Here is a 110,922-nt window from a genome sequence, read left to right as displayed (position 1 = left end):
GGTGGGGTCGAATCGCTTCTCGGCCTTTGGCTAAGATCAACTGTGAGAAGTGGGTTTGAGCTGAAATATCTAGGTGTGAAGCAACTGACTGGGGCTTTTCACTTATCAGACAAGTTTTGCATTGCTTTTCTCTGGTCACTTTTTGAGACCTGTCCTTTCTCTGCTTTCAAGTGACACATTTCTTGGGACTTGCTCATATCCTGCCTTGATTTGTGTATTTGCCTAATCATGCCATGTGAACTGCTTTTTATCAGGAGCGGCATCATTCATGTGTGCCTCCCTGCCTGTTTCTCCATCCCTGCTCCACCTGCGCAGAACTTTGCTTCATGACACACTGTTGTTCAAAGCTAGCCATGAGTCTACATAGCCACAAATGAAGGTTCAGTTTTCAACCATCTTAGGCTCTCATATTTTCATTCTTTGGTGACTCAGTAGAAGCTGTCTTCCTGGTACTCAGCCTCACTTTCCTTACTAGCTTTGCAATGCTAAACAGACGAAAGTGATCTGGTTCTGGGAGGGTCTCTCCCCAAAGGGAATAGTAGCAAACAATCTTCGAAGAAGAAAACATAATCTTTTTAGGGGTGATGAATGGGGTCTAAGCACAGCACGAAGGCACCCTTCGCTGGGATAAATTGACAAAGAGCAAAGGACATACAAATGTGTTCATGTATTTGGAAAAATAAACAAAAACAGCTGGGTTTGGGGGGAGATGTGTTTTTGAGCAAGAGGAGGAAATCACAGCTGAATGACCCGTGTCTGGCACCCCAGCATTCAGAAACTCTCCACTACTGTTCCCTAAAACAGAAAGCCAGTGAGGAGCGGATGATTCCACACACACAGGCAAGCTTGCCAAGTGTCTCTGTGCAGTTTGAATGAGCCCAAGGGACCCAAGCCATCTGCTAGGAGAGTCCATCCAGGCATGTTTGCATTGCTCAGGCTCCCCACCCCCCAGGTAATCAGACTGCAGGATGGAGATAAAAGGGATTTGTGTTTTTCCTCTTTGCAGTCTTAATCTACATGTAGACTAAGGCATGAGCAATACAAGCTTCTCCTTCAGGTCAAATGATTAACCTGCAAAAAAAAAAAAAAATCCCATATTTGGGGGTATCCTTTGTGCTGCAACAACAGACAGAATTGGATAGACAAAAGTTCATCTGAGCTCTGGTCTCTAGATGTGAAATTTGGTTTTCAGTCTCTTCTGTAATCTGAGTTTCATTTCCCTTGGCTTCTGAGGTAACTTTGTTTCCATTTGCAGGTCAAGTCTTAAAGTAGAAAAAGGAATGTTGGGAAGAGGCGGCTGGAATGATGGTACAGCAAGTTAACCTACTGCTTGCCATGCTGGCATTCCCTAGACTGGAAAGCACTGTGAGTACTGGCTGCTCTGCCTCTGACCCGGCTCCCCCCACTAGTGGGCCTGGGAAAGCAGCACAAGACAGGCCCCATTGTTAGGGTTCATGCCACCCCTGTGGGAGACCAGGATGGAGTCCCACACTGTTAGCTTTGGCCTGGTCCAGACCTGACTGTTGCTGCCATTTTGGGAGTGAAGCAGCAAAAGCTGATACCAATCTCTGTCTTTCCCTCTCTGTCACTCTACTTTTTAAACACATCTTAAAAAAAAAAAAAAAAAAAAAAAAAAAACGAAGAAGAAGAAGAAGGAAAGAAAAGAAGAAGAAAAAAAAATGATCAAAAAGTTCTTCCAGCATTTGCTGATTCCCAAACAAGCTGAGGGCCATCCCTGGACTCATTTACATGCCACAGTCTGCAAACCTTCCTCAAAATCTTCCCCCACGAGGCTTCTTTTTCCTGGGTTTGTGACCACATCACAGTGCTTCTCCCACACACAACTTGCTTCCTGTTCTCCCATTCAAATGCTTCAGTTCACTGGTCAGGTACTCAACACAGGGACCCAACTGTCCTAATTTTGCATTTCAAAACTAGGGAAAAAAGCCAATGGACGGGCCTGGCAGCTGGTCTAGCAGCTAAAGTCCTCACCTTGAATGCCCCAGGATCCCATATGGACGCTGGTTCTAATCCCAGCAGCTCCACTTCCCATCCAGCTCCCTGCTTGTGGCCTGGGAAAGCAGTCTAGGATGGCCCAAAACTTTGGGACCCTGCACCTGCGTGGGAGACCTGGAGGAGGTTCCTGGTTCCCGGCTTCGGATCGGCGCGCACCGGCCTGTTGCGGCTCACTTGGGGAGTGAATCATCAAAAGGAAGATTTTCCTCTCTGTCTCTCCTCCTCTCTGTATATCCAGCTTTCCAATAAAAATAAATAAATCTTAAAAAAAAAAAAAGCCAATAGATGAGCTCAAGGACTCATGGGGCCCACACTTGCATGGATATAGCTCCTGATATCCTAGACAGGGAGCTGGATGGGAAGTAAAGCATCCAGGATACAAACAGGTACCCACACAAGATCCCATGGATGCAAGGCAAGCATTTAGGCACTAGGCTTTGGCACTGGGCCCACAAATTTGCTTATTACAGCGAAGGTAAAGGTATATCTTTGGACATTCCCACGGTAAGCAATCAGATAGTAATCCACTTTATGATCCCAATCTCTCCAGCTTTGGATGCTTTTCTCTATCCTTTTAACTTCATTGTATGTATAACACCTTCGGCTCCATGGTTTGGCTAAACCACCAAATTCCTTTTTAATCCCTTGAGCTAAAACACTGAATGTAGAACTTCTGCTTACTGGGCTTGTCTGAAGAAATTCTGCATGATCCAACTTTTTATTCTTTTCAACATTCTCTGACACCATGAACTATTCATTTCCACACATATTCCCCAATTTCTGTCTGCATGAATCGGAAAAGTTATACCATTCTCTGCACATGAAATAGACCTCCTCATTGGTCATGCTTCATATCTCACTGCTTGGGACCCACTAGGACTTGAACATAGCTCTGTGTCTTTAAGCAAAGAGAAGAAGTGGGGGCAAGTACTGAGGAGAATCAGGGCTGAAGTGCCAGGCCAGCACCTCAAGGGAGAGTGCTAGTCCTACAGGAAAAGGAGAGCTAGGAGCTAACCTCTTCCGATGTAGGTGCTAGAAGACTCAGGGGAACCAAGGGGCTCGATGTTTGGCTTTACCTAAGACTCCTGTCCACTCCACTCTTCAGGATCCCTTCCCTTCCATGTTATCTAGACATGCACGGAAATCCTGGCAGAGGCTTCCACGCCCCTAGGCTCTGTTGGTGTCTGCACGTGTGGCTGCTGTCCTAGGCTGCACGCTGACATCAGCGGCTTTCCCAGGTGGGAATTCCCTCCACCTTTCTGGATTCTCCTTTGGCTCTACTCCCACAGCTCTATGCCATAAGTAAAGATTGTTTTTTGTAAGATTTATTTCATCTTATTGGAAAAGTAGAGTTACAGAGAGCAGGAGAGCCAGAGAGAAACATCTTTCCTCCATTAGTTTACTCACCAAATGGCTGCAATGGCCAGAGCTGAGCTATCCAAAGCCACGAGCCAAGAGCTTCCTCCAGGTCTCTAATGCGGGTGCTGGCAAGCACTTCAGCCATTCTATGCTGCTTTCCCTGACCATAAGCAGGGAGCTGGATGGGAACTGGAACAGCTGGGACATGAACCAGCTCCCATATGGAATGCCAGTTCTTTGAAAGGGAGGATTAGCCCATTGAGACATCACATCAGCCCCACATCCAGACTCTAACCCTGCAGCAAACTTTTACCTGACTTTCCAGGATTTCTTTTGAAATCTTAGTGGATGTTCCCATAAGTCTCACATTCCAAGTGCCTGAAAAATGAGCATGATGCAGACCTGAGCCAAGATTTGCTGCAAGCTGCACCTGGCACTATTTGAACCACAGCCCTGGAATGCTTTACGATCTGAACACATGTGAACAAATCCTAGTCCAGAATTAGGATGGTAACTGTGTTCCATAAAACTGTTTGTTCTGGGCCTCTGGGTCTGTGATGGGAGGAGCAGCCTCAAAGATGTTTGGAGGGCCCGGTGCAATAGCCCAGCACTGAAGTCCTCACCTTGAATGCTCCACGATCCCATATGGTCTCTGGTTCTAATCCCGGTGGCTCCACTTCCCATCCAGCTCCCTGCTTGTGGCCTGGGAAAGCAGAAGAGGACAGCCCAAGGCCTTGGGACCCTAAACCCACACAGGAGACCCGGAAGAGGCTCCGGGCTGGTTTTGCAATTAAAAAAAAAAGATGTATGGAACTCCTTCGAAATCTTTTCCACATTAATAAGCACACAGCTCCCTTTTACCGGCATTCATCCCTTTAGCAAGTGTTCTGGTCACTGTGCTCTCCTGTCCTGAAGCGCTTCTTCTTCCTTCCTCTGGCCAAGCCAAGAATGCCCTACACCTTTCTGTGCTTCTCCTTTTTGCCTCTGATTCTCAACTAAAAACAGGGCATTCGCCTGAAAGCTTTCTTGTTTTGAAATCTCCTCTGCCAAATCAATTATTCCAGCACCTTGAATTTGGCCTCCAACAGACTATCAGGGCATGGTCCGAGTACAACCAGGTTCTTTGCTCTGGAGTAACATATAAGGCCTTGAGTCTCATTCCCAACAGAACCCCTGTTTCCATCTGAAACTCCATCAGCAAGGCCTTTGGCATCCATATTTCAATCAACACTCAGGCCTTCGGAGCCCTTACTAAATGACTCTAAAACTGCTCACAGCATCTTACTCTTTCTTCAGCCTGCTCTTCCCAAGCTTCCCAGTAACCCAATAGCACCTGCACATCTTCAGATATAGTTAGAATTTAAATCTCAGGTCTTATATTATTAGCTATTGATTACTGCAATAACATGCCTTAGGCAGCTAATTTTTTAAAGAGAAAAGCACTGATTAACAGTTTTAGAGTTCAAGGCATTTCTAATGCTGTTTCTAATGTTTTTGATGACAGAATCCTAATAGCACAGGGCATTATGTGGCAAGAGACAAGGAGCCTGTGTTTGTACTTAAAAGGCCTCATAAAGCCACCAGAATGTATTCAAGACGTCTCCATCCTCACAGCCCCAATCCAACCACATCCCAAAGACCCCTCCTCCACTCTCTTAATATCATTAGCATAAAACTTGGGGGACCAAAATCCTGAGTTTGTTAAGATGCACAATCAAAACATAGCAGTATCAAATGGCCATAATTTATGTATATCTCTTACAATACCTTGGTAGGGTAATCACTGCCCTCTTTACCTCTGTAAAATTCAGTGCTTTTGAAGCTAATAAGATTAGAAATTCATCTCCAAAAATTTATCTAAGATTCCGCCCCTCCACTGCCCCTTCCACTACCAAAATTTCTAGCAGCCAAGATAAAGTCTGAGAAACAGAACAGAAATGATATTTATGAAGAGCTTTTTTTTAAAATTAATCACTTATATAATTTGGGGAGCAGGCTAAACAACAGGAGGGGCAGGCTGAAAGTCTTAGACATTTCAACCACACCCAGGCAAAATTTCTTCTTCAGACTAGGCACAGCTCAGTTTTGTTTTGTTTTGTTTTTTAAGATTTATTTTATTTTTTATTGCAAAGTCAGATATACAGAGAGGAGGAAAGACAGAGAGAAAGATCTTCCATCCAATGACTCACTCCCCAAGTGAGCCGCAATGGCCGGTGCTGTGCCGATCCAAAGGCAGGAGCCAGGAACTTCTTTCCAAGTCTCCCACATGCGGGTGCAGGGTCCCCAGGCTTTGGGTCATCCTCAACTGCTTTCCCAGGCCACCAGCAGGGAGCTGGATGGGAAGTGGAGCTGCCAGGATTAGAACCAGCGTCCATATGGGATCCTGGGGCACGTTCAAGGCGAGGACCCCAGCCGCTAGGCCACACCACCAGACCCTTGTTTTATTTTTTAATTGAATTGAGCCAACAAGTATTGATCTCACAACTACCACATTCTTTTTTTTATATAACATTTTTTTTTATTGGAAAGGCAGATTTATAGAGAGGAGGAGAGACAGAGAGAAAGATCTTCCATCTGCTGGTTCATTCCCCAGTAGCACTAATGGCTGGAGCTGAGCCAATACAAAGCTAGGAGCCAGGAACTTCTTCTGGATCTCCTACATGGGTGCAGGGTCCCAAGGTTTTGAGCTATCCTCTGCTGCTTTCCCAGGCCACAAGCAGGGAGCTGGATGGGAAGTGGAGCTGCCAGGATACGAACCAGCACCCATGTGGGATCCCAGCACATGCAAGGCGAGGACTTAAGCCAGTAGGCTATCACACAAGGCCCAACAGCCTCTATATTCTTTATGGTAATATTTATTTACTTATTTTCATCTACTTGAAGTATGGGGAGGACATAGAGAAAGATGGAGTTGGGGAGAAAGAAAGAGGAAATCTTCCATCTGCTGACTGACTCCCCAAATATCTACCATAACTGAGCCAGATCAAAACTAGAAACCCAGAGCTCCAGATAGGTCCCACATGGGTGGCAGTGACCCAACTGCTTGGAATGAATCCTCTGTATATAACAAGGAATAAACATGTGCCCAATGGAAAAAAAATAATAGTGCCTGGTGGAAAATTATTTACATTGGAGTTGGCTAATACCTTATATCTCCTGTCTTATTTAGTATATGTGACTTGCATTATATAATTTTAAGCATGGAAAAAGCAAATGTTGGAAATAGTGTCCATTCCACTGAGACCCTCTCTACTGGGGAATATAAACTGGTTCTTCCTTCCAGAGGTCTCAGATCCCTGGAGTGTCTCAAAGTGTGAATATCCCCTCTCCTGAGAGTGATTATAATGTTTAAATATGCCTTGACAGTTAGATATTAGATTTTCTACCTTTGCCTATACTACAATGCCATGATACACTTAAATAGCAGAACGTTAAACTCGTAACTGTTACTGGAGGACTATACTGCCATGATAATGTGGGGGGAGATGGTGGGAGGGGAAAATGGGGAGGAAGAAAGGGGTGAGGAAAGGAGAAATCCCTATACCTACAAAACCATGTCATGGAAAACTATAATAAATTAAAAACAGCTAATCATGAAAAAACAAAAAGTATAGTGCTTTTGAGTCTTCAGACAACCACTTTATCCACTCTTGGACTGAAAGTGTGACATGATCCAATGCTAGAAGGAAACTGACATGATGAGAAGACACCTCAGGGTCTCCATGAGAGAGTTATGAGAAAACTTCCTGAGAATGATTTTGACACATCCAACATTTTCTTTATGAATACGTTTACACTATAACCTCTAAATCTACAATATAGGCCCACAGATTCTAATCTATAAGCTTACTGGCACCATTGACGTAAACTTGGTATCTAAACTTAACGTATGAAGTATTAATCTATGCATGGTGAGAATTTTCATCCCAGGGCAAACTGTAAGGCACACAATGATGTCCACTTGCTCAACTGGAATGTCTCAAAGGGAAAAGCATGCAGTTTGAAGGAATGTGTAGCCAGGGGAAAGGAGATTCCTGCTGGGAAAGCCTGGCTCTCCTCTTCCCAACAGCTGTCATAAACCCGACAGCTGCAAACTAGTTGGGCTTTACAAAGGTCCGTTCAATGTGTTTTACACAATTTGAATTGATTCACCACATATTAAAATATTCACAAACCATGAGACACAGTGAAGGGCCAGATGATTTTAGGCACAGATGAGATGTCCCACAGTTTCTGGGGAATAACGGGAAAACAGACAGTAAGAAGATGAAATACAGAGTGAAGAGAGGTTGTCTTCTATAGATAAAGTTTCCTCCTCTGCCTGAAACTGGTACCTTTACTGCATAGATTCCCATTATAAAGGTACATTTCTTTCATAACATGACAGGTTTTCAAAGCTATTGCTTTACAGTTTCTCACTAACTCAAATATACTAAAGAATTGAAATTGAAGGCATCATGGTCTGATATTACTGCAGTGGTATTTGGGGTCCAACATAGGCAACCCTGATTTCACATTCCTATGGCATAAACTTCTCCAGTGTGCCCCTTCCCCCTATCTCCCAGCTTTTGTCATCATAGTGGAATTTCTGTGTCTTTTATAATATTTATAGAAACTTAAAAGGGAAATGACAGATATTTTGTATGCATGTCCTCCTCAGGCTCATCAGCTGGTCAGTCTCTTTCAGTGGGTATCTGAATGCTGATCAACTTCAAACAGACCCAGCTAAACAGAACTCAGACCACTGGGACTTCCGTTATCTCATCCTGCCAAAGTTTTAGCTTACCAGTACTCCAAAGAGCTGAGCTCCATGAAGAACAGGAAGAAGTAAGCGTGTCTCTTATTTTCCCTCTCTCTTCCTCTTTGTCCTTCCCCCTTTTCCCTCTTTGTCTCCTTATTTGTTCTTTTCTTCTTCTTTCTTATAAACAAATTGGAAGAGTTTGGTGGATGACTACCTTATGTTCATGATAATACTAAGACCAAAATCCCCACCCCAGAGCTTGATGTGTCCAGGAAGGTGAAGAAAATGACAACAAAACAGAGTGAAATTGAAAAACGGCAAACTGCTGACAAAGTTTCTATTAGGAGTTAGGTATTTATGGAACTGTATCATGAAAAAAAAATTAAAAGGGGGGGGCATTGTGGCACAGTTGTTTAAGCACAATTGTTATATGCTGGGCTAAAGTTCATTGTTGTACTTTGAGCAGAGAGCAACTAGCTGATGGCAACAATTAAAAAGAAAACAACTTGCTGACTGATTAATTAGTAGCTTCAATGTACTCTGGCCTCTGTTAAAATATCTTCAGCTACCATGATGACGGTTACAACACACTCCTGTTTTTTTTTAGAATGCATCAGCCATTACCCATATTGGTTCTCCCCTTGTACCTCCTACTTGGAGTCCTGAAAGAAAAAAAAACATTCTTCTCATCATCAAATCAGAGTTTGAAACAGGTGATGGTGTGAAGGACACCGATCCTCAGAATGATGCCTATGCTTCAGCTACTTTCATTATTCTTATTCTTAAGTCAGCAGAAACATGTTTAACTTATGTTTATATCCATCAGATGTTGGCCTTGCCAGAAGACTAACAACATTCTGGGCAGGACCCTACCATACATGAAAACAGGTAACACATCCTCGATCGGGAGCAAACAAGCAGGGGAAGATAGTCACCTCTCCTCATGCTTCTCAAAATGGAACCCTGAAACCCACGGGGGCTCGGACAGGCTCCCGAAGGACCTTCACGTTGAGGTTCGATTAATCCAAGCGAGACTCCAAGGCAAGTGAAATGATTTAATTTCTAACCAAGGGGCAACCTCTTGCCATAGGCAAGAAGCACCTCGAATTAAATAATCATGGGGTTCTTACAGTAAGAGAATCCAAAGTTATGACAGTGAGCAAGTGCATGATTACGGGCTAACAATGACCCAAAACAGAAAGCATGCAACAGGAATTTACAACAAATAGGCTTGGGGGTCCTGATCATATCACTTCAATGTAGACAGTAATAAAACAGCATGCCTCGAAGGGAGCTATCTTTTCCATAAATCTGAAAATTCCAAGATTCTCCCTATCTCCTGTCTGCCTCCTCATGTTTCAGAAAGCAGGAGCTTTTTCTCGTAACAGGATGCAGGTGTCTCTGGAGATTCCAGACTTCCAGGAGCACAGTCACCTTACAATTAACCCTTTGACCTTCAGCCTAATCTGGATTAGTTTTCCTTAATGGAGTGGCATACAATGAACCTATGCTTCATGGACAACTATGCTAGCTGTGTTAGTGCATATAACATGGTGTCAGTAACTTAGGTCACTTACTGTTCCAACTCAAAAAACTTTTCTTCCTTTCTTTCTTCTTCTTTTTTCTTTTTTTGGCTTTGAAATGATCCTGAGTTCTTAGGAGAAAGGGCTTAGCACAAATGCCCATAATTGTTTCCTTCCTTGACATCATCATTTTTGACAATTAGAAAATCTAAAAATGGCATTCACCATGTGTCATAAAAAGAAAATTACATTTTCAAAGTAAGTCAACTTTAGTAATTTGATATCTACATGGGAAAATTCAGATTATCAAGTGAACAAGTATACCTTAAACTGAAAATACATGTCTAGATATTATAAAATCCAGATCAAAGCTGCAAGGCAGCAAAGGATAGACAGAGTCATTTTTGTCATTCAATTCTATTCAACATAATCGTAAATATCTTGGATAAAGAATTTAGGAAACAGAAATAGACAAAGGACAATCAAATTGGAAAGAAGGAAATCAAAGTCTTACACATAAAACCTCCCAAAGATTCCATCAAAATACTGATAGAACTAGTCAATTCAGCAAAATTGTAGGCTACCACGTCAACCTAGTAGCATTTTTATACACCAAAAGTGAATCACCTGGAAAAGAAATCAAGCGAGTACCCCATGATCAGTAGCTATACTAAAGAAAAATATGTGAGAATAAATTTAATCAAAAATATAAAAGATCTCTACAATGAATATTGTGAGTCATTGATGACAGAAACCGAAGAGGATTTTTTACATTTGGGATTAGCCTGTAACACTGGCACTGTTGCTGGCTTCAGTGCAAAATTTCAGCACAAATATACAGAATAAATTGATCATAACAGATGATTACCCTCTCCAGAGATTTTAGTTCCTTCTAACCTTTGGTTCCCTTCTAGGAACTGTAGTTTAATCACAGTAATTCCCTTCATTCAGTGCAGGGTGATAAGTGACAACTGCCATGTCCCTTCCAATTTCACTTTCTTTTTTCTAATATAATTTTTTTTAAGATTGCTTTTTTTGAATTGGAAAGTCAGATTTACAGAGAAAAGGAGAGACAGAGAAAAAGATCTTCCATCTGCTGATTCATTTCCCAAGTGGCTTCAACAGCAAGAGCTGAGCCAATCCAAAGGCAGGGGCCAGGAGCATATTCTGGGTTTCTCATGTGGGTAGAGGGTCCCAAGGCCTTGGGCCATCCTCTACTGCTTTCCCAGGCCACAAGCAGGGAGCTGGATGGGAAGTGGAGCAGCCGGGATACAAACTGGTGCCCATATCGGATTTTGGTACATGCAAGGTGTGGACTTTAGCCACTAGGCTATTGCACCAGGCCTCCAACTTCTCCTTCAAGCATCAACCTCAAAGCCACAGTAGGAAGATGTAAAAAATCTAGATGATGAGACCTGTAGGATTCCACTTTCCTGGAAAGGATAAGTGACCTCTTTTTTCTTAAAAAAAAAAAAAAAGAAAGAAAGAAAAATATTTGAAATGCAAAGTTATGATGAGGGACAGAAGGGAGTAATGGGGAGAGACAGAGAGAGAACTAGACATTTTTTTTAAGATTTATTTATTTTATTGGGAAGGCAGATGTACAGAGAGGAGAGATAAGAGAGGAAGATCTTCCATCCATTGATGGTGCTGCGCCGATCCAAAACCAGGAGCCAGGAACTTCTTTCTGGTCTCCCACACGGGTGCAGGATCCCAAGGCTTTGGGCTGTCCTCGACTGCTTTCCCAGGCCACAAGCAGGGAGCTGGATGGGAAGTGGAGCAGCCGGGATTAGAACCAGCACCCATATGGGATCCCGGGGTGTGTTCAAGGCGAGGACCTTAACCATTACGCTATCATGTCGGGCCCGCACTAGAGATTTTTCATCAGCTGGTTCATATTCCAGATGACCACAACAGCCAGGGTTGGGCCAGGCAGAAGCCAGGAGCCTGTGTGTTATCTGTGTCTCCCGTGTGTTTCAGAGGTCAAAGTACTTGGGACACCTGCTACCTTCTCAGGCACAGTAGCAGGAGCTAAGAAGAGCAGTCAGGACTCCACCCTGGCCCCAGGCTCAAGAACTTTCTAAATGGGCTTTAAGAGGTGAAGTCTTTCTTCTCATCATGTGAGGCCATCCCAAAAAGACACTATCTTTCCTTAAAAAGATCTCCTTGGAATTGTGACTCCTTGTGAGGGACTATAATGTTGTGGCAACAAGTCTGTGGGGAGGGAGGAGTTTGGGAGGGAATCCTAGTCTATGAAATTGTACCACAAAATTCAAAAATTCAAAATAAAAATAGAACAAAACAAAACAAAAGAGATCTTGCTATCTCAAGGACCATCATGGATATTGCTTTCTCCCCTGACTCAGACTCCAGGACCTGGACTGTATCAGCCTCATCATGTGTTGATCCTCCAGGGTTACTGGTGAGAAATCTGATGGCAAATTTAGGGTGGCCTATGTCACTTAGCGTTTGTGATTGTCGGTGGTATGTGCTGGTTTTGTTGTTGTTGTTGTTTGTTTGTTTTTTGTTGCTTGCTCCAGTTGTCCTTGTCTATTTTCCTACTTTTTGTCTACCTATTTATTTTGCTGCCCCACCGTTCTCTCTTCCTTCCTTCCTTTCTTTTCCTTTCTTCTTTTCTTTCTTTCTCTTTTTTCTTCCTTCCTTCCTTTTTCTTTCTTTCTTTCTCTCTCCCTCTTTCTTCTCTTTCTTCCTTTCTTTCTCCTTCCTTCCTTTGCATTTTTTCATTTCTTATTTCCCACATTTTTAGGTAGTGTGGGTAGATTGATCAATTTATCAGTGTTAGAGTAGTTATATGGTGTTTGTGTGTGTTTGTTTTTTCCAGTTATTTTCAGTTTTGGTTAGATAGCCGTTAATCTTGCCATCCCACATCATTGGTGTAGTTAGACAGGATTATGGGTTGTGTCTGTTATCTTAGCATCATAGCAGTTAGTCTTTTTGGAAGAAGGGTTAGCACAATCAGGGTTTGTAGATTGGTTAGAGTTTGTCAATCCCTTAGAGCAGTGGAGAGAGAGAGAATAGGTAGGCAATTACTGAAGGAAGGCTGGGAGGACTTTCTGGCTAAAGCCAGTGACCAGGTTGAGCTGGACTTCCCATCCTTTTCTCCAACAGACCAGCCTCAGCATGGAACTGCTGGCCTGCCACAGGCCATCCGGGAGGCATGTGGCTGTGGAGGTCTTTCTAGATAATCAAGGCAACCCTAGCAGGCTGTAAGGAGCTGATGCAAGAAGCAGATATCCTCAGCAGCCTGCGGCATGACCACATCATCCTACTGCTGCAGGTGGAGCACAATATCCAGCACCTGGGCCTGGTGATGGAGCTGGCGGTGGTGGTGACCTGTGGAACGATGAGATGAGATGAGGTGACCTGGAGGAGGACACATCTGTTGGGTCAGATGCTGGCAGCCATGGAGTACTGCCACAGCAGAGAGTGACACACAGGGATCTCAAGCTGTGAAACCTCTTGCTGGATGCTAGCCTGCACATCAAGCTGGTGGACTTCGGGCTGAGCTACCAGCTGCCCAAGGATGAGGTACTTAGTGGCTTCTGTGGGACCCCTGATTACAGCACCCCCAAGGTGTTCCTGCAGTGACCTACAACCCCCTCCAGGCTGAGGTCTGAAATGTCAGAATCATTCTCTTCACAATGGTGGCAAGTGGGGTTGCCCCCCCATGGCCGGCCCTGGAGGAGCATTGCATGGTGTTCAGGAACTACATGCTACTATGTGAGGTAAGCTCGGACCTAGAGGACTTGCTACGGTGGTTGCTCTCCTGGCACACCAGCCAGAGGCCCATAGTGACACTGACCAGGGAGCATACTTGTTTTGAGTCCTGCCCAGAGAAGGACAAGGACTACAAGGAAGACGAGGAAGGAGAAGACGCTGAGATCTCGTCATGCGGTACCTTGGGTCTAGGATCTCTCTTTGTTCCAGAGCTCTCTGACCCCCATCCTTCTACGTGTGGGCGTCTGTACATGCTCTGAGCCTCTCCCTCCATCCAACAGAACTGTTCCCTTCCTCGTTCTTTCCTTCCTTCCCTCATTCTACCCTTCCCATGTTTCTCCCTCAAGATGAATTACAGCTCTTTGGCTGTCCTGCATCATCTGGATCAGAATTGGGGCAGTGTGTGCTCCAGCTTGATCTGGCAGCCATGCCATCCATTCTTGACATACCTTGGGGAAGTCAAATAGAAAATGACTTCAGAGTGTTATCAAGGTTACACCCAAGAATGACAAATGATTCATGGTGATGCTGAAAGGACAAGCCTCCAAACTGTGTGCGGGACAGACACTATGCATGCTCTCCTAACACAGAAGTTCCCCAGCTGCCATGGCACAGGGTGCAATGGGAACAAAGGACTGGCTGGCATTGTGCGTGCATTTGTCCCAAGTCTATGGAACAGACACCCAATGACAGACACCCAACAACCAGATCCTGTTGGGAGTCATGGAGGTGGCCTAGATGAGGAATCCTAGGAGCCTCGGACCATTTTAGTATGACTGGATCATTTTAAATATCTTCAGCCTTTCCCTGCTTATGTTTTCTAACTTGTGGGAGATTTGGCCAGGTCTGGGCTTTTAACTTGTCTAAATTCTGGGGTAAGAAGGGAGATGGATAATAAGAGACAGCAGCCTGAGGGATCTGGCTGTCTGGCAGGCAGGAAGGCCTTTGCTAAGGAAGGTTCCAGAGCTACAAGTAACCAAAGCTTCCTTGGAAGGCAGTGAGGCTGTAGCTTGGGAAGTGTCTTAGGGCATTCCACAAGGGGAAGCCTTTCCTGTGCAGAATCAAAAGTGGTCATGGCCAGGGATGGTTCTGGGGCCTCCTCAGTCAGGTAAGATCATCTTGCCTCCCAAAGCAGACTAGGGAAGAGAGAAGCAGGCTGAGGACAGGGTGATGGACTTGCTATAGCCCATCTGGCCCCCAGCAGCCTCATGTGTGAATTCTTAGTGTATGTGTGCTTCAAACTCATGCCTGGCCCCATTCCCTTGAGGGCAGCCACTTGGGGAGTGAACCTTCGCTTTACTATATGTTCTAGGTGTAATTAAAAGCAAGACACGTTTTTAAATCACAAATGCAAATGAGTCTCAGAGTGCAGTCAGGACTCAATTATGCACGACTATTTAGAGTCCAAATAAAGTGCTGATTAAGTCTATGTAAAAGGCATCCACATTCTTTTTTTAAATTTTATTTATTTTTATTGGAAAGTCAGAAATACAGAGAGGAGGAGAGACAGAGAGCAAGATCTTCCATCCATTGATTCACTCCCCAAGTGGCTGCAGTAGCCAGAGTTGAGCCAATCCAAAGCCAGGAGCCTGGAGCCTCTTCTGGTTCTCCCACATGGGTGCAGAGTCCCAAGGCTTTGGGCTGTTCTTCACTGCTTTCCCAGGCCACCAGCAGGGAGCTGGATGGGAAGTGGGGCTCCTGGATTAGAACTGGCGCCCATATGGGATCCCAGGCCGTGCAAGGTGAGGACTTTAGCCTCTAGTCCTACATCCACATTCTTGTTTCTCTCGCTTTTCTCCTGAGTGAGTAAGTTTTTAATTTGTTGACTTGATTTCTCAGAGCAAAGAAAGAGGTCATGGTTGGCTCAAAATGAAGTTTCAAAAATGCATTTTGTTTTTCTCAGTTCAGGTGACATTTTCCCCAAGTTCTAGTGCTCACTGCGAAGTCCATTTACAGTGAGGGCTGATGAGGTGGGGGCTGCAGACAGTCCTGAAGGTGGCCTGTGGTCCTCGGCTGGCTGACCATCTCAGGTGAACACCGCACCCCCTCCCAGAGTGCGCTCAGGGAAGGCAAGGATCTTAGAGTGAAGTGACTGTGAGTTGCATTCACTGGAAAGCATGGAATCTCAGTTTCTTTCCAAACAATATCTGATAGGATTTTTAGTAAGATGAAACTGTGTGATATGTGGAATGTAAGGTGCCTGTGTCCAAGTAATCATGGCCTTTGGCAATTTTTTTTTAACTTTCTAAGCTTTATTTTTTTTTCCTCTATGATTGACTAATATGTAATAGAAAGTGGCTTGTTAAGAAATAAGAGTACACAAATGACACAGTACTTTCTCTCACTGCCACCCTTGCCCTGCTTCCTCCCCAGCCAATCACAGCTTGTTTGCTTGCTTGTTTTTTTTTTCTTAGAACTTATTAATTTTTATTGAAAAGGCAAATCTACAGAGAGGACAGAAAGAAAGATCTTCCGTCCACTGGTTTATTTCCTAAGTGGCCGCAACAGCTGGAGCTGAACCAATCTGAAGCCAGGAACCCGGAGTTTCTTCCAAGTCTCCCACGTGGGTGCAGGGTCCAATGCTTTGGGCCATCCTCTACTGCTTTCCCAGGCCACAAGCAGGGAGCTGGATGGGAAGCAGGGCTACTGGGATTAGAACCAGCACCCATATGGGATCCCGGTGCATGCAAGGCAAGGATCAAGCCACTAGGCCATCGAGTAGGGCCCCAGTCACAACTTTCATTTTACCGTAACTTCAGTTTTAACTTTCTGAGCTCAGTGTTCTGGCACGTTGGGTCAAGCCACCACCTGTGAAGCTGGAATCCTATTAGGAGGCACAGTTGGAGTGCTAGCTGTGCTGTTCCCAATTTAGCTTTCTTCTAATGTAGCAGAAGATGGCCCAGGTACTCAGGCCCCTCCCTATGTGGGAGACCTGGATGGAGTTTCAGTTTTCTGGTTTCAGCTTGGCTCAGCCCCAGCGGTTACACCCATTGGGAAGTGAAAGATTTTTTTTTTTTTGTCTCTGCTTCTCAGCCTGTGTGTGTCACTCAGCCTTTCAAATAAAAAAATAAGTATCTAAAACAAATTTTTAATGTCCTAACATGTATAAGTGAAGTGTTACAACAAGCAAAAGGTAGTTTAAATGATAAATAACATGAAGTCAGGGAGAATGTAAATATAATTGTGGGGAAAACTATACTTATTCAAGAAACATGAAAAGCCTAGCTGAATCACATAATCTTACAGTATATTTTCAGCTTTCAAAGCACACATAGTAGTATGTCACTGATTTATTTCTCTGATGAGTGAGAAATGTGCTGAGAAAGAAATAGAATTTTAGAAATTGAGCCACTTATAATTAATTCTTTCTAAGAAATTGTAGCTATCTTTGGTTTTTAATTTTATTTTTAATACTGTTTACGTAGTTGAGAGGGCCCAGCCTGGCCCACAACCACCAGACCTGGTTCTTATCTCCTGTGTGCTGGCAGGTGCTGTAGCCTGGCGCTGCCCAGCCTGCTCCCAGCCCTGGCTCTTCTGAGTGTCGGTGAGTTTCATGGTCTTGCCTGGTTTGCCTGCTACCAACCCCAGCTGTTGTGCAGACCAGCGTTGCTGTATCCCACAGGGGAGAGCTCACACATCTCTACAGAATCCACCCCCACCCCCAAGGCCTGGTTGCATGTCTGTGGCTGTTGTGGTCCAGCCTGACATGTCCCACCCTTTGTCCTGACACTCACCAGCAGATACTGTGTCCTAGCCCTATCAGGCCTGTCCCCTCATCCCAGAATTTGCATGCAGCAATGCTACCTAGCCCAGTCCAGTTCTCCCATGTGGTTTGACTCAGATATGTCCTCTGGATTTCCCCCTCTGGCCAATTCCACCGCAGTTCCATCAAACACCTCTGAATGCAGTGGTTAGATTCCTGGAAGCCCCCAGAAGTCATTCCACATCTGTCAAATATGCCCTCAGTGGCCCCCATTTCAACATAACACGCAGAGGCCTTCCCTGGGTAATTTACAGCACCCCATGCTGCCTGGTGGTACTATGCATCCTGGTTTTGGGGCAGGAGCAGCACAGCATGGCCTTGAACCCTCCCTGTGATTATCTTTCAGCTATTTTTAAAAGTCAGTCTCAGTGCAGCAAATTAACCCACCTCCTATAATGCCAGAATCCCATAGGCATGCAGATAATAGTCTGGGCTGATTCACTTCTGATCCAGCTCCCTGTTAATATACATGGGAAAGCAATAGAAAATGGCTGGAGTTCTTGCCCCCTGCACCCACTTGGGAGACGTGGATGAAATTTCAGTCCAAGTTATTACAGTCATTTGGAGAATGGAAGATCTCTCTCTTTCCCTCTCTGCATTTCAAATAAATAAATATTTACCCAAAAAAGTCACAATTTCCAGCCTTGGTTGTTAGGTACATTGCCCATTTGGATCATATTTAATGGCTTCACATTTTTGAGTGACATCTCAAAACACAGTTTCCCAGGTACATGAATTACTGGTCTGCTAACACCTGATATTCCAACTCCTTTTACTTGTGATACTCTCTAATACCATTCTCCCTTAGCCACTCATATGATATTGTCACTTACTGGCCTTATCATTTTCAAAAAGACATTTATGCATTTATGTACATATATATGTAAAAAAAAATGAAGCGAAGAGAAAGCAAGAGATTTTCAATCCACTGGCTCACTCTCCTAATGACCAAAACAGCCAGGTTTGGCTAGGCCAAAGCCATGAGCCAGAACACTCCACCCAGGTCTGCCATGTGAGCGGCAGGAATCCAGACACCTGAGCCATCATCTGCTGTTCCCAGGCACATTAACAGGGAGCTGGATTAAAAATGGAGCAGCAGAGACTAAACTCAAAATGTGGTATGGAAAGCTGTCATAAGCTGTAGCTTAACCCATTGTGCTACAATGATGGCCCTTATATTACATCTAATTACAAAACCCATTATTAACTAATTTATTTAAAATGGGAGTCAAATGCCATTACCTTGTCTAAAGGATCTAATCTTTTCAGAAATATGTTGACCAGGCTCTTATACTTTGCGTATAGAAGAGTTGTGGTGGGCCAGAGCACACCTTAAGGAAGGTGTTTGGCACAATGTTTAAGGTGCCACTTGGGATGCCTGCGTCCCATATCAGAGGGCTGGATTCCTGCTCACACACTATAAGAGACAACAGAAATGGCACAGGTACCTGGGTTCCTGCCAACCACCTGGAGGACCTAGACTAAGTGTTAAGTATATACATTTATATAGGTCCGGCCCTAGCTATTGTGGGCATCTAGAAGTGAACAAGCAGACTGAGATCTCCATCTCAGATAAACAAAAACAGTCAGTTATATACATATATATTTAAATGACCACATCCTATGTGTGACATTTTCTCCTGGAACTCTACATGTTCTCACTGCCAGTCATCCAGTGATGAGACGGATTGTGGGGTAAGAAATAAAGGCGAGGGACTGCTATTATAGTACAAAGCCCTGCCTGAGATGTGGCATCCGTGTAGAATACTGATTCCAGTCCCAGATACTGTGCTTCCAATCCAGCTTCCTACTAATACACCTGAAAGCAGCAGAAAATGGCCCAGTGCTTGAGTCCCTGCCACCTATATGGGGATATTTCAGTGGAGTTCCTGGATCCTGGCTTCTACCTGGTCCAGCCCTGGATATTGCAGCCATTTAAGGAATGACCCAGCTAACCGTCACTCACACACACACACACACACACACACACACACACACACACACACACACTCCTCAGTTCCCCCACTCCCTTTCTTTCTTTGTCACTCTGTTTTTTCAGATAAATAAATCTTCTTGTGAAAAACAATGAATAGGGTCCCAGCACAGTAACCTAGTGGCTAAAGTCCTCGTCTTGCATGTGCTGGGATCCCATATGGGTGCTGGTTTGTATACTGGCTGTTCCACTTTCCATCCAGCTCCCTGTTTGTGGCCTGAGAAAGCCCAAACAAGGACAGCCCAAAGCCTTGGGACCCTGCACCCATGTGAGAAACCCAGAATAAGCTCCTGGCTCTTGCTTTTGCATTGGCTCAGCTCCGGCTGCTGCAGCCACTTGAGAAGTGAACTCGTGGATCGAAGATCTTTGTCTCTCCTGCTCTTTGTAAATCAGATTTTCCAATAGAAATAAATAAGCCTTAAAAAACACACACACGATGAAGGAAGGGTGGTGGATGTTTTGCTCTCTGTCTTGTCTTTGTCTTCCTTCATGAAGCTTAGTTTCTGAGTGGGCAGTTTGACCAATGCAGTGGTGGGGTGGAACTTACGCTGCCAGGACATTGGCCAGGAGCTAATCAGAGAAAGTGCCAACGAAGGTCTAAGTAAAGACCTTGCCTTCGCAGTTTGATGTTACCCACCATCTCCCATAGCTGTACAGCTGCTGTGTTCGTGCTGAGGCCACAAGCCTCTCTCCACCCTCCCTCTTTGTCTTTTGGGGGGACGTGAGCTCCAGAAGAGGCCAGCCATGTCATGATCCTGCGGGTTAAGAGCAACAGATGGGTATATATTTTCAGCTACTCTCCTAAGTTATCTGTGGAATCATAATCATTCTAAATTGTGTTCTGTATTTAACTAAAAAATACAGAAAACATAAAAGATTGTCTAATATTTAAAACCATGTAGGGAATTATTATTGTGAATACAAGTCCATTAAATAGCTATTATTTAGCTGCCTTTGTTAACCTGCGATGAGAAAGTATAGTTCTATGAGAACAGTTGAAACAGAAATGAATTTAGTGTCTCCCAATTTTTGCCATGATAGCATTCACACCCTTTTTCCATTTGGTTCTCTGAGTGCTTCAGAAAAATCTGTCAGTATAACTCAGAAGACAGTGAGTTACACTGACATCATTTATGTAACAGCTCTTTTACAATCTTCTGTTGTGCATAGAAATACAAAGTCTGTCTTAAAAAAAACACAAAGGTTTAATATTTATTTATTTGTCTGTTTGTCTATTCTTGATATGGGTGGCATTTGTGCTACCTGCGATGCCAACATTACGTATCAGAGCTTGCTCCAGAACTGGCTTCTCTGTTTCCCATTCATTCCCTTCTAATCTTCCTGGAAAAGTGGTAGACTAAGGTCCAAGTGCAAAGGCTCCTCCCTGCTCGCAGGGGTTTAGGCCTGCCAGCAGGCCCCGAGGTCACCAAGGGTGAGGCCTTTGACCATAAGAACCGCTGGCGACAAGCTGGTGAGGAATGTCCGCTTTGCACAGGCTACAGTTTTTAAAGGGTAAGAAAGGGGAGGGGGCAGGAGGGCAGGAGGGCATTTTCCGGCAGACACCCCCGGCCCTGCCCACCAAAGACACTGTAATTGGCTGTATGATACATCTATTTCCCTAGATCTTTCGGTCATGTCAGAGGTCATGTTCCACGTGTACTCCCCTTGACCTTCTAGCCATGTCAAAGGTCACACTCCACGTGTAGGCCTGGAGTTGCACCTCAGGTCATAGGGAAGTAAGCTTAGGCCACGGTCACATCCTGCCCCCTAATGGGAGACCCAGAGGAAGGTCTTGGCTCCTGGCTTTGGCCTGGCCCAGTTCCAATCATCACAACCATTTGGGGAGTGTGACCTAGTGGTTGGAACATCTCCATCTCTCCTCCTGCCCTTCTCTGTCTCTCTGTCTTTCAAGTGGAATAAGTCTTATTTTTTTTCACTTTAATTTTGTATAATAGCAGAGTAAGCCACATCTGTGATATGATTAAGTTTTAGGCTGCAGTTCAAAGATAAAAAAAAAAATAAGCACATTATAAGAGATATAATCTAGCACAATCTCTTATTATGTGACTCATGCCAAGACCTGAACTAGCAGTATTATTTGTTAGTTATTATAAAAGAAAATTAATATTTCTTACAAGATTATTTTTATTTCTTGGCATTTACTCTTAACATATATACATATATTTAGAGAAAAATATAATCATAGAAAAAAATGTAAATGTGTTGAATCAATGTAATTAAAATTTTTAAAAATATTTGTTTGAAAGCAGGGTGATAGAAGACAAAAAGGAACACACACACACGAATCTTCCATCACCTGAAACTGGGCCATTGTCTGTTCCTTCCTCAGGCACATTAGCAGGGAGCTAGATATGAAATGAATTTGCCAGGATTCAAACTGAGACTCCAATATGTGATGCTGCCCTTGCTCATAGCAGCTTAACCTATTGCAAGACAATGTCAGTCTCTCAAAATTTTAAATATAGGAATACATGGAATATAAAAAAGGAAACATTCCTTTTTTTAAAAAAGATTTATTTGTTTTTATTGGAAAGTCAGATATACAGAGAAGAGGAGAGACAGAGAGGAAGCTCTTCCGTCCGATGATTCACTCCCCAAGTGAGCCGCAACGGCCTGTGCTGCGCCGATCTGAAGCCGGGAACCAGGAACCTCTTCCAGGTCTCCCACACGGGTGCAGTGTCCCAAAGCTTTGGGCCGTCCTCGACTGCTTTCCCAGGCCACAAGCAGGGAGCTGGATGGGAAGTGGAGCTGCCCATATGGGATCCCGGGGCGCATTCAAGGTGAGGACTTAAGCCGATAGGCCATGCTGCCGGGCCCGAAACATTCCTTTTTGAAAAAAGTGAAACTCTATTATAATTTTAAGACTAAGGCAGAGAGATAAAGACAAACAAGATCTCCATCTGCTGGCTTACCCCCCAAATGCCAGAGGTGAACTGTGCTGAAGCCGGCAGCCAGGAACTTCATCCAGGTCTCCCATGCAGTTGGCAAGGACCCAGTGAGCCATCTCCTGCTGCCTATCTGAGGACACTTTAGCAGGTAGCTGGATCCAAAGTGGGTTAGTCAGGATCTGAACCAGGCATTCCAGTACAAGATGCTGACATTTCAAGCCATGACTTAACTGCTGCAATCATGCCCATCCCAGGCCCCACCCTGCAAAGGCCCTGCCAGCTGTCAACATTGCTACACTGAAGACACTCCCAGCATGTGATCCTTTGCAGAACACACAGTGTATCCAAGCCATGCTAATCACCAATAACTCATTCAGTCAGAAGCCAAAGGTCATCTGCAACCGAAGAATTAAAATAATTATTGGAACTAATGCAATAAAGCAAAGGTTGTCACAAAGGCTGAGTATTCAGATCTGCTTCTGGAGTTGCTTTTGAGGTTTCAACTTCCCTTGCAGGTTCTGTTCTGAGCAGTGCTTCTAACATGTCAGAACATTTCCCAAGCTTTAATGACTGTAGCGGCTGTTTCTTTTCTCCCAATCACTTCTTTATTCTGTGTGGTTTAACTGAAAGAGCTTGAATTCAGGAATTCAAAATTCCAATTCTGCTCTGCTTCAAATGAGTATAAATATGGATGGCTTAATTAATTCTTTTTTTTTTAATTTTTAAAATTATATTGTTGGGCTCGGCAGTGTGGCCTAGTGGCTAAGGTCCTCGCCTTGATCTCATATGGCCGCTGGTTCTAATCCCGGCAGCTCCACTTCCTCTCTATCTCTCCTCCTCTCAGTACATCTGACTTTGTAATAAAGATAAAATAAATCTTTAAAAAAAAAAAAGAAAAAAAATTATATTGTTGACAATCTTTACATAGTTAATTACGGTAAAAAGGTTCAGGGGCTATAGGGAAGTGGGTAAGACTATTATGTCCATATTGTTTCCTTCTTGTATCTGAGGTAAAGGGGAATATTGAGGGAGAAGCCCCACCCAGTTTCCTACCCTCCCCAAGTCCCATATGTAGGGCATGCTCTGAGATCCTTGCACAAGTGGTTTTAATAGTTCACCACTTAGGGGCCCGGCGCAGTGGCCTATCGGCTAAAGTCCTCACCTTGAATGCACCGGGATCCCAGATGGGCGCCGGTTCTAATCTCGGCAGCTGCACTTCCCATCCAGCTCCCTGCTTGTGGCCTGGGAAAGCAGTCAAGGATGGCCCAAGGCTTTGGGACCCTGTACCCATGTGGTTCCTGGTTCCTGGCTTTGGATCGGCATAGCACCGGCCCGTTACGGCTCACTTGGGGAATGAAACATGGGATGGAAGATCTTCCTCTCTGTCTCTCCTCCTCTGCGTATATCCAGCTTTCCAATAATAATAAATCTTTAAAAAAAATAGTTCACCACTTATGAATCGCTGCCATTTTCGCCACTCCCAGCTCAGTGAGGTCGTTGAAGAATCCACTGATTGATAGAGTCTTCATTTGCCCCATATTTCGCTGCCAACATATAGCTGAGGTGGTTGATTGACTTGTTCTTTCTTCTGTCTTTTCTTGGCTAGGGTTCTGAGTCCAGCATTTCGATTGGGGAGATCCCCACAGAAACTTTGAGGTATTCCCAGACCAGATTCTTGTATGTTCTGGCAAGCACAGGGCCCGGCACAGTCCATCTCCACGATCAGCTGGTGGTTGCAATTGCTGGGTTGGTTCTGTTTTCAGTCCCGACTTGCACTGGAACCAATGGGTGTTGCAGTCCAGCCTGGTTCTGCCCAGCACGTACTTTGCACTCACATCAACCAGTGGGAGCTGCAGCTTAGTCGGAGCGACCCACAATAACCCCCACCAGGCCCGCCCCCTACCCTGGTTTGCCAGACTAGTCCAGTCTGTCCCACATCCCATTTGGCTCTCATACTTGTCAATGTGGATTAAAGCTTAGTTCCATCTAACCAGTTCAACTATCTAGCCCTCACGAATGTTGTTGAGTGCCTCTCTGTCTAGCCACCCCAGCCCCCATCCTAGTTTTCATGCCCTCCCGTGGGAGTAGTAACCCAAGAGGGAGGAACCCACTATTTCCCTCCTGGGTCTCTCTCAATCTTGGTTTATGCACTCTTCGGGTGATTCTGTGGTTTGACTTGACAGAATTAGCCCCCAGTGCCAGCTTCTGCCATCTGATGCTGTGGCTAAGCCCAAACAACCCTCACCCACTCTAATTTATGCTTGCACCAGTAGGAATAATCAGCCCAGCCTGGCTTTTCCCTGATCTAGTCCACATGTGGTGCACAGGTGTTGTAGCCCTGCTTAGTCTGGTCTGTCCCCATCCCAGCCCATGCTCTCCAGTGGGAGTACCTGCCCGGCGAGGGGACTAGCCCCTTAATCCCCCTGCCGGCTCTGCCCCCTCCCTTCCTGGTTCTCACGTGTGCTGGTTGGGTGCTGCGGTCACATCCAGTACAGGCAACCTCACCCTGGCTTTCCATATCGTGCACTGGGTTTTGTCGCGACCAAACCTGGCTCGACCCACACTCTGTTCTGGTGTTGGGATTTGCCAGTGGATGACATATACTGATTCAGCCTGGTCTGCCCCTGACCCATGCCAAATGTATGCCAGTGGGAAACTTTCCATGGCCTATTCTGGGCTGTTTCCAATCATGCTTCTTGCGCTTACCTGCAGGGACTGTGTCCTGCCAGAGGAGTTGCCCAGGCTCCTCCATCAGAACCCCTCCCAATGGCAGATTTTGCGCATACCAGGGGGTCCATGAGCCAGCCCTACTCAGTCACCTCCTGTCCTAGCAGGAATAGTGGCTTTTCTTGGCTGGCTTTCAACCCATTCTGGTTCTTATTGTTGGATGTTTCAGCCCAGCCATGGCTTGTCCATACCCACATACAGCTCACACATGGCTCAGTAGGGGGTTGACACCTAGCCTAGTCAGTCCCACATCCATCCTGGCTCTCCAGAACACCAGACGGTGTTGGAGTCTGGGCTGGCCTGGTGCATCCAATCCCAGTCCACACTAGTGCCACGGGAGACTGCAACTGTTTCCTAGTTAGAATGCAGCCCCCATTCCAGCACATGCGCCCCTTGGTGGGAACCTTAACCCAGTTAGGGTGTCCCCTTAGCTCTCCAACCAGGCCTGTTCCCAGCCATAGATCCCGCGCATGCCAGTGGCTGCTCTGACTCAGCTTGGCTCAGTTCCTCACTTGTCCTGGCCTCTGCCTTAGACACTGTGGCTTAGCGTCCTTGATTCACGTAGACCATTAGGTGCAAGAGTCTAGCTCAGCATGACCTGTGCTCCATCCTGGCTTCTAGTTTTGCTTGTAGGCTAAGGTTTGTTCAGTCCTGCCCAGTACATCCTGTTCCATTACCAATTTACACATTAGCCAACTGTTTGAGCTACTTTGCCCAGCTTGTCCGACCCCCCGGTCTGGACCACATGTTCACCAGCAGGAGCTGTGACTGCCCAGGAGAGTTTCCCAAGTTCCTCCACTTGATCCATTCCCAGACTCAGTTCTGATACATGCCAATGGGTTTTAGGCCAGTGCCTGGCGCAGTCTGGCCTTCCATTTGGCCTTATATGAGCTGGTGAATGTTGCAGCCCGGCCCACCCCACACCCTATTCAGGATGCACTTTCGGGTGCTGCTGCCTTGACAAGTCCAGACTGCTGCGGGTTCCTTTACCTGTGATTGATGGCAGGCTCCTTGGTCACACCTAGCTTAATCCAAGACCACCCAAACTCTTGGGCTTACCAGTGGGGCTAGACTTTCCACAGGGTGTGGCCCACACATCCCACACAGAATCTACCACTGGATATGGTTCTCGAGTGCTACTTAATGTAATGGCCCTGCCTAATGTGAACAGTCTCCTGATCCATCATCATGTCAGGTAAAAGGATATCCTGCTGGACAAGCCCCGAGCCTCAGCTTTTGCATGAACTGGTGTTCACCGCTCAGCATTGTTATGTGATTACAAGTTCTTCAAAGGAAGAGTTACTGCCATTGGGAATGTTTAGGATTGACTCAGATCCCAGAAGCACAGTGGGATCAACCTGGAGCTACCTAAGCAGCGATTCAGACTAACAATACCCCAGAGCTACACGGCCAGGCGGCCAGCAAACGGAGCCTGGCGCCAAATGGCGCACTGGCCCCCCGGGGACAACTCACCATGTGCACATGGTGGCTGGAATCGGGATCCGAGCAGGTCACCCTTTCCTGGGGCCCACCAACAGCCTCCCGGCTGCTGGAAGTTTAAATCCCCAGGCCCAAGGTCGCGCCCCTCCCCAATCCCATTCACCGCCCCATGAGGGTAGTGGGAGGGCCCCAGACCTACCCAGTCACGGAGACTTCCCCCCTTGGTGTACTCACCCTGAAACGAAGCAGCCCCCAATTCCAGGCAGGCCCGGGGACAGCTCACCACGTGCACATGGTGGCTGGAGTCGGGATCCGAGCAGGACACCCCATCCTGGAGCCCACCCGGCTTAATTAATTCTTTAGGGTTTCAGTTGTTAACATCAGGAAAATGAAAAGAATGATCTCCAAGATTCCCTTCTGTTCTTGTGCTATTTGATGCCTGCAAATAGGGGCAATGTCTAGCAAATCTACTGATAGCAAGAAATAAATAGGTGGTATGGAGAGTTTATTATATGAGAAATGAAGATTGATTTCGTTTGTTAAAATCCTCAAGAGGCAGGCAAGCAGCATGGTAGTTAAAGACACCACTTGGGACTCATGCATTCCAGGTCAGAATGCATGAACTCTAATCTTGCTTCATTTCATATTCTGGCTTCCAGCTAATGCATACCCTAGGGGACTGGAGGTGATCATTGCTTGGGCCTTTGCCTCCCATGTGGGACAGCCATGTGAAATTCCAGGTTCCTGACGCTGACCGGCCAGGCCCTGGCTGTTGCAGGCATTTGGGGACTGAGCTGGTGGATGGAAGCTCTCTCTCTGTTGGTGTTAGTCTCTACCACTGCCTCTCAAACAAGTAATAAATGAGTAATTCAGTTTTTAAATTCTACAAAGAGGGCTTGGTGCAGTAGTCTAGGGACTAAAGTCCTTGCCTTGCATGTGCCAGGATCCCATATGGGCACTGGTTTGTGTCCCAGGTGCTCCACTTCCCATCCAGCTCCCTGCTTGTGGCCTGGGAAAACAGACAAGGACAGCCCAAAACCTTGGAACCCTATACCCATGTGGGAGACCTGGAAGAGGCTTCTGGCTCCAGGCTTCGGATTGGCTCAGCTCTGCCTGTTGCAGCCACTTGGGAAGAGAACCATTGGATGAAAGATCTTTCTCTCTCTGTCCTTCCTGTAAATCTGCCTTTCCAATAAAAATAAATAAATCTTTAAAAAAAAATTCTACAAAGAAAAACATCTTAAAGAAAAAAGACAAAATAAAAAACAAATAAAAAAAAAAGAAAAACATATCTTATAATTTTCTCCCTTGATGCTCAGTGTAAATACGTAAGAGGTCTTCAGAAAGTTGTGATTTTGTTTTAGAAGTATTTCATTTATTTGAAAAGCAGAGAGTGAGAAGGAGAGAGAGGAATCTTCCAAATGCTGGTTCACTCCCCCAATGCCCACAACAACTGTGGCTGGGTTAGGCTGGAGCCAGAAGCTTGGAACTCAATCTAAGTATCTCATAGGGGTGCCAGGGACCCACGTACTTGAGCCATCACCTGTTGCCTCAACCCGCTGCCAGAATCAAAAGTGGAATGAGAACTTGAACCTGCTCACTGTGATATGGGATGTAAGCTTGCAAAGTGGTTTGCGCACTAAAAGTTCACCTCATCTTTTTGAAAAAAAAAAAAAAAAAAACAAGAAAATTTATAATATAAAAACTGCATAGATGTCAAACATTTTTATGCCAAATAACCTTATCTTTATTTATTGATTTTAATATTTGAAAGGCAGCAGGAAGAGAGAGAATTTTTCATTTGGTTCACTCTCCAAGTGCTTTTAACAGCCAGGATTGAGCCTATTCTATACGTTTTAACTTTCTTTTATTTTACTGCAACGCTTAAGTTTATAATTAAAATATTCACTCTTTGACAAAGGAACTCTACTTCAAGGGAATTATCCTACACTATACCAGCAGGAATGTGTAAACTGTTCATTCAACATGAATACAGTATCTTTACAAAAAGCAAAGGCATTATAAATTATGATGGAGATTATTTGCATAGGCGTGAGAATTAAATCTAACTTGGATTTTGGCACAAAAGAAGTTTTCGTCCCTGGTCAAATGACATCATTCTAGGATACAATTAGGTATTACAAACAAATCTCCAAAGATATGAACTCTGCTTTAGGAGCTGCTGAGTTCAAATTTGACTTGGAAGAGGTTTCAGGCAAGTAGTCCATGTCAGGTGTCAAGACACATCAATTATGGTTGTCACGAAAGTCACTTACTTCTTTTGACAAAGATATCCTATGTATGAAAGCATGTATATGTATATTAATAACACTGTCTTGCTGCCTGTTGACCTAAGGAACCCCCTATGTGTATATTTAAAAACACATTTATGGGCCTGTGTTGGGCTGCAGGGGTTTAAGCTGCAGCCTGCTATACTGGCATCCCATATAAGCACCGGTTCAAGTCCTGACTTCTCTGCTTCCAGTGCAGTTCCCTGCTAACACGTGTGTGAAAGCAGTGGAAGATGGACCAAGTGCTTGGACTCCCTGCCACCCATGTGAGAGCCAGAGTGTTCAAGGCTCCCGGATTCAGTCTGGGCCAGCCTCTGATTTTGTGGCTATTTGGGGTACTAACCAATGGATGGAAATTTCTCTCTACCCCTCTCTCTAGCTCTGCCTTTCAGATAAATAAAATAATTTTTGTAAAACAAAAGAAGTTAATTTTCTGTTACACACAGTCTTACAGCTAGAGTTATTCCTACATGCTCACATCAAAGTAATGTGTTTTGGAATTCTTCATCAGAGTGCCCCCTGGGGTTAGCTAAACTAATGCTAAGGAAACTTCCCTTGTGCTTGGAACTGATCTCAAATGGAATTCAGATTCACTTGCTAACTTAGCCTGCAACTACTCCTTTTTTAAAGAAAATGGTAGCTTTTATTTGTTTATTGTATTTGACAGGTTGAGACATAGAGGAGGCAGGCAGAGCCCCCATTTTCTGGGTCACTTTTTAAAGTCCTACAATGGCTAGGACGGGGTTGGGGGGAGGTCCTGAGTTTCCTGACAGGGTGACATTTTTGAGCCATCACTGTTGCCTCCCAAGGGTTGCGCTGGTGAGAAGGTGAGTCATGTGAACCAGATTTTGGGAATTGAATCCAAGTATTCCGAGGGATTAAACACCTGTTTGCCTGCTGGTGTTCTTAAACCGCTAGTTAGCATTAGTCTTTCTGCACTTAACTTTATCTCCTTTACCAGATTTTTACATTGTTTATGTTTGTGGATCTGCAAAGCTGTAATTTTAAAACCAGTGATTCATATACAAGATAAGCTACACCGTTTATAGTCACTGTGATTCAGTCACATTGGATTTTACAAAGCAGGCTATCTTGTGACACTTATAAAGATTAAACCCTCTTAACTATTTTTAGATCGTCTCTGTTAAGAATCCACCGTGGTGGGAGGGTTTGGGGAGGGGTGGGGAGAATCCCGGTACCTATGAAACTGTGACACATAATACAATGTAATTAATGAATAATAATAATAAAAAAAAGCCTTTCTTTCACAGCTGCTATTACACTGCCCCCTGCAGCTCACTCGGCAGATGTGCACCCTCAGCCTTTATGGCCATAGCACCAGCCCCTGAAGCCTATTTCTTTCTTTCTTTTTTTTTTATTTATTATTTTTAATTCGTTAATTACATTGTATTATGTGTCACAGTTACATAGGTACTTGGATTCTCCCCACCCCTCCCCAAACCCTCCCAACATGGTGGATTCCTCCACCTTGTTGCATAACCACAGTTCAAGTTCAGTTGAGATTCTCCCATTGCAAGCATATACCAAACACAGAGTCCAGCATCTTATTGTCCAGTCAATTTCAATGGCTTCTTAGGTATACCCTCTCTGGTCTGAAGACAAAGCCAGCAGAGTATCATCCCTATCAATTAAAAGCTCCAACATACCATCAGCAAAAATTTACATCATTATGGAATTAATTGACATAGTATTGAGTAACCAATATGTTAAAAGTAAATGCGAGTTCTTAACCACCTTCTGTGACCACCTCATTGACATTTCAATTTTAGTTTATACACAACATATAACATACATAACATCATATCATCTTCAATTAAGGCAAACGTGGTATTTAACCTTTTGGGATTGGCTCATTTCCCTTAGCATTATAGTTTCCAGTTTGGCCCATTTGGCCACAAAGAACTGCATTTTGTTTTTTTTAATAGCTGAGTAGTATTCCATGGAGTAGATGAACCATAGCTTTCTTATCCAATCCTCTGCTGATGGGCATTTTGGTTGTTTCCATGTTTTTGCAATTACTGATTGTGCTGCTATGAACATAGGAGTGCATGTTGGTTTCTTATAAAACAAGTGTTCTGGATATATTCCTAGGAGTGCTATTGCTGGATCATACGGTATGTTGATTTTGAGTTGTTTGAATGTTCTCCATACTGATTTCCATAGAGGCTGTACCAGCCTGCAGCCCCACCAGCAGTGGAGTAGGGTTCCTTTTTCCCCACAACCTCGCCAGCAAGTGTTGTTGGTGCTTTTATTCATGTGGACCAGTCTTACTGAAGCCTATTTCTTACTGAAGTTTGGAAATGGTCTGTCCCCCAAGGACCCGTGTGTTGGCTGTTTGGTCCTCAGGGTTGATCTGTGGGAAGAGTGAGTAGGATCTAGCAAGAGTTCCTTGGGTCACTGGAGCCAATGTCCTTGGGAGAGAATAGGGGTCTCCTGGATTGAGTTCTTACAGAAGCAAGTTGTCCTAAGTGCCAGAATCTCTTTCGGGCTTCCTATTCTTGAGATATGAGCTCTTCTCCTACACGTGCACCTGCTGTCCCTCCAAAGAGCTTGTACACGCTGCTTAGACTGTTTCCCAAACCGAGCTAAATAAGGCCTTTTTCTTTATAGTTTAGCCAGCTTCAGCTACCTTACTATAGGGATAGAAAGCTGACTGCCACCATTCTTATCTCATTTGTGTGTATGTTTTACCCATGAGACGTATTCTTAAGTCTTCCTAGGATGGCAGTAACTATCACCGTTTTCCTTCCCATTTACCAAGGCAGGAGGAAGAGGTGTACATGATAAGACACAGAGTCACTGGGATATACCCGTACTTCCCCAAATAGCTGAGAGATATTGTAGGGAGCAGGGGTTAAGTCATCACTCGTGATGTCTGCACCTATATTGGAGCACTGAGATCTGGCTCTACTTCTTACCTACCTTCCTGAAAATAGGCACCCAGGGAAGCAGCATAGGATGCCTTGAATATTTGGGTTCCTGTCAACCATATAGGATAGCCAGACTGAGTGTTGGGCTCCTGGTCAACCTGGCCCAACCCCCAGTTCTTGCAGACATTTGGGAAGTGAATGAATAGATGGAAACACATACGCACACGCTCTCTCTTTCTCAACTATTTCCTTTGCTTTCTTTTAAGGCAAATTATATATTTTTAAAGATTTACTTATTTTACTTGAAAGTCAGTTGCAGAAAGAAGTGGGAGAGAAACAGAAAGATCTTCCATCCACTGGTTCACTCCCCACATGGCCACAACAGTCGAAGCTGAGCTGATCCAAAGCCAGGAGCTGGGAGCGTCTTCTAGGTTTCCCATCTGGGTGTAAGGGCTCAAGCACCCAGGCCATCCTCTGCTGTTTTCTCAGGCCATAAGCAGGGACCTGCATTGAAGTGGAAATGAACTGGAGCCCATTTGGGATGCTGACCTCCCAGGTAGAGGATTAACTTATACGCCATCATGCTGGACCCCAAAATTCCAGTTTTTAAAAGATTCATTTTGCTTATTTGAAAGGCAGAGTGACAGAGAAGGACACACACACACATCACACACAGATATCTTCCATCTGAATATTCACTCTGCCAAATGGCCACAATGGCTGGGGCTGGGCCGGGCCAAAGCCAGGAGCTTCTTCCTGGGTCTCCCACACGAGAACAGGGTCCCAAGTACTGGGAGCAGCTGGGACTCAAACCGGTATTCATACGGGGTGTCAGCACTATAGTCGATGGCTTAACTTGTTATGCCACAAGGCTGGTCCCATCCTCTGCCTTTTAAACACATAATTTTCCAAGAAGTTTTAAAAAGAGACATTCCAGGCATCAGATTCGAGCAGGAAATGCTTATTTACCCTAGAGATTGTGTGTCATTTGGCAGACAAGATGATGGTTGGTCATGACCAAACTAGCCAGAGGTATGTCCGATTGGGGCCTGAAAATGATACCTCAGTACAGTTTGTGTTTGCATTTTCCTAATTGCAAATGATGTTGACCATATTGTATATCTTCTTTGGAAAATGCCTATTCAAGTTCTCAGTCTAGTTTTTAATTGGGCAGTTCATTTTTTTTTTACTGTTTAGTCAGGAAAGTTCTTTGCATATTATCTGTATATTAACCCCTTATTAAATATGTGATTTGCAAATATTTTCTGTCATCTGTGTCATTCTGCTGATGGTGTACAAAAGTTTTAACAAAGCCTTATTTGTTTCTTTTGGGGTTTTTTTGTGTGTGTGTACGTGTGTGTGTGTGCCTTTGGGATCATATCCAAGAAACGTGATTGGAAGTGGAGCAGCCGGGAACGAAGTGATATCCGTATGAGACCCCAGCACTGCCGCTATGTCACAATGGTGGCCTCTCTGTTTGTTTCCAAAAACTTAAAGAGTTTTTATTGTTAAGTGTAGGTTTTTGATCTATTTTGATCTAATATTTATGATGTAAGGTAAAGGCTCAAGTTCATGCTGTTTTCATTTGTTGTTGAAAAGACAAAAGATTAAATGGTCTTGGTTCTCCTGCCAGAACTCATTTGAGGGTTTATTTCACATCTTTACAATATAGTAACATTCTATTTTTTAACTCATAACAACTCATAACAAACAACCTATGTGAAAATGTTTTTATGTTACTAATGGCTTTAATGAAATGAAGACAAAATTTAGCTTTTGGGGGTCAGTGCAATGGCTCAATTGGCTAATCTTTCACCTCCAGGCATTAGAATTTCACATGGGCACAGGATCCTGTCCTGGCTGCTCCACTTTCTATCCAGCTCTCTGCTTGTGGCCTGGGAAAGCAGACAGGGATGGCCTAAAGCCTTAGGACCCTGTACCCATGTGGGAGACTTGAAAGAGGCTCCTGGCTCCTGGTTTCAGATCTGCTCAGCTCCAGCCATTGTGACCCTTTGGGGAGTGAACCAACACACAGAAGATCTTTATCTCTGTCTCTCCTTCTCTCTGTAAATTTGCCTTTCTAATAAATGCAAATAAATCTTAAAAGCTTTAGGAAAGGAATGCATAATCATTAATTACATACATATTCATACATGCCCAAGCATGGCTATTGCCCAGCCAAACCAGAAATGTGCAATACTGAAGTAATTAATGGTTTCATACATTACAGACTTCCAGTCTGTGTGCATGTTTATGGGAAATACAGTTGGCAAGTCCTGGTTTCCCACCCACTTTATCATTTCTATGACGTGATCCAGCACAGGGGTAGAGCATTTGGGCCCCTGCACCCACGTGGGAGATCTGGAGGGTGCTCCTAGCTTCTGGCTTGGCATGGTCCAGGCAGATGCTGCAGGCTTTTGGGGAGCAAACCTGCAGGTAGAAAACACCTCTGTTTGTAACTCTGCCTTCCAAATAAATGAAGTAAAGCTTAAGATAAGAATTTAGAAGCTCGTGTATGCTTTCAATCCCACCGAGTCCTTCATGTCAGGTACAGGTACAGGCACACACCCAGGCATGGATAGGAGTACTTCTGTTAGAGACAATCCCCCCAGAGAGTATCCTAGACATTTTTTTTTAATAAGATTTTATTATTATTGGAAAGCCGGATATAAAGAGAGGAGGAGAGACAGAGAGGAAGATCTTCCATCCGATGTTTCACTCCCCAAGTGAGCCGCAACGGGCCGGTGCGCGCCGATCCGATGCCAGGACCAGGAACCTCTTCTGGGTCTCCCACGCGGGTGCAGGGTCCCAAAGCCTTGGGCCGTCCTCAACTGCTTTCCCAGGCCACAGGCAGGGAGCTGGATGGGAAGCAGGGCTGCCGAGATTAGAACCGGCGCCCATATGGGATCCTGGGGCTTTCAAGGCGAGGACTTCAGCCGCTAGGCCACTGCGCCGGGCCCTATCCTAGACATTTCTAAGGATGAAAAGCAGAACAACACAGGCTGAATACCATAAAAATGGCACTGTTGTGCAAGTGTGGCCAAGCAACCTTCTATTCTTGTCACTATAGTTTTTAAACGACCATGTCAGGTGGCTCAAACAGCCACAGACACTGGCTTCAGGCTCGCGGGCCTCTGTAGCGGTGCGCACGGTGCCCACACCAGCCTATCCCCTAAGGAGAAGCTGCCCATAGAAGCCGGGCAGGGTCCCCGAGCGTCCTCCGCCGTCTGGCCGTCGCCTGCCGACAGGGGACGCCCGCGCCCACCGCCCCGCGGCGCGCGCCGACGCGGCCCCGCCCACCCACAGCCGGCCCCGCCCACCCGCCGCGTCGCGTCCGGAGTCGCGTCCCTCGCGCGCCGGTCGCCGCTGCTCCTCAGCCTGGGCTGTGGCGGTCGCGGCGGTATGGAGGGCGAGAGCACGGTGGCGGTGCTGTCGGGCTTCGTGCTCGGAGCGCTTACGTTTCAGCACCTCAACACCGATTCGGACACGGTGAGCCGAGGGGCCGGGAGGCTGCGGCGTCGCCTTGGGAGAACCCCGGGCGCGGCCGGCCGCCCCGACGCCGCCGCCTTCCCGCCATCGCGGTCCTCCAGGTGCCTCCGGCGCCCCGAATCTCCTCTGGTTGAGCCTTCCCGCTTCTCACCCGTGGGACCCGCGTGCTCGACACGCCTCGCCCCTAGGCATTATTTTTTACTTTTTTTTCCCTGGTCCAGCTTGGGCGGGAAAGGAGGGCGAGCCCCGCGGCCGCTGGCTGTGGCCACTGCGTCCTGCCCAGCTGCTGCCTTCAGCCCGGGCACGCCTGTTGGGAGTGTTAGGGGAGTGAGCGCTCGGTGCCTTCGGTGGCCGCCTCGGCTTAACCTGCGTGGGTGGAAGGGCTCACATGTGGTGTGCATCGCTTACCTGCTTTTTCTTTGGATTGCTGTCAAAGTTGTTAAAACTCGAAGGCCTCGGCTGGCTCTTCTTCAGATACTTTGTTATGATTTAAATATTGAAATTTGGGTTTCTAAAATACAGCGCCCGTTTTCTAAAATCTTCTGAAATAACTTTAAAGACCCACACACGGCAAAAACTTTGAACCTCACACGTGTTTTTGGTAGCAAGTTAGTAAAATTGAATCCAGACAGCACCCTACTGAACAAGGCCTAATAGTGTCTGCAAGACGTTGTACCCTTCATTTTAAAATAATGAGCTGTGCCTTACGCCAGAAATCCTTTCAATTCAAGCCTAAAGGAGGTTGGAATTTGTATGTTTTATGTATGCAGTTTCAGGTGAACATCTGGCAAAAAGGCAGATGTATAAACTTTCAGTGTGGTTATAGAAATTATTTCAGTGTGTAGTGTAAATGTAACGGACTGGACCTTACTCCCTCCGTTGCTTAAAGGATTAGGGTTCAATTTCAGCTCTTTCTGTCAAAGTCCTTGAATGGCTGTCCTCGGGATGACTGCACTTGAACTGTTGGCACTTCCTTCCCCAGTGTCTGCCCTTGGGAAGCATTAAGGGCAGACACTAGACTATGGAGTTCCGGATCCACTCCTACTGCTCCTTGGTTCCAGCAAAGCATTATTCGATAATTGTAAAGAAGATAAAATCTTCATTGTGGAGCACTTCATTCTTTGAACATCTCTACGGAAGTCACCGGATTCTTTAGACTGCAAAGAAATAATTGCTGCAGTGGCCTGTTTTTACGGGAACTGGAGCAGGCGCAGCTTTTTAAGAAAGCACATTCTGACACTGAATTCCAACTCTATTCTTCCTCTTGGCACACTTTCTGTTATTCTACACAAGTTTAACTTTGAAAGTACTAATAATCGTGGCATTGCGTAGTGGAGAAACCTGCAGACCAACCCCCCCCCCCCCCCCCCCCCCCAGAGCAGGTGCACTGAAGCGCAGACTCCGCACGCTCTGTTCCTGGCTCTGCCCTGTCCAGCTTGGCAAAGTGGGGGCCTGCTGCTGCACTGCCAGCCATTGCGCTGCCAGCCGCTGCACCGCCAGTCGCTGCACTGCCTGCCGCTGCACTGCCAGCCGCTCTGCATGTTCTTCACACCGCGTGTGCTTATTGCTGACTTTTTTATGCTTCCAAGTATGCCAAGTACTCCAGGTGCTGCCTAACAAATACTGCCAGTAATTCAACTCAGATCCATTCTGGCCACCTCTACAGGGCCTTCTATAATTATCTGAAATCATTTCATTCTCTTTTTCCCTGACTAGAAATGCGGTGCTATTCAGTCTCTTCTTTGATTGTCAGTGTTAAATAGACCATTAGGTGAATGAAAGTATCTCAGGTCTCTGTGCACACACACTACAGTGGTACCTTTAAAAGTTCATGGAAAGGATTAAGATGTTCGTCTTACTGCAAAACATAAATATGTATTTTAAAAATTACTTATGTATTTGAAAGAGTTATAGAGACAGGAGTGAAAGATCTTCCATCTTTAGTTTCACTCCCCAGATGGTGAGCCTCAACCTCCAGGACTGGGCTAGGCTGAAGCCAGGAGCCTGGAACTGCCTTCTGGTTTCCTGTGCAGGTGACAGAGGCCCAAGCACTGAATCCATTCTCTGCTCCTTTCTCAGGAGCATTAGCAGGGAGTTGGATCAGAAGTGGAGTATACGAGACAGGAACCATCACCCATATGGGATTCTGATACCACAGGTGTACTACAATGATAGTACCACAAAAAAAATTTTTTTAAAGAAAAATCTATGCATAGATTTTAAGTAGATTTTTCATGCATCTTTGAAGTGCTCATTGTAAAATATTCAGAAAATGCCTCTCAGTGAGTGAACAGTAATTCTGTTGATTTATTCCTTTTTGTTCTTACTGCTTTTCATTATTATCTTCACAGGAAGGTTTTCTCATTGGGGAAGTGAAAGGTGAAGCCAGAAATAGCATCACTGATTCCCAAATGGATGATGTAGAGGTTGTTTATACAATTGGTGAGTCATTTACTTTTGTATCCCCTATTTTTTGATACTTTATGTCAAAATAATTCAAATTACTATTGTAAAGTAAGACTGTATATACCCATGTTTTAAGGAGAATTGAAACATACTGCTCTCCTTTCCCAATTAAACTGACCATCAGTTGGCCTAACATGGAGCAGTTTGAGATACAGGAAGCAAATGAGGCTGTTTTAGGGAAACGAGGGTGCAACTGCCTGCTTGTTTAGGGAGCAGGAAGAAGGGTCAGCGAAAGGAAGACCAAGGAAAGATGAAGCAATCCACACAGAAATGATAAATTGCCACAGACATTGGGACAGGAGAACCTAGAAAAGCCTGCTGAGGTGGTTAGATTACTGAAAACCATCTGTAATTGTGGAATGTAACGGGGCAGGAGACAAAGTGCCACATTTTTGTGAACTTAGATATGAAGCACGTTAAGTGGGGCAGATAATTTTTAGTTTCACAGTTAAGACACTCCTATTGGGTAGCTAGCGGCTAATGTCCTCCCCTTGCACGCACCAGGATCCCATATTGGCATAGGTTCATGTCGCGGTCCATCCAGCTCCCTGCTTGTGGCCTAGGAAAGCAGTAGAGGACGGCCCAAAGCCTTGGGACCCTGTACTTGCATGGGAGACCGGAAAAGGCTCCTGGCTCCTGGCTTTGGATTGGCTCAGCTCTGGCTGTTGTGGCTGCTTGGGGAGCGAGTCACCGGACGGAGGATCTTCCTGTTTGTCTCTCTTCCTGCCTGTATATCCCAGTAGGGATAAATAAATCTTTACATAAAACAAAAAAACCCAGACTACAGAAAGTTTAGTGACCTGATATATTATGTTCTGTTCATACTCCCAAGCTAAATTATCCCCTGGAATATCACATTTTCCATAACCTCAGTATATTCTACTCTTATGGCTGTTCTGATTTAAAGTCTTTTAAATTATAATCAGCTGTTTCCAGTGTTGTGTGTGTGTCTGTATACTGTAAGTTATACTAAAATAAATATCCTATGCACAGATTTTTGGCTTTATTTACTGTAGATTCATAGATATGATTTTACTATATCACAGTCTGAACATTTTTAAGACTTTTGATTTGCATTAACAGATTGCTGACCAGAAAGATATCAAAATTTATAGTCATGCATTTTAAGCAAGTTTATTTATTTATTTATTTAAAAGGCACTAATTCATTTCCCAAATATAACAGCCAGGCGGGTGGCAGGAATCAGGGCACATGCGTCATCTGCTGCTGCTTGATCCCGTGTATTAGCAGGAAGTGTCCTCAGAAGCCAGGAAGCTGTGCCAGGAGCTGCTGGGGTGGCAGTCTGTGGCTTAGCCCCACTGTAACTTTTTAAACCAGCTGCTAACGACTCTTCTGGGGATAGCACTGTTACAGGTGAACATTCAGAACATGGACCTCTGTGTGTTTGAGTAAATATCTGATGGCTGTCCTTAGGTAGCCCAGCTAATTGCCTTTTGGAAGAGTTAAGGCATTTGGGCTTCTTCACAGTATTTGCATACTGTGTACATATATTACCTTTTGTCATTTCAGTTTCTTGAGCTTTAAAAGCAAGCTTTTAGTGCATTTTTAAAAAATCAAAATTGAATTATGCTACCCAAAATAACTTTTTAAAGATTTGCTTATTTCTTTGAAAGAATTACAGTCAGAGAGATATTATATCTCCTGGTTCACTTGCCAAATGGCCACAGTGGCCAAAGCTGGGCCAGTGCTAAAAATCCAGGAGCTTCTGGGTCTCGCATGCGAGTGCAGGGGCTCAAGAGCTTGGGCTGGCCTGCACTGCTTTTCCAGGTGCGTTAATAAGGAGTTGGGATGAAGTACTGGGACTGGAACCAGTGCCCATATGGGATTCTGGCGCCACAGGTGGTGGCTTTACTCACTACACCACAGTGCTGGCCCCTGACATGTTTTGAGGGATGTAGTTAGTAACTACGTTATGCTAGTTCAGGTTAGCATATGTTGTAAAATCTTTTTAAAACGTTGTATTACTTCAACATAGATAGCTAACAGATAAAATTCAAGATTGACAAATTACTGCACTGCTTTAGTTAATGAGATTTTCATCATTTTCATATTTCCTGTAACTATATACCATGTTCCACTGCTTAGAAATTATGAAATGTTTCTGTTTACTGAAGTTGTTTTTTTTTTTTTTTTCACAAAGGGATGTATTTGTTACAAAAATATATACAAAGAAAAGTCACGTTTTTTACCTGGCTGAAATACTGCTACGGGCAGAATAAACGCCACTTCTAAAAAGACATTGGGGTTTGATTTGTTTTGGGTTTGATTTCTTTCTTTCTGTGTCTTTTTCTTCCTTCCTGCCTTTCTCACTCTTTCTTCCTTGCTTTTGTTATTTAACTGAAAGAGTCAGAGAGAGAGATCCATTCACTGGCCCACTCCCAGATGATCACACAGCTGCACTACTGAAACCATGAGCTTCATCTGGATGTCCCACATGCCCACCTTCCACTTCCCATCTCATTTCTCAGGCCATTAGCAGGGAATTCACTTGGAAGTAGATTAGCTGGGACACCAGTCAGTGCCTACAGTGAGACTCAGGTAGCGCTTTACCCTGCCAAGCCACAACACCAGCCCAAGTTTTTCTTCTCTGTGCTATAGTTAAGATAGATCAAACCTTTAAGAAACAAATACTTGAAAAGGGGTGCCTAGCATGCCATATAGATACTTGTTAGGTCCTGGCTGCTCCACTTCCAATTCAGCTCTCTGCTAATAGGCCTGGGAAAGCAGTGGATTGACCAACTGCTTGACTCACTGCACCCATAGAAGACCCAAAAGAAATTCCTGGCTTTGGCCTGTCCTTGTCCTGGATGTTGTGGCATTTGGGGAGTGAACCGGCAGATGAAACACTATAGCTGCCTTTCAGATATGGTTAAACAAACACACACAGAAAAACAAGAACCCTTTTTTGTTTGTTTTTAAGATTTATTTATTTTTATTACAAAGTCAGATATATAGAGAGGATGAGAGAGAGAAAGGAAGATCATCCGTGCAATGATTCACTCCCCAAGTGACCGCAACAGCTGGTGCTGTGTTGATCCAGAGCTAGGAGCCAGGAGCCAGGAACTTCCTCCAGATCTCCCACACGAGTGCAGGGTCCCAAAGCTTTGGGCTGTCGTTGACTGCTTTCCCAGGCCACAAGCAGGGAGCTGGATGGGAAGTGGAGCTGCTGGAATTAGAACCGGCATTTATATGGGATCCCAGCACGTTCAAGGCGAGGACTTTAGCCACTAGGCCACGCTGCCGGGCCCAAAACAAGAACCTTTAACATGTGTCTGTCAGTTGATTATCTTTTGAGCATTTCCTTTCAATGAGAACAATTCCATCTGTATTGTAGGTTTGTTGTGAATAGATTAAAATATCAGCAGTAAAGTACATCCTGTCATGAAGTATATGCTTTGTGCTTTTTTTCAAAAGAATATTGAATCAGTGGTAATCATACCTAAAAATCCTTCTGTTTCCCAGATATTCAGAAATACATTCCATGCTATCAGCTTTTCAGGTGAGTATTAGAAAAAGAAATAAATGATTCACTGTGAAAGCTAATTTGTGCAAGTGAAATGATTTCTAAAACTAAGTGTCCTAGTTGCTAGTTTTACATGTTGTTACTGATAAAAATGCACGGAGTATTTTTAAATCCCTGAAAAGTCACTTGTATGTCATTACCGAATGTGTCTGCAGGTCTTTGTATGTGTTTTGCTTATTTACTGCTTCTCTCAGATACTAGTTTACCTTGAGGACTGTGAATTTTCCTTCTCATACTACATACCATCACCTCTTGCTAGCAGTCACTTTTTTTTTTTTTAAGATTTATTCATTTTATTACAGCCAGATATACACAGAGGAGGAGAGACAGAGAGGAAGATCTTCCGTCCGATGATTCACTCCCCAAGTGAGCCGCAACGGCCAGTGCTGCGCCAATCCGATGCCGGGAACCTGGAACCTCTTCCGGGTCTCCCACACGGGTGCAGGGTCCCAAAGCATTGGGCCGTCCTCGACTGCTTTCCCAGGCCACAAGCAGGGAGCTGGATGGGAAGTGGAGCTGCCGGGATTAGAACCGGCGCCCATATGGGATCCCGGGGCTTTCAAGGCGAGGACGTTAGCCGCTAGCAGCCACTGCGCCGGGCCCGCTAGCAGTCACTTTTTAAAAATTATTCCATGAGCTATCACATACAGAGATTTGCACAAATAACATGGATTCTTACATTTGTTTCTATGTAAAACTGCCAGCCTCTATTCCTCAGAAACTGGACTTGAAACCAGTGCTCCTACAAGTCTTCACTGTTACCATATAGCTTACTGTATACCCTGACGTACTGCTTTATGCCCCAGTTTGTGGAGCTCAGAAATGGACCATGCTAGAGAAATACAGGAATAAAACCTTATTTAGGGAGTTTTTGCATATAAGTAAAATACAAGGATTTATTCCATCAGTTTAGTATCCCCATTTACTAGGTAGAACACTGTTTTATCTGCTTTGTCAGTAAAACTTTCAGTGTGAGTTTTTTTTTTTGAAAGATTTACAGAGAGAAGGAGACCGAAAGATCTTTCATATGCTGGTTCACTCCCCAAGTGGCCTCAACGGCTAGAACTGAGCCGATCAAAAGCCAGAAGCAGGAACTTCTTTAGGGTCTCCCACAGAGATGTAGGGTCCCAAGGCTTTGGGCCGTCGTTGACTGCTTTCCCAGGCCACAGGCAGGGAGCTGGAAGGGAAGTGGCGCAGCAGGGACACAAACAGGCACCCATATGGGATCCTGGCGCATGCAAGGCTGCAAGGCGAGGACTTTAGTGTAAGTTCTTACAAGCTAAAGAAACAAACTGCCTATTAGGATATGTTTTAATTTTGTGTCAGATATTTTCATTGTTCAACATAGAGCTATCAGTAAAAGTTTTACCGTTATGACTATTATTTGTAAAGTGTTTGTGTAACATTTCTCCATCATAGAAAAGAATGTTGATGTTAATGCTAAAAGGAAGACAATTTTTGTAGCCTCTGTTATGTAAAAGGAAAGAAAGCTGGGGGCAGTAACTTGAAAATCTTTTAAAATTATCTTCACATTCTTTCTGCATCTTGAACATTCCACCTACACATCACAGATCACTGAACTAAACCAACATGTATTCCCTTCTCTAATCCCTCCCCCCAAACAGCTACCTCGTAAAACATAACTGTTAGAATAGGAAATGAATAAATCAAGCTTTTACTTCTGTGCGTCATTACTCATGATTATGCATTCTTTTGTACATTTCAACAATAAGTAAACTTATTGTGAACTGACTATATGATCTTTCCAATGCCCATTTTAATGAATAGTTTTTCATGTAGAAAAAGTGATGCACAAACTTACGTCTTGAAGCTCTCCTTTTTAACTGTTTGTAGACTTACATGTTTCTATCACTTTAAGTCTGTTAATTAGAAAAATTCCTGGGCCTGGCGCAGTGGCCTAGCGGCTAAAGTCCTCGCCTTGAGCTCGCCGGGATCCCATATGGGTGCCAGTTCTAATCCCGGCAGCTCCACTTCCCATCCAGCTCCCTGCTTGTGGCCTGGGAAAGCAGTCGAGGACGGCCCAAAGCGTTGGGACACTGTACCCGCGTGGGAGACCTGGAAGAGGTTCCTGGATCCTGGCTTCAGATCGGCATAGCATTGGCCGTTGCACACACTTACGGAGTGAATCATCGAACGGAAGATTTTTCTCTCTCTCCTCCTCTCTGTATATCTGACTTTGCAATAAAAATAAATAAAATCTTTAAAAACAAAAACAAAAACAAAAAAAAGAAAATTTCTTGTACTATTCATTGTAGGATTTCATCTTACAGGCCAGTAGATATGAACTGTGGTTGGGTAGTCTGGATTAGAAACATCAAAGTTTAAGATGCTAACAAAATCGTATTTCCAGTTTATTTGAAATCTCCTTAATTTTGGCTTTTACAGTTTTTATAATTCTTCAGGTGAAATAGATGAGCAAGCACTAAAGAAAATATTACCAAACATCAAAAAGGTATTCTCTGGTTTATCTTTCTTTGTTGTTATATCCTTTACTTTTGGATTCTAAAAACTTACAGTTTTAAATCAAACTGCTTCATGGGTGTTTTTTATTTAAATTTTGACTAACGGTGAAGATTAGAAGAAGACAAATGTCATAAACATAAGTCAGTTTGCATATTTTGCAAAAGTAATGTGTATGACAGTGTGTTATTTAGAGTCCCAAAATGTATCTGAACATTAAGAAAGCCATCTTGTATCAGTTCTGCTTAATTATGAGATAGATAATAATAACCATTTACATTTTACTTCTGTATTTCAGGATGTAGTAGGTTGGTATAAGTTCCGTCGTCATTCAGATCAGATCATGACATTTAGAGAAAGAGTGCTTCACAGAAACTTACAAGAGCATCTCTTAAATCAGGAGCTTGTTTTTCTGTTAATGACACCAAGTATTATAACAGAGAGTTGCTCTACTCATCGCCTGGAACATGCCCTATATAAACCTCAAAAAGGGTAAATATTTATATAGTAATTTTTTCAGTTTACCAAGTATCTTCAAACACTGTTGTATGAGATTGTCACCATAAGCCTCCAGATCTTACCATCTTACCATCTTATAAATGATCCTATGACCTAGTACACAGTGTAGTGGTGTAACAGGTTAAGGTGTCATTTGTGATACTGGCATATGTATTGGAGTGCTTGAGTCCTGGCTGCTCTGCTTCTGATCCAGCGTCCTGCTGATGTGCCTGGGAAGGCTGTGCAGGATGGTCCAAGGGCTCCTGTCTCCACCTCTTAAGTGGAAGACCAGGATGGAGGGCGTGGCTCCTGGCTTCAGCCTGGCCCATGTCTGGCTGTGCAGCCATTTGGGGAGTAACTGGTGAAGTAAAGATCTCTGTTGCTCTGCCTTTCAGATAAGTGAATAGCTCTTTAGATAAAATTATAAAGGGAAAATACAGGTCAGATAAGGAAATTATTAGTTTAGTGTGGATAATGACTTCTGGCACTGACGATTTGCTGTTATTTCTACTTAAGGTGGAAAAGATGTTTTAGATACTGACAAAACTTAAACCTAAGTTCTTTTCTCTCTTTTTTTTTTTAAAGATTTATTTATTTATTTATTTATTTGGAAAGGCAGATTTACAGAGAGGAAAGAAAAAGATCTTCCATCTGCTGGTTCACTCCCCAAGTGGCTACAACAGCCAGAGCTGAGCAATCCAAAGTCAGGAGCCAGAAGCTTCCTCTGGGACTCCCACACTGGTGCAGTGTCCCAAGGGTTTGGGCCGTCCTCAACTCTGCTTTCCCAGAGCACAAGCAAGGAGCTGGATGGAAAGTGGAGCTGCTGGGACACAAACTGGTGCCCATACGGGATCCTAGCGCATACAAGGCAAGGACCTTAGCCACTGGATTAGTGTGCCAGGCCCAGCCTAGGTTCTTAAGTGGCTTTTCTATAACTTGTGCATATAAGCAAGATTGGGCCTGGCGCAGTGGCCTAGCAGCTAAAGTCCTCGACTTGGACGCACCAGGATCCCATATGGGCTCCGGTTCTAATCCCGGCAACTCCACTTCCCATCCAGCTCCCTGCTTGTGGCCTGGGAGGACGGCCCAAAGCTTTGGGACCCTGCACCCACATGGGAGACCTGGAAGGAGGTAGGTTCCTGGTTCCCAGCATCGGATTGGCGCAGCACTGGCCGTTGTGGCTCACTTGGGGAGTGAATCATTGGAAGATCTTCCTCTCTGTCTCTCCTCCTCTCTGTATATCTTTGTAATAAAAGTAAATAAATCTTCAAAAAAATTTCATAAAGCAAATAAGCAAGATCTTATTTTCCAAAATAGGACTCTCCTTAGATTATGTAAACTGCATTTTGCCTTGAATGAAATTTAAATGTGTATCAGTATTTCATTCTTCATGGATAACAGGATAAATTCTTAGCATTAGTACAGGTTGAGAATTCCTTATCCAAAGTGCTTTGGACTGGAAGTGTTTTGAGTTTCAGATTGGGAATTGGAAACATTTGAATATATACATAATAAGCATCTTGATGATAGGACTCAAGTCTAAACATACAATTCTTGGTTTCACATATGCCTTGTATGTCTTCTATTCAGAGCCTGTGGCAACTTTAGACAGCATTCTTTCAGTACATCTGCGTTTTGAATATAACCCATCTCGTGAGGTCATATGTGAAATTTTCCATTTCTGCAGTCATGTTGGCACTCAGGGAGTTTCAGATTTTGATTACGGATGCTCAGTGTATATTGCCTTATTTTGACAAGTACCAGATAAGTGAAAACATTTTTTCACACAATTATGTTGTGTACATTTCAGAGTTTTATGAAGCCTAGTTGCTTCAAATCAGTAAATTCTGTCTTAGGTTAAGTAGTAAAGGATGGTTTTGGTTTTGGTTAATCTTATAGGAGATAAGCAATCATTGTAATTTATTAATTTTTCTTCCTTTTTAAAGTTTATATTTTAAAAATTTATTTTTGTCAGACTTTTTCATAGGATACCTTTAGTGGTTGCCAATCTAGGCATGTCTGAACAAATGGGTTATAAAACTGTATCAGGTTCCTGTATGTCGGCTGGTTTTAGCAGAGCAGTGAAAACACACAGGTAGGATTCCTCAGCTGCTTTTCACTTTCCCTGCTTCTAGTGCTTCTCTGACCATAAGACAACAATATATGTACATTTTAGCTTGTTCATTCCAACTTAGAATAAGTAGTGAGCCAAAATTGTAATTTCTAATGTAGCAGTTCAGAGTAAAGGCAAAGAAAAACAAAGGTAGTAGGCAAGGTTCTGTCCTGGGCTGCTTAGGTTTAACTTCTGTGGCTGTTAATTAATGCCAGAAACAAGTATTCCTACTAAAACATGAACTTGATGTGGATAGGGAGTTCGGTGTTTGTCCCCACAGAGCTCAGCAGTGTAGGAATTGAATACCATATTTCATTGATTTTTGAGATTCAGTTTTCATGTTGTTAGGGTGTTTTATGAACTATATACTTTTTTTCTTTCATGTCTCATAAATGTTGTTGCCTCCTTCAATGAAGGATGGGTTAAATTTAGTAAAATATTATTTGTATTGACTCCTATACCCATTGCCAAAACAGAACAATTTTTTCATTTTTTCCCTTTTTTGAGTTTATCTATTTTTACTAAATGTGATTTTTGTTTTGTTTTGATGATCTGGCAGTAGTATTTAGAAGTTAAAGCATTTGCTATTCTAAAGATGTATGAACTAGATCTTCTGGTTGGTTTTGCTGAACACAAGCAGGATGACAAAAGTATGGTCTCTTCAAGTTCAGTGAAAACTTTCCATCACTCTTTGACTACAAATACGTTTTCTACCTTATCATTAAAATGAGTTCTGTATATATACTGAAGGAAACTAATGTTTTACAGATCTGAGTTTTTTAAAGATGATGGATCTTTAAAGGAGGTACATAGGATAAATGAAATGTATGCTTCATTGCAAGACGAGCTAAAGGTAAGTTAACACAAACATGCTTCCACAGTTCCTAAATTGTATGGACCTCTGCCACTCCTGGCTCCTAGCTTTGGCCTGGCTCAGCCCCGGCCATTGTGGCCATTTAAGGAGTAAACCATTGCAAGAGCTCTCTGTCTTCCTCGCTCTATAATTCTGCCTTTCAAATAAATAAATAAATCTTTGGGGGAAAAAAAAGAAAAAAATACATATCGCATGTGTGAGATATCTTTCTCTGCATGGCCTCTTTTGCCTAACATATCCTCCACATTCATGGATTGAATCGCGAATGTGGGATTTTAGTCTTTCAGACTGAATAATATTGCACTCTATATATGCATACATATATTCATTTATAAAGTATATCACATTTTCATTATCAAAAAGTGCTCCTCAGGTTGGTTCCCTGCCTTGCTTATTTCAGAAGTGTTATACAGATATCCTAAAAAACATCCCCTAAAACCAGCTGTGACAACTTATCCAATGTCTAAATTTTGAAATTACTCAAGTTCAATTTAATATTATATTCAAACTATGGAACATCTTATTTTTTTGTTGTTACTCACCAAATGGAATTACTCACATTTCTAAAATTGATGACACATAAGGCTAGTTTGCTTTTCAAAAGTAGTTCTATTAGTAGGAATTAAGATGATAGATACTTCTGTAACAGTAAAATATGATTCATATTTTATCAATTTGTTAATGCTGAATAACTACAATAACCATACATCTGAGGGATGTTCCAGTTGTTTGAAAATAATGGGGCATATATTTGCTATGGTTCAGATGCCAGTCAGTGCTGCATGGGAGACCTACATCACTGATTGGATGCCTGGTTCATGTCTCAGATCTGTGTGTTTTTTAAGTTTATTGACAGGAAAGAGAAAGGTATCTTTTACATCTGCTGGTCTGCTTTTCAAATGCATGTAATGGCCACCTCTGGGCTGTGCAGAAGGCAAGAGCCAGGAATTTCATCGTGAGCCGACATGGGCCTGCTGTACCACTAGGCAGGCCCAGTTCTGTTTCTCTTGTGAATGATACCCTGGGAGGAAGCTGTGATGACTTGAGTATCTAGGTCCCTATTACACATATGGCAGATTCATATTGAGTTCCAAGCTGTTGGTTTTGGCCTGGACCAGCCCCAGCTGTTGTAGGCATTTGGGGAGTTAAGCAGTAGATGGAAACTCTTTGCGTCTTTTACATAACATGAATAAATGTTTAAGTAGGTGACATGAACTATCTTAGCTACATTTGTGTCATTACATTTGTATCAAGTTAATAACTGGTTAGAAGAGCTACATTTGAGAAGCATTCCAAAAGATAGCAAAATAAAATTTATGCAAAAGGCAAATACTAGTTGATAGTATATGCTACTCAGATTTTTATATTATTTAACTAAGTATAAGCATTATTTATACAGAACTTGTGACTATGCCTTGAAATCACTGTTTTGCAGACTGTATGCAAAAAAGTAGAAGATAGTGAGCGAGCAGTGGAGAAACTACTAGAGGATATAAACAGATTAAAAAGAGAAATTAAAACAAGGAAACAGGCACAGATTCAAGCATCAGGTAAGAAAAAGTTAACCTAGCCTTGCTCGCTATGCTTTCCTCACCGATTTGAATCATGAACAGTCCACACAGGCGGGCTGTGATGAATGCATCCACCTTGAATTAGAGGTAGTCATTTTATCCAGTCTCCTATCCCACTGAACAATGAACATGCTATTATATTAGCTGTACTGTTGATAGTAAATGGCATAATTTTCCATGGCATATAAATTAAATTTGGAATGTCATGTGATATTCTCACTTTAGATAATTTGATTAACTGTTCAAATCTTTTTAAGTTTAAGTTGATCTTTTGTGTTTTTTAGAAGAGAAGAGCACCTCCCAAGATCCCCAGGAGAACGTTTTTCTTTGTCAAGCTTTACGGACCTTTTTTCCAGAGAATGAATTTCTCCATTCCTGTGTTATCTCTTTGAAAAACAGACATGTTTCTAACACTGGTTGTACCATCAAGCACCACCTGAGTGAGGTAAACAGCTTGACCTTGATGGTAGACTGCACGGACATCCTGGACACGAGTCCAGGCGGCACCCCAGAGCAGGGTAAGCGTAAAGCCTTCGACACTGAGGATGAGTGGCAACTCAAGAGATCACGGCTACTAGAGAGAGAAAAGAAACGATTCGAAGCAGACAGTGATAGCAGTAACCCAGACAGAGTCTCTCCAGTGAGCAGCCTGGAAACAGATGACGACATTGAGAAAATGAGGGATTCTGGTGAATACCCACAGTCACCCACGTTCTGATCCACTTCATCCAAAAGGAGATTTTTGAATTGGCTGAAAGATTCAGCTGTTTTATTTATGCTATATTTTGCTGTCTTCAGTAATACATGTATGAGTTCATTTGTTTTTACTGTATTCAGACATGAGCAGAAGTGTAAAGATGGTTTGTTTTACTATGTTCACTGGTTTGCAGTAATACCTAGAGAAATTTTAGTGTATTTTACTAAGCGTTTTAAAAATATCAGATGCTTCTATTTTAAAACCAAAATTTTTATTCACTATTTACTTAAATTGCGGATGCATTCTTTTAAATGTGACAATATTTCAAATTAGAAAAGAGACTAGCCTATTTCCATAGCATGGAGAAAGTCAAGTATATATGAAAAGTTTATTTTTAGCTTAGTAATTAAAATTCTCATTCCTTAAGTACTCATAAAAAGCACATTATGTCCAGAAAATATGTTGGGCATCATGCAATATTTGGAACATTATTATATTGGAATTTATCCTTGCCCCCAAACAGTGAGCGAATCCAAGTGAAGTATGGCACAAGCCTAATAATCCAGTGAGTCTGGGGTTAACCATTGCTCAGGTAAGGCTCGTCATGGGTGGGATTCAGGAATAAAGCCTGTGTGTGCATACATATAGACATGCAAATATTAAAGCTTTCAGTCTGACACAGAAGCAGAAATGCACATTACTTTGCTAATCAGTCACGACCAGGAAGTTCTCTGTATGCAATGCAGTGACCACGCTCATTACTGAACTCCTCTAACTCTCAGGGAAGAACTGTAGATCGTGGCAAAGTTCCTTAAACACAAAATGAAATTGGGCGGGAGCACCCTCACGCCCTTACTTACTTGTAATTAGTTTTTCCTTTTAATTCGAAGTTCATTACCTTCATCAAACTTTTCCAAAAAAAGTAGCCAAGCAGCAAGCCTTGGTAATACAGAGCAAAAGTAGAGGTCCTCACCTTCATGATTTTTAGGGCGAGTTGGTTAAGTGCAGGTTAGCTGAGAGCTTTTCCTCTATGTGTATGTGTTTCTGTCTACATATACCATGTGCAGCCTTCTCTACGCTTCATTCACTGGATGAAATGCTGAACACATTTTGACCACTGCTTATCTGTTACTGTCTAGAGCAACTAGTTGGTAAGAACATTTGAACTAGTAACAAATATTTTGATCTTCTATCTGCATGCATTAAATACTGTGCTGGGGTGTTTATGAAGGTACACATTACCAGTAATGGTTTATGCAGATCATAAATTGGTACTCTTGGGGTTGTGTTTAAGTAGGAGGAGGGAAAGCAGAGTTGTCTGAATCCAATTGTATTATGAGTGAGTTGATAACAGTTATTTACAAACCATCTTAGTGCATCAAGGACACTACCAGTTTGAAGATTTCACTCAGGAATGTTCTGTCCTTGATCCTAATTTATTTCTCTGAGGGAAGATCTATTTTGTGACCAGACATGTGTAGTTAAAAAAAAATCAAATTAGCCTGGGCAAAGTCAGTGCTATACCGAGTCACACAGGATTTAAACATTATACAAAAAATCATCCCCATTTCTAAGTCAGAATCTGGGTCTAATGTAGAATTCTTGTATTAGGATTCCCAGGTGCTTACTCCTGAAATATCTGGAATGTTATATGATCTATTGGGGACCAGATATAAATGACAGTCATACACTACCATTTTTATTCAAGGTATATACAGCATTATGAACGTCAACATTTTAAATAAGCTATCTGTTAAAATGAACACTGACAGTGGAAGATTCACTTCACTCCCAATCTCCTGAAACTCTTCTACCCACGGATTAGTTTTAGTCAATACTGGCCTCATACAACCACTTATTATAAAAGAAGTTTATTGGTGGGAATCTTACACAGCTTATTCCCGATACTTTATGTTACATACTTTAGGGTCTTTAAGATAGACAGGATCCTTATATGTGACTGGCATAAACCCTGCAAAGAGATAATTAAAGATCTTCACAAAAAGAACAAGCAACATTTTGACTAGTTCAATTTGGTTCATCCGATGCTCTTACCCATTATTTGAGCTCTCTTAATTGCTTTTGTGATTTCTTTTTGTTTCTTCCCACAAAGGCCTAAAAAACAAGTTTTTCAAGTTTCTTATTATAAGCCGAAGTTTTATATATGTTGTCAATCTGTCCTTAATTCTAAGCACAACTAAAATAGATCTGTCTAGGAGGCCTTTTGAGTTGCCACATCTAGCCTGTGTAGTTTCTATTTTAATAGTGATTTACTTGGGGAGGGGTGGAGAGAACCCAAGTATCTATGTAACTGTGTCACATAATACAATGTAATTACTGAAGTTAAATAATAAATAATTAAAAAAAAAAAAAAGTATTGACCGGGGGGGGGGGGGGGGGGGAAGTATTGACCGGGAAAAAAAAAAAAAAATAGTGATTTACAGCATAATTTAACATTTTTCTTAAATAGTACAAGTGGTTTGACAAAATGCTTACAGTTAAGTTGCTGTGATAAAAACTAACATACCTGTTATGTGCCTTCCATAAATGCATCCAGTAAATGGAGAAACAAACTGGGACAAAAGCTGTTTTTGAAACAAAAACAAGACCATATTAGTCACTTATTCCTCAACCCTGAAGGTAATTAAAAATATTTATGTTCATTTTTATTGGAAAGTCAGATTTACAGAGAGGAAGAGAGACTGAGAGTAAGATCTTCCGTCCGCTAGTTTACTCCCCAGATGGCCACAACAGCTGGAGCTGAGCTGACTCAAAGCCAGGAACCAGGAATGACTTCTAGGTCTCCCATACAGGTGCAGGGTCCCGAGACTTTAGGCCATTTGCTCCTGCTTTCCCAGGCCACAAGCAGGGAGCTGGATGGGAAGCAGAGCAGCTGGGACACAAACTTGTGCCCATATGAGATCTTCATGCTTGCAAGACAAGGATTAGCCAATTGAGCCACAGTAAAACCAGGCCTATTTGCACCAGTCTTAACTGGACATGTAAATTAAGCAACAAAAAGTATTTCTGCTATTGTTCTCCAAGTAATTAAGCCTGAATAATAGGCAAGGCATGAAGTCTCATAATTTATCTTGGATTAATTAAACCTACAGAAAATTGAAAAAAAATCCTTTATGACTTCTAAGCTATGTAGATTCAGTACAATCTACATGAATTTCATAAAATGTAACAAACTATCCTAACTAGCCATCTTCAAATAGTTAAAGCAATAACTGGTAAACATCCAGTGTGCCAAAAACCATACAGTCACTGAATTGTTTTATTGACCTCCACATACAGTTTTCTATAATAACTGCTGCTTAAAACAATTTGTACAGCATCGTGACAGGCAAACACAGAAGCCTAAAATTAACACTACACTGAGGTCTTTAAGAGGCTCACCAAACTGTTTGCTATAATTTCAGTCTTAAAAACTACGTCAGCACCTTCTAACATGCTAGACGCTGTCCTTGGCACTCTGCACAATCTGTACTGTGTTTTTATAATTCCTCTCAGAAGGAAAAACCGTTCAACCCTCTCAAGTTTGTCACCTGCAATTTGCTGCGAGTTTGACAACGGGTAACATGTTCAAGGCAGTGAAGTTCACATGGCCGATTCACCTGAGGAGCCTCTTCCACAAGTAAACAATTGAAAATCACTTCCATGCTGAGCTACTGTTAACATATTTGGAGCAGTGGAAAAAGGAGAAATGCCTTGCTTCAACAACAGTGAGGGCCAGCCAGCAGCTCTTTTTGAATAAAACAGACACCTTACACATATAGAATGATAACCAGATTAGAAATTAAGAAATTGCTAAAGCACAGAGCTCCCATCTGCCAGTCCATTCAGCAAACGGCTGCAGTGGCTGTGGCTGAGCTGAAGCTGGAATTCCAGCAGCCTGGCAGGAACCCAAGTGCATCATCACCGCTGCTCCCCAGCAGAGCTGGAAGCTGCAGCACTCAGAATCTTCACTGCTCAACACCCCTGACGGGATTCCTTTACCGCAGGACTAACAAGGGGGCAAAATCTGAAACAAGCATTAACCAAAGTAAAAGATCTCACCTGAACATTCTTATAATCTACACGTTTCTCACACAAGATACATTTCTTAAGAGGCTCCTTAAAAGGATTTTCCATTGGAACAGGCTAGGATAAGAGAAAAGTGTGACAATACAATCTGTTCAACTTGAATTTGAAAAATTTAAATCTTAGGGCCATTATATTTAAGTTCAATCACAGACACACAGTACATTTCTTACTATGTATTTTATATAAGCACTTTTCCATTTAGCTAAGGAAGAGTTAACTCATGGAGAAGTCTCCATTAAAGTAACATCTTCAAGTTGGAAAAAAACATTTGTGGGAGAAAAAGTCTGAAAAATGTTTTCTTCCCCAGAATTGTAGATGATTAAAAATTGTAACCTATTAACTTAAGAAAACTTGCAGAACAATGATACTTTTAAGTTAGTGTAATCTTTATCCATCCCCATATTTCTTTATCAGATATTTTATCACTGCTTGTCTTTACTAATCTTCATTTGCTGGTTCACTTTCCAGATGTCTGCAACAGCCAGGCCTGGGTCAGGCTGCAGCCAGGAACCTGGAACTCAATTCAGGTCTCCTAGCTGGTAGCTGGGTCCCACACACTCAGGCCATCACTTGCTGCCATCCACGGTGCGCATTAGTTGGCAGCTGGGATCAGAAGTGAATAAGGACATGATCCAGGCATTCTCATGGGAAGTAGGCTGCCAATGGTGTGACAACCATTTCGCCAAACACCTCCTCTAGCATAGAAGTTCTAAGTTTAAAAATGGCTTTGGGAGCCAGGATTGTAGCATAGCATGTTAAGCTGTTACTTACAATCCCGGCATCCCATATAAGCTCTGATTTAAGCTCCCAGCTGCTGCATTTCTGATCCCACTCCTTGCTACTGTGCCTGGGAAAGCAGTGGAAGATGGCCCAAGTACTTGGACTGCATGGAAGACCTGGAATAGGTTCCTGACTCTCAGCTCCACCCTGACCCAGCTCAAGATGTCCTGGCCCTTTGAGGAGTGAACTAGCAATGGAAGATCTCTATCTCCACGCCCGCTTCTCACTATAACTCTTCTAAATCAATATTTGAAGTCACTGCTGCTTCCCAGGAGAGCAGGAAGCTGCAGCATACAGAACCTTCACTGCTAAACACTCACCCTGACGGGATTTCTTCACCCAGGACTAACAAGGGAGCATCCAAATAAGCAAATCTTTTGTAACTTTGTTCTCTCATTTATTCAGGCAGCTTCCCCATCCATGGCTGACCCCAAACATAATGAGATAAAGGTAGGAAAAATGTGAATTCAACAGGACACTCACCCAACAGCTAACCTTTGATAGTTTCTTTAGTCTAATACTAAAATACATATCCTTAAATTTTAAGGTCTTGCATGAGAAATAATTTTACACAACCTGTGATTATTGCCAGGAACTTATGAAGAGTCCTTCAAAAAACTACATGACTATAATCAATGCATTCCAATTTCCAAACTTTGGTATTATCTTACTGTCCTGAAGAACTTCACCCAAATAACCAAAACACGAGAATTAGGTTATTATTTGTAAATGCCTTACTAATAAATCTTACCAGGTCCTCATTGCTGGTTAATTGTGAACAACCTCTTCTCCACAGTACTGCAAGTAAACAGAAACAACAAACCAGTTCTTACTGTTAAAGAGCCCATATTCTCCCACGCGTAAAACCTCTCACCAGCTGGCTGCCTAACACTTTTGTTTCACGCCATGGCTAGAGATGAAGGCGCAGTCACACACAAGCAGGAAAATCGATAACACAGTATGCAGTGTACTTGTTGACAGACATGCAGAGAAGATGAAATTGTCGAAATGAGAGTTCGAGAGCCCAAGACACAGCAGCTTGGCTCGGATCTAGTTCAGACATCTGCACCTCTGCACCTTGGCAGGAGGACGGGAAACGTCTCCCTCGCCACGCTCATCGGGCTAGCTTCTGCAGATCCCTGCCTCTCCCTCCGTGTACAGGTGCTAACGGCGAGGGGCTCTCGCATCCCTTCCGGCTCTCATCAAACACTAGCCGAGAGCTGTCACAGATTCCCACCCATCCCAAAGAAACGTAGTCCCCTGCAAACCAGCTTCGCTCAGCTAACTGGCGACTCCGCCCACCACCCAAGGCCCAGACAGCGATTGTAAAGCTACCACGGAGCACAGGAGCTGGGGACTTTACCGGCGTGAGCTCCGGGATCTGGGAGGCCGACAGCTGCCGTTCCCAGCGTCAACTTCTTCCTTCCCAGGACCCTACAGACAGCAACTATAGCTGCCATGGTTCGTCGTCCCTTCCCTTCCCTTCCTTCCTCCCAGCAGGTCCCTTCCGGTGCCCTTCCCCCGCTGCCCGGAGAATTCTGCTCATAGGTTCCGCCGGCGAATGCGGAGCACAGGGCTAAGAGCGGCTGGAAGTCTTCAGCGCGCACGCGCAGCACTGTCAGCGTTCTGGCCCCTCCCCGCGCCGCCAGAAAAACGTGACGCTTCTGATTGGACGAGGAGAGGGCGGGCTCTTACGCTCGTCCCTCTGCTTCCGGCCCCAGGGCTCTGGGCCCTAATTTTGGGGTGTTTTCTCCTCGGCTGATGGAGCCTCGGGCGCAGTGTGGCCTTATAGGCATCTGCATCCCTCCTTGCACATTCCGCTGGAGTTTGGCGGCCGGGTCATTAGGAACTAGGAAGTGTCAGGGCTCTTGGCCCCTGTTACGATGGATGAAGATGATTCCCGCATCTGCCGGAGGGTAGCTGTTCGCAAAAGGGTCCGTCCAAGCATTCGTGTCACCCTTACGGATGCTGAGCTCCAGCGGAGCAATGAGGAAGAGGAGGAAGAGAAGGAGGAGGAGGAGGTGGCCGAGTGCCGGAGGCGGAAAACCGTGGGTGTGCAACCGGTCGAGGTACAGGTGTCCACTCAAAATCTCCTCTGTGCATGAAGTGATGACGGGTGATAAGCTTCCGGAGTCCCTGCCGTTTTGCATGCGCGTCACGGCACCAGGTGCCTAAGAACTTGGCGCCTGAGTCTGTGAGCTTCCCAGCTCGCAGTCTTCCCAGCTGCAAGCAGTTGACCGTGAGGGAATGGCCTTCTTTGGCTTCATTCCTCTGGGTCACCGCTGTTAATTGGCTCGTAAGAGATGCCACCAGGTTATCCCAGAGCTACAATTTTTTAAATTTTGTTTTTAATGTTGATTGCTTACTTGAGAGGGCAACAGACCTGTGTGGGCCACCGCCTAGGGTGGGGAGGGTCGAGGTTTGGCGGCAGGTAGGTGGGACAAATGTGTTTTTTTTTTCTCCACTGTCTGCAGCTGGGTAAGGGAAGGGGGCCTGGTGGCTTTTGCTGTCAAACTGCATCAGCACCCAGGGATGGGGGAGAGTCAGTCATTTGATGTCATCTTCGAGACCCCGAAGTAGGGTGGAATGTTCTCAGAGTGTTGCTTGAATGGTTTTGATCATTCTAAGGTGTTGGCAACTTCCTTGCACAAGGGTTGAGAAAAATTTTTTTTCTTCTAAGATTTATTTTATTGGAAAGTCAGATTTATATAGAGAAGAAAAATCGTCTGTCCGCTCATTCACTCCCCAAATAGCTGCAGCTGGAGCCGAGCTGAACCCAAGCAAAGAGCCAGAGCTTCTGGGTCTCTTACGCAGGTGCAGGGTCCCAGTGCTCTGGGCTGTCCTTGACTGCTTTCCCAGGCCACAAGCAGGGAGCTGGAAGAGAAGTGGAGCAGCTGGGATACAAACTGGCATCCATATGGGATCCTGGCACATGCAAGGTGAGGACTTTAGGACTTTAGTTGCTAGGCTATTGCGCCAGGCCCGCAAAAAAAAAAAAAAAAAAATCTTTCTACAGTCTATTGGCAGACCAGGGCTACTTCAATGTATACACAGATGCAGAACTCAGACATATACTTTATACAACCAATAAGTGACATGACAGAGATGTGAGATTTGACTGGGAAATGAACTGCTGCTTGTATTGCACTGATGTATTCCATAGCTAGCTTTTACAACAGTAATCAGCCCTGGGAAGACACAGTTCTGCCAGAACGTTCTGTGTTCTTAATCGTCACTGTGCTGCTGCCTTCAGATTACATCTCAGGTTCTGTATGGTGTGCAGACCCAGGCTCAGTTAAAACTTCCCAGGAACAGAATCTCCTTGGAGTTTCTCTAAGCAGGGATGGAGAACCTTTTTCTACCAGGGGCCACTCGGAGATTAATAATATCCATCATTCGTGGGCCATACACAAATTTGTCAGCTTGTAAAGCAGCCTGCTAGGTAGCAAGCTTAGATGCAGAAATTGGAAGGTGTAGCTCCCTTGCCCTGTGTAATGCAGGCTGCCTACTTGTCAATCAAATGACTCTTTCCCCAGGTGGTCCTCCCCCTCACCTGGGGCTGGGAGGTGGTATCTTACAGCCACTCTCAGACTCTCCAGAAGCTGGGCAACAGGGAGAGACAATGGGGAGGGGTGCCCTTTCTCTCCTTGGATACAAGGGGAAAATAGAAACATCTTTTCTCCCAACTATCTCCTCTCTGACTACTGAATGTGTTTGTGTGATTCCCTCACCTTTTAAATAACCTTGATAAAAAAAAAATTAGCCTGTTGTGGATTTATTGAATTTTGAGTCCCTTCCCTTGGAAGGGCCAAACACAATTATTTTGAATATCTCTTTACATCCCACAGGCTGGAGATTCCCTGCCTGTGTTTTTTTGTTTGTTTTGTTGTTACTGTAGGCCAGATTTTTAGAGACTATAGTCTAGGAGAGGAGCTGTCAGAATCTTGTCGTAAGCTGACATCCCAGTAGGTGTCTTCTTGTCTTGCTGTGGTTTAAGGGTTCAGCACTGGCTTAAGAATTAGAGTCCCCGGGCCTGGTTCAGTAGCCTAGCAGCTAAAAGTCCTCACTTTACATGTGCCAGGATCCCACATGGGTGCCAGTTATAATGCCAGCTGTCCCGCTTCTCATCCAGCTCCCTGCTTGTGGTCTGGGAAAGCAGTCGAGGATGGCCCAGAGCTTTGGGACCCTGCACTCATGTGGGAGACCCAGAGGAGGGTTTGGGCTCCTGGCTTAGGATCGGTGCACCTCTGCCGTTGTGGTCGCTTGGGGAGTGACTCATTTAATGGAAGATCTTCCTCTCTGTCTCTCCTCCTCCCCGTATATCTGACTTTGTGATAAAAATAAATAAATCTTTTTAAAAAATGAATTAGAGTCCTCTAATCACCAAGTAACGGACCTCCATTGTTCATCTGTAGAATGATGACACTTGTGTCTATTCCAGGGTCCAGTTTTTGTCATCACGTGTAATGTTGGCATTCCATATCCAAGTGCTGCTTCTAGTCCTAGCTACTCCACTTCCCATCGAGCTCTCTGCTATTGCATCTTGGAAAGCAGCAGAAGATGGCCTAGTACTTGGCTTGCCACCCCTCACGGGAGACCCAGATGGACTTCTAGGCTCCTGGTTTCTTACTGGTGCAGCCCCTGGCCATTGGGACTATTTGGAGAGTGGACAGGCAGAGGGAAGATCTTTCTGTCACTCTGTCTTTCAGATAAGCAAATCCTAGGATAGCTTACTTCCATATGTGTCTATATATCCCCTACAGTCCTAGGTTGAAGCTTTCGCTGTGAATATAACCAGATCTGCCTATAAGTATTTTTGTTTTCTTCCCAGTATGACAGCGAAGAGGACATGTTTGGTGACTATGATAGCTTTGCTGAAAACTCCCTTTTAGCTCAAGTTGATGACCTGGAACAGAAATACATGCAACTTCCCGAACATACAAAACAGACTACTGACTTTGCCACTGAAGATCTTTCTTCAGAAATAAATGAAAATGAACTCAGCATTCCCACTGTGGGCAGCTTTACTGAATTAAACACAGAAGAGCACACGAAGGAACAGAGTGCACCTGAAGAGGTCCGTGTTGAACATGGGACTGATATTTCATATGATGTGCCTTCCTCACAGGTTTTGTACTTTGAAAATTTACAGAACTCTTCAAATGGGTCAGGGGGTCAGTCTAATAAAGAAAGGGATCTGAACTCATCTTCTTACGGGACTAGGACCGAGCAGTTGGCCCTTGATCACATAGAGCACCCCCAGCGAAATGATGCGTTCTCGCCTAAAGTCAGAACAAGTTCAGATACGAACAGGAGGAGAAGTGTTAGAGATCATCTAAAAAGTGCCATGACTGGAAATGCCAAGGCTCAAACGCCGGTGTTTTCTAGGAGTAAACAGCTGAAAGAGACTCTCCTATCTGAAGAAATGAACGTTGCTAAGAAAGCCATTGAGGCCTCATTGGATGACGTTGGTCCTTTCTATTCATTGCCCAGCAAAGTCAGAGACCTCTATGCTCAGTTCAAAGGAATTGAAAAATTATATGGTAATGCTTTCTGCTGCAATGAAAACTAAGTTTTCCTTTGTTAACCTTCAATTAGTACAAATCAATGGAAACAGGTTTCCGTGGTCATATTTCTCAGCTTGAAAATAAGTCAAAAGACCGGTTGTCTCTGTCTTCCACCTCTAACCTGCGAGTACTGAACTTTTCTGGCCAGCCTGACAGCCACACTTCCCTCTCTGTCCTGCTAGTACTGTCCCACACTCCAACAGTCATGCTCCTCGAACCAGTTATGCTTGCTGTCTGTTTAGTCACCGCAAAAAATGCTCCAACCTATCCCAGTTCTGGGTTCTGTGCTCTTAGGATATAAGACCTAAGCATCTAATGAGAGTTCATATGTTCCTTGCCAGATTGCTCAGTTGAGACTCCTTCCTAAACTTTTTTTTTTTTTTAAAGATTTTATTATTATTGGAAAGCCGGATATACAGAGAGGAGGAGAGACAGAGAGGAAGATCTTCCATCCGATGTTTCACTCCCCAAGTGAGCCGTAACGGGCCGGTACGTGCCAATCCGATGCCGGGACCAGGAACCTCTTCCGGGTCCCCCACGCGGGTGCAGTGTCCCAAAGCTTTGGGCCATCCTTGACTGCTTTCCCAGGCCACAAGCAGGGAGCCGGATGGGAAGTGGAGCTGCCGGGACTAGAACCGGCGCCCATATGGGATCCCGGGGCTTTCAAGGCGAGGACTTTAGCCGCTAGGCCACGCCGCCGGGCCCCCCTAAACTTTTTTTTAAAGATTTATTTTATTTTTATTAGAAAGTCAGATATACAGAGAGGAGGAGAGACAGAGAGGAAAATCTTCCTTTTGATGGTTCACTCTCCAAGCGGCTGCAACAGCCGGAGCTGAACTGATCCAAAACCTGGAGTGGGTGCAGGGCCCCAAGACTTTGGGCCATCCTTGACTGCCTTCCCAGGCTACAAGCAGGGAGCTTGATGAGAAATGGGACTGCTGCGAATAGAACTGGCACCCGTATGGGATCCTGGTGCGTCTAAGGTGAGGACTTTAGCCCCTAGGCTACCATGCTGGGCCCTTTCCTGAACTTCTTGACCCTCCATTCCATTATTCTTCTGGTTGTTTAGCTGTTCCACACTTTCCTTAACTGGTGTTTCTATGGTTGGCTTTGTCTTTCTACCAAAATGTTGTTGAAGTCTTTAGAACACACATACCTTGAGTGAAGTCAGAGATAGTATTACTTGGTACAACATCTTTGGTTAAGTGTTTGACACAATGCTTAAGATGCTCTTGAGGTACCAACATCCCTTATGTTAGCACCTGGGTTCAAGTCCCGGCTGCACTTCCAATTCACTTCTCTGCATCCCGGGAAAGTAACAAGTAGTGGCTTGGTTACCTGCCGCTCACATGGGACATCTGGATGGAGTTCCTGGTTTCTGGCTTCAGCCTAGCCCAGGCGTGGCTACTGTAGGCACTCAAGGTGTGAGCCACTGGATGGAAGATGTCTTTGCCTTTCAAGTTTAAAGTAAATTAAACATCCCTAAAGAAGCTGTAGTTAAGGTGGAAGTGCAGTGCTCATTTTGGCAGCACATACACTAAAGTTGGAAAAATTAAGTGCAAGGGGATAGTAGTAATATCAATGTTACAATGTTTTTGGGAAATCTTGGAATCTTGTTTAAAGGAGAGTACTTCAAAAAGTTGGTAGAAAATACATCTTATGGGGAAAAAAACATGGATTTCAAAAATTTTTTTAGTACCAGACTGAATTTGTCTTGATTCCATTTTTCGTGAATGTTCTGAATTATTCGCATATTTCAAATATATCTAATTAAGAGATAGAGAGGTCTCCTATCTGCTGGTTCACTCCCGAGAGGCCCACAGCCACCTGATAGTAGCTGTAGTCTGAAGCCAGGAACTCTATGCAAATCTACATAGATGATGGACTCAATTACTTGGGCCTCCCTACGGCTTCCCAGAATCTGCATTAGCTGTCAGGAGCCTGTGACAGGTGTCACAGAGGACCCAGGCTTCTCAGGTTAAAGAAGCTGAACTACAGGAATCAATAATACCAGAGACAATCCAATAAATTCTGAATTGTAAGATTCGTGGTTTCATCTCTAATGGTATTTATTGCCCTTGAAGTAGATGTGAGCTTTCTTCTGTCTACCTTTCTTTTGTGCCTTTTTTTCTGGCGTTTAATCTGCATCTCCTGCCAGAATGGACACCTGAGAACAGGGCTGTCATTCCTCTTTTTCTGCTGTAGCTAACACTGCCTGGTATGCCCTCAACTGCTGGAGGCTGTTAGCCTCCTTGTGAAATCTGGCTCTGTCATTTAGCTTTGCCACTCTCAACTCAGATTTCTCATCTGTGAAAAATAGAAAGTAATTGTCTTGCAAATTGCTTTCTTTGTGTAGGACATGCCGAATTAGATATGGGTAGTTAACTGCTGATAATTACATCCAGCAGTTTCAAAATAAGGACTAGTAAATAACTGCTTTTCAGTTCCCTTTTTACTTGCCAATCGGTTTACTAACAGGAACCACTTAGAACAGGAGTATTTGTGGTGCTTTTGCTTGTGCTAAAACCATGGTTCTCCAAGTGTGACTACTGGACTGCAACACTGGCACCCCATGGCAACAGTGCAGCCCTGGGGTGTCAGGACCTGGCAGGTGGGACCTGGCTCCTGTTTTAACCTCCAGGAGATTTCTCGTGGACCCACTCGTTTTTGAATCACTGAGCTAAAAAGCCTCAATCTTACACTGTGACCAGTATCTTTTTATCATAGAATTGCATGTGTAATGTGTTTCCTGTAAGTGTTGAGGACTAAGTTAACATAGTTTTTCCTTTAAGATAAGTGAGATTCCTACATATTGTTTTGATCATCTTATATTTAAAACATCTGAGTTGGAGAAAATGTAGAGATGATTAATTTGGTATAAACATGCAATTGATAACTAAAGGGTGGTGCCAGCCTGGTGTATTTTTAAAATAAGTAGCTATTAAGGATTTTAATTTAGTTTTAAAAGGAAAATTGGTCATTTGTACATATTTGAGAATCACCAAAAGCACATTAATCTTGTAACTGTCATTCAGACATAATTATTTTTAGTATCTTCAGAATACATCTTGCTAGTTATTTTTTAGATTTTGATGACAATATATTCAAACCTAATTTTTCTGCCTATAATGTTTCTAGTATTTGTACACATTTGGGTTTATGCTATGTAACCCACATTTATTATGTTTTTACTTAATTATATATTGGATTTAATCCATCTTTCTCATTTGTAAGTTGTAAAAAATTACATTGTCTGATTGTATAGTAATTCACCTACCTTCCCATTGGTCGTGTTGCTTTGCTGCCTGTAGATAATGCTGAGATGCATAGCTGCACAGAATCCTTTTATGGCTTTACCTAGAGTCCTCTAGGGGTAGAGTTCTAGCAGTAATACTCTAGCTAGGTCAAAGGTAAGGGGCAGTTTCATTATTTGTTACTGCTGGATTTCTTTCTAGGAAGACTGCAGCCATTTATGATCTGGGGAAAATACTAATTTCTTCCCTTTCTAGTCGATTCTGGATGTTACATGTGTGAGGGACTTTTTCGTTGGTTGTGTTTTGGTATTTATTTGTCTTACCATTTACATATTTATTGTCACTTGGATTTCTCCATGCTTTAAATGTTGTATTTTTGCTGCTTTTCTAGAGGTAAAACAATGGTGCATGTTCCGGAGACTTTTACCAATTTGCATTGTCAGAATTTCCCACAGAGTAGCTGTACTAGCTTTCACGTCTTATCCCCGGATTGATCTGTTTTCATGAATCCCAACTTGCTAAATTGTAGGAGCTCCAGGTGTGCTACCAAATAATCCTGGTCTTTTTAAACAGTCATACTAAGTTGCAGTGGCATTGAGCCATGCAAGATTCAGATCCCCATGAGAACTCACCGAAGGTTTTAGTTTGTATAAAACCTCGTAGATATTTCTTTCACTCTGTTAGATTTGCTTATTTTTAATTCAGTGTGACAAGGAGAGACAGGATAGTAGTCTTCCACTTACTTGTGTGTGCCCCACGTGGTCACAGCAGCTGTGTGTGGGCCATGCCGAATCCAGGAGCCAGGAATCCCATCTGGGTCTCACACGTGAGTGTTGGGGTAAGTCGATGGGTCATCTATGTTTTTTTCCAGGCATATTGACAGGAAGCTGGATTGGAAGCAGAGAAGCTAGGACTCAACTCTGCATTCCCATGGGTTGGATATGGGGTGCTAGTGTTGACAGCAGGGGCTTAACCTGCTGTACCACAATGCTGCCTCCACCCCTTTCCTGTACATTCAGAGGAATGAGGAAGGGAAACAAGCATAATCCCTGCACAGTATCAGAGAGAAGGCGGAATTGACAGAGGTTCTCGTGCTGTCCTTTCGCCCCTGGTCCCCAGGCTGTTCCTGCTGTGCTGAAGCCTCAGACATAAATGTGCACAGGTGAGTGGGTGCCCTGCTTGCCCTGCCGGCTGGACATCTGCTGGACTCACTGGCTGTGTACATCTGGGACCTTTTGCCATTCGGCATAGATAATTATGTTCATCTATATGAAAGATTGCTTCACGAGAAAGGATATGATTGGAAAGCTTGAGATTGAGCCTGTGGAAGAAGATAATTCTTCCTCTTTTTTTTTTAAATTCCGTAGAATGGCAACATACTTGCTTAACACTGAATTCTGTGCAAGAGAGAAAAAATTTAATATACTCGTTGCCAACAAGTGGTGGAAAAACCCTGGTGGCCGAGATTCTAATGCTGCAAGAACTGCTCTGCAGGCGGAACGATGTTTTAATGATCCTCCCCTATGTGGCAATTGTCCAAGAAAAGGTGAGAGTGGTTTTTCAAAACAAATGTTACTTGTTAAAATTATTTTAGCATTAAGAGCTAAAAGCTAGTATCTACATAACTTGTTGAATGAGAAGTGCCTCTTGGTAGAGATTTCATCTTTTTAGGATATATAAAATCAATGTATAGTATTTACATTGAAATACTTTTGAAATGGTAATTATACTTTGTCAGAAAGTTTTCTAATCTGATGGATTAAACTCCATTTTAAATGTATTATTACTACTTAACCTGCTTCTTCAAGCAGAACTAACCAATTATCAAAGTTAGTCAGTTGTACCTTTTTGATATCAGAGGAGATAGCTATAATTCATTTCCACATTTATTATGCAGCTTAGAAGTTGCATTTGATTGACCAGCAATTAGCTGTACAGCTTTTCTCAGTATGTCTCATCTGTGACCTTGTTTCCATCAAGTGGTATTAAATACTACTTGAGTGTTTGGGGTTTTTTTTTTAGCATGTAAATCCCTGTGAGCCTTAGTAGTTAAGTTCTTATTCATGTGTGATTTTTGTTAATTTTAATTCACATTCTAGATAACAGGCCTTTCAAGTTTTGGTATAGAACTTGGTTTCTTTGTTGAAGAATATGCTGGAAGCAAAGGAAGGTTTCCTCCAATTAAAAGAAGGGAGAAGAAATCGCTCTATGTTGCCACTATCGAAAAGGCACACAGCCTGGTGAACTCCCTGATTGAAACCGGGAGAATTAGCAGTCTGGGGCTGGTGGTTGTTGATGAGGTTGGTCACTGTTTGGCAATTGTCAATGTTTTCATTATGCTAACACTGTGTATCATTCTGATCATGATGTAGAACTGCTTAGGACCTCATGAGAAAAAAAAAAGCACTTCACTTAACATACAAATGACATAGGGAAGCCACTTTGTGCTGAATAATCCTAAATTTGATCTTAGTATCGAATGTTTTTTGAAATGTGAATGCATGTGTGTTTAAACAAATTATAATAGTACTACTTAATGTATCCCTGATATGTCAAGGCATTGCCTCCCTAAAAATTCATTAAACTGAAACTACTACTGGGATAATGTATGTATATTACAGTTATATTAAAGATGTTGAAGCATTACAAATCAGGGATTACCTATACAACTCATGCAAATGACCTGCATGTTTCAGGTGGTCACTAGTTGAAGATTTACTTCTCTGCCCTCCCCTCCTTTTTTTTTTTTCATCTCAAAGCTGCACATGATTGGTGAAGGAAGCCGTGGGGCTACATTGGAAATGACCCTAGCAAAAATCCTCTACACTAGCAGTAAGTATTTTTTTTTAATGAGGTCATTGATTGATTTTCAATCAAGATACTTCTAAAATAATTTTGTCTCTATAGATAGTTGCTGAAACTTTCTGCCTTAGTTCTATAATTTCCAAGATAAGCTTACATGTGTATTTGTTAGGATGAGTAGATGAGTAGCATTAAGAAAAGAAATGAAACTAGCCTGAGGAAGTCGCCGCTGTGCTCTATTAGTAGCTGTTGGCACCCAGTCACCTCACTCACCCTGTTTCCATAAACCTGAGCCAGCAGTGGTTCCGACCTGATGCGAAGGTTGTGAGGCCCCTGAGTCAAGAGGTGCAGTTAGCAGTGCCTCCCACACCACACTCCCGGAGGCCTGCTGCCGCCTCATTACTGCTACCGCCTCATTACTGCTACCATCCTTAAAATTACCCACCTGCCAATAAGCAGTGGGTTTAAGTAGTCACTTTGGGGAGTCGTTTTGCAACATCAAATAATCTTTTGATATACATGAAATATTCTAAATGTCATCTCTGTCATTGATGTAGTCTCATAATTTATTAAGTATTTATGTAAATGTTAAGTATTATGTAATATTAAGTATTTATTTATGTAAATAGATACTTAACATCAATCTTGATAAGTATGTTTTAAATTTTGGCAGCAGTGGCATCCAGGCAGGTTATGGCATTCTGTAATCATTCATTCAGAAAATATTTATTGAGCCTACCATGGGCCTGGTACTATTTTTAAGTGCTGAACACATAGAAGTAAATAAAAGTCTTGGTCTTTATTTAGCAAGCTTTTAGTGATAATGAACAAAGAATCAGATAAACAAGATAAGTGGTAATAATTTAATGGAACATTTCAAAAATTAAAATGAAAGGTTTTTAAAGATATGCTTATTTATTTGAAAGATGGGCAGAGAAAGAGAGGGAGAGAGGGCTTCCACCCCCTGAGTCCCTCTCCCAAGTGCCCACACACCCAGGACTGGGCCAGGCTGAAATTAGAAGGCAGGAATTCCATCCTGGAAAGTTTCCCAATAGCTGTTATGGGACCAGATGCTTGGGCCATCAGTTTGTTGCCTTGCTTGTTGTGTTAGCAGAGAGCTGAACTCTCTTCTCTTTCTGGCTTCCCCCTTTTCCTCCCCCCCTGCTCTCCCACCACCCCATCCTGTTCCTGCCCAGCAAAAATAAATAAATAAATAAATAAAAATGAATCTAGCAGAGAGCTGAATCAGAAAAGGAGCTGTTGCAAACTCAGTCTGATGTTTCCATATGGGATGCAAGTGTTACCTTTTTTATTTTTTTATTTTTATTTTTTTCTCTATAAGGTTTTTTTTTTTTTTTTTAAGTTTTATGGTACAATTCCATAGGGTCTGGAATTTCCACTCTGCCCCATATTCCCACCCCCTGCGTTATCTTTTTAAAATTTTGTTTTTAATATTGTTTACTTAATTGAGAGGGACACACACCCATGTGGGCCTCCAGTTTGGGTGGGGAGAGTCAGGTGTGGAGAAAGGTAAGTGGGACAAATGTTCCACTTCTTTTTTCTCCTGTGTCCCTATGGGAGGAGAGGGAGGAGGGCTCTGCTTGCTGTCAACTATGTCAGCACCCAGGATGGAGGATGGTCCTTTGATGGCATCTTAGAGAGACCCGGATGTGGGAAAGAGTGTTCCAAGAATGTTGTTACTTGATTGAGTCTGATAGTTCTGAGACATCATTGGCCTCTTTGCTCCAGGGTTGAGAAAGTATTCCCAAGGTCTATTGGCTGACCAAGGGCACCTTAGTGCATCTAAACTCAGGAACATGCTGCAAAGCTGGGCCAGGAGAATTGTCCAATCTGTTCTGTTTTTTATTCTTTCATGAAGCAGTTGATGTCTCCTGCTGGCTTAGATGAAGTAGCCGTAATGTCCCCTGTGTGCAGCTGGGCATGCTGCCCTCTGTATGGGCATCAGCAACTGAGGAGGTCCAGCCCCTATACATGCACTCCAAGGTCGGACCAAACGTCCTGTGCTTTTCCCTTTGGTAAGTCTGAGTCTAGCAGTCTAGTTAGGGAGTCCCCAGGGGACTTTGCCTGAGGTAACTTCTGACTTAACTCTTGTGTCCACCAGGCAGTGCAGGGTTAGGCTCAGTCTGCCACCTGCACCAGCCAACATACATACTGGTGGATGCAGCTGCCTGGTCAGTTCCATCCCGGACCAATATCTCACACAAGCTGGCAGGTGCTATGACCCAGCCAGCCTGCCACAGATCTTATCCTCAGGCATACCAGCAGGCACCATGACCTAATCGAGGTGGCCCCCAGTAATCCCCACCCCAGCCTGCCCCCAGTCCCGGTGTTTGTGTGTGCCAGCCTCTGCAGTCACTATCTTAACCTGAGTGGCTTAAAGGAGAAGTAGAGCTGAAAGCATAGGAAGAGAGTAGAATCTTCATCTCTCTCTCTCTCTCTCTTTTTTTTTTTTTGATATTTGATTATTTATCATTCTTGTGTCCTTGCAGCACTGGCCTTGATTCTCTGGGTTTCCCTGCTGTGTATTGGGAAGTGTACCTTAGCATAGATAGTGTAGCATAATGAGTGAGGAAGAGTCCTGTAGCTGTGGTCTTCACCCACCTCTACTGTATACATGACCTTCAGCAAATTGTGCCTCTTTCCTTATTCATAATACATCATACGTAGGTGACAGAAATAGAACCTTCCCCACTGAATTGCTGCAAAGGTGGCAGGAGTTGGTATTTATAAAGCATTTGCATAGTGCCTGCATAATAGACATATGTCTGTCACCCACACCTCACATTTAACAGATATTTGAATAAAATCCACCTTGTTAGTTTCTGTTCCTAATTATTTTGCAGCAGCCTTTCCTTCTCAGTTTAGTCTTCAAGTATGTTTGTGTTCACAGAGATTCACTTGAAGCGCTTCCCTTTTGCTGAAGTTCCTAATTCTCACCCACACTCATGACAAGTGATCCTGTGTGCTGATGGCTCCCGGTTTGTACTCCTGCACCTATGCTTGTTGTTCATAGCTTTCTCCTGAGTGATATCAGCTGTCACCTGGACACTGATACCTGAATATCCTGTAATGAGCCACACCTAACTGGAGATTGATCCAAGCTAGTTGATTGGTGTTTGGTTTGATAGTTGTGTCTGCAACAAGTAGCTGTGGTTACTGCCCAGGAAGTCATAAGCTTCGTTCCACCTTTATTTTTTTTCTTTATTTCCTTCTTCTTATTATTTTATAAACATTTATTTTTATTGGAAAAGCAGATCAGATTTACAGAGAGGAGACAGTGAGAAAGAGAAAGATCTTCATCTCCTGGTACATTCCCCAATTCGCCACAATGGCCAGAGCTGAGCCAATCTGAGGCCGGGAGCCAGGAGCTTCTTCCAGGTCTCCCACATGGGTGTACGGTCCCAAGGCTCTGTGCCATCCTCTACTGCTTTCCCAGGTCACAAGCAGGGAGCTGGATGGGAAAGTGGAACAGCTAGGGCATGAACAGGCACCAATATGGGATCCCGGTGCTTGCAAGGTGAGGATTTAGCCACTGAGCCATCACATCAGGCCTACTCCATCTTTATTTTTTACAAAATCGTTTTTTTGTTTGTTTGTTTTTTAAGTTACAACCTGATGATAGCAAGATTTTGGAATGGGAAAATTCTTCTTCACATATTTCTGTTTAGAAGTAAAATATCCTACTTATTACATGCTTAACATTCTGTAAAATTCTGATTGGGTACTTTTCGGATCCCTGAAAAATTATTTGATTGGCAGATCAGTACTCTGGTGGTATGTTGTATGTTTATTTTCTTCTTTCTCCCACTCCGCTTTCCAAAATCACTAAGAAAGAATTCAGACCACCAGAGTTTTCTGAAATCATCCTATGATTTCCTAAGCAACACACTTGCTTTAATACATTAAGGTTACTTTTGTTTTTTTCAGAAACAACTCAAATCATTGGTATGAGTGCAACACTAAACAATGTTGAAGACCTACAAGAGTTTCTTCAAGCGGAATATTACACCAATCAGTTTAGACCAGTATGTACCTAAGGTTTGCAGTACATTATTTTGTTGAGTATTCATCTTACTTAGAAGTAAAACAAATGGGGGTTGGTATTGTGGTACAGTAGATTAAGCCTCAGCTTAGGCTGCCCACATTTCATATGGCAGTGCCTTGAATCAAGTCCGGGTAAGTTGGTTTCGGATCCAGCTTCCTACTAATGTATGTGGGAGGCAGCAGGTGATGGCTCAGATGCTTGGGTCCCTGCCACCTGCTGTGGAGCCTTAGAAGGATATCCTGGCCCCTAGCTCTGCCGGGATATTGTGGCGAGTGAACCGTGTGTGTCTCCTTCTGTCATTCTACCTTTCAAATACATAAAACAAAATAAAAATCCATAGATAATAACAAGCACAGTATTTTGAAAACTACAGTGTAGTGAAAGGGTGTGAGTGTTGTGTGCATAGCGAATATGAACACTGTGGAGCTGTCGTAATGTGACAGAGTGTCACTGCTGTGTCAGAGTGCTTGGAGCAGTGAGTCCTAGCTGTGAGCCCTCGGCAAACACGTAATGGGTGGATTTTCAGAATCCATTCCGTTTTTTTATTTCCTATTATTCAAGGTGAATTTTTAAAATCTGGCTAAAATTAAGCCATATTTTGAGTTATTGGTACATTAAAATTTCTCTTGAAATTTAAAATATTTTTAGATATGTTTTCAGTTGTAATATTTTTTTAAAGATTTATTTTTTTTGATAATTTTTACATAGTTCATTAGGGTGATAAGGGTCAAGGGCTATAGAAAGGTGGAGGAGATCACCATTTCCACAATTCTCTTTATTTCCTTCTTGTATCTGGGGAAAGTGGGGAGATAAGGAGAGAAGCAACACGCAACCTCCCAAATGCCTCTGTATCCTGGAATGGAGGAGTCACATGACACCATCCCAGGGTTCCTGATGTGGGGCATGCTCCGTGGGTCCTGCTCAAGAGGCTTTGAGAGTTCAACAGTTCTGAATTATTGCCGATCTTGCCGCTCCAAGCATGATGAAATCTCCCAAGAATCCACTGGTTGATACAGTCTACCTTAGAGTCACTATTTGCCCAGATATTCACTGCCAACACTTGGCTATCTATGGTAGTTGATCAATTTGTTCTGTCCTCCATCCGATGTTATGGTACCAGGTATCCTGTGCAGACTCCAATGTATTGTCATATACTCCATTTGCACCTGGATATGCTATACACTTCTCCATCTAAGCCACTAAGGAGACCTAGCTCTGATACATGCACTCCATGGTCAGACCATGGAACCTAAAGTTCTCTCCATGGTTGGGGTTCTGAGTCCAGCAGTTTAGTTGGGGGTATCCCCAAAGAAACTTTGTCTAAGGTGATCACAGACCTGATTCTTGTATGGGTTTGCCAATATAGAGTCCAGCACAGTGCACTGCTCCAGTTAGCTTAGGAACGTGCTGGTGATTGCAATTGCTGGGCCAGTTCTGACTCCAGCCCTGGCTTCTACACAAACCAATGGATGTTGGAGCCCATCCCGATCCTGCCCAGCACACACTCGGCCCTCATGCAAACCAGTGGGAGCTGCAGCCTAGTCAGATTGACCTATAATAACCCAATCAGGTTACCCCCTGCCCTTGTTCCCATGCTTGCCAGTGTGTACAGCAGATTGATCCAGTCTGTCCCACATGCCATTCAGCTCTCATATATGCCAATGGGCATTGAAGCCTACTTCAACCCAACCAGCCCCACTGTCCAGCCCACACACGTGCTGGTGGGTGCCACTCTCTGTCTAGCCATGCCTGCCCCAGTCCTGGTTCTCATGCTCACCAGTGGGAGTGGCAAACTAAGAGGGAGGTGCATACTGTTTCCCTCCTGGACTCACTCCCACTCCTAGATCTTGCACTCTCCAGGTGGTTCGGCATTTTAACTTGACAGAATTTGCCCCTTATGCCAGCATCTGCCAGCTGTTGCTGTGGCAAAGCACAGCCAACCTACACCCACTCTGATTTACGCATGCATCAATAGGAACAGTCAACCAGCCTGGCTTTTTCATGATCCAGCTCATATGAGGCCAACAGGGCTGTAGCGCTCCCTGACCTGGTCCGCCCCCAATACCAACTTTCATGCTCAGTTGTAATGTATATTTTTTAAAGATTTACTTATTTTGGAGTCTGGCTTGGTGGCCTAGTGGCTAAAGTCCTCACCTTGAATGTGCCAGGATCCCATATGAGCACTGGTTCTAATCCCACCACCCCCACTTCCCATCCAGCTCTCTTCTTGTAGCCTGGGAAAGCAGCTGAGGATGGCCCAAAGCCTTGGGACCCTGCACCTGCATGGGAGACCTGGAAGTAGTTTCTGGCTCCTCCCTTTCAATTGGTGCAGCTCTGGACGTTGCGGTCATTTTGGGAGTAAATCAATGAATGGAAGATCTTCCTCTCTGTCTCTCCTCCTCTCTGTATATCTGACTTTCTAATAAAAATAAATAAAACTTCAATTTATGAATAAATAATTTTTAAAATTAAATTTATTAATTAAAAGTATATTTTAATTAGCAAATAAAAAGATTTTTATTTACTTTTATTGGAAAGTCAGATATATACAAAGAGGTGGAGAGACAGAGAGGAAGATCTTCCGTCCAATGGTTCACTCCCCAAGTGAGTGCAACAGCTGGAGCTGAGCCAATCTGAAGCCAGGAGCCAGGAGCTCTTCCAGGTCTCCCATGCGGGTGCAGCGTCTCAAGGCTTTGGGCCGTTGTTGACTGCTTTCCCAGGCCACAAGCAGGGAACTGGATGGGAAGCAGGGCCGCCGGGATTAGAACCGGCGACCATATGGGATCCTGACGCGTGCAAAGCGAGAACTCCAACCACTACGCAATCAGGCGGTGCCCCTGTCTTTCAAATAAAAGAGTTATAAGTATTTCTTCAAGGATATTAGTCTGTATTTTGACTTTTTTGTTTCAAGATTTATTGAAAAGCAGATTTTACAGAGAGGAGATACAGAGAGATACAGATCTTCTGTCCGCTGGGTCATTCCCCAAATAGCCGCAATGGTTGGAGCTGAGCTGATCTGAAGCCAGGAGCTTTTTTCAAAAATATTTTCCCCCTTTTGAAAGGCAGATTGGGAGAGAGACAGACAGATAGACAGAGACCTATCTGCTGGTTCACTTCCCAAATGGCCACAACAGCTGGAGCTAGGGCTGCTCAACAGCAAGGAGCTGATAATGTGTAAGCAGCCAGGACTTGAACCAGCACCTGTACGGGATCGCGGCATCTTTACCCACTGTACCACTAAGTTGGCCCCCTTCAGGGATATTAATCACTATTTTGATTTGACAATGAAAAAAAAGAAAATAGTAAATGAAGGAACTTTAAATCGAAGCATGTTTTACATCCCTTAAATGAAATCAAGTCCTTGTGTCTGTTATTTTTGATAATATATTTTATTATCCTTAAAACTCTAGAAAAAGGAGTTCATAAGTGGTATTAATTGCAAATGTCCTTTTATTTCAAGGTTGAATTAAAAGAATATCTGAAACTGAATGACAGCATATATGAGGTTGACAGCAAGGCTGAGAAAGGCATGACTTTTTCCCGTCTCCTTAATTACAAGGTAATGTTGATCATCTTCAATCCCAAGTTGTTGGACTTTGTGCCAAGGTTTCCTGGGGCACCATGGAAGATTGACAATTTTACCATTGGGTGCTTCAAATGTTTGAGAGAAGCAGCTATTTCTTCCATCTGTTTGGACAGCATTGAAATGACTGGTTCAAGATTAGATGTTACCAAATTTGTATTAGATCATACCTATATTCCTTTCTCTAACATCTTATCTTTGTGAAGTTAAGGATTTATAGTCGCTACAATCAAATATCTTATAAAAAAAAAACATTCTGGGATAGGAAAAGGTGGCTGGATTTGATATTTTTCTGAAGTTTAAAAAGACGTAGTTGTGTGTACATGCCTTAGTGAGCTGTTATGTTATTTGAGATAATTTTTTTTTCATTCAGTAGATATGTACTGTTATTCAGATAACTAATAAGCTGGGAAGAAGTACATATTTGTTTACTTCTTTTGGCTTAACTACCTAATTAACCACCTAATTAAAAACTACCAAATTTTAAAAACTGCTAGCTAGATATTTCTTTTGGCCTTGATGCTCTGTGAATCAAGAAAATTTGGGAAATACTCCTATAGATGGTTGTTTATTGGACAATAATATTTGTAAATCATGCTGTCCATTGTGTAGAAAAATGTCCATGCCTAGGGTAAATATTAACATTTTATGATTTAAGTAAAGAATATTAAAAAGAGGAGGTGCGGCATTTGGCCTACTGTTTAAATGCCCATACCTTTGGGCCAGTGTTATGGCATTGCATCTCAAGCCATTGCTTGCAATGCTGGCAACCCATATGGGTGCCATACAGCTCCTTGCTATTGTACCTGGGAAAGCAGAAGAAGGCCCAATTGTTTGGGTTCCTGCACGCACATGGATGAGCACATGGAGACCTGGATGAAGCTTCTGGCTTCAACTTGGCCTAGTCCTGACCATTGTAGCCATTTGGGAAGTGAACAAGCAGATGCAAGGTCACTCTTTTTCAGTAACTCTGAGACCTTTTGAATAAATGCACTATACATTATATATATATATATATATATAATATATATTTACACATACATTATTATTTATTTATATTATATTACTTATATAATATACATTATATATTTATTTCATGTATTTATATATTGTTCATATATGTTATTATATTATTATATGATATGATATAATATATTATCATATTATATGTATTACTATTTATTTATATTATATATTTATATATTAATATATATTTTAAATACACATTATATATATATACATATGTATATATATATAATTTTTTTTAAATGCCTACATCTCATACAGAATTACCTGGGTTTGATACCCAGCTGTAGCTCCAGTTTCCTACTAACGTAGACCTTGGAAGGCAGGTATGATAGCTGGAGTAGCTGGATTCCTGCCACCCCTATCAGAGTACTGAATGGGTTTCATCAGTTCCTAGCTTTGGCCTGAGTGAGTTCCTACTGCTAGGAGCTCTTTTTTCCCTATTCCTCCCTCTCTGCTTCTCACACACACACAGACACGCACACACTTTTTTTTGGAAAGGGGACCAGACATTCATTATATTAGTTAAGATGTTGCTTAGAATACCCGCATTCCATATTGGAGTGCCACACTTCAATGCTTGCTTCACTCCTGATTCTAGCTCCGTGTTAATGTATCCGGTGGCAGCCAGCAGGTCATGATGGTTCACACAGCAGAGTCGTTGCCACTGTCCACAGGGGAGACCTTCGTTGAGTTCCCCATTCCCGGCTTCAGCCTGACCCAGTCCCAGCCATTCTGGGCTTGTGAGGGAGGGACCTAACAAATTGGAAATTCTCTTTTTGTCTGTCAGTTTCTGTCTTTGCATATAATGATAAATAAAAACGTAATAATAAGAGGGAGAAATAGATTTTGCAGTAGTTCTAGAATTCTATGAAGACAGGATATTCTAAATCTGTCTTAACTAGTTTTCAATAAAGTTGAAGGAATTAGGGATGTTACATTTTCTTTTTTATGTTGAGTCCCTTATGCTTACTTTGTGTTGCAAAAATTTAACTCACAGCTAAATATTTCTGAGAAATGTGTCCTTTGCTTTGATCCTATGTTTTTAAAAGCTATTAGCAGTATTAAAAGGTGTATTTTATTTATCAGTCTTTTGGCCATTAGGGGGTCTAGTTTGTTTTTCTGTGTGCCTTTTTGTTCTGCTCTATTGGAGATGAGCATGTAGTGAGGTTATTAGTAATGTTGTTTTCACTTCTTTAATTTTCTTTCATTTTTTAAACACAAAATATGCCTAACAACACCTTACTAACCTAAGAGAAAAGTGAGATTTAACATTTTGATGTTTAATGTAAGTTTTGTCTTTTTTTAAAAAAGATCTAATTAAATAAGAGTTGATGATTTTAGGTGATTTTCCTAATCACATTGATGAAGTCTTGGCAGGTTTTTGTGGTGACTAACCTGTCTTATTCCTACTTGTTGTTTTGTAGTACTCTGACACCCTGAAAAAGATGGATCCCGATCACTTAGTGGCATTGGTGACAGAAGTGATTCCTAAATATTCCTGCTTAGTCTTCTGCCCCACAAAGAAGAACTGTGAAAACGTAGCAGAAATGATATGCAAATTTTTAAGCAAGTATGTTAATCTTCGGAGAATATTGTCCTCTCTTATTTTTGCCATGAATTATAGGCTGTGAATTCTTTTCATTGAATGAGCACTATTTACTTATTAGAGATATTATGTTAAATGATTATGCTAAAAACTAAAGAGCTTGACCTTGAAAAAGACTATTTAATTGCAAAATTCACATTAAGTGGCCTAAGCCAGGCACTGAAAGACAGACATTGCTACATGATCTCATTCCTATGTGGAATCTTTAATAAAAATATGGACACGGAGAGGAGAATGGTGTTGACCAGAGTTGGGGAGAGGAGAAGAGAGGGAGGATTGGGGAGAGGTGAACTGGGGGGTACCAAGTTCTAGTTAGATAGGAGAAAGAGATTTGGATAATCTGTTGCCCTGTGGTGTTACTGTGGATGGTGGAGATGTTTTCTTTCTCTCTCTTCCTCTGTTCAAAATGCTACATATTTGAGGAGATAGATATGTTACTCGGATTTGATGGAAATATCACAAAATGCTATGTAAGCATGTGCAATTTTTATGTATCAGTTAGCAAATATTTTTAAATTTGTATGTGGAAAGGAGAGGGAAAACTTCTAAGGTTCCATGTAAAAAAATGCTAACATGGCTTAGAGCAAAGATTTGAAATCTTGGCTGCACAGTGAAACATTTCAGGGCTTTTAAAATCACATTATGCATGCTCAGACTGCATCGTAATCAAATCAGAACTTCTGGGAGTAGGACTCAAGCATCATTTTGCAAATCTCTCTACACAAGTCCAAGTTATGGCCAAGAAGCACTGACTCCAATAACCAAAAGACTAATAAATGCAACTACTTGTTAATTACATACTGTTTTGTTTTGTTTTTTTTTGTTTTGTTTTGTTTTGTTTTAAGCCCAGGGTGACACACAGAGAGGCAGAGAAAGAGATCTGCCATCTATTGGTTTTCTTCCCACATGGCACAATTGCTGGGCTCTTGGCTGGCCAAAGCCAAGAGTTTAGATTTCTTTTTTTTAAAGATTTATTCATTTTTATTGCAAAGTCAGATATACAGAGAGGAGGAGAGACAGAGAGGAAGATCTTCCATCCGATGATTCACTCCCCAAGTGCCCTCAATGGCCGGTGCTGCACCAATCCGAAGCCAGGAGCCAGGAACTTCTTCCAGGTCTCCCATGCAGGTGCAGGGTCCCAAGGCTATGGGCCATCCTCAACTGCTTTCCCAGGCCACAAGAAGAGAGCTGGATGGGAAGTGGAGCTGCTGAGATTAGAACCAGCACCCATATAGGATCCCGGCACATTCAGGACAAGGACTTCAGCTGCTAGCCACCGTGCCGGGCCTGAGAGTTTAGAATTCTATCTGGGTCTCCCACATGGGTGGCAGGGACCCATGTACTTGTGCCATCATCTGTTGGCTTGCCCAGGCACAATAAAAGAAAACTAGACTGGAGGTGGAACAGCTGGGACTCGAACCAGCCTTCGCATGTAGGATGCTGGCATCTCAGGCAGTAGCTTAGCTTGCTGTACCACAAAACTGGTGCTTGCTGTTTTTTTTAGTAGCATTCACACTAAGTTGTGTGGGCATTTGAATTTCATTTCCTAAGTGATTAAGAATGTGTCTGTTTGGAATTTTATGTATCTGATATTGGCCCTGTCATACTTAGAGATAAGTATGAAGTGACTTTAAGCTTGAGCAATTTTTTTTTTTCACCTATTTGTGCCGGGTGTGGTTTTAACACTTTCCCAGGCTGCCTTTTGGTCTCTTAGCTAGGATTATATCACTGACTGTTAGCTGGGGTCCTAGTCATCCACCTGCTTCCATCCCAGTCTTGTCATGCTAAAGCACAGACATTTGGCCTACCTGTTAAGATGCCTGCATCCCACAACAGCATGGGTACTTGCATCTGAGGAAACCTAGCCCACTTGCTGATTCTGGCAGACTCTGGGAGGCAGTGGTGATGGCTCGAGTACTTGGGTTCCTGCCACCCCTGTGGGAGGCCTTGATTGAATTCCTGATTCTGGGCTCCATCTTGACTCAGCCCAGACGACATTTGGAAAGTGAACTAGTAGATGAGAGCTCTCTTGCGTATGTGCTTTTTCTCTGTCTGCCTGTGTAATAAGTAAATAAAATGGAAAAAATAGGGGAGGCATTTGGTACAGTGGTGGGATGCCCACATCCTATATGGAAATGCCTGGGTTCAAGTCCAGCTCCTCTTCTGCTTCCAGCTTCCTGGAAGAAAACAGGTGAAGTCTCAGTAGGTCCGTGCCACCCACATGGGAGACCTGAATTCGGTTCCTGGCTTCTGCCTTTGCCTTGCCCCAGCCCAGTAACATTGTGGAGTCAGCCAGCAGATGGAAGAGCTCTGTTTATCTGTCTCTCTCTCTCTCTCTGCCTTTCAAATAAAGAATTGAGTTTTTTTTTTAAATGGAGTTAAAATTATTGAGCAGTGCAAAGATACAGGGGTTTGCGATAAGATCGAGGAATTGCTCATCTGCCTTTAGTGTGATAATTTTTATTATGAGATCTTAATCAAATTATTGAAGTTTTCTCAGTAAGTAGTTCATTTTTCTAAGAATAATTGAAGGCAGTAAGACATGAAGTGGCTAAGTGATAGAACATGGTGGAATATGATTGTGGTTTCCAAAGCACTGATGTTTAGACTTACAATATGTGTTTTACCTTACAACAAAGGCGTTAATAACACACATGCGTTTCCATTTTCAGAGAGGAAAATTTATGCCTTAAAGCCATTTTGTGTACGAATTTATGTGGTAGAGAAAAAACAGTCATCTAACAACTGGAACAAGTGTCTAAACGTAGGGCCATGGAGTCCTAGGATACAGGAAAGGACTTCACAAAGACTACAATCCCTCTGAAATAAAAGGCACAGGTGGTGTTGATGTGAACACTTACACTTTTCCTTAGCTTTGATCAGGCTTTCTCAGGGTTCTTTGATCTGCAAAAAGAATGAGAGACAACCTAAAAGCTTATGAAGCTGGAATCAATTCTAAGAACATTTTAAACACCTGTATCAATTAAAATAGTACTTTAAAAAAAATGTGTCCATGGATCTACCACTAATGAGATGAGAATGATCAAGACTTTGTCAGATGAAGGGCTCACCTCTCCAGTGGATCTTTTTCTTAGGGAATATCTGAAGCACAAGGAGAAAGAAAAAGAAGATGTGATTGAGAACTTGAAGAATATGAGCAGTGGCAAACTGTGTCCGGTTTTGAAGCGCACGGTCCCTTTTGGCGTGGCCTACCACCACAGTGGCTTGACCAGCGAGGAGAGGAGGCTGCTGGAGGAGGCCTATTCCTCAGGCGTCCTCTGTCTGTTTACCTGCACGTCCACCCTGGCGGCCGGGGTCAACCTGCCGGCCCGAAGGTAAGAGACGGCTCACTCTTGGACAGGCTTTCAACTTTTATTCCTGGCTAGCAAGGAATGCTGTTGTGGTTTTACTCTTGTCTAAGCAATAGGTGAGATTTTATCAGATTTTTTTTTTCCAGTATCTTCTGAGAATTTTATTTAGTTTTTTTTCTTTAAATTTTTTAAAATTATTTTTATTGGAAAGGCAGATATACAGAGAGGAGAAAAGAGAGAGGAAGATCTTCCTTTTGATGGTTCACTCCCCAAGTGGCTGCAATGGCTGGAACTGAGCCAATCCGAAGCCAGGAGCCTGGAGCCTCTCCTGGGTCTCTCATGTGGGTGCAAGGTCCCAAAGCTGTCCTCAACTGCTTTACCAGGCCATAGGCAGGGAGCTGGATGAGAAGCGGGGCTGTTGGGATTAGAACCGGTGCCCATACAGGATCCCGGGGCGTGTTCAAAGGGAGGACTTTAACCACTATGCTATTGTGCCGGGCTCTGTTTTCTTTAATGTTTAATGAAAAATAGTGTTAGTGAATTTCTTGGTGTTAGATTTCTTTCCTTTTTTTTTTTTTTTTGTTAGAGTTTCTTTGAATTTTATTTGGAAGACAGAGAAAGACCTTTTCCATCCTCTGGAAGAAGCCTGCAGCAGCTGGGGTGCTGGGCAAGGCTGAAGCCAGAAGCTGGGAACTCCAGTCACTTCCCCCACTGGGTGGCAGGACTTGACCAGCTGAGCCATCAGCACTGACTCCCAGGGGCCACGTTTTCAGGAAGCCTGGGAGTTGATCCGAGGCCCTCAGGGAATGCAAGTGTCTCCAACAACTTCTAACTACTATACCAAAAGCCCGCTGCCAATCTGTTTTTAATGTTTGGATTTATTATCATGGTTGTGTAGGAATTATTGGTATACTTTTCACCATCCTAAAGAGTGTGTTTAGGGGCCTGTGTGGTTCATTGAGTTAAACCACTGACTCACACTGCCAGCCTCTCCTATTGCCACTGGTTTCAGTCCTGATTCTCTGCTTGGGATCTAGACTGATTGCTAATGAGCCTGGGAAGGCAGCGGACGCACACGTATGGGAGCTGCAGCTTTGGCCCAGCCCAGGACCATCCAGTGTGACCATTTGGGGAGTGAACTAGCAAATGCAAGGCTCTCTCTCTGTCTCTGTCTGTAATTATGAGTTTCAAATAAGTAAATTTTTTTTAAGCCAATCTTTTTAAAAAAGGAGTCTAACATAAGAATTGTCTTGAAACTTTGGAGAATAGATTGGTAAGGTCATTTTAGTCTGTTACCGTTTTTTAGTGCAAACCTTTGATTGCCTTTTCAGATGTTACCAAAGTTGTATAACTTCGTATACAAAGTTAGTATAACTGATCTCTGCTGTTTGCAATTTGTGCCTGTGGCTATTAAATGGTCCATTTTTATAAATCTTCCATGATGGTGAAAATAGAACAGTATTTCAAAAAGTTCATGGGAGAATGGAATTATTTATCCTCTCTGGGAACGTTTAAACTTTTCTCGTTAATGTTAAAATTCCATCACGATGTGTAAACAAACTGATTTCAGTTGTTGTATTTTTCCTATTCTTCATATAAAAATAGCTGTGAATACATAGATTTATTCACTTTTCAGAATTCCTTTGTAAGGAAGTCCTGTTATTACTTACACTTTATGCAAGGGAAAACCGAGGCATGGTACAGTTAAGTAACTTAGTCGACTTCACATCCAACAGATGAGTTCCAAAGGCAAGGTTTGAACCCAGGAAGTCTAATTCTACAATTCCAACTAATAGTTTTGTGGGCTTTTTTAATTCATAGTGGAGTCTTTCTTTTAATGCTTTATGCCTTTCTTTAATCTTAGCTTTTTTGGTTATTTCAACAATTATTTCTTTCCTCTAGTTCTCTGTTTTCTGCAATTGTGGTCTCAGTTATTTGAAGACTTCAAAATTGAGTCTTCTCACATATCTTTTCTTTCACACTTTAAAATCTGTTTGAACTATATGATTTCTTAACTTTGTATTCCATGTGACAAAATCTGTTTTTAACTATAGCTATTTACTATGTTCATATATTATTAATTTCTTCTGTTGCATTTTGAATGAAGTGTTTTTTTTTATTTTCCAGAATTTTATTGATTTGTTTTGTATATATAGTCTGCCTTCATATTATGAAGTCAACCCTATGGAATTGTCTTTTAAGATTTATTTTATTTGAAAGTCAGAATTATAGAGAAAGAAAGGGAAGGACAGAGAAAAAGGACTTCAGTTTTTTGGTTCATTTCCCAAATGGCCACGACAGCTGTGGTAGGGCCAGGCCTCCCACAAGGATGCAGGGGCCTAAGAACTTTAGTTGCCTTCCATCGCTTTCCCAAGCATATCAGTGGGGAGCTAGACTGGCAGTGGAGCAACCGGGACTCCAATCAGTGCCCTTGTGGAATGCCAGTGTCACAGGTAGCAGCTTAATCCAGCAAATTACTGGCCCCTGTAATTTTCTATAGATGCTAATTAGAATTTTTGGAAGTTTTGTTTGGTTTCCTGAATTGTCTGTCTTCTTCATTCATTTAGTCTATATATTCTTGTGTCTCTTTTATTGTGTTTTTTTTTCAAGTGTTTGCTTGTGCTACTGAGATTTATAAATGAAAGAGTCTATTGATTACAATAGAACAGTGATAGGATTTGTCTTGCCTTTGGACAGGAAAGTTGACTGCAAAGTTGTATATACATAATGAAGATGGAAATCATCCTTTTTGTAGGTCAAAAACAGCTCAAATTTACAGTGTTACATAGTTTAAAATGTGAATCCATTAATAATAATAAAATTCTGTATAATATAAATTCATAAATATGCGTGTCTTGATACATGGTCATATTTTTCATTTTATATCCTTGTTGTAGATTAATAGGCTTTGTAAGCATTCATACTTGAGTTCAAATGTTAGCAAATACTAACTTTGTATTTGGGGTGAACTACTTTTTTTGAAAACTTCAGTTACCTCCCTTGTAAAAATGAGTAAATAAATCAAAAAGGATATTTGTGTTTTTTTCCAAGAGTCTTGTAAGAGATGCAGTTGCTGCAGCTAAAGAACTCCTGTATCATGGATTCTTGGAAACTAGTAGTTACCTGCTATTTTGAGTTGAAATGCCATTAAATGTAATAGCACAAAGATGTAATGAAAGTAAACATTTTAAAATAGGTGCTGTTACTATAAATGATGTATCACTGAATTAACTTTGTCAAACCCATAGAGTTATTTTAAGAGCTCCCTATGTTGCTAAGGAATTTCTAAAGAGAAATCAATATAAGCAGATGATTGGAAGAGCTGGCCGTGCTGGGATAGATACTGTTGGAGAGAGTATCCTTATCTTTCAAGAAAAAGATAAGCAACAGGTAATAATCTGGCTGGTTGCTGGATTTTGCTTTTTTTTCCTTCATCTTTTGTTCTAATCCTTTTATGAAATCATATTTAAAATTATTAAGGTTCCTTTAAATCACACTTTATTCTTCTATATAATTCAGAATGACAGAAATTTGCATATTTTAATATCTGAGACACTGATCAAGGGTTTTCAGTATTTTTCTGTCTTCCTTTTTTTGTGAGGATACATGTTAAATTGTTATTCTTTTGTCTTTTTATTTTGTATCTCTCCCTGACTCCATAGGATTGATATAAGCCATAAAATCTACATGAAGCACTGGTCTGTTTGGTATTTTTATAATAATATAAAGTATACTGTTGTGTTAACTTTTGTAGGTGTTGGAGTTAATAAACAGACCCCTGGAAAACTGTTACAGCCATCTTGTTCAGGAATTCACAAAAGGAATACAAACTTTGTTTCTGTCTTTGATTGGCTTGAAGGTATTTTGTAATTATTTTTTAGTTTTACTATACTTACCTGAAATTGAAATAAGAAATTGAAAGCTAGTAAGGTGTAAAAAAAGAAATGTTAGCTTGTAGTGTGGAAAAGAACAACTTGCAGCAATACCAATCTGAATCTGACTTATATGTGCATTGTCAGTCCTTTGAAGAGAAGTCAGCAAATTGTTAACTGGCATCCATCACAAAGAAGAGAACTTGGTTGATATTTGGGGGTACTAAGAACTAAAGTGTTGGTCCTGATGTGGTGCAGTCTGCCACTGTCCCTGTATGGGGAGTGAGGTGCATTTGTAGTCCTGTGATAATTCTAGGTTATTATAAACATTTGGGAGTTTGGTTCAGACATTATCTGGAACGGGGCAAAAAGTAGAAACTAGTATATATAAATTAGTGAACTAGGACTACTAAAATGCTTAGAGGGAAATTTTAACTTTAAATGCTTATTAGAATACCAGAAAGATCCTACATCAATGCTCTGAGTTTTACCTTAAGAAGCTTAAAATAAGTAGTAAATTAAATTCAAAGTAAGTAGAAGGAAGGCAATACAGAATGTATGATGCTCTCTGAAGTGCTTGAGGTTTGAAGCATTTCACATAAAAAAATGCATTTCCGTAGACTTTACCAGTTGGGCATCCTTAATCCACTGCTCAAAATTTGATTTCTGGGCATTTCAGGTTTTAGGTTTTAGGATTAGAGAAGACAGACAAAAGATTAGTGCATCTACAGGATGACTGATTGTTGACTAGATTGATGAAGAGAAGATGAAGGAACACAAACTACCAGTTTAAGGAATAAAAGAAGAATTATCTCTAACATCCTGGAGACGTTAGAGATTATTATTCTTTAAAATTATTTTTATTATTTTCTATGATGCAGTTTTGTAGGGGTAGGGATTCTCCCCTTTCCCTCCTCTTCATCCCTCCCCTTCATCCCCTCTCACCATTTTCCCTCAAATTATTACAGTAGTTTAGTCCTTTCGTAACCATTACGAGATTAACTAGACCTTTGCATACTATATGGTGTTGGTGAACAAAGATGTAAAAATACATCATGGAGTGGAGCTTTGTCCCAGCATTTATGGATACCACTTAAGATGCCAGCATACCCTGTTCTCAAGTTCCTGCTCCTCTACTTCCAGCCCAGCTTCCCAGTGGCACACCTTGGGAGGCAGCGAATGATAGCTCAAATACTGGAATCTTTGCTACCCACTTGAAAAACTCACATTGAGCTATAGTATCCGGGTTTCAGCTTGGCCCATACTGGCTGTTGGAGGCATTTTTGAGGAACCAATGCATTGAAGCTCTCTGCCTCTTACTCTGTCTTTTTGTCTTACACATAAAATGAAAAGAAGTAAGTTTTTTTTTTTTTTTAACAGAAAATCATTATCAAAGTTTTAACAATCCAGGCGTAGACATTTGGTGTGGCAGTTAGAAATGGCCACATCTTTATGTCTTGGGTTGTTGCTCTGTGCTGGTGCTTGACTTCAGTTTCCTGCTGATGCAGACTCTGGGAGGCACTGCCTAGAGTGATTAGGTCTTTACATATGAAGGTCTGGACCGGGTTCCTGGCTTCTGGCTTTAACTGTAGCCCAACCCCAGCTACTTGGGACGCTTGGAAAGTGAGATGATGAATGGGAAAGCTCTCTCTCCTACCCCACATCCCATCTGTGAAACAAGTTAAAAAATTTAATTAAAATTTAGTAATACAATAGTACATTTTAGGAGCAATGTAGCATGATCAGTCAAGGTTTACTCTTGTAATGAAAAATTAGTTAAACATTCAAAATATAGTGAGCACAATTCTCCGTATTGACAATTAAGCAACATCACAAAAATTCAGCAATGTAAGAGTTAGATTCTTTTACCTGATAAAGGGTATTTATTAAAAACCTAAAAGAAATTCACAACTAATGAAAGACTAAATATTCTCCCAACTTCAGAAAAAGTCAGAATGTCCATTCTCACCAGCCAGTTCAACGTGTGTCAGAGGTTGTAACTAACATAACACACTAGGAAGAAAAATGAAGGCAGGAAAGGAAACAGTAAAGCTGTCTTATGAACTGCTGATGCAGAGCTCACAAAAAATGCAAAGAACTATCCAGAAACTATTAAAGCGTACTTAGCAGTACACAGGATACAGAACCAACACACAAAGCCCAATCGTATATTTTTATATGCTCACTACAAATAACTGGAAGAATAACTCCAGTGATAGTGCTTTCAAAAAATAGGAAATACTTTGGGATGAATTTAACCAAATATGTGTCAAGTCTACACCCTGGAAAATAGTAAAAACACTTCTGTGAAAAATGAAAGACCTAAATAGATGGAGCAGGATTTCATGTTCATGAACTGGAAAGATGTCACTGCTTCCTGCATCAGTCTATAAATTCAATGTAATGCAAAAGTATAGAGTTCTTCCAAAAGAATAGCCAAGATGATACACACTACTGGATTTCCAAATTTATTGTACAGCTTCTTTAACCAAGACAACGTGATATGTGAGGTCTCATGGCTCTTGGGGTTAAGTCCAATTCCTCTGCGTCACCGACTGTGGAAGAGGAGGCTGTGCCTCTCAATCAGGCCTGTCTGTATCCTGCCCTCTCACACTCCGCACCCTCACATACTGGCCTGTTGTGTTCATTTCTCAAACACCAGAACCCAGTGCTCTCTAAGCCTGGAACACACCTGCCTGTCTCCTCCAGTCCAGCTTCTCTCCCTGAGCCTGCCCTTTAGCCTAGTTCACCCTCAGATTTTAGCTGAACCGTCTGCTTTCTGCTGGAAGCTTCCCCCATGCCTCTGAGTCCATCCTACTGCTGTGTGCTGTGTAAACCATATTTCCTCTCCTTCAGTGCCGATCAGTGTTTGTTGTTAGTACACTTGCATGGCTAATGCCACCCTTCCAGAGTGTAAGCCCCGGAAGCAGCGTCCATGTTTGCCATATGGATCGCTGAGTTCTAGCACCTTGTTGTTTGACATACGTTTCAGCACTTAGAAAATGTTTGAATTAGTGGAATTGGCTGTAGAGTCAAACATGGATGCCCTTTCAGGTTGGGGTATCAATGGAGAACTTGACTGAAAAAAGCTATAAACACCAGAGACAGGCTGGCCCAGTGGATTTAAATTACTCTGTCAAACTTTCTCAAAGAGGAAGATATGGAAGGCAGGCCCCAATGAGTCATTTTGATCAATGTGCAGAGTGAAACCTTGAGTTAAGGAAAGTGTACCAATGATATTCTGAACTGTTTCAGATTGCAACAAACCTTGGTGACATCCATGACTTTATGAATGGTACATTTTTTGGCGTTCAGCAGAATGTTTTATTGAAAGACAAGAGTCTCTGGGAAATAACTGTGGAGTCCCTGAGCTATCTGACAGAAAAAGGACTCCTGCAGAAAGAAATGGTCCCAGGGTCAGAAGAAGAGCACCAGTGTAACTTTCATATTACGAAACTTGGACGAGCATCTTTTAAGGGTAAGATACATGAGTCTCATTATTTATCTGTGAAAATGCATGAAAAGGGGCAGTTAAGTAATTCTCTTTGTTTAAGTCAGACTTGTAATTTCAGGTCAGTAAAATTGATCTTTAAATTGGTAAAATGCTTCAACTTTCGAACCTTGGGAACTGCTTTGCATTCTCAGTAATTACAATATTGCAGTAGTATGTGCAAGTGAAGATGACCGTCCTGTTCTCCCTGCTCCTCCCTGGCAGCCACGCAGATCTTCAGGTTCTACACCAGCAGCAGCTGAATGTCTGTCTTGTCAGCCCTTCTCTGTAGGTTTCACTTTAATGCATAATAGGGCAAACATACAAGTTTTAAATAGTGATTTCTTTTATTTGTGTCATTTGATTTTTTTTTTTTTGGCTTAGTATAATAGCTCAGCTAGTGAATAGGGTCTTAATGGCTACATGTTCATTACCCAATAAAAACTAATACCTGTTTGTTATTTATAAAAGATTCTGTGGGCCTGTTGTGGTAGCCTAGTGGCTGAAGTCCTTGCCATGTACCTGCCGGGATCCCATCTGAGCACCAGTTCTAATCCAGCAGCTCCACTTCCCACCCAGCTCTATGCCTGTGGCCTGCAAAAGCAGCAGAAAACGGCCAAAAGCTTGGGGCCCTGCACCCACATGGGAGACCTGGAAGAATCTCCAGGCTCCTGGCTTCAGAGTGGCTCAGCTCGGGCCATTGTGGCCATTTGAGAAGTGAATCAGCAGATGGAAAATCTTCCTCTCTGGCTCTGCTCCTCTCTATACATTTGACTTTTCAATAAAAATAAATGAAATATTTAAAATAAAATTATGAACTCAGGACCATGTTAAAGGAAGGATCATATACTTTTGTTCAGTTTCTACCGTCTCAGGGACTTAAACTGCTGGCAGTTTTATGAATACTCTTCCAAATATCTAAGCAAATAGCTATGTGTGTTTATATATGCACAGCGTCATTCATACGTATGTGTGTATTATGTGCCTGTGCAAATAATTGATTTTTTAAGGGGATCATGGTATAAATAGTTTTTGCAATTTGCTTTTCTCATTTATGAAGTATCATGAACATTTTAACAGACAAATATCTTTGAATCTCTCATTTATTTTCCAAGAGTAGGGATGTAATACTATTTAGCAATTTTCCTATTTATGATCATTTGCGTTGTTTCTCATTTTTCTGTTATAAACAAGGCTACGTGAATATCTCTGCTTGTGGAAATGTTTCTCTAGATTAGCTTCCCCAAAATTGCATAGTTGGATCAGAAGGCATATCCTTATTAAATATCAACACATACAAGGGGTCAGGAAAAAGTGTGTGGAAATGGGTATTTTGAAACATGAGTTTCAAAAAATTGCACCAAAATTTGTATTCTAGTTCAATTTTTCCATGAAAAAGTGTCCTTATAATTGCAAAATGACATCCTAAATAGTTACATAAGAGAATACCTAATAGATCTGAAGACTGCTTTATTTTAGTAACTTCTTAATTTTATTTTTTAAAAATTGATTGATTGATTTGAAAACAGAGTTACAAAGAAAGAGATCTTCTATCCACTGGTTCACTCCCCAGATGGCTGCAGTGGCCATAACTGGGCCAGGCTGTAGCCTGGAGCCAGGAGCTTCATTCAGGTTCCTACATGGCTGGCAGGGTTCCAAACACTTGGACCTTCTACTGGTTTCCCCAGACCATTATCATGAAGCTGAATGGGAAGTAGAAGAGCCAGACATGAGCCAGTACTCATATGGGATGTCAGTATCGCGGGTGCAGACCTTACCAGCTATCACACACACACACACACACACACACATACACACACACACACACACACATACACACACACACACACACACACACACACACACACGTTGCCCCCATACAGTAGTTTACCTGGCAAATGACCTCAACAGGCAGGGCCGCAGGAGCCGGGAACTTCATCAGGGACTCCTAGTTGGGTGGCACGGGCTATTTTGCTAGACACAAGAGCAGATAATCTGGATCTAAAGTGGAGCAGACAGAAATCAGACTGGCACTCAGATGGGATGCTATGTATCAGACTGTGGCTGAACCCTCTGCCCCAAGGAGAGCCCCTTGGGTACCTTCTAAGTGAGACTTTATTTCAAAGAACCTCTTTCCATGTCAGCTGATATCTGTGTGTCTTTCTCCTAGGAACTATAGATTTAGCTTACTGTGACATTCTCTACCGAGACTTGAAGAAAGGTCTTGAAGGTCTTGTACTGGAAAGCTTTCTTCATCTCATCTACCTAACAACTCCCTACGATCTGGTTCCCCAGTGTGACCCAGACTGGATGGTGTACTTCAGGCAGGTAAGCACGGAGACTTGTCCATCGAGGTTACTTAGGTAATTAATGGTGGTATAATTCTTGACAAATGATTATTCACTCCTTTTCTCTACTGAAAAGTACTTAGGATTGGGCATTTGTCTTAGTGGGTTTTTAAAAAATTACTTATTTATATAAAGGGAACAGATTTCGTGTGTTTCACATATGTAGTTTTCAGAAATGACAGTCCTTCCCATTTTCCCTCCGTCCCTTCTACTCTCCCTCATTCTTCCTTTACTTTATGGGATGACATACTTTCAATTTACCTTGTAATCACAGTGTTAATCATTTACTAAATAAAGAATCCAGAACAACAGAAAATAGAGCACCCTTCCTCAGGAGTATAGACATGGTTATAAAATCTCAAGATGTTAATTTCATTAAAATATTTTACATTTTTCTTTAACTCTTCATATTATCTACCACATATCAAGGAAAATATATGATACTTGTCTTTTGGGGATTAGCTTATTTCATTAAGCATAGTAGTCACCAATTGCAAATGCAATTTGTTGAACATGCAGGATTCCATTCTTTAATTGTAAGTAGTATTCCACAGGTTGTGGGTGTGTTTGTGTGTGTATCCAGTCATTAACAAAAATATTTTAGGTTTGTTCAAGTATTCATTTTCTGTTAAATGTAAACATATTACTACAAAAATGAAGAAAGGTGAAGGAACAAAAGGATTTGTCTGTGGTCCCATTTCCCCACAGTTGCTATTATGATTTAGTGACCACTATGTTCTGTAATGCCCAGAGTGAAATCAAAGCCGTTGCTGTTGGTTGGGAGTTTAATGATACGAGACCTCTACCAGAGCCGACCTTTGTGAGACACCAAGCCCAGTGTGTTAATAAATACAAATGAATGTTGATTTTATGGCCAGGCTAGCTGTGTGAATACATATTAAACAGAAATAGCATACAGCTTTTAAAAGTTTATTTAAGAGGCAGAGAGAGAAGGGTAGGGATTTATTCCCTAACTGTCCACAAAAGCCAGGGCTGGCCAGGCCAGTGCCATGAGCCAGGAATGCAAACCAAATGCATCCTACGTGGATGGCAGGAACTCAATAACATAAACCATCACCACTGCCTCCCAGGGTCTGCCTTCCTACAAACAGGAAGCTGGAATCAGGACCCAAAGCCTGCTGTCACTCTGAGCACTCCTGTGTGAGACATGTGTGTGTTAAACTCTCACATAAATGCCCACTTCCATATATAGCTCACAGGAAATTCGCTTCCTGCAATTTAAGTCATTAGTGTAAAGTTTTAGGGGGTAGTTTACAGCACAGTTACATTCAAAATATTTCCCTCTTTTCCTTCCCCCATCCACCTCCAATATTAAACAAAGTCACACAGTGTTTGTGACCACCTCTTTTAAGGAATTCTTCCAATTATAATAATACTTTTTTAAACTTGCAGTAATTATAAATACATTATGCCATTTTCATTACCTTCAAAATTAAACAAGGAAATATCACATAGATTTGCTCCAAATAAAAGTAAAGCTTATGATCTGATTTTTTCCATGTATTTCCTGTGTAGTTTAACCAACTCAGTCCAGCAGAGCAAAATGTAGCTTCTCGTCTTGGAATCTCTGAGAGCTTTATTGGGAAGAAAGCATCAGGTCAAGCCATCAAAAAGGTACTTCAAAAAATATTTTTTTTCTATATAGTGAACTAAGTTCATTCAACAGACAATACCATTATCTCCTTTATTGGTTTGATCGCTGTTCCATATAGTGTTTTTTAAATTCATGTAATTGATATTTTATAATGTGACATATTTCTAAGCACCAGAAGTATACAGTTTTTTGTTGTTGTGTATCTTTTTGGTTGTTGTTCCTTGTCTTCAGAAAACTCTCAGTAGAGTATTTATAATATGAAAAGCATTTCAGAAAGCTGGAGTGGGTTAGCTAATAGTCTTTTCTATGATATCTTGTTTTGAGGCTTTCACATTCAGTCAGTGGGCATGAAACAAGTGTCTAATGCATGCACTTACTTTGAAAGAAGTGGAAGTAATTTCATTATTGATAACCAAACCTTCAGATACTCCAAGTTAATTTTTTCTTGATATTCCAGTATTCACTGAAACAAATTATCTTACCTGCCATTTCTTTTAAATTTACATATATGGACAGCACAGATTTCATTCTGAGAATTAGAAGATGACATTTTCCTGCATTTCAATAAAAGGGTACAGCTGACTCATGCATTGGTCTATCACAGAACTAGACATACATAGAACTTGAGAATTTTTATAAAACTTTCAATATGTATTACTTTTCGAAGGTAAACCAAAGGTAGATAAATTTCTGAAGGTTTTTTCTGCCTCTTTGTGCGGCATTGATGCAAGATCTTTTATGCATTTGTGATAGATAAAAATAAACCAGGAAGAGCTCAGAGCAGTAGCCTAGTGGCTAAAGTCCTTGCCTTGCATGCACTGGGATGCCATATGGACAACGGTTCGTGTCTTGACTGCTCCACTTCCCATCCAGCTCCCTGCTTATGGCCTGGGAAAGCAACAGAGGACGGTCCAAAGCCTTGGGACTTTGCACTCACATAGGAGACCAAGAAAAAGCTTCCTGACTTCTGGCTTCAGATGAGCTCAACTCTGGCCTTTGCAGCTGCTTAGGGAGTGAACCAGCAAATCGAAGATCTTTCTCTCCTTCTCTCTGTAATTCTGCCTTTCCAATATAAATAAATAAATAAATACTTAAAAATAAATAAATAAACCAGATTGCAAATCCTTTTTGAAAAAAAAATTATCTTAAATCATGTACCAGGTTTTTGGTCAATATTGTAGGGTAAGCTAAATTGTGTTCCATTAGTCAATCTGAGTATTTCTGTAAGTATAGTTAAATTGAAATTTCTTAAGACCTTGACATTGACAGCATTTTACCTTTCAGGTAGTAATTATATAATTTTTCTTGGCTGAGAAAAATCCATTCTAAGCAAAACTTACATTATCTCAACTTATAGTTAACAATGAGGTGCACCAAAATTGGGAAATTAAAAAGCCATGTTTTGGACCAGCTCAACTATGATGCTTTCTCAGCTTAATGCCTCCCAACATCAGCCTCCTTTCTAGTGTTTTAACTTTGGAACATTGCTCATATTTACTCTTAGTTTACAATTAAGACAGCCTTATTAGCGTTTGATTAAAATTCTTTTGCTTAATTTAGAATCACAGTCACACACAATACCACAATAAACGTAGAGATGTCCCACTCACTCGCTGTATTCATCTCCTAGGGCTGCCATGACAAACCACCACAAACTGTGCAACTAAAGAACACAAATGTTCTCAGAGTTTAAGGGGCAAGAAGGCTGAAAGCAAGGTGTCAGCTACCTTGACTCTTCTAAGAGACCCTGAAGAAGAGGCCGCCCTGTGCGCTCTGGCTCCTGGTGGCTGCCAGCACGCCTTCCCGTTCCTCAGCTTCTCCCTGCATCCCTCCAGACTCGGCCTTCATCTTCACATTGCCTCCCTCTCTGGGTCCACATCTCTGCTCAGTGCAGACTCTGGTTCAGCTGTAGAGCCCCTGTTTCCGAACTTGATCAAATTAGATCACTTTGACAGAGTGTAGGGATTAGGACCTGAACACTTTTTGTTGTGTTTTGCTGGTGGGGTGATGTGTGTGTGAGACAATTCAACCCACTATATTACCTATGGAAGGAAGATTTATTTAAACTGAGACAATTTGGCTCCTTGCTTGCTTCTTTCCTCTCTCTATCTCACCCATCTTTCCCCCTTCCTTCCTTTCTTCTTTTCATTTTTTCTTGACAGAGGTACAGAGACAATACATACGTGCTTTCCTGACTGGCTTACCTCCCAGATGCCTCAACAGCCACAACCTGGCTGGGCCACAACTTGGAGCCCAGAACTCAGTCTGGGATCTCCCTCATGGGTGACAGGGCAGAAACCCAACTATGTGAGTGTATCTGCTGTCTCCCAGAGCCCACATTATCAAGAAGCTGAAATCAGGAGTGAACTGGGAAGCAAACCCAGGCACTCAGATAAATGTATGGGCATCCGAACCGCCAAGCCAAATAGCCGCCTTGACATCTGTTTCTTTTTGTAATTGGAAGAGTACTGTTTGATTTGAATTACTGAAATTCAGTGTTACACATCAGTTTTGCCTCTGTGGAATCATCCTATCCTTGCTATCCTTTTATAGAAGTTTGTTTACTGGCCCAGCACGATATCCTTGTGGCTAAAGGCCTCGCCTTGCATGGGCCAGGATCATATACGGACGCCTGTTCATATCCCGGTTGCTCTACTTCCCTTCCAACTCCCTGCTTGTGGCCTGAGAAGGTAGTCGAGGATGGCCCTAAGCTTTGGGATCCTGCACCCAAATGGTGGTTCCAGGGGAAGATCGTGGCTGCTTGCTTAAGCTCTGCTTAGCTCTGAAGTTTGAGCTGGCAGAATATCATCACAGTCAATTAAGAGTCCCAATATAACATCAACAGCAATTTGCAATGTTATGGAATTGACATGGTTTTGCGTAACCAGTGTATTAAAAAGAAAAAAAAAAAAAGGAAAACAAGTCCTAGCCACAACCTCAACCAGTCTGGACAATAAGTAGCTGGACTCTATGCTTGGTATATGTTTGCAATGAAAGAATCTTGATTGAATTTGAACTGTAATACTACATCAAGGTGGAGGAATCCACCGGGGGGAGGGGAGGGGGAGGGAGGGGGGGATTCCCAGAGCCTATGAAACTGTCACATAATGCAAAATAATTAACAATAAAAAAAAAAAAAAAGATCTGCTTAGCTCTAGCCATTGTGGCCACTTGGGGAGTGAACCAGCAGATGAAAGATCTTTCTGTCTCTCCTCTCTGTAAAATCTGCCTTTCCACTAAAAATAGATTGATCTTTTTTTTTTTTTTTAAAAAAAAAAGTCTACTTACTTTCTTTTTAGTCCAATTTGACTGTAACATGTATTTTTAGTAGACTCAATATGTACACAAATTTGTCTTTCTAGAAAGTGGACAAGGACATTGTCAACCGACTCTACTTGTCTTTTGTTCTTTATGCCCTGCTCAAAGAGACAAACATTTGGAGTGTGGCTGAAAAATTTAACATGCCTCGAGGATACATACAGAATCTTCTTACTGGAGCTGCGTCATTCTCATCTTGTGTGTTGCATTTCTGTGAGGTAATTCCATTAAGCATATGAAATCACTCTTTGTGCACCTTCTTGTTTTAACTGTTACCAACTCATAAACCAGTGAACAAATCTTAATGTTAGTATTTTCTCATTGTTGGTTTGTTCTTAAGACAAAGTACTCAAAATGTATTTTGTACATTTATTTGTACCTACTTTCAAAAGTAGTATATATGTAATTTCCAATAAAAAGGCAAAAAGTACTGAACGAACTAAAATAGAGAACAAGCAAGTAAAAGGTACTTCTGCTCTCAGATCTATCATAAAATTAAGTTGAGGAATTTGGAATTAGCCTTTAAAAATAACCATTCTCTGCTGACATACGTTCTGTGTGGTGGTCTTCCTTCTGAGTGATACAGGCATCAAGGGTTTGGTGAATAAGTTAATATCCAGCAGCTACCGTGTGATGACTTAACCCACTGTGCTAAGTGTACCCACCCCTCGGTGATGACTTAACCCACTGCGCTGTGTGTGCTGACCCCTTAGTGATGACTGGCAAGTGCATTCCCTTGATTGCCATGATAATTTTCCACATTTGGTTCCAATGTTAGGCAAGTCCTTTTGGTGTCTATATCATATGTTTATTGTGTAAAATCATTCAAGAAGACAACTATTTTTAACATATGCAATTGTGGTAGGTTGATCTAAGACTTATTAAAAGAAGCCTTCAGCATTTCTTTAACTAATAAGGTTAGCTTACTAGCCTTTTCTATTCATTTAATTATTGATTAATTTATAATGTAAGCCAACTTTGCTCATTTAAATATTTTTATTGAATAGTGATTGCCATGTTTTTATCCCCTTTCTGTTTCCAAAACTTTTTCCCATGAATTATCTTTTCTAAATTTAAATTTTACTTCATTTTTCCTGCCTTGAAACGTTATAGTCTCTATGTTGTGACATTTAATTCTATCATGTCTTTTTTTAAAGATTTATTTATTTTTATTGCAAAGTCAGATGTATAGAAAGAGGAGGAGAGACAGAGAGGAAGATCCGTCTGCTGATTCATTCCCCAAGTGACCGCAACAGCCAGAGTTGTGCCGATCCAAAGCCAGGAGCCAGGAACTTTCTCCAGGTCTCCCACGCGGGTGCAGGAACCCAAGACTTTGGGCCATCCTCCACTGCTTTCCCAGGCCACAAGCAGGGAGCTGGATGGGAAGCAGGGCCACCAGAATTAGAACTGGCACCCATGGGATCCTGGTGCGTTCAAGGTGAGGACTTTAACCAGTGGGCCACGCCGCTGGGCCCAATTCTATCATGTCTTAATGAAAGAAGTAAATAATCCAAAAATACTTCACTTTGGATTTAATAATAACTATTTTTGCAAATGTACCTTCTAACATTCTTTTCCTTATGTTGGTGTTTAAATGATATCTAATGAGTAGATGTTGTGGTATAATGAGTTAAACCACTGTTTTGGATGCCTGCATCCCATCTGAAGTTCCTGGTTTGAGTTCTTTCCCTGCTTTTGGTTCAGCTCCCTGCTTATGCACATTCAGGAGGAAGTAGATGATGGCTCAAATACTTGGATCCCTGTTACTCACATGGGAGGCCCAGATGGAATTCCTGGCTCCTGTCTTTGACCTATCTGTTACAGGCATTTGGGAAGTGAAACATTGGATTGAAGATCTGAAATTTGATATCTCTTGCTTTCATGCTATCTTTCAAATAAATAGAAACAAATAATCGTTAGCTTATAATCTCTAAACACATGTTAGTCAAGCAATAAACAACAGTGATGGGTAATAAGGAGAAGCTAGCTTTTGAAATACATGAAGTTTTTTATGTTTCTTTTAACACTTTGGTTCATATTCTTTCTCTTTGTTTCATTTAAGATTATGAGGGCTTGAGCCTTAGGAAATTGTTCGAGTGAAATAATTCACATGTAGAACCTGAGAAAAACTTGCAACAACTTGTGCTGTCATTTGCTGTCTTTCAGTATTTGCAAGTGATTTTTTTTGAAAGTTACTTAAGTGGTATGAAATAGAATGCAGTTGTATTTAGTTAAATGTTTTTAACTACAAGTAGAAGCATAGTTCATTTAAGTTTAAATAATAAGGAAAGTGGGTAGTTTATGTAACGAGAAGGCCAGAAGTAAGGTATCTTCAAGGCTGATTAATTCAGTAGTCCTGCTATTTCCTCCCTTCCTCCCACTATGCCGTCTTTATTATAAACCACCTTCTTCTTTCTTAGAATTCATACTTAAACTCATTTGGGAGGTGAGCTAGGGAAGGAGCACACTCCCATCCCTGAGTTCATTCTCTAGATCCCTGTGGTGGCTAGGGCTGCACTGAGCCAAAGCCTGAAGCCGAGAAATCGGTGCAGGCCTCCTACGTGGGTGATAGGGACCCAGCAGCTGAACTGATCTCCGCTGCTTTGGAGGGTCTGCCTTAGCAGGAAGTTGGCATCAAAAGCAGGACCTTAGATTCACACCCAAGCACTCCCCTGGGGGATGTTTGTGATTACTTTCTTCGTGGTCACAAAATAGCTGGATGATGCTGTTCCTTGACTCCCTTACTCTCACAATTATATTCAAAGCCTAGAATGGGGCCTTTAAAAAGTAGGCTAATATAGCAGAAAATTTCAAACTTAAATGAAGACCAAATGATAGAGTGAACACCCAATTACTCACCCTGCTTTTGACACTGGCTCTTAGGGACCAGATCCAACTGCTGCTCTGACTCCAACATTCTGTATCAGAGCAACAGCCCGAGTCCTAGCTGCCGTGCTTCCAGTCCAGCTCCCTGCTGATGTGCCTGGGAAAGCCCTGCCACCCACGAGAGAGACCTGTATGAAGCTCCTGGCTTGAGGCTGAACCAACCCTGGCCATTGCAACCTTTTGGGAAATGGGATAGTGGATGGAAGATCTCATTCATATTTTCTCTCTCTCACACACACTTTGTCCCTTTCTTCCTCCCAACCCTGCTAAAGTCACTCTTCCTGTCAAATAAATAAATAAATCTTTAAAAAAAGAAAATGAATGGCTGTTGAGTTATTGGTTTAAATAACGCTGCATTGGGCATTTTACTGCATTTGAATCTTTCTATATTTAGTATTTTATTTTTAGGAGTATTTTTACTAAAGTTTTTGTTGCTATTGTTATTTTCCATGATTCAGTGGTGTGGGTATAAGAATCCTACTTCTCGACTTTGTAATAAACTGAATAAATCTTTAAAAAAAAAAAGAATCCTACTTCTCCATCCACATTTCCATACTTAATATTTTCTCTTTGGAATAAATCCCGGAAGTAGGACTTATTTTTAAGACACTTGAAAAAGAGATATCAAATTTCAGATCTTCAATCCAATGTTTTGCTAAAAATGATTATAGCTCTTACTTTTTTTTTTCAATTTCCCATAGCTTTCCTCACCTAAAAACTAGTTCTTCAAATTTCTGAGGGTCTCTACCATGTCTCCTAACAGTTTTGCTTCAGATCATCTTTCATCTCTGCATTAATCCAGATTATTGAACTTCTGTCAGGGAACTCCCCTCTGAGTCCCTTACCACTCAAATGCAGTGGTCAGGTAAGGTACAAAAGTTTAATGCGCATGTCCCTGTGTGTTCCTCAGGAACTGGAAGAGTTTTGGGTGTATAGAGCACTGCTGGTGGAGCTCACCAAGAAGCTGACATACTGTGTGAAGGCAGAGCTGATCCCTCTCATGGAAGTGACAGGCGTGCTGGAGGTAGGTAGCTTTCCCATTGCCCAGTTGAGTTTATTTCAACGAATAGAAAAGTCAGGTGCAATTCATGTCAGTGACAATAAGCATGTAGGAGTCTTATGGCCTGTTTGTCTTGGAGGTTGGTTTTTTTTGTTTGTTTGTTCAATTTCTTCCTTGGCCTCCCTAGGAGTCTCCTGTGAATTGGGATGTGGACTTGATGAACACTCTTAGTTGTAAAAACAATAACAACAAAACATACAAACACTACAAAAAGACCTGTAAGGGTAGAGACGACTCTCCCCAAGACCTAGGGGCCATCCCTTGTCCCTAGCTGGCATCTGTCCCTAACCCCACTCTAGTGGGGAATTAACTTCATCATTTTAATCTCAGTGTATGTTTAAGAAAGTAATGGTCATTCTGTGGCATCAAGATCATTTGCTTTCTTCTTTTTTTTAGAAATAGTTGGCAGGTACTTTTGTTTATGTCTGAATTTTTAATGCATTTTCATTGACATACAGTACTTTTATGTATAAGACCAGCATCGTGGCACATTGGGTTAAGCTACTTGTGAAGCTGGCATTCCATATTGATGTGCCAATTTGAGTCCTGTCTACTCTGCTTCCAACCCTGGCAGGGTAGCAGGAAATGGCCCAAGTACTTGGACACATGTCACCTGTGTGGGAGATTAGAATGGAACTCCTGCTTCCTGGTTGCACTGCATGCCAGTGAGTCTCAGCTCTGGCTGCTGCCATTTGGGGAATGAATCAATGAATGGATGATCTCTCTCTGCCTTTCAAATAAACTAATCCCATTTTTTTCTAGAGATTTATTTGCACCCGCTGGTTCACTCCCCAAATGGCTGCAATGGTCAGAGCTGAGCCGATCTGAAAGCAGGAGCCAGAAGCTTCTTCTGGTCTCCCACATGGATATAAGGTATCAAGTCTTTGGGCCATCCTCTGCTGCTTTCCCAAGGCCATAGCAGGGAGCTGAATGGGAAGTAGAGTAGCCGGAACATGAACCAACACCCATATGGGATCCCAACACCTGCAAGGTGAGGATTTAGCCATTGAGCCATTGCACTGGGCCCCAAATAAATGAATCTTAAAAAACACAACCTGAAAAAAAAAAAAAAAAAAACATCAAAGAGCCCTGGGGCCAGCATACTTCTGCACCTGTGGTTCTGGCGTCCTGTATGGGTGCGGATTCAAATTCTGGCTGCTCCACTTCTCATCCAGCTCCCTGCTTGTGGCCTGGGAAAGCAGCAGAGGACGGCCCAAAGTGTTAGGCCTTTGCACTCACATGAGAGATCTTGGAGCAACGCACGGCTCCTGGTTACAGACTGGCTCAGCTGCAGCTATCTGGGTAATGAACTAGCGGATGGAAGATCTTTCCCTCTCTTAAATATCTGCCTTTCAAAGGAAAATAACTTAATATTTTTAAAAAATTGGAGAAATTGAATTAAAAGTTAAGTTTCTTTGAGATCAGCCAACTGCTGCACAGTTTTGTCATTAAGTGCTTTTGTGAAGGCCCTTTGTATTTAGTGGCTATACTGTGGCGTTTCAGTACATGCCGGCGGTGTGCAAGCTCAGGCCAGGGCAGTGGATGTTACTGTCACCTCAGACACGCTGCTTAGAGAAGAAAGTATCCTTGGCAATTGTCCTAGCTCTCTCCTAACTAACCCTTAGGTTTAACTTATTGTCCATTAGTCAGTTCCTGAGTAAGAATCAGTTTGGCTTGAGAAATACACACACCCCTACACAGTGGTCCCCTGGATAGGGGTGGGAACATTGAAAGATTCTGGGATTAGAACCTTGTGAAAGGCCTTAAGCAGCCTCTGTCTTGGCACTAGCCATGCTAGTTGTCTTATTCTGCACGCACAGCTGTCTAAGAGCTCAGCTGGAGCCACCCAAGTCTAACTTTATATTCCTCAGGATTCTCATGTGCTCTTTTCCTTCTTGTCTTACTTTATTCCTATCTCGTCCCATGCCGAATTTTTTTCACTTCATTAGAACTCATAGTTTTTTCCCCCGATTAAAAATTCTTTCTAATACCTTTCAGGGCCGAGCAAAACAATTGTACAAAGCTGGCTACAAAAGCCTGACACACTTAGCCAATGCAGATCCAGAAGTGCTAATCAGAACAGTTGACCACTTATCAAGACGCCAGGCCAAGCAAATCATTTCCTCTGCAAAGGTAAGCAAGCACATAGTTTAGTAACCTTTACAGAATTTACAGGTATCAGAATTTACAGGTGGCTGTGTCTGTCAGGGTCCAGTCAGTAGGAGACAGTCACCACACATTAGCTTGATCAAGAAAGTTAATTGTAGAGAACTACTAATTAGTAGCAGGTGGTTGGCCTCTGAGGGGTCAGCCGAGCTTTAAAGAAGGCAGACGTGCAAGAGCCTGCTCCTAGTACCACAGCTGTGTGAGTCAGTCTTCTAGGGCAGGTATGTCTCTGGCCCTCTGGATACCAAGGCTGGCAGGTGGGGGTGCCAGCTATAGTGCTACAATACTACAGGTGTACTGTTGAACTTGCTTGTAAGCCAGTTCAAGTGCCCATGCAGCTCTCTGGGAAGGTGCCCTAAGGAATACTGTAAACTCATAAATGGATGCCACGCTCTGCCTAGCACAGCAGCCATGTGCTGTAGGAGCAATGAGAAAAGGACACACAGCAAAACCAGGTAGAGAAAACCCTTGCTCTTTAGGGCCCTCCAGAGCCCACTTTTAGCAGAGCTTAGTATTGTACTCCTGGCAAGGTGGTTAGCGGCTGTGGCTCTGGCTCTCCAGCGACACAGGGAGCTCCACGCTGGGAGCTGGGAAGCAACACGATTAGTAACAAGCATGGAGCGTAACAAGATGGTCAAGTCATTTTATTCTGCTGATGTTTCTGTAAATTAGGAAATCTGTGAAGGTTCAGGTAAATGTTCCTCACTCAGAATCTCCTGAAGTAATAGTCAGATGTGAGCTGGGGCTATTCAGATCTCTTTGTTCTTGGGAACTAGTTATTTAGTCATTTATTTATTTATTTATTTATTTATTTATTTATTATTAATTTCTGGCTTGCAACTTGTGTCCTTTTGTTCTGTTTCTTTCCTCAGGTCAGTCAATCTTTGTGTTTATTTCTGAATTTTTTTGGTTTTTTTTTTTTTTTTTTTCTGTTTGTTTCTGAGTTTTTAAATTCCTGATTCAGGCATCAGTATCTCCAGGTGTTTTTTTTGAGAATTTTTCGTCAGATTGTTGTTACGGCCTTCTACCTCAAGGTCGCTTTGGAGGGGGGTTGTTGTGGCTTGGAGAACTCTCATCTCTCATCCCTGGGCTTTTCGTGAAGTAATTCTGTGCAGATGAGAATGGATGCACATTTCCAGGACAAGGCTGACATTCAAAGCCATCTTTAATGGATACCTCAGAATGAATTAGTAGTTTGTTGCCTTGAAGTTTTTATTTCTTAGACCCAGCACTATGGCATAGCAAGTAAAGCCACCTGCCTATAGTGCCAGCATCCCGCATGGACGCTGGTTCATGTCCCAGCTGCTCCACTTCAGATCTAACTCCCTGCTTCTGGCCTGAGAAAGCAGCTAAATGTGACCCAAGTGCTTGGGCCCTTGTACCCAAGAGGGAGACCCAGAAGAAACTCCTGGCTTCTAGCTTTAGATTGGTCTAGCTCTAGCCGTTGTGACCATTCATGGAGTGAGCCAAGAATGAAAAATCTTTATCTCTTCCTCTCTTTACTTAACTCTGCCTTTCAAATAAATCAGTACATCTGTTTTTAAAAAGAAAAAAACATATGCTTCTTTTTGTCCTGTAGGATCCTAACTTCTGTCTTTTCCCCTTCACTGTCTAGCTTAGAAAGGCCACCTCTCCCTTTGCAGGCATTCTTGTTCCCAGAAGATGGTGCTTTCCCAAGCGAACTTTTTCTCTCTAGATGTGGTTTTGCTTCATCTTCAACCCCATAATTAATTCCCTCTGATTTTATCCTTGTAGTTTGTTTTTTTCTACATGTTAATCTTTGCAAGTGCTTGGATTGAGTACTCACAAAATGGCTGTGTTGGAATCAGTGTATATTTTTAAAAACCTATGACTACTTTGAGGATGGTGATATTCTCTGTATCCCAGTTACACTGACCATGGGTTTTGAGTAGCTTGAGTGTTGATCTGCACAGTTTTGAGAATTTGTTCGAGGTTTGTTTTATGGAATCGTCATTATCTCAGCTACTGGAGAGTTTACCTGGTTACCTTTCCATCCTGTTTCTGTAGGGTTGTGTAATGTTCTGCTTTATCAGATTGAGAACAGTGTTTTTGTGGTTTTCTACTTTCACTTCGTTTCATGTGATTTTGCTATAACTTTTTATTATAAAAAATGTATAGCAGAAGTAATGTAAATATTTACCCATTTGTACACAAAACCCATCTGTAACAAATGCCACTAACATGATCTTTAGAAGAAGAAAGGTCATATTCAGCAAGTATTTATTGCCATCTTTTGTGTACCATGTTGAAAAATACATTTTTGTTTCTCATGTTGCTTCTCTAAAAAGATTTATTTGTTTATCTGAATGTAAGAGTTATATAGGAAGAGGGAGATACAGAGAGATCTTCCATCTGCTGGTTTACTCCCCAAATGGCCACAGTGGCCAGAGCTGGGCCAAGCTGTAGCTAGAAACCAGGATCCAGGAACTTCTTTGAGATCTCTACTGGGTAGCAATTGCCCAAGAACTCGGGCCATGTCTGCTGCTTTTCCCAGGTCGTTAGCATGGAGCTCATAGGAAGTGTAGCAGCTGGACGTAAACCAGCACCCAACATTGCAGGTAGTGGCTTTAACCCACTGCATCATAATGCCAGACCTCATCATACTGTTTTTTGGAAGTAACCCTGTTAACTTTAAGAACTTGAGTTGTTTTTTTTTTTTTTAATACTGGTAGACTTTGAAATCATACTAAATTTGAGAAATAATAAAATGCATATATAAAGGATACATTGTCAGAAGCTAATTAAATTTTTATAAAATTATCTTAGATTTTACAGATTAAGAATTAATTTTTAGGTGGTCAAATCTTCAATAAAATAAATCCCTGAGAATAATAAGGCTCTTTTGAGGTGGGAGGGAGTAACACTAAGTGCCGTGTTCAGCTAAGATGCTTTTAACTAAATGTGTCAACTTCATTTACTATAATTGTTGCTCTTCCGTGGCCGTTTTTCAATTATGTTGTTTTAGTTTTTATGCCTAAATCCTAGTGTGTAACTATTCCGATTCCTGATGGACCATGGTAGAAATGTTGGTAGTTCTTTAGCCGTGTGCACTTTGGTCTCAGGCCTTCATTTTCATTGTAGATGCTGCTGCATGAGAAGGCAGAGGCTTTGCAGCAAGAAGTGGACGAGTTGCTGCGACTGCCTCCCGACTTCCCTGGCCCCGTGGACACCCCCACGGAGAAGGCGTGGAGCTAGCCGACGACTTCCAGTTCATATTATTTATTTCCCATATGTTTTATTAAAGATTTCTTATACTTTATAAATAAAAATATATGGTGTATAATTTTATTTATACATTAAGAACTGTGGGTGACACTTAGATATATCTCTCCCTCATAATTGAAGTATCTTTCTCAGATGATTCCTCTTACTGATGTTATGCAACCGTTTATCTGATCAAAAATCTGTGGTGTCTACCACAAAATGAAATTCAATTTTTTTCAGTGTAACTCCAGCCTACCTTTGTAGCCAGGTCTGTCATTATGCTCTAGCCCATTTCTTTCACCCACTATGGAAATCCCCAGAATTTTCCTTGTGGCACCACACCTTCTTTTTCCTAAGTGCCTTTTATTCCCAATACATAGAAGTGTACCATATATTTCATGTATCAACTACCAATGCTCAAATACTGTCTCCCCAGTGAACTGGCTGCAGGTTCATCCTTGTCACCACCCCACACAGAGTACCTGTTCCTTCCTACCGTTGTGGGCCCCTCATTTATCCCCAGGTCACTTTTTTCTGTTATTAATTCATAGTTAAGAGTAATCCAATCTTTTGTGTGGTTTTTATGTTTGTTTCGATAGGATTTATTTATTTTTCCTGAAAATGCAGATCTACAGAGAGAAGGAGACACAGAGCAAGCTCTTCCATTCACTGGTTCACTCCCCAAGTGGCCACAATGGCTAGAGCTGAGCCTGTCTGGAGCCAGAAGCCAGGAGCTTCCTCAAGGTCTCCCAGGTGGGTGTGGGATGCAAAGGCTTTGGGCCTTTCTCCACTGGGCCATTCTTCCCAGGCCATAAGCAGGGAGCTAGAAGGGAGGTGTAGCAGCTGGGACACAAACTGGCACCCACTTGGGATCCTGGCACATGCAAGGCGAGGACTTTAGCCACCAGGCTATCACACCAGGCCTGATCCAACCTTTTTAAATCATCTTTGCCACAAAACGGCCGATGCAGTTCACTACATAAAATCAAAGCATCTGCAAAAATGAATTTTACCCAGGTCATCAGCTTGAAAATTCGCTTTAAACACAGCTTACTATTGCCTGTTCTCCTTCTTTCTTTTAGAGTTAAAGCTCACATGTAGGTGACTCTGGTATAAGAAAGAGCTGATGGCCAACAGGATTTGTGAGTACTGAACTGGTTTTGTTTAGGTTCTATTATCTAAATGACATTCACTGGCAAACAGATCCAAAAATTTTTTTAAATTACTATTTTATTTATTTAAGGTGAATATATTTCACAATACAGATTTAGGAGCCTAGTGAGACTTCTCGCTCTACCTGCCCTTTTGTCTGTGTTCCTCACTTGTCTATCTTCTTCCTTTTTCCTTTTTTCTTTTGTAAGTTTTACAATGGCACACTTCCAGCTCACTTCACAGTCATAGACTTGATGCTCCCATAGGTAAAGAATTCAACAGTTTCTCAGGAAGGTAAACAAAGACTGTAAATAGTAACCAAATCTCAGAATATCAATTTTACTCATATAGATTACATTTATTTGTACTCTCTGTGCCAGTTTTACCACAGCTCACAGAAATAGTAATATGGGAACCTATATGGCTTCTAGTTGGATCATTTTTTTTTTGTAAAAGGCAGAATTTTATTCTTTTTTATGGCTAAGTAATATTCCATAGGGTATGTATTTGACATTTTCTTTATACAGTCATTCATTGATGAATATCTGGGTTGATTCCACACTTTAGCTATTATGACTTGACCTACAATAAACATGGGAACCCAGATTACTCTCTCATATGCTGTCTTCACTTTGGGCAAATTCCCAGGAATAGTTTGACTGGATCAGGTGATAGGTCTATTTTCAGATTTCTGAGCAATCTCCATGCTGTGTTCTATTATGTTTGCACTACTTTCCATTTCCAACAATAGTGAACAAAGGAACCTTTTTCTCCACATCCTTACCAGCATTTCTTGTTTTCTGATTTTTGCATGATAGGCAATCTAACTGGGGGGGAGGTGAAAGTTGTAGTGTATTTTATTTGCATTTCCTTGATGGCTAGGAAACCTGAGCATGTTTTCTTAAGTCTGATGGCCATTTGAATTTCATGCTTTGGAAAATGTCTGTTCACTGACTTAAAAAGATAAAAAAAAATGTGTGCTTTGTCACTGTGGGATGAAATGTTCTGTAGGTATCAATTAAGTTCATGGTAGAGATTAGCGCTGTTTTTTTTTTTTTTTTCTAGTTGATCTGTCAGTTGATGAAAGTAGGGTGTTGAAGTCTCGCATTATAATTGTATTAGAGTTGATATCTCCCTTTAGAACCATGAACGTTTGTTTTAAATAGCCAGGCACCAGAGGATTGTGTGCATATACATTTACTGTAGTCACATCTTGTTAAATTGATCCTTTAATCATTATATGATGCCCTTCTTTCAAGAGTTTATATGTTAAAGTCTATTTTGTCTGGTAGTAGGATAGCTACTCCTATTTTTTTTTTTTTTTTTTTTTTTGCTTTCTGTGAACATGGAATATCTTTTCATCCTTTCCCTTATTGGTGAGCAGCAAATAGAAGGGTCCTGCATTTTAATCCATTCTGTCAGTCTGTGTCTGTTAATTGAACAGTTTAGTTCTTCTACAAACAAGGTTATTATTGATGCATAATTGCTTGGTCCTGCCATTTTTCCATAGATATGCTAGATTTGCTTTGGATTTTGCTTTGGATTCTCTTTGTACTTTTCCTAGGAGATCCTCTGCCTTCATACCGCATGGCAGTGGTGGCCGTAGCCAGGGCTCCAAGCATGGAATCTGACCTGGCCTGGGTGCTCCCAGCAGCCACCAGGCTGCTGGAAATTCTCTCTACCCAGACCCCAAGGTCACACTCCTGTGATCCCTCCTGCCGCACAATGTTGACGGCGGGTGGAGCCTAAGCCCGCCTTGTTCCCAAGAGATCCACTCCCAGCATACTGACCAGGAAGGGAGAAGCCTCTTGAGCCCAGGCAGGCCAAGGCCCAGCTTACCGTGTGGCAGTGGTGGCTGTGGCCAGGGCTCCAAGGGCTTGGTTTTCTAAAACACAAAATTATTTTGAGAGTTTTCAATCATAGGGAACAAAACAGAAGAAACATCCATTGCTTCATGTGTCAACAATGAGCAATAAACTCATGATGTCAATACTGGTGAGTGAGGAACTCTCCAAAAAGTGGGACAATTACATACAGATCATTAAAAGGTAAAGTTCAGCTTCTGGGCCTGGCACAATTGCCTAATGGCTAAATTCTCACCTTGCACATGCCAGGATCCTATATGGGTGTCGGTTCATATCCCAGCTGCTCCATTTCCCATCCAGCTCCCTGCTTGTGGCCTGGGAAAGCAGTCGAGGATGGCCCCAAAAGCCTTGGGACTCTGCACCTGCAGGGAAGACCTGGAAGAAGCTTCTGGCTCCTAGCTTCAAATCAGCTTAGTTCTGGCCATTGAGGCCTCTTGGGGAGTGAACCAGCAGATGAAAGATCTTTCTCTCTAAATCTGCCTTTCCAATAAAAATAAATAAATAAAATCTTTTTTAAATGAGAAGTTCTTCTCCATCTGAAAATTAATCAGTGAAAGAAAGCTATCAACTGTGGTTGACTTGGTTTTGGGAATATGACATTTGAGAACAGCAGTCACTTTGTTTTCCACAGTTCTTATCAGTCCTTGACAAGAGTTTTGTAGGCCACCGTGCTCTTTTACTTTATGAATGGTGGTAGTGAGTGAACGAAGGCAGACTGCCTCAGAATCGGAGATGATGCTCATCTCAATGCTTTCCATTTTTTTACCAACATCCCAATCTTTGCATGAAGTAGTAGATCAGAAGAATCTGAACTGGGAATGTAAGACCATTGGAGCACATTGTTTTTCAAAAGTAAATCCACCCTCCTGGTCTCTCTCAAAAGGAGACACGTTGAACTACTCATTGTTAGAGAAGATAGTTTACTCTGGAATCTTGTCACTAATTTCCTCAATAGAAATTGATTTCAGCATAGAAAATATTGGGCTCTTTCATTTTATGTTATACAGAAACTCAACTTTTTTTCTTTAAGAAGAAAACATTTTTAAAAATTTTACAAAGAGTATGTAACTATGACAGAGTGTAAATACAAGTCACAAAAATAGTTAACATGTTGCTTCTGTTGCAGCTGTATTCCAGGGGTCAGTACACTGCCTAGCACACTGTGGGAATTGATTCAATATTGGGGAATGGAACTAAGATTAAAAAAAAAAGTCAAAGTTATAGCTACAGTTTCATTACAACAATAACATGGGCAAAATAAAAATAGGGCCTTACTGGTGGTTGAAGATTTGATCATGGAGAGTGACAGTCAATGGCGACTTCAAGGCTTTTCGGCAGTGGAAGAGAAGAGTTGCCATCTATTATGACATGGAGGAGTGTGAGGAGAGCAGAGCTGGGAGAGAACATTGAACATTTGGTTTTGGAAATGGCACACTGTGCAAGAAACTATTTTGTCCATTTGTTGTCATCTAAAATCAAAGATGAGAAGTATTAAGTAAATCAAATAGCCTTGTTAGTAATTGGCAGAGACAAATTCAGACTGGAGCACTGGGGAATCAGTACTCATCCACTACCAAGTTAGGGTTCCCCATGCTGTTTCTTTTTACCCTATCTCTGTGCTGGGATATTTCCAAGTGCCTTCTCTGTGAAATACTGTTAATAACTCCCCATATCTGGAATGTTGCTGTTTTATATAGTCTGATGATTAAGCAAATAATTCGTATGTGATACCTGTATGGCAGAAAATTGTGAATAGCAAGTCTTTCCTGAGTTTCAAATATGTATGTGGCCCCTGGATAGACCCCCTACTCCCAGATCTCTTGTAGATAGGAGTGGTTTTGTTGCTGAGTTATGACTGAGCCATGTTGGTGCAAGTGCTATGCACAACTTCCAGCTCTTGAACACAGAAGAGAGCTTCTTGCCTTCCACATCCTCTTTCCCACTTTCTTTGGGCTGGAGCAGAAATGTGTTACAGCCTCTGGGAAGGTAGAATCACAAAGCAGAAAGACTAGGTCTGTAGAGGATCTTTCAGGGCAAGGCTGGCCTCTTTCGGACCACCTAGTAATAACTTAGACTCAATGAGAGAAATCAACCCTTTTCATTTGTGAAAGCTAGTGTTAAAAGCAATTGATTCACCATCTTAGTCACATCTATTATGAATTAATCAGAATGTATTACAACTTCCCAGGAAGCCATATACAACAGTGGCTAAATTGGGCTTCAGAATCAGATACTTGGTCCACTCCTGGCTGAGCCATTCATTCGCTTATGCCTTGAACTAATCGTGTCATCTCATGGTTTTTATGCTAAAATAGGGATAGTAAGAATATCTTTCACATCTTTAATATGATTAGTAAGTGCAAAACACTTGTTGCACTGGCTGGGATAAAATACGAGCTTAATAAATCCTAGTCATATTGATGATATATTTGAAAAGATAAGGATGCACTCATGTTGAAAGCAAACAGTGATATGTGTGATGTTTGATGTAAGGGGAGGGAGCTGCTCAAAGATGTCCATTCGGGGCTTTCCCTTCACCCTGTCCTGCTGGACAGTAAAGGCCTGCTGTCAGCCAGAGCCCTGTGCTGGCTGGATATCAGGGTAGAATTAATTAGCTATCGCCTCCAGGGGACTGTTGATGCTCAGACACTCTCAGTTAGTTCTCAGTTGAAAGGTTGTTTTGTTGGTTTCTGCTTTTAAACTTCTGTGGTAAAAGAGAACATGACATTTTACCCTTCTGACCATGTTCAAGTGTGCAGTTCAGGAACATAAAGGCCATTCACATTGTTGTGCAACCATTGCCACTCTCTCCAGATTCTGTCATCATCCCAAATGGAAATGTGTGCTCATTAACAATAACTAACCCTTTTCTCCTGCCCTGGGACCTAGTAACTGCTTTTCTATCTGTTTTCAGGAATCTGATCATTCACTGAAATCATGTAGTATTAATTTTTTGTATGTGTGTTTACCCACGTCAGTCATGGATTTATTTTGGGCCTGATAGTCTACCTCATTCATTCATGTTCAGTGACATTCAAAAATTCTCACTTTGAGTGGGAATTAAATACAAAGTATGATTATGCTGAAGGAAACTAAATTCTTTTGTTTTTATTATTTTGAAAAGTATAAAAACAGAGACAAAGAGATCTTCCATCAACCGCATCATGCTTCACATCCCCACACAGCCAGGGCTGGATCAAGTATTTATCTTTTTACGCCTGCATTTTTTTGTTTGTTTGTTGTATAAAGAAATTTAACATAATGCCTACAAAGTTTGTCCAGATTGTAGCATGCACTCGAATTTCCTTCCCTTGTCGGGATGCTTGCTATTCCACTGTATGGCTAGCCTGCATCTTGTTTTTCCTTTCATCACCAATAGACATTTAGACTGGGTTGAAAATTGTTGAGAAGTAGTTGAGGCTTCTGCAATTGCTCATACACAGTCCACTTCTGAGGCCCTATGAAGCAGCTGAGCTGCAAGAGAGAATGGCCGTGCATACTGGAATGACTGTGCAAACTGCTCTATATGAGACAGAAGCAACTCCCATTGCATTAATTCGCCACTGGAGATTTGAGATTTCATTTCCACAGCAGTTTGTGATACTCTCCAAAATAAATCAGGCTAATCATACACTCGGTGACCTGACCCAACAAAATAATTGGTCTTTCTGTGCACCACTATTTCTCTGCTTCTAGAAAGCTACAGTCCCTTAAAATTCAAGAAAGTAAGCAATATTTAATGCCATCTTCCTTCCCTCATCTACCCATAAAAAGTAAGATTAATTATTCCCACAGTCTACTCTAGATGAACTCATCTTTATCCTCATCCTTGGCACTGAAGGTGTAAACTCAGACCTAGTTTCTGTCCAAATGATATGGTTTGACTTGGCTGGAATGGGTCAAAGTTCTTCACACCAAAGTGCTTCACCAGGCCACCACGTGAACAGGGGCTGTAACAGATTGAGAGCCACTGTTGACATTTGTTTTGGCACCACTTCCAGCAGGATTTTGTTTGCTTTTCTTGGGGCCTTGCCAGCCAGGATTTATACCCCTTCTCTTTCTCCTGCTCAGAAAGGTCTGAAGATGGAACAGAGCCTTGTGTGAAGAACACGAGCACTTAGATGAGAAGGAGCATCCACCAAGTGCTAGGCTAGGTGATGCCGAATAAACTCAAGAGTGGCTCTGGGCTCTTGGGCAGAATCCAGAGTCAGGCTGACCTACCCAAATGGTCCAGACTCCAGGAGCTTGAAAAGTCTTTAGCTCCTTGTCTTTAAGTTTCCTTTCAAAGAGAGAAGTTCCTTCTAAGACATTTCTAAATCAAAGGCAGATTTTCCTTGGGTTCCATCAAAAATGAGATTTAAAGTGTATATTAGAGAAGTCCAGGGGCAGTGGTTGACTCCATCTCTGCAAAAGTTGGGTTATCTTGGGAACACAGAGCCGTTAGGATAGAAAAAACTGAATGTGTGTGTTTCTGACCACAGTGGCTCCTGGGGCACCTGCTCAGAGACCTCACCTTGAACCAAGAATAGGGCTGGTGGAGAAAGGATAGAAAGGGAAGGAGGGCTGGTAGAAAAGACCATGAATTAGAAACATTTGAACTAGGGGAAGGGAGATAGAATGAGGCAAGAAGAATTATTAGGGTGGTGGGATTTCTAGAAGTAAAAGAAATGGGAGGAGAAAGGAGAATAAGATAGGGAAGAGGAAAAAGTGGGAA

General features: G+C 42.2%; 3 protein-coding genes across 10 annotated transcripts; 2 read left to right on the top strand and 1 right to left on the bottom strand.

The window, feature by feature from the left end:
* The first annotated feature begins 34,694 nt into the window (after nucleotides 1-34,694).
* Nucleotides 34,695-49,392, top strand: ABRAXAS1 (abraxas 1, BRCA1 A complex subunit). Of its 3 annotated transcripts, XM_004590589.4 has the most exons (9): nucleotides 34,695-34,880; nucleotides 37,232-37,322; nucleotides 40,830-40,866; nucleotides 43,297-43,363; nucleotides 43,670-43,863; nucleotides 45,845-45,964; nucleotides 46,751-46,835; nucleotides 48,292-48,406; nucleotides 48,712-49,392. In XM_004590589.4, the coding sequence occupies exons 1-9, from the start codon at nucleotides 34,794-34,796 to the stop codon at nucleotides 49,143-49,145; spliced, it is 1,230 nt and encodes a 409-aa protein (XP_004590646.2). In that variant the 5' UTR covers nucleotides 34,695-34,793; the 3' UTR covers nucleotides 49,146-49,392. The 3 variants fall into 3 exon arrangements, with proteins under 3 accessions (XP_004590646.2, XP_058523053.1, XP_058523054.1); XM_058667070.1 differs by lacking the exon at nucleotides 45,845-45,964; XM_058667071.1 differs by lacking the exons at nucleotides 34,695-34,880; nucleotides 40,830-40,866.
* A 1,587-nt stretch (nucleotides 49,393-50,979) lies between these two features.
* MRPS18C (mitochondrial ribosomal protein S18C) lies at nucleotides 50,980-55,597 on the bottom strand. 3 transcript variants are annotated; one of them, XM_004590588.4, is made up of 6 exons: nucleotides 55,357-55,583; nucleotides 54,745-54,791; nucleotides 53,187-53,270; nucleotides 51,652-51,709; nucleotides 51,180-51,239; nucleotides 50,980-51,096 (listed from the first exon to the last, which is right to left on the bottom strand). In XM_004590588.4, the coding sequence occupies exons 1-6, from the start codon at nucleotides 55,451-55,453 to the stop codon at nucleotides 51,020-51,022; spliced, it is 423 nt and encodes a 140-aa protein (XP_004590645.1). In that variant the 5' UTR covers nucleotides 55,454-55,583; the 3' UTR covers nucleotides 50,980-51,019. The 3 variants fall into 3 exon arrangements, with proteins under 3 accessions (XP_004590645.1, XP_012783984.1, XP_058523052.1); XM_012928530.3 differs by lacking the exon at nucleotides 53,187-53,270 and having other exon boundaries at nucleotides 55,357-55,597; XM_058667069.1 differs by lacking the exons at nucleotides 50,980-51,096; nucleotides 51,652-51,709 and having other exon boundaries at nucleotides 51,183-51,239; nucleotides 55,357-55,594.
* Nucleotides 55,598-55,705: 108 nt separating this feature from the next.
* Nucleotides 55,706-103,478, top strand: HELQ (helicase, POLQ like). 4 transcript variants are annotated; one of them, XM_058667064.1, is made up of 18 exons: nucleotides 55,706-56,062; nucleotides 58,825-59,536; nucleotides 64,182-64,360; nucleotides 64,914-65,114; nucleotides 65,574-65,646; nucleotides 69,565-69,662; nucleotides 73,143-73,241; nucleotides 75,719-75,864; nucleotides 78,996-79,235; nucleotides 82,460-82,601; nucleotides 82,966-83,070; nucleotides 86,339-86,561; nucleotides 88,744-88,901; nucleotides 90,458-90,556; nucleotides 93,899-94,072; nucleotides 97,651-97,764; nucleotides 99,799-99,933; nucleotides 103,069-103,478. In XM_058667064.1, the coding sequence occupies exons 1-18, from the start codon at nucleotides 55,877-55,879 to the stop codon at nucleotides 103,180-103,182; spliced, it is 3,198 nt and encodes a 1,065-aa protein (XP_058523047.1). In that variant the 5' UTR covers nucleotides 55,706-55,876; the 3' UTR covers nucleotides 103,183-103,478. The 4 variants fall into 4 exon arrangements, with proteins under 4 accessions (XP_058523047.1, XP_058523049.1, XP_058523051.1 ...); XM_058667066.1 differs by lacking the exons at nucleotides 93,899-94,072; nucleotides 97,651-97,764; nucleotides 99,799-99,933; nucleotides 103,069-103,478 and adding an exon at nucleotides 92,167-92,432; XM_058667067.1 differs by lacking the exons at nucleotides 55,706-56,062; nucleotides 58,825-59,536; nucleotides 64,182-64,360 and having other exon boundaries at nucleotides 65,051-65,114; nucleotides 69,565-69,675; nucleotides 103,069-103,254.
* The last annotated feature ends 7,444 nt before the right edge of the window (nucleotides 103,479-110,922 follow it).

Source organism: Ochotona princeps, chromosome 7 (assembly GCF_030435755.1).
Source record: "Ochotona princeps isolate mOchPri1 chromosome 7, mOchPri1.hap1, whole genome shotgun sequence".
Taxonomy (NCBI): Eukaryota; Metazoa; Chordata; class Mammalia; order Lagomorpha; family Ochotonidae; genus Ochotona; species Ochotona princeps.
Note: the sequence above shows the minus strand (reverse complement) of the source record. Positions and strands in the feature narration are given on the sequence as shown.

Bases quoted from the DNA above. Each gene is read 5' to 3' on its own strand.
- MRPS18C (XM_004590588.4), bottom strand. From the start codon at position 55,453: ATGGCAGCTATAGTTGCTGTCTGTAGGGTCCTGGGAAGGAAGAAGTTG. The intron at 53,271-54,744 runs GTAAGATTTATT...CTCTTATCCTAG, and splicing joins TAACCAGCAATGAGGACCTG to CCTGTTCCAATGGAAAATCC. The intron at 51,097-51,179 runs GTAAGAGCATCG...ATCTCTTTGCAG, and splicing joins TAAGAGAGCTCAAATAATGG to GGTTTATGCCAGTCACATAT.
- ABRAXAS1 (XM_004590589.4), top strand. From the start codon at position 34,794: ATGGAGGGCGAGAGCACGGTGGCGGTGCTGTCGGGCTTCGTGCTCGGA. The intron at 34,881-37,231 runs GTGAGCCGAGGG...TTATCTTCACAG, and splicing joins TCAACACCGATTCGGACACG to GAAGGTTTTCTCATTGGGGA. The intron at 48,407-48,711 runs GTAAGAAAAAGT...TGTGTTTTTTAG, and splicing joins GGCACAGATTCAAGCATCAG to AAGAGAAGAGCACCTCCCAA.
- HELQ (XM_058667064.1), top strand. From the start codon at position 55,877: ATGGATGAAGATGATTCCCGCATCTGCCGGAGGGTAGCTGTTCGCAAA. The intron at 82,602-82,965 runs GTAATAATCTGG...TAACTTTTGTAG, and splicing joins AAGAAAAAGATAAGCAACAG to GTGTTGGAGTTAATAAACAG. The intron at 88,902-90,457 runs GTAAGCACGGAG...TTTCCTGTGTAG, and splicing joins GGATGGTGTACTTCAGGCAG to TTTAACCAACTCAGTCCAGC.